This window comes from Phodopus roborovskii, unplaced genomic scaffold, assembly GCF_943737965.1.
Source record: "Phodopus roborovskii unplaced genomic scaffold, PHOROB, whole genome shotgun sequence".
NCBI classification, from domain to species: Eukaryota; Metazoa; Chordata; class Mammalia; order Rodentia; family Cricetidae; genus Phodopus; species Phodopus roborovskii.
Genome location: NW_026126517.1, coordinates 17,283,837 through 17,428,015, shown reverse-complemented (window position 1 = coordinate 17,428,015; position 144,179 = coordinate 17,283,837). Strand labels below are relative to the sequence as shown.

The window sequence follows — 144,179 nt, the reverse complement described above, 5'->3', positions numbered from 1 at the left end:
TCTGTTCTAAGGCTTTCAGTTGCACTGTTAATTCTCTTATGTGACTATCCTCTGTTTTCTTCATATGGGCACTTAGTGCAATGAACTTCCCTCGTAGCACTGCTTTCAAGGTGTCCCATAAGTTCAGGTATGTTGTGTTCTCATTCTCGTTGAATATTAGAAAGTCCTTAATTTCTTTCTTTATTTCTTCTTTGACCCAGGAGTGATGCAATTGCACATTGTTCAATTTCCATAAGTTTGCAGGTTTTCTGCTATTTGTGATGTTGTTGAATTCCAATTTTAAAGCATGGTGGTCTGATAAGATACAGGAGACTATTCCTATTCTCTTGTATCTGTTGAGGTTTGTTTTGCCACCTAGTATGTGGTCAATTTTAGAGAAGGTTCCATGTCGAGCAGAGAAGAAGGTATATTCTTTTGTCTTTGGATGGAATGTAATATAGATGTCTGTTAACCCCAGTTGAGACATAACTTCTGTTAGTTTTTTTGTTTCTTTGTTGAGTTTCTTATTTATGGTCCTGTCTAGTGTTGAGAGTGGTGTATTGAAGTCTCCCACTATAAGTATGTGAGGTTTTATATGAGCTTTGAGTTTTAGTAGTGTTTCTTTTACGAATGTGGGTGACTTTGTATTAGGGGCATAGATGTTCAGAATTGAGACTTTGTGTTGATGAATTTCTCTTGCGATGAATATGAAATGACCGTCTTCATCTCTTTTGACTAATTTTGGTTTGAAGTCTAACTTGTTAGATATTAGGATAGCTATGCCTGCTTGCTTCTTATTTCCATTTGATTGGAAAATCTTTTCCCAACCTTTTACCCTGAGGTAATGTCTATCTTTGAAGCTTAGATATGTTTCTTGTATGCAGCAGAAGGATGGGTTCTGTCTTCATATCCATTCTGTTAGCCTGTGTCTTTTTATAGGTGAGTTAAGACCATTAATGTTGAGGGTGAGTAAGGACAATTGATTGTTGATGCTTGTTTGATTTAGGTTTGTTGTTGGCAGTGGTATTGTGAATATATTAGTTCTGCTTTACCATTGGTTTCTGGTATAGTTGGATTTTCTGTTGCCTACATTTTTGTGGGCGTAGTTACATTCCTTGGGTTGGAGTTTTCCTTCCAATAATTTCTGTAGGGCTGGATTTGTAGATACGTATTGGGAAAATCTGGTTTTGTCATTAAATATCTTGTTTTCTCCATCTATAGTGATTGAGAGTTTTGCTGGATATAGTAGCCTAGGCTGGCATCCGTGTTCTCTTAATACTTTTAGAACATCTATCCAGGACCTTCTGGCCTTGAGAAGTCAGGTATAATTTTGATAGGTCTGCCTTTATATGCTACCTGTCCTTTTTCCTTTGCTGCTCTTAATATTCTTTCTTTATTCTGTATGCTAGGTGTTTTGATTATTATATGTTAAGGAGGGTCTTTTTTTTTGGTCCAGCCTATTTGGGGTTCGGTATGCATCTTGTGCTTTCATGGGCATGTCCTTCTTCAGATTTGGAACGTTTTCCTCGATTATTTTGTTGTATATGTTTTCGGCACCTTTAAGCTGGGCTTCTTCACCTTCCTCTATGCCTATTTTTCTTAGGTTCGGCCTTTTCATGGTGTCCCACATTTCCTGGATGTTTTGTGTTAAGGATTTATTGGATTTGTGATTTTCTTTTGTTGATGAATCTATTACCTCTAGTTTATCCTCAGTGCCTGAGATTCTCTCTTCCATCTGTTGTATTCTGTTGGTTATGCTTGTGTCTGTAGTTCCCAATTTTTTGCCCAGTTTTTCTATTTCCAGCATTCCTTCGGTTTGTGTTGCCTTTATTTTCTCTATTTCAGTTTTCAAGTCTGGAACTGTTTCCTTTACCTGCTTAATTGTTTTTTCTTGGCTTTCTGTACTTTCCTTAAGGAATTTGTTCATTTATTCCACTTTTTCGTTTGTTTTTTTCTCCATTTCTTTAAGGGATTTTCTCACATCTTCTTTGAGGACTTCTATCATTTTTATGATTGTAATTTTTAAGTCGTTCCCTTCTGCTTCCCCTGCTTTGTTGTTGTGTTCCATTCTAGTTGGTGTAGATTCCCTAGATTCTGGTGGTGTCATGCTTGTCTTTCTGTTGTTAGGCGTTTTCTTGTATTGCCTTCTTCCCATAGCTTCTTCCAGTAGGTGTTGTTGGGGTCTCCCCCTCTCTCTATGGTACTTCCCTGGTGGGTTTATGTGGGTCAGAGATTCAATATCTGTAGCTCAGTGTGGTCCAAGGTCTCTAGGAGGTCTCTCCGCAGACAGGGACATAGGGATGGGGCAAGGTTGAGGATCCAGTAGAAGATGCCAGCAGGAACTCACAGTGGACCAGCAGAGATAGGCGGATCTCTGGGAGGGGCCCGGGACTCCAGCAGAGGACTGGAGGTGGGGTCAGAGACCAAGCAGGTGGAAATTACTGGTGGTCCCGCGTGAATAGGCAGGTCTCCTTTATTCAGAGTTGCTCCGAGAAGTCTCTGAAGTAGGGTGGACTGTTGGCTCCACCCTCTGTCCCAGTGGTCAACCAGAGCAGCAGGACTGTGGGTAGGGTAGGGCACAGGGTAGGGGCTGGAATGGATTTTCATTTATTGATACAATTTAAGGTCAATTTTGTGATATGTACATTTCTCGTCTTGTTTAGGTATTGTGTTTATAAAGCTCATTTAGAAATGCAATGTATAAATTAGTACAGATTATAGATAGTTACCTATGATAGTCAAGACTTAGAGTTAAGTTACTTAGGTTTTCAAGATGTATTTGAGATGGATAGGCATTCTTCAAACCTTTCAAAGACCTACAGAATATGGCATTTCAAATGGTTTAGGGTTTTTCTTGATAGTGAGACATAACTGCTCCTGGCAACACCACCTGCATCAGAAAGGAAGATGGACATTGAAGAAATGCGTTATGAAGTTTACTTCCAATATGGCAAGACTAGCCATTTGGACAAGATACTGCTTTTGTCTGGACTGTTTGACTTTATGCTTTATAAACTGCGCATGCAGGAATCCCAGAAAAGTGACTGCTGATTCAAGATGGACATTGCTACAGAGTGCCTGCTTCATGGAAGAGTCTGCCAGACATTCTGCAGGACACAGAGAAAAGTGACTGACAAACTGCCAATACAGGTGGACAGTATAAAGTTTCCTGCTTTGCTGAGGAGTCTGCAAGACACACTATGGCCTATGGGCTGAAGAAGAAACATTACAGAAGAACTTCAGGTACCTGACCAGGTAGCAAGATGTCTTTGTCATTTCTAGAGTTTATATATTATCCTTCTGTGGTCTTTGGTGGATTTGAAGACAAATAGTTATAGTTATAGTTTTCCTTAGTTAGGATTAAAGATAAGTTATATAGACTTTAGACACACAAAGATAGGATAGATGATGGAATATATTCTTCAAATCTTGCTAAATGTTAATGGACTAAATATTGTTAACTGATTCTTAATAAGTGTTGTGTTATATATTTTGCTTTGTTAAGGTTAAAACCCTTCTTTTTATTTAGACAGAAAAGAGGAAATATCATTCTATAAATATGTTTCTCATACTGGTTAATGAATAAAGCACTGTTGGCCAATAGGAAAGCAAGATAGGCAGGACTAGGAGACAAAGAGGATTTTGGAGAGAGCAGATGCCGGCCCCACTGTCCAGTAAGATGAGACCACATGGAAATACTTAGATTAATAGAAATGGGTTAATACTTAAGACAGAGCTAGCAGATAAGAAACAAGTAACTGGCCAACAGCATTTATATCTAATATATTATCTTTGCGTATTATTTGGGGGTGGCATGGCGGTGGGACCAGTGGTGGGGAAAAACCTTACTCCTAACAACTTAGTAGTTGAAGAAAATGACATAAATTTGAACACACATGGATGGAATTAGAGAAAATTATCCTGAGTGAAGTAACCCCGACCTAAGAAAGATTTATTTTTAATTTAATAATAATAATAACAATAATAATAATAATAATAGTACAGTGCTGGTGAGATGACCCTGTTGTTAAGAGCACTAGTTGCTCTTCCAGAGGTCCTGTATTGGATTCCTAGCATGCATATGACATGTAACAACCATGTGTAATTTCATTTCCAGGGGGTCTGATGTCCTTTTCTAGTCTCTGTGGCCACATCATGGATGTTACACTCAGGCACACATGCAGGCAAAACACCAGTATACATAAAAAATTAAAAGTAATAAAAAATCGTGTGTGTGTGTGTGTGTGTGTGTGTGTGTGTGTGTGTGTTTGTGTGTGTGTCATGTGTGGATGGGACTCTTAGAGGCCAAAATATGTCAGATTCTCTAGAGCTGGAGTTATAAGCAGTTGAGAACCCACTTACAAATCTAGAAAATCAGGAATCTTCTTAACTGTGCAGTATGGAGTACTTTTTCTAGTTTTCTTGAATAATCTTTATAAGGATCTATTCATGACGTTGAAAAGGAAAAGTGTCCAGAGGTCTCCTAATTTCTGGTATTGTTAGGGAAATGATTTCCATTCTTTGTCAAATCTTGCTTTTTGGTTTGGTCTCCTCATCGAAGTGAAGCTGTGTCCAAGAGAGGGTGCTATTGAGCCACAAGAAATTGGTTACATCTCCTAGTGGCCATCTTTCCTCTTGAAGTCCTAAAAACAAGGGGCAGAATTGAGAGGATCCAAAACAATTGCAATGGATATTGATGATGTTGATGATGATGATGGCAGTGATGATAATCCTAATGATGATAAAGACTAGTAGTAGTACTATGATGATGATGATGACGATAGCTGTGGGAGTGGTCAACAAATGCTCATGATGGCTGCTGGCAACAGTGTACTGACACCTTTCCACAGAAAGTGGAATTTTGACATTTGCAGGCAACTAGAAGAAACCATCCTGAATGAGGTAACCCAGTCACAAAAAGACAAACATGGTATGTACTCATTTATATATGGCTTTTAGACATAGAGCAAAGGAGTACCAGCCTACAATCCACACTGCCAGAAAAGCTAGGGGACAAGAGGACCCTAAGAGAGACATACATGGTCCCCCAAAGAGGGGGAAAGGGACAAGATCTCCTGAGCAAATTTGGAGCATGGGGGAGGGGAGAGGGAGTTAGGAGAAAGAGAAGGGGAGAGGAGGGCATGAGGAAGTAGGAAGATTGAGTCAGGGAAAGATTAGAGGAGAGCAAGAAAAGAGATACCATAATAGAGGGAGCCATTGTTGGTATAAAGAGAAATCTGACATTAGAGAAATGCCCAGAGATCTACAAGGATGACCCCAACTAACAAGCTAAGCAATAGTGGAGAGGTTACCTTAAATGACCTTCTCCAATAAGGAGGTTAATGACTACTTTATCTGCTATCCTAGAACCTTCATCCAGTAACTGATGGAAGCAGAAGCAAATACCCACAGCTAAACACTGAGCTGAACTCCGGGAATCCAGTTGCAGAGAGAGAGAAGTGATGAGCAAAGGGGTCAAGACCAGGCTGAAGAAACCCATAAAACCAGATGACTAGAACAAGGGGGAGCTCATAGATTCAAGTCTAGTAGCTGAGAAACCAGCATAGGACTGACCCAGACCTCCTGAATGTCGGTGTTAGTTAGGAGGACTGGGCAGTCTATGGACCCTCTGATAGTGGATAAGTGTTCATCACTAGTGTATAATGGATTCTGGGAGCCCATTCCACAAAGAGGGATACTCTCTTAGCCACATCCCTCATGAAAGGCCTCACCCTCCCTGGGGAGCAGATAGGGGATGGGGGTTGGGAGTGGGACAGGGGAGGATAGGAGGGTGAGGGAACTGGGACTGACATGTAAAACTAGCTTGTAAATTTAAATAAAAAATATTATATCTACATATACATATATATGTAATATATATGTGTGTGTGTGTGTGTGTGTGTGTGTGTGTGTGTGTGTGATTTCTGTGCTTTCCTCACTCTTGTATCATTGAATTTCATTTGTTAGTTTCCTTTTGCCAAATTAGAAAATCATCACAATACTTTCTTGAAAGGTGAACTTAATCATTATTGGCAATTTAGCTCCCACTTAATAGTTTTAAAACTCTATGTTATTATTAATCATTAAAATTTAGAGCCTGGCTTTGGTGGCATACCTTTAACCCCAGCACTTGGGAGGCAGAGGCAGGTGGATCTCTGTGAGTTCCAGGCCAGCTTGGTCTACAGAGCAAGTTCCAGGACAGGCTCCAAAGCAATACAGAGAAACCCTGTCTCAAAAAAACAAAAAACAACAAACAAACAAAACTTCCCCCCAAAACAACAATAACAAAAAATTAAACCTCCATCCTTCTTTACATACATTTATGGCTGCTGGCCATTATTCCTTCTTTACATAGTTTATGGCTGCTACTCATTATTCCTGTGGTTCTTCTAAGTCTTGCAGTTGTGAAATCATTTTATATATATATATATATATATATATATATATATATATAAAATGATGTGTGTTTTGAAAGGTGACTGTTCATCACTGTTCTTTCCCATACTGCTGCATTTATTGCTACCCATCTGTTTGATGTTCACATATTAGTAAACTCAATTCTTGGGTGTCCTCACCAGGCAGGGTTTATTTTGTGGGTTTCACCCAATAGAGAAGACTTTTCAGGTTAATCCAGTATTTTTCATTGTAATTTGCCAAACAACGAATCTTTCTGCTCTGCAACATCTATGTGTGGGTGGAATTCAGTGTATGGTTTTTATGAAGTTGTACCTTCCCTGAAGCCATGGATTACCTTATGCTCCCTTTAATTCCTCCTTTTAAATATCTTTCTGTATTCTTCTAAGTGTCACTTTGGTTACTCCATTAACCTAATCACTATTAATAAGGTGAAACTAGGACTGAACTTAGTAAATGCATCTTTATCTTGTCAATTATGATAATCACCAAATTTAGAACAAAGAAATGATCTATAAGAGAAACAAAGTCCAAATATTCTGAACAATGTTCTCTATTGTCTGATAACATGCCATGTTTTGCTTCAAGTTCAAGGTGCGGATTTTCTTGTTATGAGTTGTAACTCTTGTGTAAAATTTAAAATATGCACAATCAAGTACTCAGGCACTCTTGAGAAACAGTGGGATTTGATGGATATACCTGGTGTGACTAGTCCTCACTTAAAAGCTAATACCAGGACACAAATTTTGTTGTGAAAGGAATCAATTTTATTAAGAATCCAGACCCTGAAAAGGTGTATTGAGCTCATGTTCTCATAGATCACCCCAGGGCCCTCAGCAACAGTGGGACCATATGCAAAGGCTGCATCATAGTGTGGCTTTGTCATCTTGTCTTGATGAGTTTCATGTTTTTGTTACTGGAAAATAGATAATAATCAGTTTTCCATCCTATCCTATCCACTTTAAGTTTTTAGATGGACACAATGTTTTTCAGCCAGTTAACTATTATTTCACCATCAATATTCTTGGGATTTGTTAAACTAGAAGTTCATTGATTAAGCATTCTTGGCATCCATCTTTTTTCCTTTTCTTGAAATATTTGCATCCATGCCACAGTATTTTAACCATTCAAAGTTGATTTTAAAAATTACATACTTCTTAAAAGAAAGAACTAAAATGACTACCAGATAAGAACAATTTACAGAGCACTTAGACTGAAATGTGATAGTGTGAGATGTTACTTGTGTGGTTCTTGTTTGATGGCTTCATGGAATGGTTACAACAGCTAATCAACAGCTAATTAATTTCAGATCAAAATTCAGAGACCATTTTAACCTCTAAGGCCAAAACATGCCTTGGGAAGTCTGTACATAAGGTTCATTTGAAAATCCTAGGCATCTATTACCCTGTTTTAAAAGGCCACTGAAATTCAGCCTCAGTATTATGAGCCAATGCTAATCCATTCTGGATGTTTTTCACCTGACAACACTCTGCTGGCAAATTCCTTCATTTTGTCTTTCTCCTTCTTATAAAATATTTGTGTTCACAATTCTGTCCTTTGGCTATCAGTGACAGCTTCTGCTGGGATTCTTTCCTTTTATGTTATATAAGAAGATAATTATCAATCTATTTCCACAAACAAGGAGAATAAATTTTTTAAAACTACAGTGTAAAGAATGTTATAAAGCTAGAAGTTCCTATTATTCATAACTACTCATCATTACTTAAATGTAATAGAACTAAATTAATAGACAAAACATGAACAACATTTACTATTTATTTTTGTAATATTTCAGAATTTATTTTCAACCTTTAATCAAATAATTCATGATTATAACCATCTAGTTTGATTATTATTATTTACTACCGAAACACCTAGAATAAGACATATGCCTATGAGAGCCATTTGTATGTTGTTGTAGACACCATTTGTTCTTCTAACCATTTAGCATATACTGAAAATGAGATTTGAAGCCTATCTCCTTCTGTAGCAGCTCTGAATTGTCCCCTGTAGCTTCTTAGCTAGTTATGGGGAACTGAGACTGTCTTACTGTTCATGCTTGAGTTTTAAGTGGTTTTATCTGTGTAAGTCTTATATAGGTATCAGGCTGCTTTGAGTTCACATGTTGAACATCCATATAATGTCCAGAAGACATAATTTCAGCATGCTTTGACATCCCCTGCCTATTACATTCATTCTGCCTCTTCTTCAATAACGTCCCCTGAATTTGGTGAATTGGGGAGATTGAAAACCATGTTGTTCTATGTTTGAACATTCACAGTCAGTTGTGCTCAGTTTTTTGACTACTTATACATTTTTGCATCAACTACTGTCTACTCCAAAAAGAAGCCTGACCAAGGCTAAAAGTAGTAGAAATCTGTGGACAGCAACATAAATATTTAGAAGGCAGTTTGACCATATTAGTAAAGAACTACAGTAGGCTCCCACTTTGGGATTATGTTCTCCTCAATGTTGAGTTGTTGACTAGGTTAAGGTAACAGGCATGAATTCCTTCTTGTAAAGTAGGGCTCATATCCAATCAAAAGGCAGCTAGTTACCCCCATAATAGTTACACAACTATTTTCATAGTTTGACCAAAGTTTCCATAAAGTCCATTAAAATAATTAAAATATGCCCAGATAAATATAAATAGTTGTCTTAAATTTAAATGAAGTGCTTTCAGGCAAGAAATAATACATGAATTCAAGGATTTAAAGAAATAGTAATTGGTTATTATATAAAAGGTTTTGTATAATAAAGTGTACTAGTCACTTTTCTGATATGGTGATAAAGTATTCTGGTAAAAGTAAATTGGAAATGAAAAGACTTTATTTTGCCTTGCAGTTCCAAAGGGACAGAGTCCATAATGACTGGGGAGGCATGGTAGAAGGAGCAGGAAGCAGGCTGATCACATTTCATTTCCACACAGAAAGCAGTGGACAGAGAACAGGAAGTAGAATGAGTCTATAAACTTCAAAGTTCTCTCCCAGTGAAGTACTAATTCCACATAGTCTATATCTCCTAAAGATTCCACAGTCTCCCTACAAAAACAGCAAACCAGAGACCCAATATTCAAATATGAGTCCATGGGAATATTTCTCTTCGAACCCACAGCAAAATGTTATACAATAGGTTGTGTTTTTTTTTTTCTTTCTTGAAATCAGTACAGTTTTAGTCATTTTCCATTTTTATCTAATCTGGATCCCTAAAGAACCGAGTAATGCAAACATCTGAGCCCAAGGGGTGGCATTCCTCCAGGGAAAACTCAGGATTTGCAATAAAGGAGCTTTATGTGAATAGCCGACTTGACAACCACTAGGTGAGTACATCCTACTCTAGGGAGCATGTGAAAAAAATGCAGAGACTAGATGGAAGGAACAAAAGCAGAGATTTTCATAGCTAATTGATCCCTCTGTTCTACACTTTCCTATCATGATCATCAGGAAGAGATTCCCAAAGGAGACCCAAAGGAAATAACATATATTCCTCCTTAGTGTCTGGCTAGGGGCTGCTTTTTCAATCAGGGCATGAGTCCTGCTGGATCACAGCTTCTAGGCCTCACCAGTTGGGTCTCAGGTTAAGAAGATCCCACCCCCCCCCCAACCCCAGCTTCATAGCCAAGTTTTTCTTTTTCATCCCAACAGCAGAGGGTAGATGTGGGCAGGGTTTTTAGCCCTATTCTACTATAATCTGCTAAACTGTGTAAGTGCCTGTTTTCTGGAATGTGTTCTTCTCTTAGCATCCTCTCTTCTGCAGTGTATGTCTTCTAGAAGGAATAAGAGCCTATGATTACTTAGCTCTATTTAAGCTTGCATATTCAAGTCACTTTATGTACCATTTATGATATGAATGATGACAATATGCCTTACAAATACTCATATGGATAGCATATAATCATAGCAGGACCATGGCTTTTGAGAACACATAAACTATGTATTGAAGCAGTTCATAATACTGGCTTTTCCCTATATTGAGTATTATGTTTTGTCTTCTGTTCTCTTATGCATCCACGTAGGTTTCAGTTTTCAGTTGTACTGACTCTGAAGAAAACAAGGAGGTTTTAAAAATCAAGCACCTATAAGGATATTTAAACTATGTGGCCATGGTTTATGCTGAAAGCCCTTTTTTCCACAGAATATTAGACCTTTGAATTATTAATTATTAATAAAATAAGATTGTTTGGACAAAATTGCATAGATATTTTATGGACATCAAAACTTTATGCCTGATAAGAAACTTAAGTTACTAGTATCCCTCAGAGAGAATGAAAATAAATTCAGAGATATATGACAAAACTGTCTGGATCCATAGTAAGGTGTTGATGTGTTACTCTGTATGAGTGGTTCTCAACCTGATAAAAAGTCAACCAACTCTTCCACAAGGGTCACATTTAGATATCCCGCATATCAGGTACTTACATCATGATTAATAACAGTAACAAAATTGCAGTTATGAAGTAGTAACAAATATAATTTCATGGTTGGGGGTCACTGCATGTGAGGAAATGTATTAAAGGGTCACAGCATTAGGAAGGTTGAAAACTACTGCTCTATACTGTCTATTTGGTGCTAAATTCTAAATTTAAATTCACCACTTTACATTTTAGGGAAGAGTTGAAAGTAAATAAATAGTGAATTCACTACCAAATATTAATTAGTGGCAGAATTAGACAAAAATCTCTTTTTGAAAGTTCTTTCCAATAATAGGTTTCCAGTGAGTTCTGAAATGGTTTTAATTTCTTTGGGAATTTCAGCTAAGTGGTCAACCCTTTCATCTTCCAGGAGTAAGTAAACTTGAAAATGAGAAACTGTACTTCAGTAACAGAATTCCTCCTGATGGGAATCCCACATACAGCTGGGCTAGAAATGGTGCTCTTTGTCCTCTTTCTGGCCTTCTATTTGCTTACTCTTCCAGGAAACCTACTCATTCTTCTGGCCATCCTCACCTCTTCCAACCTTCACACACCCATGTACTTCTTGGGAAACCTGTCAGTGCTTGATATATTTTTCCCTTCAGTGAGTTGCTCTACCTCACTGGACACAGCCACACCATCTCTTACCAGGGCTGTGCCTCCCAGATCTTTTTCTACGATTTCCTGGGCTGTGCTGAATGCTTCCTGTATACTGTGATGGCCTATGACCGCTTTGCAGCCATCTGTCACCCTTTGAGATATACAGTCATCATGAGTTCATGGGTGTGTGCCTCCATGACTGTGGCCACCTGGATGGGGAGCTGTCTACATGCATCTGTTCTCACATTCCTAATTTTCAAGTTACCCTACTGTGGACCCAATGAAGTAGACAACTTTTTCTGTGACATCCCTGTAGTGTTGCCCCTGGCTTGTGGAGACACTTATCTGGCACAGGCTGTGAGCTTCATCAATGTAGGTCTTGTTGCACTTGTGTGCTTCTTTCTTATTCTCACTTCGTACACTCGCATAGTCACCTCTGTCTTGAAAATTCGGTCTTCTGAAGGCAGGCGCAGAGCCTTCTCCACCTGCAGTGCCCACCTGACATCCATTCTGCTTTTCTATGGCCCTGTGGTCCTCATTTACCTCAGACCTGCCTCCAGTCCTTGGCTGGATTCAGTGGTTCAAGTGTTGAATAATATTGTTACTCCTTCCCTTAATCCTTTGATATATTCCCTGAGAAACAAAGAGGTAAAAGTGGCTTTGAGAAAGGTGTTGACACAAGGGATTCACAGTCCTGGAGAATAAGCTTTCTGTCATAATCTGTCTTCACAGCTTTATCTTCATTATCTGATAAAAGCTGTTCTCATTTTTGTATGATTTTAAAAGGTATTTGTGCCATACTTGATATTGAGTAGATATTAGTTTGATTGTATTTTTTAATTTTTTAAATTATAATGTAATTATAACATTTATCCCTTTCTTTTCTTCCCTCAAAACCTTCAACACGATGGCCTCTTTTTTTCACTGATTTTATTTATTGCATATATACATATATATATATATATACACACATATATATGTATATTCATATAGTTCTATACATGTTTGTATATGTTTTTTAAATATTACTGTTAAATTCATATAATGTTAGTTGTACGTATGCTTCAAGACTGACCTTTTGTCTATGACCAACAAATTGGTGTACCCTCTCCTGGGAAGACCTCCTCTTGAGTTGCCCCCTTCCATACTTAACACCCACTTTTCTTTTCTTGTTTTTAAGGATGTAATAATATTTTCATACATTACAGGTTTGGTTTTTAGTATTGGACTAATCCTGGTAGAATTAGTTTAGATGCCTTCAATTTAATTTTACAGTTATATTTGTGGTCAATTTGGAATAAACTTGAATTTTACTTTTATTTACTTCCATGTTCCTGATGTGATAAGATTATTTTGTATGTTACCCAGATTTCTGCTCAAAATTCTGAGAAGGACATTTCATACTGCGCTTATATTGCTATACGGAATTACAGTATATTGAGGGTATTTTTAATGGTAAGACTCATTTTTTAAAAGGTCAAAGTGGCTAGAAAATACTTGACAATAGAAAAAATACAGGAGCAATAAGAATTAACTGATACTAAAATACAGGCATCCTAAAATTTTAGAAAAGGCATCAAATACACTGTGCACAGTGGAATATAACATCCAAAATTAGAATCAAGTAATGTAGAATTGAAATATGTAAACAGCACCTACAGTATCTGAGGAAACATGCTAAGGAGACTACCAGTCTGACTGCTGTTTAATAAAGAGGAATGAATAGAATAAATGGGTTCATTAACCACACCACACACAAAAATAGGCTTCCACACCAAAACTAAGGAGAGACCAAACAAATTAGCAAACAAGAGATGATAAAAATGAGGGGATTATTTATAAATGACTGTGTGCTGCACTATATTTCAGAATATTAAAAATCCTTATCTATTTAATTAATTATTAGGATAAAACAGTAACAGCTTTTTTTTTTTTTTTTTTTTTTTTTTTCAATTGCTTTTCAAACATATGACTTCTTCCCAACAAACAAGTGTCAGACCACAGGACAAAGCATAAAATCTAGCCCTGGAGAAAAGGTTCCAGAAGCCTGGGGGCAGCTGCCTTGGGGCCTTTGGCTTGGTCTGGTTGTGGACATTCCCTTCTGCTGGGCCTGTAAGTTCGCCAGTTCCAGTCCAACATCCACGCAGTCACCAATTTATCTCAGGTGTTACTTGAATCTTTTCTAGTGCCTACTCCCCCATCACCAACTCTCCTGAGCCCTTGACAAAGTGGGAGCTCAGACCGGGTTATCTTTGCTTCCTCGTTCCAAGAAAGGGCACCTCGGAGAGACAACCCAAAAGTATGAGTGTAGAGAACATATTCGGTATTCCAGAAATAGAGATTTCAAGTCTTTTAACGGAGGCTAGGAGGCAGCAGCACAGCCATTTATTCACGGAGTTAAGTCCAAGACAGCGAGCGGATGCTGCCCTGCTGTGTGGGCCCTACTGACCACGCTGGCATCAAGAGGCACGGGCAAAACGCCTATATCAATGGCGAAGCGCTTGGCGTTCTCCAGGTTGCGGAAAATCTCGTCCGGGGGCAGCGTGATGCTCTTGTCCCAGCTGTCCCGGCCGCTCCCGCCGCCACTTGCTCCACATTCCGCCATTTTGAAAGTCAAACAGTAACAGCTTTAACACAAAGCACGTGATCTGACTTTGGTCTCCAGTGGTCGCTTGTACTGTGCTTCCCTTTCTGCTTGCAGGTGTTATCTGTGAAGAGTCTTCAAATACTGTGCCATATATTCTATATAGAGTTTATATTTAGATTCACTAGAAAAAAAGATCTGAGGCATTTCATTGTACAATAACAAATAAATCATTAATAAAACTATGAGTAAAAATGACCTTATTGACAATTTTTTGAGAACACAAGAAGTTACAAGTGACATAGAGAAATTGAGCAGTATCTAATAAAAGCATTTATGGTCACCTTTAAAAAACATTTACATTCATTAGTGTATGTGTGTGTGCGCGCGCGCGTGCGTGCAAGAGAGAGAGAGAGAGAGAGAGAGAGAGAGAGAGAGAGAGAGAGAGAGAGAGAGAGAGAGAGAGAGTTTGTGGAGGTTAGAAGATATCTTGAGTGATTTTGTTCTCTCCCAACCACATGGATTCTGGGTTGTGGTTTCAATGATTTGCTTTATGTTGTTAGCATTAGATATAAGCATCCTTCCAGGCAATCCCACTCTTAGGCATATACCCAAATGGTCCATATCCATGCAACAAAGACATCTTATTGAGGGAAGGTTCCAACTGTTTCTGCATTCACAATAAGAAAAGATCAACAGTGCCATTTGCTAGATTTTGTCTTTTTTAAGAATAAGAAAAGAAGCTAGGCAGTGGTGGCACAGGCTTTTAATCCTAGCACTGGGGAGGCAGAGGCAGGTGGGTCTCTGTGTTTGAGGTCAGTCTGGTCTACAGAGCGAGTTCCAGGACAGCCAAAGCTACATAGAGAAATTCTGTCTCTAAAACAAAACAAAACAAAACAAACAAACCCTATAACAACAAGAACAAACCAAGGATAAGAAAAGAACCAGGCATCTTGTAGGGGTGTAATTCACTAAAATGTAGTCACACTTGTGTGATGAACAAGCCAGGATGAACAAGCAAGATATCATTAAGGATTCTGTATTAGTAGTCATTTTTTTTTTAAATACAATCATATTCTTTACATTTGTTAGTAACTATTTTGTCTTATTACTTTTTTCTTTTTATTTTACACATCTATCCCAGTTCCTCCTCCCTCCCTCCCCTCTTTCCTCCCTCCCTCCCTCCAGCCTTCTCTCACAACCTCCCTCCCACCCTCTCTCACAACCTCCCTCCCTCTTTCCTACTCTCCCACCAGCTCATGCCCCCTCACCACCCTCCCCTCCCATCCCCCTCACTCCACGTGTAGGGTGATGCCTTCCAGGAGGGGTCATCTAAATCTGTCAAGTAATTTAGAGTAGGGACTAGGTCTTCTCTCCTGTCTCTAGGTTAAGGGAGTATCCCTCCATGGGGGTTGTGCTCCCAAAGTCCTTTTGTGCATCAGGAATACATCCTGGTTCCACTGTCTGAGGTCCCTTAGACTGCCCAGGCCTTCTAGCTGAGACCTATATTCAGGGGGTCTGAGTCAGTCCCAGCTATCAGTTTGGGGGCCCATTAGCTCCTCCTTTTTCAGGTCAGCTGTCTCTGTGTTTCTGTAGCCTGGTCTTGTCCTCCCTTTCTCCATCTGGATTCCAGTTCTGCTAAGTGTTTAGCTGTGGGTGTCTGCTTCTATTTCCATCAGCTACTATATGAGAGCTCCATGATGGTGGATAAGTTAGTCATCAATCTCATTATCAGGGAAGGGCATTTATGGTAACCTTTCCATGATTGCTCAAATTGTTAGTTGGGGTCAATCTTGTAGGTCTCTGGACATTTCTCTAGGTTCAGTTTTCTCTTCAAACCTATAATGACTCCCTCTTTTATGGTCTCCCTCCCCTGACTTAATCTTCCTAGTCTTACCTGCTTTCCTCTCCTCCACTTCTCTTTCTCCTAGTTCCCTCTCCACTCACTGCAGTTTTCCTTGAGTTTTATGTATTTGCTAAATAAGTTACAAATTGTCATATTACTTCTATAGTTGTGTATATTAATGAGAGAGGAACAAGGAAATGGTGAAGGGTACAAGGAAAGAGATTAGAACCTTTAATTATTCCCTTTGCATATCCAGGCATCTTATGTCTAGAGGTTGGGTCACTGGGGATATTGTCCCCAAAGAAGCAAGTCCCATGAACATTTTCTGGTTTGAAAACATTATAAATTCATTATTTCAAGGTCAAATTATTAGCAGAACTGAGTGAGTGTCAAATCTACATCATAGATTCAAGAAGAGAAGGTAAAACATCTTTTCTCTACACCAGGACACTTTCTGCACAATAGACTCTTTTGTTAGAAACTTTTTGATTAGAGACTTTACAAATATCTGTCTAACCACATTATAGTGTGTTTCCTGGCTGCTGTATGTGTGTAATATTCTGACTGCTTCTGTCCACTCTTAGCCACTGCCTTCTCTCTTCCATTCTCCTGTGTGGATCAGATTATCTTCTAAAACAAGAAGAGAATCATAGAATCACAGAACTAAAGAGAATGGCTTTTCTTTTAAAATAAGAAGTCTGATTGCTGAGGTTGAGCACCAACTTTTGAAATTATTAATATTTCTACTTCAGCTGCCCAGTGCTAAAATTGTTGCCCATTACAAAGATTTGAGTTCTTTGATCCATTATTAAATCAACAATGAGAAAGCAATGAAAGGGAGAAGTACAGGTTGTGTGTGTGTGTGTGTGTGTGTGTGTGTGTGTGTGTGTGTGTGTCAGAAGGCCTTAGGGAGGAAATGAGTAACATCAGGGAGATGGTGTCCTATATTTCACTTAGCATAGATACTAGAAATTATCCCTACATCATAAACTGTCCCTATTACATTCTTTCTTCACTTCATCCATTTGTATTTCCTTTAGAGGAAATATGTTTATTCTGTCACGTGGCCATTTGTCATCAATACCTAAATATAAGTGAATGTCGTGAAAGTGAAACTGGGACATTCCCAAGAGTTACTCTGAACTTTTACAATTTCCTTTTTTTCTAAAACAAAAACCAATTTCACACTCTTCTCAGAAGAGTGATTCCATCTTCATCTCCCTGGGAGGTGGCCAGGTAGCTTCTAACCTGATATATCCTACGATAGAAATTTGGAGTCTCCACGGTGAAGTGGGACACAATTCCAAATACCTTTCCTGGTATTATATCCTTTCTTAGGACATGCATACATAAAGATGGTATTGAGTTCAGAATGCAGAAAATCAGGTGGCAGGATTCTGAACAAATGTATAAAAGAGCTATGAACTCTGACCTTTGCCTGGGGCAGGTGAGGGCCAGATAGCTGTGCAGCTCTGTAATATGCATCTGGTAACTGAATTACACGCAGAAAGTCTATTAGTAAGAAAGCTTCTGAGCACTTCTAATCTACTAAATGTTCCTTCACAAAACATACTTTTTAAGTGAGAAGAAAATAATGTTTCCCAGATCAATGTATCTAATTTTATCTTCAATCACAGGCTCCATAAACATATGAACACATGGAATAATATTAAAATGTCAAACAGCTTCTTTAAAGCTGGTTTAAATCAGGTTTTTATGTTTCCTTTTGTTGTTATTGTATGTTCATTCTTACCTCAGGGTCTTTTGATACAGTGTATCTTGTTAGACTAATTTCATAATGTATTTACTACTAAAGGACCAACAAAAATCACAGGCATATAGTTTTTAATCTCATTTAATGCTCACAATCATAAGAGGCAGAAAATATCCATTTTCCTCAGAGTAGGTGATTTTCTGAGACATGAAGTTGCTCAGGTTCCAGTAGTCCACATTGGTGGAGGAAGGTAATGGTCACAAACCACTTTTACATTTCTCTGTGCACTTAAGGCATGGGGTTTCCATTTATCTTTATAATTCTGACAGGGTGATAGACAATGAGTGTGTGAAACTGCATTGATTGCTGAGGTCTAGAGTTAATGTCTACATAGCTACAACAGACATAATTTACTTCCTGTCAATGGCTTTGCTGGGATTTTAATCTAATCACACAGTATGAATAAGAATATTTTCAGACAGGGTCTGGCTCCTACACTAAGGGCAATGATGACCTGAAACCTTCTTTTCCTTCCTCTTCATTGTTGGCATTAATTATTCTTTCTGAGTACAGCAAGGATTGTACCTTGGTCAAAACCCAGAGAACACACATCCTCAATCTATTAAGCAGTGTCAATGGACTCATAAGACTATTTCCATGAAAAACATTAGTTAAAGCAGAGCAAAATTACTTGCTGGCCACATGTGGAAGGTTAAGATAAGTGCAACACAGAGGAGTAGAAGTTCTTGGTATTATTATTTACTGATTAATATCCTAATTAATGATGCTAAGTTGCACTCATGACATTGAAATTTACACTTGTGAGATTTTCAGTATAGAAATAAACCCTCACTGAGGAGATAGAATGTGGAATTGTACAGATTCTACTTTTAGACTCAATCCATATTCTGCCTCTGTGTGTGTGTGTGTGTGTGTGTGTGTGTGTGTGTGAGAGAGAGAGAGAGAGAGAGAGAGAGAGAGAGAGAGAAGTGTGTGTGTGTAATTTCTGAGTATAAACAATATGCAATTCTTCTGAGTGATGAAGAGTGGAAAGCATATTATTGGAGGCAAACATTAAAAAGAGTCTGATTTTCTTTTCATTTTCACATTTTTACTTGCAAATAATGAGGCAATTGGCTTATGTACAATTCAAGCATAGCTTATCTATCCAAAATGTGGTCCCCATCTGATAATGAAGGTTACATAAGAAAAAGGTGTACTCTGAAACGTGCCAGATATCATCATCATCATCAATATTATCGTTATCCAGATGAAAAGAAATAATGCAGGTTGGTGGCAAGAAGCAATTACTGCCAGTTATATTCTTTTCCTCCACCTAATATACAAAGAAATAGAGACTTAATGAGGCACACTAGAGCAGATTAATTGCTGGTCCTGTTTTCCCTCTTGGTTTTATTTGGATTCCAGCCACTGCCTTAGTTAAGAGTCCTATGGTTAGTACTGTTCTCAGTTACTGATGGACAACATTGCTTTATTTCTCCAGGGCTGCTTGTGTCATGAACATGAGGAACTACACCTCTGTGACACAGTTCATCCTGCTGGGAATTTCTAACAGTGAAGGGCTAGAGAACATGCTCTTTGTCCTGTTCCTGGTCTTCTATGTCTTTGCTTTGTTGGGGAATCTGCTCATTTTTCTCACCATCCTGGCTTCTCCCAACCTCCACACCCCCATGTATTTCTTCCTGGGGAACCTGGCAGTGTTTGACATATTCTTCCCTTCTGTGAATTCCCCTAAGATGATGGATTGCCTAGTGGGACAGAGTCACACTATCTCCTACCAGGGCTGTGCCTCTCAGATTTTCTTCTATCACACCCTGGGATGTACTGAGTGTTTTCTGTATACAGTGATGGCGTATGATCGTTTTGTGGCTATTTGCTACCCTATGAGATACACAGTCATCATGAACCACAGGGTGTGTGCCTGCTTCACAGTTGGCACTTGGCTGGGGGGCTTTGTACATGGGAGCATCCTCACATTTCTTATTTTTAAGTTACCCTACTGTGGACCCAATGAGGTGGACAGTTTCTTCTGCGACATTCCTGTAGTGTTGTCCCTGGCCTGTGCAGACACCTCTCTAGCACAGACTGTAAGTTTTACCAATGTGGGCATTGTTGCACTCACCTGTTTTCTCCTTGTTCTCACTTCTTACACTCGTATTGTCATCTCCATCTTGAAAATCCGTTCCTCAGAAGGCAGGCGCAGAGCCTTCTCCACCTGCAGTGCCCACTTCACATCCATTCTGTTGTTCTATGGTCCTGTGATTCTTGTTTATCTCAGACCTGCTTCTAGTCCCTGGCTGGATTCTGTCGTCCAGGTGTTTAATAATGTTGTCACTCCCTCCTTGAATCCTCTGATTTATTCTTTGAGAAACAAGGAAGTGAAATTAGCTCTTAGAAAAGTGTTAATTCAAGCAATACATCCTTTGGGCTATAAGGAATAGAAGCTACCATTCTTTCAATGTTGTTTCAGGGTTCTTTTCTTCAATACTGTTGCCAAAGTAGTGAGATGGTCATAGCTACTGCCCTCAGTTCTTGGGTGTCCTCACCAGGCAGGGTTAATTTTGTGGATTTCACCCAATGGAGAAGACTTTTCAGATTAATCCAGTGTTTTTCATTGTAATTTGCCAAAACAACAAATCTTTCGGCTCTGCAACATCTATGTGTGGAATTCAGTGTATGGTTTTTATGAAGTTGTACCCTTCCTGAAGCCATGGATTACTTTATGCTTCCTTCAATTCCTCCTATCACTCCTTTTAAACATCTTTCTGCATTCTTCCAAGTGTCACTTTGGAAGTGACACCATTAATAAGGTGAAACTAGGACTGAATTTAGTAAATGAATCTTTATCCTGTCAATTATGATGAAAATCACCAAATTTAGAACAAAGAGAGGATTTATATATAGGAGACATGAAGTTCAAATATTCTAAAGTATGTTTCTATTGTCTACTAAGATTCCTTCTTTTGATGCCATCCAAGGTGTTGATTTGCTTTTTATGAATTGTGATTGGCATTATAAAATTAAAATAAGCATAATAAAATGCTAAGGTACACCCATGAAGCACTGGGAATCAATGCAGGATCCTGTATGACCAATTCCCACTCAAACTATAATAACAGAACACAAGTGTTGGAGTAAAGACATCAATTTAATTCAGGTGCAAGGCCCTGAGAAGTTGCATAGTGCTTATCTTCCAAAAGGTCATCTCAGGGACCTTAGCTTGCCCAATGCATTTGTGTAAAACAGCAACAGTGGGATCTTGTGTGAAGGCTACATAATAGTGTGGTTTTATCATCCTACGTTTGTGTGTTTCCTTTTTATTTCTATTGGAAAATTCATAGATAATATTCAGTTTTCCATTATATGTCATTCCCTTTAATTTTTTAGATGAACACATTTTTTTCCCAGATAGTTAAATATTATTTTGCCTTTAACTGAAGAAGTTAGCAAGTTTTTTTGGTTGTCTACAGACCATCAATATTCTTAGGGTTTTTAAAACTAAAAAAACATTTATTGATTAAGCAGCCTTGCTATCCATCTGCTTCATTTTCTTGAGATATTTGAATCCTTGCCACAATATTTTAACCATTCAAAGGTCATTTAAAAAATTGCAACACTTGTGAAAAGAAAGAGCAAGTATGAGAACCATAGAAGAAACAATGTACAGAGCAGTTAATCTGAAATGTGCTAGTGGTAAGATGTTGCTCCTGTCACTCTTGCTGTATGGCTTCACACACAGTTACAACAGATAGTTCAGACCAAAATTCGGAGACTTATTCAACCTCCAAAACCAGCACGTAACTGGTGAAGTCTATACATAAGGTTCACTTGAAAATCACAGTGTCTATTGCCTTGTTTTAAAGGCCACTGAAATCTGTCTCAGTGATCTGAGCCAATGCTATCCCATTCTGGTTTTTTTTTTTTTGGCTAATTCCTTAATTATGTCTTTCTCCTTTTATAAAATGTTTGTATTGATGAATTTGTCCTTTGGCTATAGATGACCACTTCAATTGGGATTCTTTCTTTATGTGTCATAAAAGAAGATAACCATCTATGTCTGTAAACTGGGAGAATAAATTTTTTAAAAATTTCTGTGAAAGATAATTATAGAACCAGAAGTTTATATTATTTATAACTACTCATTATTCCTTAAATGTACTAGAATAAAATTAATAAACATTAAAACATGAAAACATTTATTCATTATTTTATAATATTTCAGAATTAATTCTTATAACTTAATCAAATTATTTCAGGATTAGAATTATCTACTTAGATTATCATGATTTACCACAGAAACACTTAGAGTAACATACATATGTTTGAGCCCACCCCCACTGGGAATTGGTGAGTGCCTGCCCCCGCCCCCAGGCTAGATCCCCCTAACCCCTGGACCCTAATCACTTGGGGCACATCACACTACACACCCCTGTCCTGGACCAAGTTCTAGGGACCTGGGGGAAGCAATAATGAAAACACAAACTGAGAAAATGCTGGGAATGGAAAATATTGGTAAACAATCAGGAACTACAAGTGTGAGCATAACCATCAGAATACAAGAGATGGAAGAGAGAATCTCAGGTGTTGAAGACACATTACAAGAAATAGATGCACTGACCAACAAAAAAGTCAAATCCAAAAAATTATTAACACAAAATGTCCAGGATATCTGGGACACCATGAAAGCACCAAACCTAAGAATATTAAGTATAGAAGAAGGTGAAGAAGGCACAAAAGACATATGCAACAAAATCATAGAAGAAAATTTCCCAACCTAAAGAAGGATATGCCTATGAAAGCACAGGAAGTTTACAGAACACCAAATAGACTGGATCAGAAAAAAGTGCTCCCTTGCCACATAATAATCAAAACCAAGCACACAGAATAGGGAAAGAATGTTAAGAGCTGCAAAGGAAGAAGGCCAAGTGACATATAATAGGAGACTTATAAGAATTACTCCTGACTTCTCAGTGGAAACTCTGAAAAGTCCTAAGGTCCTGGACGTATGTTCCAAAGACATTAAGTGACCATGGATGCCAGCCCAGACTCAGCAAACTTTCAATCACTATAGATGGAGAAACCAAGTTATTCCATGACAAAACCAAATTTACACAATACATATCCACAAATCCAGCCATACAGAAAGTTCTGGAAGGAAAACTCCAATCCAAGGAAGTTAACTATGCTCACAAAAACATAGGCAATAGATAATCCCACTTTACCAGAAGCCAAAAAAAAAAAAAAAAAAAAAAAAAAGGTGGGGTAAATCCACTTATAATACCACCACTATTACCAAATCCAAAACAACAACAAAGAAAGAATTAGCAATCAATGGTCATTAATTTCCCTCAATATTAATTATCATCACTCAGAATAATAAGATATCTGAGTTGTTTTTTTAGGACCCCATTATTAGATACATTATTTATTTTATGGAGGGATAATTGCCTTACTCTAGAGACAGGAGAGAAGCCCTAGTCCCTACTTCACATGACCTGTCAAATCTACATGACCCCAACTGGATGACATTCCCCTACATATGGAATTGGGGTGGGGGGATGGGAAGGGAGGGTGGTTAGAGTGCATGTGAGAGGGCAGAGAGGGTAAAAGGGAGGGAAGGACGGAGGGAGGGAAGGAGAGAGGGAAGGAGGGAGGGAGAGGGAACTGGGATCAACATGTAAAATAATAAGTTAAATTAAAAAAAAAAAAATGCTTTGACTCCAAAATTTAAGTTCAAGGACAAGTTACTGGGGAAAAGGATTTCTATTTTTGTTTCCACAGAAAATGAAAAGCTGTGGACTCCTTCTAGACTAATGTGGTTTGATCAAGCCAGACCGCCTGAAACAGAGTACCAGGTGATCCTACATTCAAAACAGCTGGACAAAGCAGCCTTACAGACTACAGCCAGGATTTCTGCATCTTCTTAGAATCCCCCATGACAGTGCCCCTTACCAGCAGGAAGTAGTTTGGAAAGAACGACGCCCAAATTCCCAAATATTGTCTATAAATATTTGTTTTCATTTAAATGGACTTGGTTATATAATATATATATATATATATATATATTGAACATTCAATGTATGTGAAATATTTTTTCATTTTTTAATTAAAATTAGAAACAAGGTTGTTTTACATGTCAGTCCCAGTTCCCTAGCCCTCCCATCCTCCCCTATAACACCTACCAAACCCCAGCCCATCCCCTTTCTGCTCCCCAGGGAGGGTGAGGCCTTCCATGGGGAGTCTTCAAAGTCTGTCATATAATTTTGGGCAGGAACAAGGCTCTCCCCCATGTGTATAGGCCAAGAAAGTATCCCTCTATGTGGGATGAGCTCCCAAAGTCTATTCCTATATTAGGGATGAATACTGATCCATTACTAGAGGTCCCATAGACTGCCCAGTCTTCCTAAATAAAACCCACATTCAAGGGGTGGGGATCAGTCCTATGCTGGTTTCCCAGCTATCAGACTGGGGTGCATGAGCTCCCCTTGTTCAAGTCAGCAGTTTCTGTGGGTTTCTCCAGCCTGGTCTTGACCCATTTTCTCATCACTCCTCTCTCCCTGTAACTGGATTTCAGGAGTTCGGGTAGTGTTTAGCTGTGGGTGTCTGCTTTTGCTTCCATCAGCCACTAGATGAAGGCTCTAGGATGGCATATAAGGTAGTTGTCAACCTCATTATCATGGAAGGGCATTAAAGGTAGCCTCTCCACTATTGCTTAGATTGTTATTTGGGTTCATTCCTGTAGATCTCTGAACATTTACCTAGTGCCATATTTCTCCTTAAATCTATAATGGCTCCCTCTATTATGGTATATCTTTTCTTGTTCTTCTCTATTCTTTCCCTGTCCTAATCTTCCTGTTTCCTCATGCCCACTTCTCTCTTCCTCTTCTTCCCTTCTCTTTCTCCTAACTCCCTCTCCCTTCCCTCTGTGCTCCCAATTTGCTCAGGTGATCTTGTCCCTTTACCCTTCTCCAGGGAACAATGTATGTGTCATTTAGGGTTCTCCTTGTTTCCTAGCTTTTCTGGCTGTGTGGATTGTAGGCTGGTAATCTTTGCTCTATGTCTAAAATCAATATATGAGTGAGTACATACCATGCTTGTCTTTTTGTGACTGGGTTACCTCACTCAGGATGGTTTCTTCCAGTTCCATTAATTTCCCTGTGAATTTCAGGATTCCATGGTGTTTTTCATTGAGTAGTACTCCATTGTGTAAATGTACCACATTTTCTCCTTCCATTCTTCAGGTGAAAGGCATCTAGGTTCTGGCTATTACAAATAATGCTGCTATAAACATAGTTGAACGGATGTCTTTGTTGTATGAATATCCATCTTTTCAGTATATGCCTAAGAATAGAATTACTGGGTCTTGAGGTAGACTAATTCCCATTTTCCTGAGGAACTCACATACTGATATCCAAAGTGGCTATACGAGTTTACCCTCCCACCAGCAGTGGAGGAGTGTGCCCTTTTCTCCCTATCTTCTCCAGCATAAACTGTCTTCAATGTTTTTTATTTATTCTGACAGGAGCAAGATGGTATCTCAGAGTTGTTTTGATTTACATTTTCCTGACAGCTAAGGTTGTTGACCACTTTTTTTTTCTTCTAAATTTTATTTTTTTCTTATTTTATGTATTGTTCCCATTTCCCTCCCTCCCATGCCCCTGACACCCCCCCCCCACTGCATAGGGAGGGTGATGCCTTCCAGGTGGGATCATCAAAATCTGTCAAGTCATTTGGAGGTAGTGACTAGGCCCTCTCCCCAGTCTCTAGGCTAAGGGAGTATCCCTCCATGGGGAATGTGCTCCCAAAGTTCTTTGCACCAGGAATACACGCTGGTGCCACTTGTTGATCACTTTCTTAAGTGTCTTTCAGCCGTTGTTGATTCCTCTATTGAGAGTTCTCTATTTAGTTCTGTACCCTACTTTTAAATTGGATTATTTGGTGTTTTGGTAACAAGCTTCTTGAGTTCTTTGTATATTTTGGAAATCAGCCGCCCTCTGTCTGATGTGAGGCTGGTGAATATCTTTTCTCATTCTGTGGGCTACTGTTTTGTCTTGTTGATTGTGTCTTTTGCCTTACAGAAGCCTCTCAGTTTCAAGAGGTCCCATTTATTAATTGTTGATTTCAGTGTCTATGCTACTGGTGTTATGTTCAGGACATGGTCTCTTGTACCAATTCTTTCAAGGGTACCTCCCACTTTCTCTTCGAAAAGGTTCATTGTGGCTGAGTTTATGTTGAGGTCTTTGATCCATTTGAACTTATGTTTTGTACATGGTGATAGACATGGATCTATCTGCAGTCTTTTACACACCAGTGTCCAGTTATGCTAGCACCATTTGTTGAAGTTGATTTCTTTTTTCCATTTTATAAATTTAGCTTTTTTTTAAGTCAGATGTTGGTCAGTGTGTAGGTTAATATCAGTGTTTTCAATTCAATTCCATTGGTCTATCTGCCAATTTTTGTGCCACTACCAAGCTGTTTTCAGTACTATAGCCCTATAATAGTTTGAAGTCAGGGATGATGATGCCCCCAGAAGTTTCTTTATTGTACAGGGCTGTTTTGGCTATCCTGGGTCTTTTGTTTTTCCATATAATAAAGTTGAGGATTTTTGTCTCAAGGTATGTGACAAATTGTTCTGGGATTTTGATAGAGATTGCATTGAATCTGTAGATTGCTTTTTGGCAAGATTACCATTTTTACTATGTTGATCCTACCTATCCAAGAGCGGGGGGGGGGGTGTCTTTCAATTTTCTGGAATCTTTAATTTTTTTTTAAAGACTCAATGTTCTTATTATATAGATCTTTCACTTGGTTGGTAAGCTTTGCCCCAAGATATTTTATGTTGTTTGTGGCTATTATACAGGGTGATGTTTCTCTCATTCTTTTTTCTCATCCACTTTATCACCTATATATAGTAGGGCTATTGATTTTTTTTTTTTTAGTTAATCTTGTGTCCTGGCACTTTGCTGAAGATGTTTATCATCTGTAGGAGTTCCCTGATAGAGATTTTTTGGGTCACTTATGTAAACTATCATATCATCTGCAAATAGTGAAAGCTTGACTTCTTCCTTTCCAATTTGTATACCTTTGATCTTCTTTGGTTGTCTTATTGCTCTAGCTAGTACCTCAAGTATAATATTGAAGAGATATGGAGAAAGTGGGCAACCTTCTCTTATTCCTGATTATAGAGGAATCACACTGAGTTTCTCTCGGTTTAGTTGGATATTAGCTTTTGGTTTGCTGGGTATTGCTTTTATTATATTTAGGTATGTTCCTGTTATCCCTGTTCTCTGCAAGACCTTTATCATGAGGGGGTGCTGAATTTTCTGAAAAGCTTTTCCAGCATCTAGTGAGATGATCATGTGGTTTTTCTTTTTCACTTTGTTTATATGGTGGATTATATTTGATTTATATGGTGTATGTTGAATCATCCCTGCATCCCTGGGATGAAGCCTACTTGGTCATGGTGAATGAATTCAATGATGTTTTCTTGGATTTGATTTGCCAGAATTTTATTGAGTATTTTTACATCAATGTTCATGAGTGATATTGTTCTGTAGTTCCCTTCTTTAGTTATGTCTTTGTGTGGCTTGGGTACTAGGTGTGTAGCCTGGTAAAAAGAGTTTGGCAATGACCCTTTTTCTATTGTATGGAACACTTTGAGCTGTATTGGTATTAGCTGTTTGAATTTCTGGTAGAATTCTTCACTGAAACCATCTGGCCCTGAGCTTTCCCCCCCCCCTTTGGGTAATTTTAATGGCTGCTTCAATTTCATTAGGAGTTATAGGTTTATTTAAATTGTTTATATGTTCTTTATTTAATTTAGTAAATGACATCTATCCAGAAAATTGTCCATTTCTGTAAAATTTCAAATTTTGTGGAGTTTAGGTTTTCAAAGTATAACCTGAAGATCTTTCTATCTCCTCTGTTTTTGTTGTTATGTCTACCTTTTCATTTCTGATTTTGTTAATTTGCATCTTCTTTGTATTTTGGTTTGTTTGGAAAAAGGTTTGTTTATCTTGTTGATTTTCTAGAAGAATCAACTCTTTGTTACATTGATTCTGTATTTTTTCCCTAGTTTTTACCATATTGATTTCAGCCCTCAAATTGATTATTTCCTGGTATCTACCTCTCCAGGCAAGTTTTCTTCTTCTTCTTTTCTTCTTCTTCTTCTTCTCCTCCTCCTCCTCCTTGTCCTCCTCCTCTTTCTCCTCCTTCTCCTCCTCCTCCTCCTTCTCCTCCTCCTCCTCCTTCTTCTTCCTCTTCTTCTCCTCCTCCTTCTTTTTTTCTAGAGCTTTCAATAGTGCTGTTAATTCTCTAGTGTGACTATTCTCCATTTACATCATGACGGCACTTTGTGCTGTGAACTTTCCTCTTAGCACTGTTTTGAAAGTGTCCTATAAGTTTGGATATCTTGTACCTTCATTTTTTTCTTTGAATTCTAGGAAGTCTTTAATTTCTTTCTTTATTTCTTCTTTGAGCTGGGAGTGATGCAATAGTGCATTCTTCAATTTCCATGAGTTTGTAGATTTTCTGCAATTTGTGTTGTTGAATTCTAACTTTAAGGCATGGTGGTTTGATAGGATGCAAGGGGTTATTCCAATTTTTTTTTGTAATTATTGGGGTTTACACTATTGCCAAGTATGTGGTAGATTTTAGAGCAGGTTCCATGTGATGCTGAGAAGAAGGTGTATTCTTTTGTGTTTGGATGGAATGTTCTATAAATGTCTGTTAAATCCAATTGGGTCATAACTTCTGTTAGTTCCTTTGTTTCTTTGTTAAGCTTCTGTCTGGTGGTCCTGTCTAGCAGCAGGTGTTGAAATCTCCCATTATAAGTGTGTGAGGTTTTATGTAAGATTTGAAGTTTAGTAATGTTTCTTTTATGAATGTGGGTTCCTTTGTATTTGGGGTGTAGATGTTCAGAATTGAGACTTCATCTTGATGGATTTTTCCTGTGATGAATAAGAAATAACCATCTTTATCTCTTTTGATTGATTTTAATTTAAAGTCGAATTTGTTAGATAAAAGTATTGCTACACCCACTTGTTCTTTGGGTCCATCTGATTGGAAAGTATTTTCCCAACCCTTAAATCTGAGGTGACATCCATCTTTGAAATTGTGGTTTCTTGTATGCTGCAAAAGTATGGAGTCTGTCTTCATATTCATTCTTTCAGCCTATGTCTTTTTATAGGTGAGTTGAGTCCATTAATATTGAGAGATATTATTGACCATTGATTGTTAATTCTTGCTTGTGTTTGATTTACTTTTGGAGTTATTGTGCATGGATTCCCCACCCATTTTTCTTTTGGATGTTGGTAAAGTGGGATTATCTCTTATCTATGATTTTGTGGATGTAGTTAATATCCGTGCATTGGACTTTTTCCTTTCAGAACTTTTTGAAGGTTTGGCTGGATTAGTTGATGTGTATTATTTAAATCTGGTTTTGTCATGGAATATCTTGGTTTCTCCATCAATAGTGATTGATGGAGTATATTTTTAGGGTATAGTAATCAGGGCTGGAATCTGTGGTCTCTTAGTTTTGGCAGAATATCTATCTAGGACTTTCTGGCCTTCAGAGTTTCCATAGAGAAGTCAGGTGTAATTGTGATAAGTTTGCTTTTATTTGCTACTTGGCCCTTTTCCTTTGCTGCTCTTAATATTCTTTCTTTATTCTGTATGGTTGATGTTTTGTTTATTATGTGGTGAGGGGACTTTCTTTTGTGGTTCACTCTATTTGGTGTTCTGTAAGATTCTTTTACTTTTATTGGTATGTCTTTCCTTAGGTTGGGAAAGTTTTCTTCTAAGATTTTGTTGACTATATTTTCTGCACCTTTGAATTGTGTTTCTCCACCTTCTTCTATACCTTTTATTCTTAGATTTGCTTTTTTATGGTGGCCCATACTTCCTGGATATTTTGTGTTAGGGATTTGTTTGACTGAAGATTTTTCTATGGTTGATGAATCTATTTCTTCTAGTGTTATCTTCAGTGCCTGAGATTATCTCTTGTATTCTGTGGGTTATGCATACATCTGTAGTTCCTGATCGTTTGCCTAACTTTTATATTTCTAGCAGTCCCTCAGACCACGTTTTTTCTTTTTCTTTTTGTCTCTATTTCAGCTTTCATATCTTGCACTTTTTTCATTGTTTCTTGTAATTTTTAGTTTGTCTTTTTTTTCCATTTCTTGATTTCTTTTCTTCTATCCCTTTAAGGGATTTTCTCATTACCTCTTTGAGGGTCTCTATCATCTTCATAAAGTTGTTTTTAGTGTTGTTCTCTTCTGCTTCATCTGTGTAGGGATGTCCCTAGACTCTGGTGGTGTTATATTGATCTTTCTGTCATTGACTGTATTCTTATACTTTTGTCTACCTATCTCTTCTTCCAATGCATACTAGGAGGGTCCCTCTCACCTGCTCAAGTGGGTGGTGGTGGAACTCCTCCTGTAGTTGGAGGCTGGACTAGGATGCTGGCAGACTCTGGATGAGCAGGACTGTTAGGGAACTCTCCCCTGCAAACATTCCTCAGTCCTCAGCCCTCAGGATACTCCCAGCAGGGCACAGGAAGGCAGGAGGGAAACAGACCCACACTTCCTCCCTCCTGTTGTTGGAGGTGGGACCAGGACGCTGACAACCACCAAGTGGGTTGGACCACCTTAGCAAGCAGCGCTCTGTAAGGAGTAGGTTTTTCCTCCCACCGCTGGTCTTATCCCGCCACTGCACCAGCCCCAATTAACACAGAGATTCTGTATTTGATATGATGCTGTTGGCCAGGTACTAGTTGCTTATCAGCTAGCTCTGCCTTAATTATTAACCCATTTCTGCTGATCTATGTATTTCTCTTACCGGGGAGCCAGCCGGCATTCTGCTTTCTCCAGACTCTCCATCTTGGCTCCTCCTTCTTACTTCATCTTTCCTCCTTGTCTCCTAGTCCCTCCTATCTTCCTTTCCTATTGGCCAACAGTGCTTTATTCATTAACCAGTATGAGAAACATATACAGAATGACATCTCCCATCATCTCCTCTTTTCTGTCTAAAATAAAGAGAAGGGTTTTAACCTTAACATAGCAAAATATATAACATAACAGTTATTGAATAAGAATCACAGTTAACAATATTTAGTCCATTAACATTTAGCAAGATTTAAGAAAATATCCCATCAGCTATTCCATCTTTGTGAGTCTAAAGACCTATATGTAACTTATCTTTAAACCTAACTAAGGAAAACTATAACCATAACTATTTGTCTTCAACTCTTCAAGGTCACAGAAGGATCTTATATAAACTCTAGAAATGACAGAGATAACTCTCTGCCTGTTCAGTCACCCAAAGTTCTTCTGTAATCTTCCTTCTTCAGCCCATAGGCCATAGTGTATCTGGCAGACTCTTCAACAAAGCAGGAAACTTTAAACTGTCTTCTTGTATTGGCAGTTTGTCTGTGTCCAGCAGAAGCTCTGGCAGACTCTTCCATGAAGCAGAACTCTGTAGCAATGTCCATCTTGAATCAGCAGGCACTTTTCTGTGGGCCCTGCATGTCCAGTTTATACAGCATAGAGTCAAACAGTCCAGACAAAAGCAGTATCTTGTCTAAAAGGCTAGCCTTGCCATATTGGAGGCAAACTTCATAACGAGTTTCTTCAATGTCCATCTTCCTTTCTAACGCAGGTGGTGTTGCCAGGAACATTTATGTCTCACTATCAAGAAAAACCCTAAACCATTTTAAATGCCATATTCTGTAGGTCTTTGAAAAGTTTGAAGAATGCCTATCCATCTCAAATACATCTCTATATATCTAGAAAACCTAACTAACACTATAAGTTTTGACTATTATAGGTAACTATCTATTATATGTACTAAATTATACATTACATTTTAAATGAACTATATAAACACAATACCTAAACAAAAGGAGAATACACAAATCACAAAATTGACCTTAAATTGTATCAATAAATGAAAATCCATTCCAAAACAATATATTCATTTCTATACCATAATCCCCTTTTTACCTTTAAAAAGAATTGGCTATGATCATTAACCATTTATAACCAAGTCCATTTAAATGGAAAACAAACATTTATAAACAATATTTGGGAATTTGGGCGTCGTTCTTTCCAAACTACTTCCTGCTGGTAAGGGGTGCTGTCATGGGGGAATTCTAACAAAATGCAGAAATCCTGGCTGTAGTCTGTAAGGCTGCTTTGTTCAGCTGTTTTGAATGTTGGATCACCAGGAACACTGTTTCAGGGGGTCTGGCTTGCTCAAACCACATTAGTCTGGAAGGAATCCACAGCTTTTCATTTTCTGTGGAAACAAAAATAGAAATCCTTTTCTCCAGTAACATGTCCTTGATCTTAACTTTTAGAGTCAAAGCAATTTTAAAATATATAAATTGAATTAATCCAGCAGCATTTCCTTTAACAGTTGTTGTTTCCTCAGCAGTCAAACAATACAAAGGCAATATAATACCATAAAGTGACCAGATTCTCTCTGAGCTTTTCATCTTTACGTGGCTTTATTATTACTCTGTTTATTTTACTTTTTATTTTTTATTTTTTTGAGACAAGGTTTCTCTGTGTAAATTTTATCTGTCCTAGAATTCACTCTGCATACCAGGTTTACTTTGCAAATCACAGAGATCTGCTTGCCTCTGTCTCCTGAGTGCTGGGATTAAAGGTGTGTGCCACCACACCCAGTTCCTCTTTGTCTTTTTAAAACTATTTTATTCTTTTTTTTTCAATGTCTATATTTTAAAACACACTGTAAACCTTTTGCTTTTACTTAATGTGAATCTGTCTTTACTGTAAATCTTTATCTTTGTCTGGACATGAGTCTTTTATCTGGTAAACAACAACATTGCTAAAATGAAAGTCATAGCTGTGTCAGCTGTGGTTTATCAAAGATGGCAGTGGCTATTTTACCGCCAACACTGAGAACTGTTCTCACTGCCTTGGTCTGCATGCTGCCAGCTTGGAGATGTGGTCACTGCCATTGCCATCTCTCATACACACCAATAAATTGTTAACAGTGCTTTTTAAAAGCCATGCGTTTTTTTTTTTTTTTTTTTTTTTTGTCACTTATGCAGAGTCAGGAACCTTCCCTTAAAGGAGCCGCACAATTATCTGCTTGTCTCTCGCAAAGCAGAGTTCAACCAAGAAAAATGCTGCTACCAAGAAACCTTGTTTGTCTCTATTCTTTTGTTTTTAAAACCCTTTTTTAAGCTTTTGTTAAATTTTAAGTGGAAGTTCTTATTAGCCACGTGGGCGCCATATGTAAGGTGTAGGTTTTTCCTCCCACCGCTGGTCTTGTCCTGCCACAGTGCCAGCCCCAATTAACACACAGAGACTCTGTATTTGATATGATGCTGTTGGCCAGGTACTAGTTGCTTATTGGCTAGCTCTGCCTTAATTATTAACCAATTTCTGCTGATCTATGTATTTCTCTTACCAGGGAGCCGGCTGGCATTCTGCATTTTCCAGTCTCTCCATCTTGGCTCCTCCTTCCTACTTCCTCTTTCCTCCTTGTCTCCTAGTTCCTCCTATCATCCTTTCCTATTGGGCAACAGTGCTTTATTCATTAACCAGTATGAGAAACATTTACAGAATGACAACTTCCATCAGCACTCAGTCTTCAGGATGCTCTGAGCAGGGCCCTGAGTATGTGAAAAATTTAAAGACTAGTGGCCTAGGGTCAGTGAGGAGTAAAAAGGGAACAGAGTTTGGAGGAGTGGTTGAGGAACCTGGTGGAGGAAGAAGTAAGGTTCATGTTTCTACTCTTTGTTGCTCTATTCATGATAGCCAGAAACTGGAAACAACATAGATGTATAACAACTGATGAATCAGTAATGAAAATATGGCACATTTACACAATAAAAAAAGGGTAGAAGTTTTTAATTAATGGGCTTTTATAGGGTGACATAAGCCAACTTTACATTATTTATTAAGAAGGTATTCATCTTAATGGAACCTAACTGCTGAGTTACACAGTTTCCCTTTTATTCTAGTGTTCTTCTTGTCATATGGCCTTGAAATAATCAAGACACTAGAGAAAATCATTTGGATAATTACAATAACAAAACAACCAAAGCCCAAGCACATTCATTCCCAAAGGAGTGCAATTTATGCATCTAAGAACATACCTGAAACACCCTCCAGCCCTTGGCTAGAGGATCCTTGACCCCCCCCCCCCAAAGCAGGGCCTCTGCTAAAGAAGCTGGAGAGTGCCAGGTCCCAGTGAGATCTGCCTATCAGTGTGGAAACATCCTGAGTATCAGCCCAGCCTTTGTCCTCTACCACCAGCCATTGGCTAGAGGTGAGTCTGAGCCCAATTCAGGAGGCCTCTCCCTTACTATCATCTCCCTGGGTTGGAGCCATATGAGGTTCCCCCTGCTCCTGTGTCCTGTCCCCATTGAGAGTGCTCTTGGAGCTCTGATACACCCTACACACCCCCACAGCAAGCTTGCCCTCCCCCTACCCTGTGCCATACCCTGCCCACAGTCCCACCGCTCTGGTTGAGCACTGGGACAGAGGGTGGAGCCAACAGTCCACACAACTTTGGGGAACTTCTGGGAGCGGCTCTGAACACAGGAGACCTGCCTATCAACGCAGGACCACTCATTATTTCTACCTGCTTAGTCTCTGACCCCCACTGCCTGTCCTCTACTGGAGTCCCAGGCCCCTCCCAGAGATCCACCTATCTCTGCGGGACCACTCTGAGTTCCTGCTGGCAGGATCCTTGACCCCCATAGAAGGGCCTCTGCCAAAGAAACCTCAGCTGGAGAGTACCAGGCCCAGGCTAGGTCTGCTTATAGGTACAAGGAACATCCAGAGTCCCGGCCTTCGGGATCTTTGACCCCCACCACCAGTCTTCTACTTGAGTCTGATTGCTGACCCCCATCCCCGGACCCTGCCTGTGGAGAGACCTCCTAGAGAGCTTGGATCACCCAGAACTACAGATATCAAACCTCTGACCCACATAAGCCCACCGGGGAAGTACCATAGAGAGAGGGGGAGACCCCACCAACACCTACTGGAAGAAGCTATGGGAAGAAGGCAATACAAGAGAACACCTAACAACAGACAGACAAACATGACACCACCAGAATCTAGGGAAGCTACACCAACTAGACTGGAACACAACAACAAAGCAGATGAAACAGAAGGGAACGACTTAAAAATTACCATCATAAAAATGATAGAGGCCCTCAAAGAAGATGTGAGAAAATCCCTTAAAGAAATGGAAGAAAAAACAAAAAAGTGGAAGAAATGAACAAATTCCCCAAAAACAAAACAATTAAGAAGGTGAAGGAAACAGTGCAAGACTTAATAATTGAAATAGAGAAAATAAAGGCAACACAAACCGAAGGAATGTTGGAAATAGAAAATCTGGGCAAAAACCAGGAACTACAGATGCAAGCATAACCAACAGAATTCAAGAGATGGAAGAGAGAATCTCAGGTAAAGAAGATAAACTAGAGGAAATAGATTCATCGACCAAAGAAAATCATAAATTCAACAAATCCCTAGCACAAAACATCCAGGAAAATGGTTCACCGAAAAGGCCAAACCTAAGAATAATAGGCATAGAGGAAGGTGAAGAAGTGCAGCTCAAAGGCGCCCAAAACATATTCACAAAATCATCAAGGAAAACTTTCCTGTGGTCACTGCCCTGGTCAACGCTGCCATCCAGCAGGCATGCTGCCGGCTTGGAGATGTGGTCACTGCCATTGCCATCTCTCATGCACACTAATAAATTGTTAGCAGTGCTTTTTTAAAGCCTTGTAGTTTTTTGCCGCTTATGCTGCAAACTTTTCTTAAAGGAGCCGCGCGAATATATGTTTGTCTCTCACAAAGCAGAGTCCAACTGAGAAAAATGGTGCTACCAAGAAACCTTGTTTGCCTTTGTTCTTTTGTTTCTAAAACCCTTTTTTAAGCTTTTGTTAACTTTTAAGTGGAAGTTCTTATTAGCCACGTGAGTGCCATTTGTAATGAGTAAGGTTTTTTCCACCTGCCGCCTAGTCTTGTCCCACCGCTGCGCTAGCCCCAATTAACACATAGAGACCCTGTATTAGATATAATTCTGTTGGCCAGGTACTAGTTTCTTATCGGCTAGCTCTGTCTTAAGCATGAAGAAGGACATGCCCATGAAAATACAAGATACCAAATAGGCTGGATCAAAGAAAAAAGACCCCTCGACATATAATAATCAAAACACCTAGCATACAGAATAAAGAAAGAATATTAAGAGCAGTGAAGGAAAAAGGATAGGTAACATATAAAGACTTATCAAAATTACACCTAACTTCTCCATGGAAACCCTCAAGGCCAGAAGGTCCCAGATAGATATTCTACAAGTACAAAGAGACCACAGATGCCAGCCCAGGCTTCTATACCCAGCAAAACTCTCAATCACTATAGATGGAGAGAACAAGATATTTAATGACAAAATCAGATTTTCCCAATACCTATCTACAAATCCAGCCCTACAGAAAGTATTGGAAGGAAAACACCAAACCAAGAAAGGTAACTATGCCCAAAAGGACATAGGCAACAGATAATCTAACTACACCAGAAACTAAGCAAAAAGCAGGACAAAATATTTGCCACAACACCACCAACAACAAATCTAAAACAAACAAGCATCAACAATAAATGGTCCTTACTCACCCTCAACATTAATGGTCTTAACTCACCTATAAAAAGACACAGGCTAACAGAATGGATATGAAGACAGAATCCATTCATCTGCTGCATACAAGAAACACTTTTAAGCTTCAAAGATAGACATTACCTCAGGGTAAAGGGTTGGGAAAAGATTTTCCAATCAAATGGAACCAAGAAACAAGCAGGCATGGCTATCGTAATATCTAACAAGTTAGACTTCAAACCAAAATTAATCAAAAGAGATGAAGATGGTCATTTCATATTCATAGCAGGAGAAATCCATCAACACAAAGTCTCAGTTCTGAACATCTATGCCCCTAATACAATGTCACCCACATTCGTAAAAGAAATACTACTAAAACTCAAAGCTAACATAAAACCTCACATACTTATAGTGGGAGACTTCAATACACCACTCTCAACACTAGACAGGACCACCAATCAGAAACTCAACAAAGAAACAAAAGAACTAACAGAAGTTATGTGTCAATTGCGGTTAACAGACATCTATAGATCATTCCATCCAAAGACAAAAGAATATACCTTCTTCTCTGCTCGACATGGAACCTTCTCTAAAATCGACGGCATACTAGGTGACATAACAAATCTCAACAGATACAAGAGAATAGGAATAGTCCCCTGTATCTTATCGGACCACCATGCTTTGGTTGTTGAATTGGAATTCAACAACAACACAAATAGCAGAAAACCTGCAAACTCATGGAAACTGAACAATGTGCAATTGCACCACTCCTGGGTCAAAGAAGAAATAAAGAAAGAAATTAAGGACTTTCTAATATTCAATAAGAATGAGGATACAACATACCTGAACTTATGGGACACTTTGAAAGCAGTGCTACAAGGGAAGTTCATTGCAGTAAGTGCCCATATGAAGAAAATAGAAGATAGTCACATAAGAGAATTAACAGCACAACTGAAAGCCTTAGAACAGAGAGAAGCGAATTCACCCCGTAGGAGTAGACGCCAGGAAATAATCAACTTGAGGGCTGAAATCAACAAAATAGAAACCAGGAAAACAATACAAAAAATCAATGCAATGAAGAGTTGTTTTTTTTTGAGAAAATCAACAAGATAGATAAACCTTTATCCAAACTAACAAAAAAGCAGAGAGAGAACATGCAAATTAACAAAATCAGAAACGAAAAGGGGAACATAACAACAGACACAGAAGAAATCCAGAAAATTTTCAGGTCATAATTTGAAATCTGTATTCCACAAAAATTAAAAATTCAAAGGAAATGGACAAATTTCTGGATAACTATCATTTACCAAAATTAAATCAAGAACAGACAAACAACTTAAATAGATCTATAACCCGCAATGAAATAGAAGCAGTCATGGAAAGCCTTCCAACCAAAAAAATTCCAGGGCCAGATGGCTCCAGTACAGAATTCTACCAGACATTCAAGGAAGAATTAACACCAATACTCCTCAAATTGTTCCACACAATAGAAACATAAGGTTCATTGTTAAATTCTTTTAAGGAGGCCACAATAACCTTGGTACCAAAGCCTCACAAAGACACAACTAAGAAAGAAAACTACAGACCAATATCCCTGATGAACATCGATGCAAAAATACTCAATAAAATACTGGAAAACTAGCAGGATACAAGATAATCTCAAAAAAAAAAAAAAAATCAGTAGCCCCACATTATTCAGATGACAAAGAGGCTGAGAAAGAATTCAGAAGAAACACCACCCTTTACAATAGCCACAAGCAACATAAAGTATCTTGGTGTAACACTTACCAAACAGGTAAAAGACCTATATAATAAGAACTTTGTGGCTCTAAAGAAAGAAATTAAAGAAGATACCAGAAAATGGAAAGATCTCCCATGCTCTTGGATAGGAAGGATAGACATAGTAAAAATGGCAATCTTGCTAAAAGCAATCTACAGATTCAATGCAATCCCCATTAAAAATCCCACCACAATTCTTCACAGACCTTGAAAGGGTAATAATCAACTTTATATGGAAAAACAAAAGACCCAGGATAGCCCAAACAACCCAATATAATAAAAAAACTTCAGGAGGCATCACCGTTCCTGACTTTATGCTCTACTACAGAGCTATAGTTCTGAAAACAGCCTGGTATTGGCATAAAAATTGACAGGTAGACCAATGGAATCAAATTGAAAATCCTGACATTAACCCACACACCAATGAACACCTGATTTTCAACAAAACTGCTAAAATTATACAATGGGGCAAGGACAGCATCTTCAACAAATGGTGCTGGCACAATTGGATGAGGGTGTGTAGAAGAGAGCAGATAGACCCATGTCTGTTGCCATGCACAAAACTCAAGTCCAAATGGATTAAAGACCTCAACATCAATCCAGCCACATTGAACCCCTTAGAAGAGAAAGTAGGAGGTACCCTTGAAAACATTGGTATAGGAGACTGCTTCCTGAACATAACTCCAGGGGCACAGACACTGAGAGAAGCAATTAATATATGGGACCTCTTCAAACTTAGAAGCTTCTGTAAGGCAAAGGACACAGTCGACAAGACCAAACTGCAGCCCAAAGACTGGGAAAAGTTTTTCACTAATCCTATACCCAACAAAGGGCTGATCTCCAAAATATACAAAGAACTCAAGAAACTAGTCAACAAAACACCAAATAACCCCATTAAAAAATGGGGTGCAGAAATGAAGAAAGAATTCTCAATAGAGGAAATCAAAAAAGCTGAAAGACACTCAAGAAAGTGCTCCACATCCTTAGCTATCAGGGAAATGCAAATCAAACAATTTTGAGATACCATCTTACTCCTGCCAGAATGGCTAAAATTAGAAACACCAATGATGACTCCTGTTGGAGAGGATGTAGAGAAATGGGAACACTCCTCCACTGCTGGTGGGAGTGCAAACTCATACAGCCATTTTGTAGATCAGTATGGCGGTTCCTCAAGAAAATGGGAATTAGTTTACCACAGGACCCGGCAATCCCCCTCTTAGGCATGTACCCAAATGATCCACATCCATGCAACAAAGATATCTGTTCAACTATGTTCATAGCAGCACTATTTGTAATAGCAAGAACCTGGAAGCAACCAAGATGCCCCTCAATTGAAGAATGGTTAATGAAGATGTGGCACATCTACACAATGGAATACTACTCTGCAGAAAAAAATAACGATATCTTGAAATTCACAGGCAAGTGGATGGCACTTGAAGAAACCATCCTGAATGAGGTAACCCAGTCACAAAAAGGGGATCATAGTATGTACTCACTCATATATGTATTTTAGACATAGAGCAAAGGATCACCAGCCTATAATTCACACCACCAGAGGAACTAGGATACAAGGTGTATTCTAAGAGATTCATATAAAATCCCTCAGAGAACTGGTAAGGGACAAGTCTCCCATTGCAGAGGGGAAGTGGGCAGGGCAGCGAATGGAGAGAGAAGTAGGAGAAAACAAGGGGGAGGAAACGAAAACATGAGCCCGGTTAGGAATAGAAGACAGGAGAGAGAGAGAGAGAGAGAGAGAGAGAGAGAGAGAGAGAGAGAGAGAGAGAGAGAGAGAGAGAGAGAGAGAGAGAGAGAGAGAGAGAACATAAAAGAGGGAGCCATATTGGTTTGAAGATAAAATTGAACACAAAGAAATGTCTAGAGAACTACAAGATTGCTGCCAACTAACAATTTGAGCATCCGTGGAAAGGCTACCATAAATGCCCTTCCAGGATAGTGAGATCAACAACTAACTTATCCATGGAGCCTTCATCTAATACTTGTTGGAAACAGAAGCAAACACCCATACCTAAACACTGAGTTGAACTAGAATCCAGATGCAGTGGGAGAGGACAAGACCAGGTTGCAGAAACACATAATAGACAGCTTACCTGAACAAGGAGGAGGTAACGGGCCCCCAGACTGATAGCTGGGAATCAAGCATGGAACTGACTGAGGCCCCGCTGAATATGGGTCTCAGCCAGAAGGACTGAGTGGTGTAAGGACCTCAGACAGTGGAACCTGGTGAACAAAAGGACCTTCCGAACCCATCACCCATGGAGGGAGACTGTCTTAACCTAGAGACAGGAGAGTAGTCCTAGTCCCTTCTTCAAATGATCTGACAGATCTACATGACCCCACCTGTATGGCATTGCCCTACATATAGAATTGGGGTGGTTGGATGGGAGGGGAGGGTGGTCAGGGTGCATGTGAGGGGGCAGAGAGGGCAAAAGGGAGGGGGAATGGAGGATGGAGGGATAGGGAATCTGGATCGACCTATAATATAACAAATTAAATAAAAAAAGTTAAAAAAAAAAACACTAAATAACCAAAAAAAAAAAAAAAAAAAAAAAAACAAAGCCCAAGCACATTCATTCCCAAAGGAGTGCAATTTATGCATATAAGGACATGCCTGAAAAACCTCTGTTGATTTTAGTTTTATTTATATTTTTATTCACAGCGATTAATGTATTTATTCACTTGGTTTTTTGAACAGCTTGCATCATTTATTATTCTAGGGACTGAGGGCAGAATATAAAAATCCTACATGTCTATGATTATCAGAGATTTTGCCTTCTAGACACATATGCTTAACTCTTATCAGAACTAGTATATTACAGGTGAAATGAATGTCATGGAGGAGGTATACAGGTCTCCATTAAGGAGTTAAATGATGGATGACCTAATTTATCTGTTTGTAAGATTATATAAACAAGGACATTTTTTCAACAACTTAAAGAAATGGCTACAAAGAAACTGCACAGAAACCTGGTAAGCTTGATGGGGCAGTTTTAGAAAATATTGCTGTGGATTTTTCCTAAAATGTGATCACTGTCTTCTGATCCTTTAAGATATGGCACGGAAATAGGAGACAGCACACTGTTTTGACCTTGTATCTTCCTGCACTGTCCAACTATGTCTAATTTCCTTGGCTTTTATCTGAGTGTTGGTTACAATCACATTTCTTGGGAATGGCTCCATGTGAAACATGGAAATTACTTGGTAATATGTACCCCTCAGAAATGTGTGGGTGTTAGTTCAATAATGCCTTCTGTGCCCTGCTCACTCACATTGTCAGTAGTTTTCTTATTGCTAACTAGTTTTGGATAAAATCCATGAAGTATCTATGAGTTTTCCTGGGAAGTTATTTGCTTCAATAGTAGATGCTACTATACAAATAAAAAGTGAAATACATGCTATTCCTTAAAGGGAAAATTTTGGTGAAGGAGATATGACTGTAGACATTGTTCACTGGATGTGTCCTTGTCTTAATGTTTTTATTGCTACAAAAAGACACCATGACAACTCTTATAAAGAAAATATTTGATTGGGGTGGCTGGCTTACAGTTTCAGAGGTCCAGTCCATTCTCATCACAAAGGGGAGCATGGCAGCGTATAATCAGACACTGTGCTGGCAAAGTAGCTGAGTGTGCTACTTCTTGCAGGCAACAGGAAGTCAGCTGAAACACTGGGCAGTATTCTGAGCATAGGAAACCTCGTAACCCACCATCACAGTGACACACTTCCTCGAAAAAGTCCATATCCATGCCAACAAAGCTACACTTCCTAATAGTTCCACTCCCTAAGACATTATGGGGGCTGATTACATTGAAACTAACACAGTCCTCGTACAAAAAGGCTCATTCACAATTTTATATATCATTGAAAAATGCCACTCCAACATTCTGGTTGCAAGGTTAAAAACATTGAAATGGTTTCCTATTATGATCCTTCTCTTACAATCCAAGAGTGCCAAGAGTGCATATTAAGTTTTCTTGAGGATGTAGCCATGATTCTGTCTACTCTCATTGCCTTTGACTTCTATCTCTTCTCCTTTTCACTTTCCTATTCTTATTCCTCATCTTCATAAGCTTGTATATTTGTCATTTAAAATAAGACCATTGAGGTGGCTTAGTGAGTTAGAACATTTGTCACCAAGCCTGAAGATCTGATCCTGATCTCCAGGATCCACATGGGAAAAGGAGAGAGGCACCATTCTTTTACAAATCAATAACTATGATTTTTGAAATTTATAAAGTAGACCTAGCTCTTTTACATAAGATTCTAAGTTTTTATTTGTCTTATTTTTCCTCAGTGGTATTTGGTGAGAATACACATATACATATATGTTTATATGTATACTTATATGTATACCAATAGGTAAGAAGGTAGGCTAGAGAGATTAAGGGGAATGAAAAGCACAGTGTTGGGAGTAGGGTTACTAAAATGGGGATGTAAGGTTCACCAGAAATTAACCACAAGACATTTTATTTTAAGATGACCTTTCAAATTGAAACAGTATTCTTACACATAAGACAATTTAAAAGACAAAATGAATGTTTAAATTGCTAGCTTAAAGATGTTATTTTCTACACACACTGAGAGTATATCACATCATTCACAAGTTTTCTCATGGTTTCTTTGACATCTTTGTTTCTAAGGCTGTATATAAGGGGATTGAGCATGGGGATCACTGTGGTGTAAAAGACAGAAGCCACTTTCTCTTGGGTTGTGTCACCTGTAGCTGGTTTAAAATACATGAAAATGATGGAGCCGTAGAAGACTCCAACAGCTGCAAGATGGGAACTGCAGGTACTGAAGGCTTTGGATCTTCCATCCACTGAACGTATTCTCAGGATGCTGGCAAGGATGAAGGCATAAGAGATGAAGACAGCAAGCACACTTGCAAATACATTAAACCCAACCAGCATCATCACCCAAAACTCCTTGGTGTAGTCTCTTGAGCAAGCTATGTTCAGAAGAGGGAGGATGTCACAGAAGTAATGGTGAATGATATTAGTTCCACAGAAGGAGCGGCTGGATATGTAGCTGGTATGAACTGTGGCTCCAAAGACACCCAGAGCATATACAGCAGTGGATAGTAGCACACAGACTCTGTGAGACATAATAACATTGTAGAGCAAGGGGTTGCAAATGGCAACATAACGATCATATGCCATGACTGTTAGCATGTAGGAGTCATCAATACCAAAGAAAGAGAAGAGAAACAGCTGGGTCATGCACTCAGGAAAGGATGTGAAATTCTTCTCCGATACGAAGTTCACCAACATCTTGGGGATTATAACAGAGGAGTAGCAGAGATCTATGAAGGACAAGTTACTAAGAAAATAGTACATGGGTGTGTGAAGCTGAGGGCTAATCCTGATTATAAAGACTAGGCCCATGTTTCCTGCCACAGTGACCACATAGATCAATAGAAACAAGGAAAAGAGTGGGATCTGGAACCCTGGCTGGTCTGTTAGCCCTTCAATGACAAAGAAGGTAGAATGATTTCCTGGGCTCATTCTTCTCCTGATGTAAAAAGTTGAGTGGTTCAATGGAGAGAGGCAAACACTACCAACTGGTAGTATTTAGCAGTTTACAGTTTGACAAATGACATATTTTTCAATAGAACCAATTTTTTGAATATAAAATCAAAAACTAAAAGTACTTATTTGAATATCACCTAACATCAAGATTAGATTTGATTTGGTTTTATTTTTATTACATGCATTGAGAAATGAAACTCATTGGGTTTCTGTTTTACTGTCTTCATGAGACTGTTAAGCGTGAAACTCATGTTGTCTCTACAAACGAAGCTCTGGAGTTTCCTGTAAAAGAAGAGTAACTGTTATTTAAGCACCTTACAAGAGCTCAGAGATGTTCTTCCATTTGGTGGGTTGGGTCTGCACTGGCTGTTGTCTCCGATGAACTTGAATTACTGATGTCATTTGAGTTTCCCCTCTACTTAACTCATTCAGTCCCTGACTTGACTCACAAGGCTTTTCTTCACTTTAAGATTTCTACATGCACTCTGTATTTTGGGTCTTGAATTAGATTTTATTTTCTTGTTGCTACTCATGAGTTGTAGGGACTGAATAAAGAGGAGAATAAAGCCCTTTTGGAGATGGTGGTAGAAGGTGCTGTGAACAGGAGCTGTTATCTTATACTGACAAAAAGTGGGAAAGAAAAAAAGGAAATACCCACATGATAGGTGTTCGTGTACCAGGCAGAGTGCTGAGGGCACACTTACGACACTTAGGATGTCAAAAAGGCTGCAGAACAACACATGGCAGAGAGTTGTCAGCTCCACACATGAGGAATTAGAGAGTGTTAATTTTGGTTGAAGGTAACAATATTTTCCCCACTTTACCTGTATTTATAACCATTTTTCCAAATCGCCTCGTGAATGCTAAGGTTAGTTCTTATATCTTTGCCCGTTTTATTTAAAACACAATATACCTATTCTATGACAGTTTCTATTTGAGTTTGAGCACAGAATAGATGGTAACTTTTACATTATGTTAATTATTCTAAGTTCTCAACAATTTTCTCTAATATTGTCTTTCTTGTGATTTCTGGCAGCATTATGCTAGCCTTTTGGATACTTTACTAAACACTAAAAACATTTTGTTAGTTTAAATAAGATTGCACTGACCCTTAAATCATCTTAAGGTAGACACACACACACATACACACACACACACACACACACACACACACACACACACACACATACACACAAAGTAGTGAAGACACATTTACATACTTATAGCTGGGAAACCTGCATTATACCAACTCAGACCCCCTGCATGTGGGTCTCAGTTAGAAGGCCTGGGCAGTCTAAGAGACCTCTGACAGTGGAACTGAGATGTATCCCTGGTACACAAAAGGACTTCGTGAGCACATTCCCCATGGAGGGATACTCCCTTAACCTAGAGGCAGGAGGAAGGGCCTAGGGCCTAGTCCCTACTCCAAATGACTTGACAGATTTGGATGATCCCTCCTGGAAGGCATCTTCCTCTGTGTGGAATGGTGGTGGGTGGGTGGGCAGGTGGGGATGGGAGGGTAGGTCGGGGGGCATGGGAGGGAGAGGGAACTGGGATCGATATGTAAAATAATATATATATATATATATATATATATATATATATACACACACACACATATATATGTGAGATTTGAATAAAGGTTTTTTTTTCAGTAAATAAGAAAATACATTTGTAATCCTGATATAATGAAGTCTGTAACCTTACAAACTATTTAAAAACAATGATGTATTTAGTTGCATGAGTAAAAGACTTTAGAATTAGTAATCTAGCCGAACAACATTATACCAAATCCTATCCCAAGCCCTTCATCAGTTTTCTTAATTATAATATTTAGTGATAAGAAGTCTAATGTTGATGGCAAGTTATTTATCACTTCTTTCTTTTAAAATTATAACTTTCTTTGTTCTAAGGAAGCTTAGAATTTAGTGAATCATAAACTATTCTCATATATGTTCTTCTCTAAAGATCATAGTTTCATAGTTACATTTGGGTTTCTGACTCACCTCAAATTAATTGTGCCAGGATTAGAGGTGACATTCATTTATATTAAACACATATTAGTTGTTATGCTCCTATTAACTGACAATGTTCTCTATCCTTCTCTGGACTTCTTTGGTGAATATGTGAAGAATCAAATGCTCAAATAAAGTAGTTTTATTTCTGGTTACACATTTTATTCCACTGATTACTTTTCAAGTCTAAAGCATTATCAATTACTATAGCTTTGCAGTGTCTTAAAGATGAATAGAGTTCTAAATTAAGTGAAGAAGGCAACCATAGATTATTTTGATATAGTTTGCTTTGGAGAGCACATCAAATTCAAATATTTCCCCAGGCCATTCCTGGTACATTTGACAGACAGCAAATGAGAGAATAGCAGTAGTGGGACTTCCAGCCCCCAAAGCTGGCCTTGGTAAAACAAATGCAAACAAATAAAAGTGCTAAACTTTACTCTAGTTGTGATGAGCTGCTGTGCAGAAGTTTGCAGTGGTAGTGCACTTCACTTCCTGTAACATTTCACAAGGCTTTCTTTTCTTTTTTCTTTTTTTCCAGAAAGGGTTTCTCTGTGGCTTTGGGGGCTGCTCCTGAGTGCTGGGATTAAAGGCACCACCACCGCCGGGTTTCACAAGGCTTTCTTAAGGTCTGTTTATTGTATTAAGAATATTCATTAAGGAGTCAGAGTACATCTAAGGGCTCACATAGAGGTGTTATCACGTAGAAAGATGCAGCTTAGGGTACACTGGTAATGCAAAGACATAAACTAGGAAAAGGAGTGAGAACCATTTGATATGGAGGATATCTGGCTTGTGAGAGCTCAAAATGTCAGACATGTGCAATTCAGGATATTAAAGATGATTCTGAGGGCAGGATTAGGGGGTATTTTTTCTGCTTTGGAATACTCACCTTGATGTTAATTATAGGATCAAACCAATATGTTGAGTAGGAAACTATATATGAGTTTAGAATTCAAGAGAGATATCTGCCTGGGATGTGGATTTCTGCATTTGGTGCTTAGGTACTGGATGGAGACGTCACAGCAGTAGTATATAGATACTAAAGTATCACTAAAGTTTTGTCTGTGCTTTTCACTGCTATTACCAGAAATTCTGCTGGACAGTAAGGATGATTCAAGTCTCTTCCCCTTTTTCTTCTATTCATTTTACATATTTATCATCTTGACTTACTGCCTGTTGCTGTCTGTCTAGTAGAGTGGGCATTTTCTGGAAAGAACTGGAAGTCTCTAGAAAAAAGTTTGCAGCACAGTGGAGGAGGATGTCCTGTTCTGGTGTTCCTTTGCCCTCTTCTTTCAGAGTCTCCCTATGTATTGGCTTCCACACACATTCAATTTAACCAGTAGTTTATCAGTTTAAACAATAAGTTTGAATGAATACCACATCCCAAATGTAACACTTCTTTAAGTATTAAAAATATGCTTTCATGTGACAAACATGATTTAGACTTTGTCTCCCTTACAAGTTATCAGATACAAAGATTATTTGTATTTTCCAATGTATTTGGAACACTGGTTATGGTAGTATGGTGGAATACATGTGTTTGAAGAAGGAAAATGAGGACCAGCATAATGTTCAAGGCTCAACATGCTTTAATAGTTTTGCTTAAAATATCTATGATTTGTTATGAGAATTACAATCAAGGGGGAAAGGTACAGATTAAAGAAAAATGATGTGGAGTATAGGAGTCCTAGACAACATCAGGAATGACTTTCCCTTTCAAAATATTATCTTTAAGAACTCCAGGTTCCAGACTGGAGAGATGGCTCAGTGGTTGAGAGCACCAACGCTCTTCCAGAGGACCTGGTTTCAATTTGCAGTACCCACAGCTCACAATTGTCTGAAACTCCCATGGCAAAAATCAAATGTATATAACATAAAAATAAATAGATTAAAAAAAAAGAACTCCAAATTTTTCATTGTAATTAGAGAAGGGTATCCTTTCAAACCTTGAGTATTGTAGTTTATTAAGTGTACTAAGAATTAGGAATATTCATATTAGTTTACAGATTGACTAAGTTCTTCTCTGGAAATGTAGGATAAGTACATTAATGTCAGTATGTGTTTAGTTGAAGGTATTTTTGACCTTACCAGCACTGAAATAAGTGTTCTAATGCATCTGAGCATGCTCTGTAAGCATGGCTGCTGGTAATAAATATGAACACATATGGGTTTATAATGGGGAAGAAAACATAGAGGTTGAGATTAGGACAGATGCAGCTTATGTGGGTTCAGGGCTCTGTATGCAACGTATTTTGTGCTCTCTGTCATGTAGCATATGATGCCTCCTCCTCCTCCAACAGATAGAAACAATAGTTCCACCAGAATAGATACTAAGACCATCTTCCAAAGTTAAATTTCAACTACAATATCTTGCCAAAACTTATCAGAACTCACCTGAATATTGTCAACAGAGTAAATGTGGCTGGTTATATATGATTTTAATTTTATAAAGTATATGCATGCAAACACACAGAATTACCAGATAATTTGAGTCCAATGCTGATCCTAAAAAATATAGTGGAGTTGAGCTGGCATAAGATTTCATGTATTTGTCTGAAGAAATGATCACTCAACTAAGCAGAATATGAAGAATAATCCAGTGGCCTTGTAATCATCTATTATTAAGTGGAAATTCCATTTATATCTATTTGTACCCAAGGAGATGACTGTGAACCTCTCTTCTCCTTAGGGATTTGCCATGTCAGTAGTTGAACCCTAAAGGAAAAACAATTACCAAATTTATTCCTGTAAGCAATATAGAAGCAGCCACCCTCTTAATTGCAGAAGTATACAAAATAAATGGAGACTTTCCCCCCTTGAGTGTTGAAGATATTAATGATAATTCAATAATAAATATCAACTTTGTTGCTGTTTTATGATGTATATTCATTGTATATAGTACTGAGTTAAATGTAGACAATTTCTTTCAAGTATAGCATGTATTGTGAACATATTCACTGCCTCCAATTAAACATAAAATTTTAAAGCCATTAGGATGATCAAGTTTCTTTGTCAAAACCAAAAATAAGCATTGGTTCTTAGTAATTTTTTTTTGTTTTGTTTTGTTTTTTTTTTTTAATATAAGCCCCACTTCACGATTTATAAATATGGGGAGTATCCTATTTAATTTTCAATCTATTTGTCACTTATAATATTACATGTGGTGAGAAAGAACAAGTTACCTTCTTTCTTTTTATGATTAAAAATATGAATTTTGTGGTTTTAAGCATTTTCTCAAATATATGCCTATGGAAGGAATATGTACACGTGGTTTCCAATTCACACCTAAACACAAACTTTTGAGCTATTCCTTGTCAATCTTTTAAAACATTATGAGTCATTTGTTCATTTCTCCATCAAGATTTTAACAGTTTGTCAGTATGTCATTGTTTTACAACACATAGCATATTTAATACCGTTAGATATATTGCCCATGAAATCATTTTCCAAATAAAGAAACAAGTATCTCCATGCCTACAATGTACATCAAGCATCTTGTCATCCTTCCTATCGATTGCATCCCTAAGTGGAATCCACTTTTGTCTTGACAAATTAGTTTTAATTTTCAAGAATTTTATGGTAATTTTAGTATGTAACCTTCTCTTGGCTTTTTTGTTCAACATAATTGATTTGAGATTTACTCTTGGTCCTGCATGTCTTTTGTCATCAGATGACCTTGACCTTTGTTAATGTAAATTGACAGGACCATGTGAACCCATTTCTGTTTATCTTGATTCTGATATTTATGTTTTGAATTACTTAATACCTATCATTCAGTGTATATGTATATGTGTGTGTATGTGTGCATGTGGCTTAGTAGATGTGTATCTGTATGTGTGTCTACTGGTGCACATACATACATGTATGTGTTATGTGATGGAGGGCTGTGGTTGAAGGTTAGTGTTTTCCTCTAGTTCTTTCCACCTGTCATGCTGAGGCAGTCTCTGACCGAATTCAGGGCTTACTGGTGTGCCTAGCCAGCCTACACTGGGGATTCTTATCTCTATTTCCAGATAGCTGCTCTTATAAGTTGACCATCAGGTCCTCTTGGATTTTATGGGTTGATTTTGAGCATCTCCAACTCTGGTCCTCATGCTTGAGAGGCAAACAATTTTCCTGAGCTATTTGCCCAACTAGTCATCACTTTCCCTTTCCCTACTTATGAGACTTTTGAATTTTCAAAAATGGGTTTTGTTTTTTGATATTGAATTCTCTAAAATGTCTTGTAGAAGTTTAATTGACAATACAATGAATTTATGAATTGATTTGGCTGGAATGTGATCCCTTTAAATAATGTTGACTGGAGCACAAGGTGTACTTTTGCTTCTGAATATCCTACAAATGGTTCATCACATTTTCACTACAAAGCTCACATATTTGAATACAGTGTTTTCTTCCTTCCAACATACACAACCTCTCTGTGGTGCTTCACACACATACACTTACAAACAAGACATATCTGATATCTTGCAGCAGAGCAGAGGTGACTGGAGAATATGTCTACCATATTAACCAGATTATGAGCATTCTGTCCTGTGTAACTGGACAAAAGTGAGGAGACATTTCAAAGATTAAGGCAAATGCTAAGCTAACTAACCTGTAAATTTAAGAAAGTTGAATTTTCCTCTAGTTTGCCTAACTCTCTTCCAACTCTGGTGCTTCTTGGGACTGACCACTGTGATTTCCAATAATGCCATTAATTACAAAACAGACATAGTGATAAATGGTGAATTTGTAGCCTCAATCTTATAAATAATTTGAAAATGTAGGTAATACTTAAAATAATATCCTATCCTAAATGGCTTTACATATTCTTTTAGTCATTGACAGGAGCAATGATGCCAAATATCAAGCTAACTCTTCAAAGGAAGAAAGAAGACCAAGGATCAGTTGAACTTATGTAAATAACACAGCTAGACTAAGAAGCAGACAAGGATAGTGCCAAAATAGCCAATCTAGCTTGATGTGTCTTATGCATTTAAAAGCAAAAACCTTTATAAAAATATTGTCAGCTGAATCTAACAGTGCTCAGAAGAAACTGTATGCCACTGTAATATAAGATGTACCTTGGTATTGAAAGTTCGATTTAATATTTGAAAATAATCAAAGGCACTGTTATCAACAGAGCAAGCACCAGTATGGGTGTTAGTAGATTAAGTCCAAGTAGTTACTAAACCATTTCCCCCATTCATGAGCCCACACTAACTAAATAAAGGATGCGTTTCCTCAACTAAAGGGTGAATATGAAGTGCCAGCTACTAGCTATATGCTCAATATGGGAACACTGAGTATCAGGGGAATATCAGGGGAATAGCATGTACACAAACTTTTCTAATCATATTCAATATTATATCAGGAATTTACAGCTGATGAAGAGTAAAGGAGCCAGGTGGTGGTGGTAACACACATCTTTAATCCCAGAACTTGGGAGACAGAGGCAGAAAAAAAAAAACTAAAGGAAAAACAAGCATAAATATTATCCTATTTCACAGTTACCATTATTATACACATGAAACATTGACAGCCATTTTATCATACATTTAAATTAATTAATGAATTTACCAAGAGTTAAATTGAAAAGTCAATATATAACAAAATAATATAGGAAATGAAATTAAGTATAATACAAAGGAGTTGAAGGCTAATGTCTCTTTTGAACTTGACAGACTATAGAAACATCTGAGAAAGGGCTGTTGGGCATGCCTGTGGGGGATTATCTTGGTTGCACTACTGATATAGGAAGACACATCTTATTGTGACTGGTTCCTTCAGGTGGGGGTCCTGACTGTGTACAGTGGAGAAGGTGAGCTGTGGACAAGCATCTACTTCCTTGTTGCTCTCTGTCTTTGATGATAGCTTCCCTTTTGATCATGTGACCACCTCCTCTGGGCTCCTGCTGAGTTGACTCCCATAATGATGGATTATCCCTTGAACTTTGAGATATAAAAAATCTTTTCTTTATTAAATTGTTTTGGTTAAATATGTTACCACAGCAATGTGAAAAGAAACCAGATAGCATTGAAACCACAGAATATTTAGACATAAATTTTCATAAACTATATAAATGAAAACTCTTCATTGAAAATTCCAGAACATCCTTGAGAAAAATTAAAGGAAATATATAAATGGATAAGTATACCATATTCATAGTGTGAAGTAACATTGCAACACTTGGAATTGATTGGATGTATTTCTTCCTCCTAAAGCTGAATTACAACACAATCACCACTACCCCCACCACACTATAAGTCAATTACATTAAAATTAGGAGAACATTTTACTGTATCTGGGAGACAAACTTTTATTAGTAGAAATGATAAGCATGACCTATTAAGACTTAACACTTCTAGCCATTAAAAGACATCATTTTTAAAGGACAAAATATAATACAGCTGAAAAAATAGAATGTGAACACACAAAACATGCATGCCTGATAAAGTACTCATGCCATTTAATGCAAGTGAATAATACAATGAACTAAAAAACAACTAAAAATGAATAAATACTCTTAAAAATAAAGAATAATCAAGGATTCACAAAGTATTAAGCTATTCTCTGAATCATTGTTCATGAGGAAAGGCTATTTATTTTTCATCACAAGGAGATACCATTGTGCTTGCATCAAGAAGATGAAACCCACAAATATCAGAGAGATCTTACAACAATGACACACCTCTCAATATTATGCATATCATTTTGGCTCTGTATGACTAAAAAAAAAGCTTCTCTGCTGTGATTTTATTAATAATAGGAAACAGAAAACACTGAGAGATGATAAATGGTGTTGACCTTCTTGTCTGTCAAATGAACATATACATAAGAGAGGTTCTCTGATATTTGTCTTTTCTATGCTTCAAAGGCAATGCTCATTTAGTAGAAATTTTATTTCAAACATTGATTTTTTTTTTTATCATTCTGGGCCAATAATGTCACAGTGTTCTTTGTGTTGCTAGGCAACAGCAGCTAGCTGCAGCTCCCCGTCAACCACATGATCACAAGTGCCACCAGCTGACATTTTGTCTTGTTATGTTCTCTGCTTCATGTGGATGTGAAATGTAATAACGTCCTTGACATATTTGAAAGTTTAATATAAAATAATTGTACTATTCACCCTGTTTCTTTGTTACCTTTCTTGTTGATAACAATGATAAATGATTACAATATAAAAATTAAATACTGAGGACCATAATGACCTTGGATAAGAATAATCCTTAAAGAAGATGCATATTCCTTTTAAGGCTTATCAGCATACTAGAAAGATGATCCATGATCCTATCCCATCCAAGTCTACAAGTGGCCACTTTCAACATATGACACAAGAAGAAAGTCACCACTAAACCCCATGCTACACTTTTTTCCCCCTAAAACACAATTTACTGTACACATTTTATTTACAGTTTTTTACACTGTTTTAAGATGAATGGGACTGCTTTTCTTCTTGAGCCATTTGTAACCAAAGAAAAATAACCTAAGTAATATAGAGTGTTAAAGTACAGCATAAAGATACAAAAACAGATACACTAATTCTAGGAGGGAATGTAATTATGGTGTTACATTTTTATATTCCACAATTATGTTTAGATATCACAAAGACATAGATCAGTGATTTAAATGAAATGCATAAATTTGTAACAAAGCTTTGCAGTTAACAAAAATTTAAAAAAATTACCAAAGAATGCACAAATGTAATGTTTACTCCACCTTTCTGTCATATTCATGGAACCTCCACCAATGCTACATGAGGAAAAACAAAAGCAAAACTAATGAAAAACTGAAATCAGAATCACTTATGTTGTCAAGGAGGGAAGCAAATAAACTCTAGCAGCCATCAGCTATAAGTACCTGCTGGCATCTTCTACCTGATCCTCATCCTTGACCCTACCCCTGGGACCCTGTCTGCGGAGAAACCTCCTAGAGAGCTTGGACCACACAGAGCTATAGATATTGAATCTCAGACGAACATAAGCCCATCGGGGAAGTACCATAGAGAGAGGGGGAGACCCCACCAACACCTACTAGAAGATGCTATGGGAAGAAGGCAATACAAGAGAACACCTAACAACAAAAAGACAAGCATGACACCACAAGAATCTAGGGAATCTACAGCAACTAGAATAGAACACACAACAAAGCAGAGGAAACAGAAGGGTACGACTTAAAAATTACCATCATAAAAATGATAGAGGCCCTCAAAGAAGATGTGAGAAAATCCCTTAAAGAAATGGAGGAAAAAACAAACAAAAAAGTGGAAGAAATGAACAAATTCCTTAAGGAAAATACAGAAATCCAAGAAAAAGCAATTAAGCAGGTGAAGGAAACAGTTCAAGACTTGAAAACTGAAATAGAGAAAATAAAGGCAACACAAACTGAAGGAATGCTGGAAATAGAAAAGCTGGGCAAAAAATCGGCAACTACAGACACAAGCATAACCATCAGAATTCAAGAGATGGAAGAGAGAATCTCAGGCACAGAAGATAAACTAGAAGAAATAGATTCATCGACCAAAGAAAATCATAAATCCAACAAATCCTTAACACAAAACATCCAGGAAATGTGGGACACCATGAAAAGGCCAAAACTAAGAATAATAGGCATAGAGGAGGGTGAGGAAGCCCAGCACAAATGTGCCAAAAACATATTCAACAAAATCATCGAGGAAAACTTTCCAAATCTGAAAAAGGACATGCCCATGAAAGTACAAGAAGCATACGGAACCCCAAATAGGCTGGACCAAAGAAAAAAGACCCCTCGACATATAATAAAACACCTAGCATACAGAATAAACAAAGAATATTAAGAGCAGCGAAGGAAAAAGGACAGGTAACATATAAAGGCAGACCTATCAAAATTACACCTGACTTCTCCATGAAAACCCTTAAGGCCAGAAGGTCCTGGATAGATGTTCTACAAGTATTAAGAGAACACGGATGCCAGCCTAGGCTACTATTCCCAGCAAAACTATCATTATAGATGGAGAAAACAAGATATTTAATGACAAAACCAGATTTTCACAATACATTTCTACAAATCCAGTCCTACAGAAAGTATTGGAAGGAAAACTCAAACCCAAGGAAGGTAATTTAGCCCACAAAAATGTAGGCAACAGATAATCCAACTAAACCAGAAACCAAGGGTGAAGCAGAACTAATATATTCATAATACCACTGCCAACAACAAACCTAAATCATACAAACATCAACAATCAATTGTCCTTACTCACCCTCAACATTAATGGTCTTAACTCACCTATAAAAAGATACAGGCTAACAGAATGGATAGGAAGGCAGAATCCATCCTTCTGCTGTATACAAGAAACACATCTAAGCTTCAAAGATAGACATTACCTCAGGGTAAAGGGTTGGGAAAAGATTTTCCAATCAAATGGAAATAAGAAGCAAGCAGGCATAGCTATCCTAATATCTAACAAGTTAGACTTCAAACCAAAACTAATCAAAAGAGATAAAGACGGTCATTTCATATTCATAGCAGGAGAAATCCATCACCACAGAGTCTCAGTTCTGAACATCTATGCCCCTAATACAATGTCACCCACATTCATAAAAGAAACACTACTAAAACTCAAAGCTCATGTAAAACCTCACGTACTTATAGTGGGAGACTTCAATACACCACTCTCAACACTAGACAAGACCACAAATCAGAAACTCAACAAAGAAACAAGAGAATTAACAGAAGTTATTTCTCAACAGGGGTTAACAGACATCTATAGAACATTCCATCCAAAGACAAAAGATTATACCTTCTTCTCTGCTCCACATGGAATCGTCTCTAAAATCGACGACATACTAGGTGACAACAAACCTCAACAGATACAAGAGAATAGGAATAGTCCCCTGTATCTTATCAGACCACCATGCTTTAAAATTGGATTTCAACAACAACACAAATGGCAGAGAACCTGCAAACTCATGGAAACTGAACAATGTGCAATTGCACCACTCCTGGTCAAAGAAGAAATAAAGAAAGAAATTAAGGACTTTCTAATATTCAACGAGAATGAGGATACAACATACCTGAACTTATGGGACACCTTGAAAGCAGTGCTACAAGGGAAGTTCATTGCAGTAAGTGCCCATATGAAGAAAAGAGAGGATAGTCACATAAGAGAATTAACAGCACAACTGAAAGCCTTAGAACAGAGGGAAGCAAATTCACCCCGTAGGAGTAGACGCCAGGAATTAATCAACTTGAGGGCTGAAATCAACAAAATAGAAACCAGGAAAACAATACAAAAAATCAATGCAACTAAGAGTTGGTTTTTTGAGAAAATCAACAAGATAGAGAAAACTTTATCCAAATTCACGAAAAAACAGAGAGAACATGCAAATTAACAAAATCAGAAACAAAAAGGGAACATAACAACAGACACAGAGGAAATCCAGAAAATTTTCAGGTCATACTTTGAAAATCTGTATTACACAAAAATTGAAAATTCATAGAAAATGAACAAATTTCTGGATAACTATTACTTACCAAAATTAAATCAAGAACAGACAAACAACTTAAAAAGACCTATAACCCACAATGAAATAGAAGCAGTCATGGAAAGCCTTCCAACCAAAAAAGTCCAGGGCCAGATGGATTCAGTGCAGAATTCTACCAGACATTCAAGGAAGAACTAATACCACTACTCCTCAAACTGTTCCACAAGGTAGAAAGAGAAGGTTCATTGCCAAACTCTTTTTATGAGGCCACAATAACCTTGGTACCCAAGCCTCACAAAGACAAAACTAAGAAAGAAAACTACAGACCAATATCCCTGATGAACATTGATGCAAAAATACTCAATAAAGTACTGGCAAACCGAATTCAAGAATACATCAGAGAAATCATCCACCATGACCAAGTAGGCTTCATCCCTGGAATGCAGGGATTGTTTAACATACGAAAATCTATCAATGTGATCCACCATATAAACAAACAGAAAAAGAAAAACCATATGATTATCTCCCTAGATGCTGAAAAAGCCTTCGACAAAATTCAACACCCTTTCATGATAAAGGTCTTGGAGATGTCAGGGACAACAGGAACATACCTAAACATAATAAGAGCAATATACAGCAAACCAACTGCCAACATCAAACTGAATGGAGAGAAACTTAAACCAATTCCTCTAAAATCAGGAACAAGACAAGGCTGTCCCCTCTCTCCATATCTCTTCAATATTGTACTAGAAGTTCTAGCTAATGCTATAAGAAAACAAAAGGAGATCAAGGGGCTCCAAATCGGAAAGGAAGAAGTCAAACTGTCTCTATTTGCAGATGATATGATAGTTTACATAAGCGACCCAATAAACTCTACCAGGGAACTCCTACAGCTGATAAACACCTTCAGCAAACTAGCAGGATACAAGATAAACTCAAGAAAATATGTAGCCCTACTTTTTTCAGATGACAAAGAGACAGAGAGAGAAATCAGGGAAACATCACCCTTTACAATACCCACAAGCAACATAAAGTATCTTGGTGTAATGCTTACCAAACAAGTAAAAGACCTATATAAGAACTTTGTGGCTCTAAAGAAAGAAATTAAAGAAGATACCAGAAAATGGAAAGATCTCCCATGCTCTTGGATAGGTAGGATAAACATAGTAAAAATGGCAATCTTGCCAAAAGGATTCAACAGATTCAATTCCTCCCAATTAAATCCCCTACCCATTAAAATCCCACCACAATTCTTCACTTACCATGAAAGGATAATAATCAACTTTATATGGAAAAACAAAAGGCCCAGAATAACTCTATACAATACAAACTCTATACAAAACAACTCTATACAATAAAAGAACTTCAAGAGGCATCACCATTCCTGACTTTAAGCTCTACTACAGAGCTATAGTTCTGAAAACAGCCTGGTATTGGCATAAAAATAGACAGGTAGACCAATGGAATCGAATTGATATTCATGACATTAACTCACACACCAATGAACACCTGATTTTCAACAAAACTGCTAAAATTATACAATGGGGCAAGGACAGCATCTTCAACAAATGGTGCTGGCACAATTGGATGAGGGTGTGTAGAAGACTGCAGATAGACCCATGTCTGTTGCCATGCACAAAACTCAAGTCCCAATGGATTAAAGACCTCAACATCAATCCAGCCACATTGAACCCCTTAGAAGAGAAAGTAGGAGGTACCCTTGAACAAATTGGTATAGGAGACTGCTTCCTGAACATAACTCTAGGGGCACAGACACTGAGAGAAACAATTAATAAATGGGACCTCTTCAAACTTAGAAGCTTCTGTAAGGCAAAGGACACAGTCGACAAGACCAAACTGCAGCCCAAAGACTGGGAAATGATTTTCACTAATCCTATACCCAACAAAGGGCTGATCTCCAAAATATACAAAGAACTTAAGAAACTAGTCTACACAACACCAAATAACTGCATTAAGAGTGGGGTACAGAAATGAAGAACGAATTCTCAATAGAGGAAATCAAAAAAGCTGAAAGACACTCAAGAAAGTGCTCCACATCCTTAGCTATCAGGGAAATGCAAATCAAACAACTTTGAGATACCATCTTACTCCTGCCAGAATGGCTAAAATTAGAAACACCAATGATGACTCATGTTGGAGAGGATGTAGAGAAATGGGAACACTCCTCCACTGCTGGTGGGAGTGCAAACTCATACAGCCATTTTGTAGATCAGTATGGCGGTTCCTCAGGAAAATGGGAATTAGTTTACCACAGGACCCGGCAATCCCCCTCTTAGGCATGTACCCAAATGATCATATCCATGCAACAAAGACATCTGTTCAACTATGTTCATAGCAGCACTATTTTTAATAGCAAGAATCTGGAAGCAACCTAGATGCCCCTCAATTGAAGAATGGTTAATGAAGCTGTGGCACATCTACACAATGGAATACTACTCTGCAGAAAAAAATAATAGTATCTTGAAATTCGCAGGTAAGTGGATGGCACTTGAAGAACCATCCTGAATGAGGTAACCCAGTCCCAAAAAAAGAGGAACATAATATGTACTCACTCATATATGGATTTCAGACATAGAACAAAGGACCACCAGCCTTTAATTCACACCACCAGAGGAACTAGGATATAAGATGTGTTCTAAGAGATTCATATAAAGTCCCTCACAGAACCGGGAAGTGACAAGTCCCCCAGAGCTCAGGGGAAGTGGGGGGGGGGCAGCAAATGGAGAGAGAAGTAGGAGAAAATGAGGAGGAGGAAAGGAAAACAGGTGTGACCAGGAAGATTGAGCCTGGTTAGGAATAAAAGACAGGAGAGAGAGAGAGAGAGAGAGAACATAAAAGAGGGAGCCAATATTGGTTTGAAGATAAAATTGAACACAAAGAAACGTCTAGAGAACTACAAGACTGCTGACAACTAACAATTTGAGCTTCCGTGGAAAGGCTATCATAAATGTCCTTCCCAGAGAGTGACATCAACAACTAACTTATCCATGGAGCACTCATCTAATGTCTGTTGGAAACAGGAGCAAACACCCATGCATAAACACTGAGTCGAACTAGAACCCAGATGCAGATGGAGAGGACAAGGCCAGGCCAGGCGGCAGAAACACATACAGACAGCTTACCTGAACAAGGAGGAGTTAACAGTCCACCAGACTGATAGCTGGGAAGCCAGCATGGGACTGACTCAGGCCCCCTGAATATGGGTCTCAGCCAGAAGGACTGAGCAGTCTAAGGGACCTCAGACAGTGGAGCCAGGATGTATCCCTGGTGCACAAAAGGACTTTGGGAACATATCTCCCATGGAGGGATAACTGCCTTAATCTAGAGACAGGAGAGAAGCCCTAGACCCTACTTCACATGACCTGTCAGATGTACATGACCCCAACTGGATGGCATTCCCTTCCATATGGAATTGGGGTGGGGGGATGTGAGGGGAGGGTGGTTAGAGAGCAGGTGAGAGGGCAGAGAGGATAAAAGGGAGGGAAGAAGGGAGGGAGGGAGGGAGAGGGAATTGGGATCGACATGTAAAATAATAAATTAAAAAAAATGCTTTGACTACAAAAATTTAAGTTCAATGACAAATTACTTTGGAAAAAGATTTCTATTTTTGTTTCCACAGAAAATTAAAAGCTGTGGATTCCTTCGAGACTAATGTGGTTTGATCAAGCCAGACTGCCTGAAACAGAGTACGAGGTGATCCTACATTCAAAACAGCTGGACCAAGCAGCCTTACAGACTACAGCCAGGATTTCTGCATCTTCTTAGAATCCCCTATGACAGTGCCCCTTACCAGCAGGAAGTAGTTTGGAAAGTATGACGCCCAAATTCCCAAATATTGTCTATAAATGTTTGTTTTCATTGAAATGGACTTGGTTATATAAAATAAATTTAAAAAAATTAAGAAAAAAAATAAAAAAGAAAACTGTACTCAGACTCTCACCAGCAAAACATGCTCCTATATGAAGTGGAACAGAAACAGGTCTTTTCCTGTTAAGGTAAGAAGAATGGAAGGTCTTTTTCATGTACTGAGGAAAGGCAAACGTGTGTATCATGATAATTCTAATCAGCTGTTACAGTGTGGGCCAGGAACGTAGCTGCAAGTTCTGCGGTTACTGATACTGTAATTCTTTTACTGGGATAGTAGACACACTAGCAAAAATTGGAATGGGGAAGAAGTGAACACAGGGTGAATGAGACTTCTCTTATATCTTAGCAACAAAAGATGGAATCAAACTTCAGTGCAGTTCACTCTGCTTGGAAGAGGTTTTGGTTCAGCTCCCAGTCTCAATTGTGTGATGCAGTCTGCTGTGAGAATACTCAGGTGTCTTTTTAAACAACAAACCTATATTTAGTGGTGGAGCTGCTTTTCCTAGCTGTGTCTGCGTGGGAATGATAACCAGTCACTATCTTTGGAGGACGTCTTAACCTTGTATACCCTCTCTATATGTGTGACTGTGTGTCTGTTTTCACATTCAGTCTTTCATATCGCTATCTTATCACCTTTAGCTCTAACATTAACAAGAGCTCCACATACATCATCACAGTAGTCATCAAAAAATTCTCCAATAAGACATAGCAGTGTCTCTAGCCAAAAACGATTATAGTCACTTGGTCTCTACTGTTTGTTCAATGTAATTAATTTTCATCGTCCTCCTGGTTTGTTCTTCTCATCTTTCCACATAGGCTCAATACCATCCTTAAAAATGAGTAGTCACAGTCAGGCATTAAATTACTAGACAACTGGATATGGTTGTATAGAGCCTAAATGTCTTCAACAGTACAAAATTTTGAGATCAACTGAAGGTTTGCTCGTCAAGTTTTGCTTTTATCATTTTTAAAAACCAGAATGCCCACCTGTTCTGTAGAAGGAGTTTGATATAGTACTCTATGTTGGCAACATCCTGATTAGATTCTGTTTTTTCCTTTTCTGCAAGTGGGGGATTAGTAGTAGGGGTTGTCTCTGGTTCCACAGTCGCCATCTTAGATCGATCTCCCCATGCTAGATTTTGGACAGCCAGGGAAAATATTTCTAATTGGTGCATGGTTGTGTGACAGTTCTGGGTGACTTACTCCTCTCAGTACCAAGGCAATAGTTTTCTTATAGATGTACTCTTTCTTACAAATGTGATGGCTTGGTGGGTAAAGGTCCTATCACTGCAAGCCTGTTGACTTGAATTTAATTCCTACATTTGTATGTAGTAGCATCTATCTGTAGTTACACCAATTCTTATGTTTTTGGTTGTGAGCCTAACTTTTAATGGCTGAGCCATCTCTCCAGCCCTACTTACACCAATTCTATGGAGGAAAATGAGGGGAAGAGAGTATAATTGTCTGAAAGTCCATGGACAGTTAACCTGGAGTATACAGCCAAGCAGTAAAGCATCAAGAGAGATCCTGCCTGCCTCCACATATTAGAAGTAAAGAACTGACATCTGAAAGTCATGACATGTGAGTGTCTGTGTGTGTGTGTGTGTGTGTGTGTGTGTGTGTACATCACAAAGATACACAGACACAGAAACACACACACACACACACACAATGTGTTGGTTAGGAGTAGTAGGTTAGAGCTGTCATTCTAGTATTTACAGGCTGAGGTTCCTATTGATTTGATTTCAAAGCCAATGTGGGCTACACAGTGGAGATCCCTCCTTAAAGAAAACAGCTTGTTACTGGCACAAAAATAGACAGGTAGATCAATGGAATGGAATTGAAAATCCCAATATTAACCCACACACCTATGGGCACCTGATTTTGAAAAAACAGCTAAAATTATACAATGGAAAGAGGAAAGCTTCTTTAACAAATGGTGTTGGCATAACTGGTTACTGGTGTGTAGAAGACTGCAGATAGATCCATGTCTATGGCCATGCACAAAACTTAAGTCCAAATAGATCACATACCTCAACATAAAAATCCAGCCACATTGATCCTCTTAGAAGAGAAAGTGGGAGGTACCCTTGAATAAATTGGTACAGGAGACTGCTTCCTGACCATAACACCAATAGCACAGACACCGAGAGCAAAAATTAACAAATGGGTCTTCCTGAAACTGAGAAGCTTCTGCAAGGCAAAGGACACAGTCAACAAGACAAAATGGCAGCCCACAGAATGGGAAAAGGTATTTACCAGTCCCATATCTGACAGAGAGTTGATCTCCAAAATATCCGAAGAACTCAAGAAGCTAGTCACCAAAGCACCAAATAATACACTTAAAAAGTGGGGTACAAAAGTGAATAGAGAATTCTCAATAAAGGAATTTAAAATGGCTGAAAGATACTTAAGAAAGTGCTCAACATTTTTAGTGATCAGGGAAATGCAAATCAAGGCAACTCTGAGATACCATCTTGCTCTTGTCAGAATGGCTAAAATAAAAAACACCAATGACAGTTAATACTGGAGAGGATGTGGAGAAAGGGGAAGAACACTCTTCCACTGCTGGTGAGAGTGCAAACTCATATAGCTAATTTGGAAACCAGTTCTTCAGGAAATTGGAAATCAGTCTACCTCAGGACCCTGCAATTCCACACTTAGGCCTATAACCAAAGGATGCACACTCATACAACAAGGACATCTGTTAAACTATGTTCATAGCAGCCTTATTTGTAATAGCTAGAACCTGGAAACAACCTAGATACTCCTCAACAGAAGAATGGATAATGAAAATTTGGTACATTTACACAATGGAGTACTACTCAGTGGAAAAAAACAATGGGATCTTGAAATTCGCAGGGAAATGGATGGAACTAGAAGAAACCATCTTGAGTGAGGTAACCCAGTCACAAAGGGAATATGGTATATACTTACTCATATATTGATTTCAGACATTGAGCAAAGGCTCACCTGCTTGCAATTCATACCGCCAGAGAAGCTAGGATAGAAGTAAAACCTTCTCTTAAGGTCCCCCACAGAAGGGGAAAGGGGCAAGATTTCCTGAGTATATTGGGAACAGGCAGGGCAGTGAGTGGAGAGGGAGTTAAGAAAAAGAGAAGGGGAAAACAGGAGGGGAGAGGTGGACATGAGGGAGCAGGAAGACTGAGTCAGGAGAGGAATAGAGGAGAGCAAGAGAAGAGATGCCATTATAGAGGGAGCATTATAGATTTGAAGAGAAATCTGGCACTAGGGAAATGTCCAGAGACCTACAAGGATGACCCCAACTAACAATCTGAGCAATAGTGGAGGGGCTACCTTAAATGCCCTTCCGTGATAATGAAATTGATAACTAACTTATATGCCATCCTAGAGCCTTTATCCAGTAGCTGATGGAAAGAGAAGCAGACATCCACCGATAAACACTGAGCAGAACTCCTGGAATCCAGCTTCAGAGAGGGAGAAGTAATGAGCAAAGGGGTCAAGCCCAGGCTGCAGAAACCCACAGAGACAGCTGACCTGAACAAGGGGGAGCTCATGGATCCCAGACTGATAGCTGGGAAACCAGCATTGGACCAACCCAAACCCCCTGAACATGGGTCTCAGTTAGAAGGCCTGGACAGTTATGGGACCCCTGACAGTGGAACCAGGATGTATTCCTGGTGCATGAAAGGACTTTGGGAGCACATTCCCCATGGAGGGATACTCCCTTAACCTAGAGATACAAGGGGGTGGGCCTAGGGCCTACCCTGAATGACTTTGACAGATTTTGATGATCCCTCCTGGAAGGTTTCACCCTCTCTGGGAAGTGGATTGGGAATGGGATGGGGTGGGGGATCGGAGGCCATAAGAGCATGGGAGAGAGAGGGAACTGGGATCAATATGTAAAAGAAGGAAAAAAAAGAAAAGAAAAACAACATGAAGAAGAAGACAAGAAAAAGAAAAACAAAAATTAGCAATGGTGAAAATCCTTTGATTTCATACTGAAAATTACATTCCTAGGTGGCAGAACATCAAATAAGAGTCTCTAAATCTACAGAAAGACCCACCTGTACTCCCTCCTCAGGCAAGAAGCCTTGGCTCCCTGTTGAACAAAGAATCTAGGACCTGGTTTTGAAGGACTCATATTGACAACAACTTTATCACAAAACATGCAGCCTTTGTTTCTCCCAACTCTAGCAGGATAACTTTGTAGTGATGTTATACCCTATATAGATCAACCCTTATCAGAGAGTTCTGGAAGGGCTGTCACAGGTGGTTATGCAGAATGATTTCAAGACCCTATTAGTTACAGGGTAGGTTCTGCTTCTGCCCTGCATCTTTAAAATACTCCTTTGTCTACACACAAACAGGAACTTTTTCTTTTGGGAACAGCCCGACCTGTTAAGCTGATTCATAGGATCAGGATGCCGTTTTTCAAAAGTACAACAACATTAGGACACTAGAAAAAGATGATTTCTATCAGTTGACTCAGCCCAGCTCTGTGGCAGACAGGTTCATAACCAGAAAGCCAATGTATTGATTGAATACAGAACTCTGCTACAGGAAGATGTTTAACTCTGTCTGCATGACTCATCATTGTTCTGTAGAGAGACTGTGAGACCCAATAACTATAAAATGTTAGGTTAGAAAATGAAACAAAATGAAAAAAAAATCAATTTCCTGACACTGAAAGGAGAAAGCTTTTTGTGGGATCAATGCTAATGCGAGATTGCAGCCACTTTTAACAGTAGTCTAGTTTTCATTTTCATAACATAGTCACACATTCCACACATCCCAGTTCCTAATTCAGGAAAATTAAAATTTCTAAAAATAAACTTGACCTGTAATAAAACATAACTCTTCAGCGAATACAATGCCTGTAAATAGTCACAATAAAGAATATTTCTTTCTCAATAGAAGTTTATTGTCATCTCTGTTATTTACCAGTTTGATTATCTTTTGATACTGGGAAATGAGTTCAGGTCTTTGCACATGTTTTACCTCTGAGCTCTAGCACTAGTTTCATTGATTGACATTAGATTCCTTTACTTTCAATTGTGTAAGCGCACCAGGATTTCTGTGGCATTTTTTAATATGGCTGTATGCAACTATGCTGGAGTTTCAGCTCTAACCTACCATACCTAGTAGGTCTTACATTTAAAAATATTTAATATGTATTTAATGTGTGTGTGTGTGTGTGTGTGTGTGTGTACACCTGTGCATGTGCTATCGCTTTCATATATAATTCAGAAGACAGCCTTTCATGTCTTGATATATCTTTTATGGCAGAAAGATTTCTTTCCACCAATTGTTACATATTTATTTACAGTTATTATGCAAAATAACTGTAAAAGCTGTTGTGAAGATCCATGCATGTATTTTTGCAAGCAGATGTTTTAATTTTTCCTTGTGAAAACTGAATACCACATGATGTCATTCATTTGGAATATTGAAATATTGGCTTCACAGGAAGTGAACTCAGCATGGTTTTTACCAGAGGCAAAGGTGTGGGGTGAGGCAGGAAGACATTTTCTAATGGCTAATGAGTCACAGTTGGATAGGAACAAGGATTTTGTTGTTCAGTTGTAAAATAAGATGATTGCAGATAAGAATGACTAACCCACAAAAAATTCTAAAATACATCTATTTATTGCCATAAATAAATGATAAACATTTGAGGCAGTCAATATATTCAACTTTATTTAATCATTGCGCACTATATATGTGTATAATGTCTACTTGGTGGGGGCTATTTGTGATGAGCACTGATTCAACATAATTAAGGTTGATAACAACAGGAATTTAAAGGAATGGGTAGATCTTTGCAAAATCTATTGAGAGGAGAAACCCTCCAAGGTGGTTGGATACAGTTGTGTAGTGATTAAATATTATAGAAAGCAAACAAACAGATGAAAAAACTCAAGAACCCAGACCAACGAGATTGTGGGAAAGTACTTGAAATTCAAGAAATGAACACATAAAAAATTGGCTTATTAAAAAAAATGTGTCTACTTGGGGGAGGGCCTAGGCCCTGCTCCAAATGACATGACAGACTTTGAAGAGTCCCTATGGAAGGCCTCACCCTCCCTGGGGAGCAAAAAGTGGATGGGATAGGGGTTAGTGAAGGGAACAGGGAGAATGGGAGGATTCGGGAACTGGGATTGACATGTAAAACAAGCTTGTTTCAAATCTAAATAAAAAAAATTATCAAAAAATGTGTTTAAAGAGAACAAAGCTAGGCGTTCGAAACTTAATATTATGTTTTGTCTCCCTTCCTGAATGGTTCTAAAAAAATATTATCATAGAGGTTAGGAGTTCATTCATTATGAGAGAGGCTTCCTCCAGTATCTGATGAGAGCAGATACAGAGACCCATAGACAAATATTAGGCAGATCTGGGGAACTCTGAGGAAGAAGGAGAGGAAGGATTGTAGAGTTAGAGGGGTCAAGGACACCAGGTGAACGAAGTCCACAGAACAACTAAGCAGGCCTCGTAGGGGCTCACAGAAACTAAAGCAGCAACCATAGAGCCTTTGTCAGTCTGACTAGGTCCTCTGCATACATGCTATTTTTCTTTATCTTGGGATTTTTGTTGCACTCCTAACAATGGAAGTAGGAGGTGGCTCTGACTCTTTTGCCTACTATTGGGGTTTATTTCATCCTACTTGCTTGCCTTGTCCAGCCCTGATACATGCCTAGTCTTATGCATCTTGTTATGCCATGTTTGGTTGCTATCACCAAGAGCTCTGCTCTTTTCTGAAGGGAAATGGAGGAGCAGTGGATTTGGGGTCAAGGGAGGGGAGGTCTCTGTGTGTGGATGTGGTTGGAGGAAGGCAGGGTGGGGAAGCTGTGGTGGGATGTATTAAATGAGAGAAGAATACAAAAAATAAAGAATTCTTATTTAATGCCTGTGTTAATTAGCTGTTTCAAGGGCTGGAGAAATGACTCAGTGATGAAGAGCTTCCTCTATTCTTTCAGGGGCTCTGAGTTCAGGTATCAGCATTCACATGCCAGCTCAATGATATTGGTGATTTCAGTAACAGGGAACCTAACACTTTCTTCTGATCCTCACCTGTACTAGGCACACATGTAGCTACCCCCCAAAATAAATAAATATAAAAATTCAGTTAGTTATAAGAATTTTTAAGAATGAATACCTAAAGAAAATTCATCTTGAGAGTTGACTAATGATAGTGACTGCTGATGGGTTCTAAATTGATAGTTGAGAAGTAGCGATAGAGTTAGAAGATTTTGAGATACATTTAAATAAGATTTAGGGTCACAGTGAAAATAAGGGTGATCATTATAATATGAAAAGAAGTATAATGTTCAAGTAACATACAGACTAAACAGCTTATATGTATACAATAAGGATGTGTATGTTTGTGTGTACGTACATATGTATGTTAAAAAAGAGGCTGTGAATTGGAGAGCTTCCTTCAGACAGTCTTGTATAGCTATCTTGTGTAGCTATGGCCCATTTAACCCATTTTCCTTTCAACTAAAGTCATGATCAAACTGCAGTTTTTACAGTTAGGAGCCTGTGAGAAAGCATACAGATAAAGTAGGTTTCACTATCTGACAAATAGTCAAAGTAATTATACTAACCTGCAAAGATTAGTTTTCTCAACCAGATTAAGAGAGGTCTAGGAACCTGAAAGTATATGTGGTATATTTCCAGAGATAATTTACATTGTGACAATAACAGAAGGGAGAAAAAAAAAACCCTTCTGAAAATGGGAGGCACAATCCAAAGGTGCTGTTCCAGGTGGAAAAGTAATTGGAAGAGAGGAAAGCAGCACTAAACTTTTAGCTGTTTTTCGTCCTGATTATTTATATTACTGCTACTATCATCTATCTATAAATTTCAGATTCCAATTCTCCAGGGATCTCCAGGGAGCTCCAGGGAATATTCTATTTCTTGGAAGGAGTACTATTTTTTATTTATGATTTACTTCTCCAGTACACATATGGTGTTTGTTGGACCAGATAGCTAATCTATTAAATCCCCCCTTCATTTTTACTAAATTCATCATGCAATGAAATATATCTATTATATATTTCTGTATTCCCATGAGACATGAAGGAAAACATTAAAAAATGAGTATTATATTAGGGTCTTGATTGTTGATAGAAGAATATAAAAATCGTGTTACTCTTTTCCTGGGAATTGTCACAGAAGGACTTTGGATTAAGCCTTTAATATTTTTGTACATAATCAGTAAGACTGTCCCCCTTTTCTTGAAGATCCCTGGGGAATTTTTGAAAGCTAAACTTTATAGAGCTTAATCACACATTAATTGTTATACAATTATAGATATTCATTTTAAAAGTCAGTATCCAACTTTACAGAAGTGGAAATAATAATTATGGTCTTAAACTAGCATGATGTATGTATTCTAGTTCCCAGAGGTACAGATGCAACCATGCAGACTGACAGAGCCATAATGCATCAATTAAATTTTTAGTGTAGCTGGATAATAAAGCATGGAAAAACAAAGGGCAAAGCAGATGATGTATTGACGTACACAAGCACAGCATATAACCATATCTGAAGATCAAATGTGAAAGCTCTGATTAACCTTACAATTTAAGATATAGATTTCAAGATAGATATTTAAGCTATTATCCTTCTCTGATTTATGCTATTGTTGGGTGCATATAGTAAAGGAATTTAGCATTTCCACTTGGAAGATGGGATTGTCATCATGGTTGAGAATTCACTTGACTTTATATCAATTTGCAGAGGACAGGCAAGCTGAATGGATTTGGTATTAACTGCCCCACATGATTTTAGTATTTATTCTAATACATATCTCAATGATACAAGCAACTCAACAGACCACATAGCAAATGACTTAAAATTTCATAGGAAGACAAAATAATGAAAATAGAACTCCAAAATGAGACACAATGCTGACATATGTACCAATATGAGATGGATTATTCAAATGATACAATAGTCACTAACAGGTTTACAACATCATTTTCTTTTCAATAACTAATTGTTTGTAAAAATAATGTTATTTTCATCATTTTAAGCAACACTGAAGCAGTTTTTTTTAAATACTATAGATCAGGGAACTCGGGTGAACACAAGGCTTTATTTCTATTTATAATTACCAAGACCAAAAATTGTTTGGAGTAGTATCATGGTCTAACATCTAAATTCCATATGCTCAATCACTTCTTATGGTCAAGTCTCTGAGCATACTTTTTATAGTTTTAAATATGTGAATAACACTAAGCCTTGCTCTGATAGGTACTGGTATTATTATGCATATACATTTGAAGTCCTGGGTGCACATTATATTTTTGAAAATATCAATGATGAATATTATGCCAATCATCATTCTCCTGGTTTTCATATTAGGCTTCATCACTATCATCATTGCATCATAATTTTAAAATAGAACTAGGGCTCCTTAAACTTCAAGTTTTTTTTATAATATGTACTTTTTGGCCATTGCAGTGTAGGTCCAAAGATGATATAAATGACAGGGATTGTGGAGAAATGTTACATAGGAAAGCATTATTGATACTCTAAAAATTAACAAAGTAGGGCTAACAAATCACACACAGGCAAAATAAACACCTGTTTCTAATATGACAACTCCACTCATGGGTCTACAATCTTCACCTGTTAAGAATTTTCTTTATAGCTGATTTGACATCCTTATTCCTCAGGCTATAGATCAATGGGTTCAACATGGGAACAACAGTAGTATAAAACACAGAGGATACTTTTCCTTGTTCCATTGAGCTGACTGATGATGGTTGTAAGTACATGAATGCTGCTGAACCAAAGAAGATAGCAACAGCAGAGATGTGGGAGCTGCAGGTGCTGAAGGCTTTGGACCTGCCCTCAGTGGAATGGATGCGCAGGATGCTGGCAATGATGAAGATGTAGGACATAAGTATGGTCAAGGCAGGTGTCAGGATATTTATTGCACTCAAGAAAAGAACCAATAGTTCATTGATGTATATATTGGAGCAAGATAGCTCCAAGAGTGGAAAAAGATCACAAAAATAGTGGTTTATTACATTGGTCTTGCAAAAAAACAACTTTAACATAAAGCCTGTGTGAATTGATGACCCAATAATACCCAAAGTATAAACTCCCACTGTGAGCAAACAGCAGAGATGATGAGACATGACAACATTGTAAAGTAAAGGATTACAGATGGCAACATAGCGGTCATATGCCATTGCAGCCAACATGTGACACTCTGCAATAGCAAACACAAGGAAGCAGTAGAGCTGAGCCATGCATTCTGGGTAGGAGATAAAGTTCTTTTTTGCCACAAAGTTCACTAGCATTTTTGGGGTAACGACAGTGGAATGGCAGAGGTCAATGAAGGACAGACTGCTGAGGAAGAAGTACATGGGGGTGTGCAGGTGGGAGCTGAGCAGGATCAGGATGATCATTCCCAGGTTCCCCAGCACTGTGAGCAGGTAGATTCCAAGGAAGAGGAGGAACAGGGGCAGCTGCAGCTCTGGTTTGCTTGAGAGTCCAGCCAAGATGAACTCGATTACCACTGAATCATTTTCAGATCCCATTATCCTCTTATTATAGTGTCTGAGGTTCTAAGTTTAAAACAGTAAATGATTACACTTTTCTGCATCATCTGTATTCTCTCTCTTCCTCACCCCATCTCCCCATCTCTCTCTCTCTCTCTCTCTCTCCCTCTCTCTCTCTCTCTCTCTCTCTCTCTCTGTGTGTATTTGAGAGAGAAAGAGAGAAAGAATTCTGTGGAGATCAGCATCCCTCATCAAAGCAGACATTTGATGTAATCATTTCCTAAGCTTCCCCTGTTTCCTTGGGATAATCAATGACTATATGATCTGAGGAAGAGTAACAAACATCTAGGACCTTGAAATTAATACGGATCATAACATTTTAGAATGAGTGCAAAGTCTGTACTCTTAACTTCAGTTTGAAACAAAAGATTATTAGTTTTATTTTTGAAGATATTTCCCCCCCTCGAAATCTGTTATATATGCTGTCATGCATATCACTGTTTATATTGCATAGCAATTAAATTTTAATCAGACTCAGAATCAACAAGAATAACAAATGTTTCCCTGCATTTATATTTGTAACTGCATTCATAGAACTATTTTCCTTTCCGTAATTTTTACTCTAACTAACTGACCAGCTGGCTAACTTGTTAGTATCGTAGCTACTCTATTGAAACTGGTGCAGGACATGTGTCCCCCTTACTTCTTGTAGTCCCGCTACCCTTCAAGGCAGAGTGTAATTCCCCTCAGATGTTGTACGTTTTTCTGAACAAGTGATGGTGATTTCTTCTAACTTGGCTAGTTCCTAGGGAGAAATACTCTGACATACATTTATTCACATACTTTACCACTCTGTAAAAGAAACAATGGGCCACAACTGACCCCTGCTAACTGGATTTCATTATTGGTTTTGCAGAGCTCAAAATACTACTTGAATGAAAAGAGTTTGGAAGACCAGCACAAGATGTATTCTTTACTGGTCAGATTCTGTGCTCATGATGTTTATATGTACCCTCTAACATGTTTATTGAGGATTATCCAAGAACTTGCAAAATAAAATTTGAAATATTTTATCACCCCACTGCAGCGAATAATGTTATGCAGCTTTTCAAAATGACCCACAGAGACAGCTGACCTGAACAAGGGGGAGTTCATGAACCCCAGATTAATAGCTGGGAAATCAGCATTGGACCCACCCAGACTCCCTGAACATAGGTCTCAATTAGAAGGCCTGGGCAGTCTAAGGGACCTCTGACAGTGGAACCAGGATGTATCCCTGGTGCACAAAAGGAATTTGGGAGCACATTTCCCATGAAGGGATACTCCCTTAAACTAGAGGCAGGATGGAGGTCTAGGCCCTACTCCAAATGACTTGACAGATTTTGATGATCCCTCCAGAAGGCCTAACCCTCCCTGCGGTGTGGGTGGGGAATAGGATGGTAAGGGGGTTCGGGAAACATGGGAGGATTGGAGGGAGAGGGAACTGGGATCAATATGTAAAATAAGAAAAAAATAATAATTAAAAAATGAAAAATAAAAAAATGACCAGTACACATTTACTTTACATTTTAAAGATAAAATACACCCCCCCAAAAAATTCAAGGAACATCTGTACTACTATCTTCAGACCAAAATGGGGTATTTGAAAGGACATGAAACCAGATAATTTCAGAAAAAGTTAACAACTCTTGTCAGTTGGAGAATGTTTAAAATAGTAGAGAGTAATTTGACAATATAGTAAAAAAATCATATATTATATGACATGTTTGTAAAAATATCAGATTATTGGTCTATTTAAAAGAGTACTGGCCTCACTGTGTTTGTCTCCAAAGGTTTAAGGTGAGATTAATTTCCTGAAGTCATGGGCAGAAGTATGTTGCTTCTGAGCCACATAAGACATCCCAAGTCAGATATGCTTTCATTTCCTCAAACTCAGGAATGGCAGGGTATTTGCTTTGTAACTATACAGATACTGATCAAGGACATAGGCATATTAAGTCACTTTTAAGATCTCTTCCAACTCTAATATTTTGTGAGTTGATAATGTTAATGTCATTAGGTCAGACATTCTAAGTTCAAACATTTTCTCAAAATTCTACTTGCTTTATGACCACAGGAAAATTTATTTCATTCTTCAATGTACCCAGAAAACAAATTTAAATATCTGATATGTAACAATTAAATTAATTGGCACACAGTTTCTGGATTTCAGTATGAACTTAACTGATGCCCATGGTGTTTACATTGCAATTGTGTTGAGTTTCTCTAAGAGATGTCCTGCAAGATTTAGCAGTTTTTCTTCTGTTTCACATTCTAGATCTGAACAGTGCTTGGCATATTGCCTTGTGTATAGCAAGTGTCACAAAATGTGTTCAATAAAATTGTTCCCAGAAACTTAACATTCAGTTAAAACAAATCCATCAGAATGGGACACCATCTTCACAATGATTGAGTTAAAATGAGTAAACAATGACACATCTGACATGATAACTTCTCACTAGAGTGTGGCCTTTGGAATGAACATAGATATAGATTGATAAACTGCCATGGACATCTATATGGACTAGAAGATATTGCTGCAGAAGACTTTTAAGGTTTTAAAAGATAAGCATGGGAGTTTTACTTACCCTTTCTTCACAGAAAATTCAGTGTTGGAGGATTTAATTCTCCATTTCACTGGATAAAAGCTTGTCTTTGATAATGTGAGAAGGGAATAGATAGTGTCAAGAATTTTTGAGTCTCTAATCTTGATCTGTGATTAAGCTGATGCTTCAGTCATTTGTTCCTATGCAAAGATTTGTTGATATGACACTTCCATGTGTTAGAGATAATCACAGTCTCATTAAAAACAAAGCAAAAAAAAAAAAAAAATAACAACCTCTCAGAAGAATCTTATCCCATAGGTATTAGCTATGGGGAAAAGAGTCAACAATCAGAACTTCCACCACCAATTGTCAAGTGTCCAATATGATCTCAGGTTATTTGCTCTTCTTGTTAGATCTAAATTAAAAACAAAGATCTGACCCTGGTGCACGACTTTGGGAGCACATTCCCCATTGAGGGATCCTCCCTTAGCCTAGAGGCCGGAGGGATAGCCTAGACCCTATTCCAAAAGACTTGAAAGATTTTGTTGACTCTTCCTGGAAGGCATCACCTTCCTTGTGGAGTGTGTGTGTGTGTGTGTGTGTGTGTGTGTGTGTGTGTGTGTATGTGTGTGTGTGTGTGTGTGTGTGTGTGTGTGTGTGTGTGTTGGGATGGGAGGGAGGTTAGAGGGCATAGGAGGAAAAGGGGGGAGAGGGAACTGAGAGCGATATGTAAAATAAGAACAAAAAAACCAAAGATTTGAGAGCATTTCTATTAGAGTTCTAGATACCTTAAAGTAAGGCATTTAAAATTTCAAGAAAATTGCAAAACATATATTTAAAGAATTATATCCTGTGGTTTTCCCCAAAACCAGAAAACTAGAGAAGCTATATGCTTTATTTTACCTTTGTTGACTTCCTTAACTGTATTTAAATATTATAATACATTCAGAAATAGTAATTGCTAAATTATTTCCAATTGTGGAGTGAATACAAGCATATTTCATTTTGCTTTCACATTAAAATATTCAGATGTTATCAAAAGCCCAGAAGGATTTCCTAATAAGAGCAATAAGCAGAGATGAGGATTTTCCTTCTAAATTTAAAAATAAAACATGGACAAGGTGAATATAGTTTTGTAGACTCTATTTCCATACTAAATTATTTGCTGAAGTAAAATTACATTACTGTTCTATTCACTATTTACTAACAGAGTTTTGAGATAATGGTTGTGATACATTTTTGTTTATTTTGGATTTCTTTAAATTTTTTTTGCATTTAGAATAGAGTTTCAATTATTTATACAGGTATTTCTCCAAACTTAAAACATACCACTCAAGTTTTAAATAAGATTAGTAAAAATAAACTACTAGCAATCAATACCTATTGGCAAAGGGAAAAGAGAGTATCACTAGGTATATCAGCTACACTCCAGAACACGGCCCATGCCAAGGAGTTGTTGGCTGACACAAAATGGGCCCATTTTTGTGTTGTTTTGCTTTTTTTTTTTGTTTGCTTGTTTTTCATAGACTTTTTATTTCATTATTTTGGGCATATTTTGTCTTACTGGTTTTCTGTTTATTTAATGGGGTCTTATTGTTTTCTGCTTTTGTTTTTTTATGAGAGAGAGAAAGGGCGGAGAGAGAACATAAAATTTGTGTGGGTAGGAGGTGAGGATGATATGGGTGGAGTTCAGGGAGGGGAAATATATGATCAAATATATTTCATGAAAATGCTTTACATTAATTTAAACTAATTAAAACAATAAAATACCAATATCAAGGAAGAGGACCTGTGACAGTCCTAGTGTTCAGAACTTGTGCTTACTGACACAGGCTGACACCCTCCCCTCCCTACCTCAGTGCTGATGAAAATGTTGGGGAGGGTGGTTTGGAAGTGTCCTAGGTGCCCAGAAATGAAAGGTGATCCAGCTGTATTAGAATCATCATGGCTAGGAGCTTCCTCCTGGTGTCCTTACTTGGAGAAAATGTTAAAAGAAGGAAAGAAAGATGTTTCTAATCAACAATGATACTATGCAAGACATGTGACATCTACAGCATTCAAACGCAACATCATTTTTTCCTATAGAATATGTGATGGATGATATAGTGGGGTGTCTGGTTAAAACACCCCACCCCAATAGTAGAAATGTATGGCGATAATCCATTGTGCTTGTTTATGAGAGATGTATAAAAGCTGGAAATGGATGGAATCAAAAAGCCATTTATGGGTGGGTAGAATCAAGAATAAAGACAAAGATAAAGGCTGAGTCTAACATGATATTGCCCTTTATAAAAGCTTTTATTAGTTACTAAAATGCTGCATATTTTATTAGTGCTTCATGTATCTTATGTTTGTCACATTTAACAGTATTAGATACAATGATATGTTCAAATGTTAAATTCTAGGTATCAATACTAGAGAATGCCTCAGCTGTGCACTGTAGTTGTTCCTTGCAGAGGACCTGGGTTTGGTTTTCAACACCCACATTGTGGGTCATGACACTCCATAATGCTGAGTCCAGACACTAGACACACACAGTGTATATGCAGCCTAAAACTCACACACACACACACACACACACACACACACACATACACACCAAAAAATAAATCCTTCAAAGATACTAAAAAATGTTCTGGATACAACCATGTCATCTATAAAAATGCAAATTTTGCAATATGAGGAAGAAACTGCAGGATGTTTATTCCTGATGTTTATTCTGTTTTCTTCTACAATAAACACTTCTGAGTATTAGTTTGACATCTAGATCACCATGACATCTCATAATATCTTTTGAAATTGACTTTGTCTATATTACTAAGTCCTTCCCATAGGTATGAAGGTGAGTGAACTCTATCATTCCTGTGTTGTAGTCATCAAGGTTTGAGGCATCCCTTTTCCCTTCCATAAATTTTTGGCTGACTGTAATGCAATGCAGATGAAGGATGGACCTGAGAGTCATTATGCGAGACAAAAGATGAAAGTTTTGTATAGCACAGTACATAAACAATGAAAAGAAACTGTCTCAGAATACTAGGGTAGCAACATGTGTGACCGATTGACTGAATGTGGCACGTTTTTTTTTTGTGTGTATATATATAAAAATATTGATAATTAATGTTCTTTGTAGTGACAACTAATAGTCCCTAAAATTCTAATTTCATATGAAGAAACACCTTTTTGTAGAAAAATATAATATATAGTTTATTCAGAGAAATGAAATACCCTGAATAAAAATATTACCCATTTTCATCACAGTACATGGTGACAAAATATGTTTACTCTATGAAATTTCCTTTGATTGTTAATATTTTGATTATAAGAGTAATTTTGTAGATGTACTTGAAAATTACTTTGTATGTGTCACATAACACATGTCTATGTGTGGACTGATACACATGTGTGGGTTTGTTTGTGCTATAATAAAAGATATATAATGTAAAGAAGTCTCCAGTATATGGGATGACAAGAAGGCTATTTCTTCAAGTTTTCAAAGAAGAGAATAATCTACTACACAGAGTTTTGGTGCTATACAGGGTGGGAAAAATGGCACAACAGAGATGTTTCCACCACATATTTGAAGGCCAGGTGACAAAAAGTCAGTGTAGTTTCCATGCTTGCTAGAGTAGACAGCTGGTACTAAAGCTTATAAAAGAGGAATACGGACAATACGGACTCTAGTGCTGTGCATAGTGTTTCTTGGACATATCCAAGTTTGTCTTGTTCATAAAACTGTTTTCAAAAGAAACTTGAGGATTTTTTCATATTTCTCTTCAGTTACAACTACAGAAAGGAGGTGGGCTTTTTTTAATAGTTTAAAGAAAAATTTGAAGTTAAAAGAAATTATTTTAATTATAATTTTATTATTTAAAGCAATTATAAAATTTAAGAACACTTTGACCATATTCTTCCCCTCTCCCAACCTCTCCCAAGTCCTTTGAGATCCTTTCCTCCTCCCTCCCTATACCACTATTAAGTTCTTTCTCAACACACACACACACACACACACACACACACACACACAATCTTCCTATAAAATAATACTCTTCCACATCAAGAAAACAAAATAAAACAAAACACCAACCTGTAACAAATAAAAGCACATAAAACAACAACAACAACAAACAAAACAAAATAAAACAAAACAACAACAACAAAAAAGAACCCAGAAAACTATGGAGTCCATTATGTTGGTCAACTACTCCTGAACATGGGAAGTTTCTACTGTATTAGGTTTCCATACCACATCTCAAAAGCCTCTTAACTTTAGCTGTTGCTTCCTGCATTTCCTACCACAACTCCCCCTTCCCTCCCTCTGACCACCTGAGCCTCCCATTCCAGCTCCCTGTTTCCATCTGTATCTATTTTATTTCCTTTCCTAATGAGATCCATCTGTTTCCACTAGTTCCTTACTCTGTATTTACCCTCTGTAGCAGTATGGCTTGTAGCTTGGTTATCATTGGCTTTACAGCTAATATTACATCTGAGTACATATGATATTTGTCTTTCTAGATCTGGGTTTTCCTATGCTGGGTGCTTTTTTTTCTAGTTCCATCAATTTGCCTGAAAATCTCATGATGTAATTTTGTTTTTTTTTAAACAGCTGAATAACTATCCATTTGTAAATGTACCCATTTTTTTTTTACCCATTCTTATGTTGAGTGACATCTAGGATGTTTCCAATTTCTGACTATTATGAACAGAGCGGCAATGAATATGGATTTGCAAGTGTCTCTGTGATAGCATGAAGCATCCTTTGGGTGTATGCCTAAGACTGGTATAGCTAGATCTTGATGTAAATTGATTCCCAACTTCTTGAGGAACTGATTTCCATAGTAGCTGTGTGTGTGTGTTTGCACTCTCACCAGCAATATATGACTCTTACGCCATATCCTTGTCAGCATGAGCCATCCTTTTTTTTTTTTTTTTTTTGGCTGATCTTAACCATTCTGATAGGTATATGATGAAATCTCAGAAGCAGTTTTGATTTGCATTTCTCTGACGGCTAAGGATGTTGAAGATATTTGTAAGTTAGTTTCCCATATTGAGAATTCTGTTTAGCTCTGTATCCCTCTTTAGAATTGTGTAATTGTTTTTTTGAATCTAGTTTCTTGAGTTATTTATGTATTTTGGATATTAGTCTTCTATTGGATGTGGCATTTAGCAAAAGTCTTTTCCTAATCTGTAGGCTGACACTTTGCCTGATTGACAGGGTCCTTTGCTTGACAGAAGCTTTTAAATGCCATAAGATGCCTTTTCTTTTCTCTTTTATGCAATGCTTCTTTTCTTGAACATAGTTTTCCCCCACACAACTCCCCCTTACTTCAACTCTCCCCCAGATCCACTGCTCCTCCGTTTTCCCTCAGTAAGAGCAGGCTTCCCAGTGATATTGGCTAAACATGGCATAACAAGATTCAATAACATCTAAGCCCTGAACTGAACTCCTGGAATCCAGTTGCTGAAAGGGAGGAGTGATAACAAAAGGAGTAAAGACCATGCTACAGAAACCCACCGAGACAGATGACTTGAACAAGGGGGAGTTCATGGACTCCCCCAGACTGATAGCTGGGAAACCAGCATTATACTGACTCAGACCCCCTGAACATGGGTCTCAGTTAGAAGGTCTGGGCAGACTAAGGGACCTCTGACAGTGGAACCAGGATATATCTCCTGGTGCTCGAAAGGACTTTGGGAGCACATTCCCCATGGAGGGATAATCCCTTAGCCTAGAGGCAGGATGGAGGGCCTAGACCCTACTCCAAATAACTTGACAGAGTTTGATAATCCCTCCTGGACAGCATCACCATCCCTGTGCAGTGGGGGGGGGGGATGGGTGGGATGGGATGGTGGTCAGGGGCATGTGAAGGAGGGAGGGAGAGGGAACTGGGATCGATATGTAAAAAATTGAAATAACAAAAAGAAAATTTAAAAAAAAAAGACTAAGCATATATCTTCATACCAAGGCTGGATAGGCAACCCCACCCCCTGTTACTGTTACTTTGTATTAGTGTCTTGAACATTCATGAGACTCCTTTCAATGTTGTCCATTATAAAGAAAAGCTTCTTTGTTTAAAATTAGAAGTAGAATTTGCCTTTTAGTATAAACATAAATATTTAGAAAGGAGCTTTGAGACATAGCAGTTTAGTTAAAACAGTATTCAGTTTGCTCCTCAGATCTAAGAATTCCTCAATATGCTTTAACTGGATTTATACAATAAGGCATGAATTTGGTCTTGTGAAAAAGCCTCAAATCCAGTTAAAGAGCAGTTAATTACCACCATAACAATTGTGCTACTATTGCATTAGTGAGGACATCTTACATGTTACTTTATTATTACACCTCAAGCCAAGCAGTCTATATATTATATTCTAGAACTTTTAAAGTTATCCAGCTGGTATGAAACTTCCAGATGAGTACACATTGACTTCTATACATCTTGCAACAAATGTATGTTTCTTCTTCAATAATAGGTTATCAACTATTGGTGCTGGAAAGAGGAAGAATGTTAAGAGCCTGTGTTATTTTGGGGTCCTATGTGCTTTCTATTACCAACAATTCGTAAAAAGAAATCCCACGCCTAGAACTTGAGTTTTGTTTCAAGGGCAGCATTATCCAGACATGCAAGAAATATCCCTTCTATTTCTTCCATTTTTTTAAAACACACACACACACACACACACACACACACACAGAGAGAGAGAGAGAGAGGGGGGGGGGTTTCTGTACCACCTTGTCCCTAGGCTGTTTGGTCACAAATAAACACACAGAGGCGTATATACTTTATAAACAGTTTGCTCTTTGGCTCAGGCTTCTTATTGGATAGCTCTCTCTTATTAATCCATTTCTATTGATCTGTGTATCTACACATGGTCTTGGCTTACCATTGATTACAGAGACTCTTGCTCTCTCGACAGCTACATGGTGTCTCTCTGGAGACTCGGTCTCTTCATTCCTCTTTTCAGAGGAATGCAGTGTTTATCTAAAATGTTTTCTGCCATATACTCTTCCTTGATAAGTCTGCTTATTTTTGTTCTAGAGCTTCTTTCAGCTGTCAATAGCATGGGATTTCTCCACATCTTTATATAGGCATTAGTGCTGTTAACTTTACTCTTAGCACTGTTTTCACTGTGTCCCATAAGTTTGGCTATGTTTTGCATTCATTTTTGTTGAATTCTAGGAAGTCTTTAATTTCTTTCTTGTATTTGGGGCATAGATGTTCAGAATTGAGACCTCCTCTTGATGGATTTTTCCTGGGAGGATTAGGAAATGTCCTTCTCCATCTCTTTTCATTGATTTTAATTTGAAGTCTATTTTGTTAGATATTAGGTAGTTATACCTGCTTGTTTCTTAGGTCTATTAGATTGAAAAATATTTTCCAAACTTTTACTTTGAGATAATGTCTGTCTTTGAGGTTGAGGTGTACTTCTTTGTGTGTGTGTGTGTGTGTGTATGTGTGTGTGTATATATATATATATATATATATATATATGTCCATTTAAATGAAAACAAATATTTATAGACAATATTTGGGAATTTGGGCATCATACTTTCCAAACTACTTCCTGCTGGTAAGGGGCACTGTCATAGGGGATTCTAAGAAGATGCAGAAATCCTGGCTGTAGTCTGTAAGGCTGCTTGGTCCAGCTGTTTTGAATGTAGAATCACTGGTACTCTGTTTCAGGCAGTCTGGCTTGATCAAACCACATTAGTCTGGAAGGAATCCACAGCTTTTAATTTTCTGTGGAAACAAAAATAGAAATCTTTTTCCCCAGTAACTTGTCATTGAACTTAAATTTTTGTAGTCAAAGCATTTTTTTAATTTATTATTTTACATGTCGATCCCAATTCCCTCTCCTTCCCTCCTGCCCTCCCTCCCTTCTTCCCTCCCTTTTATCCTCTCTGCCCTCTCACCTGCTCTCTAACCACCCTCCCCTCCCATTCCCCCACCCCAATTCCATATGGAGGGGAATGTAATCCAGTTGGGGTCATGTAGATCTGACAGGTCATGTGAAGAAGGGACTAGGGCTTCTCTCCTGTCTCTAGATTAAGGCAGTTATCCCTCCATGGGGGATTGTCCGCAAAGTCCTTTTGTGCACCAGGGATAAATCCTGGCTCCACTGTCTGAGGTCCCTTAGACTGCTCAGTCCTTCTGGCTGAGACCCATATTCAGGGGGCCTGAGTCAGTCCCATGCTGGATTCCCAGCTATCAGTCTGGTGGCCTGTTAACTCCTCCTTGTTCAGGTAAGCTGTCTGTATGTGTTTCTGCCGCCTGGCCTGGCCTTGTCCTCTCCATCTGCATCTGGGTTCTAGTTCGACTCAGTGTTTATGCATGGGTGTTTGCTCCTGTTTCCAACAGACATTAGATGAGTGCTCCATGGATAAGTTAGTTGTTGATGTCACTCTCTGGGAAGGACATTTATGATAGCCTTTCCACGGAAGCTCAAATTGTTAGTTGTCAGCAGTCTTGTAGTTCTCTAGACGTTTCTTTGTGTTCAATTTTATCTTCAAACCAATATTGGCTCCCTCTTTTATGTTCTCTCTCTCTCTCTCCTGTCTTTTATTCCTAACCAGGCTCAATCTTCCTGGTCACACGTGTTTTCCTTTCCTCCTCCTCATTTTCTCCTACTTCTCTCTCCATTCGCTGCCCCCCCCCACTTCCCCTGAGCTCTGGGGGACTTGTCACTTCCCGGTTCTGTGAGGGACTTTATATGAATCTCTTAGAACACATCTTGTATCCTAGTTCCTCTGGTGGTGTGAATTAAAGGCTGGTGGTCCTTTGTTCTATGTCTGAAATCCATATATGAGTGAGTACATATTATGTTCCTCTTTTTTTGGGACTGGGTTACCTCATTCAGGATGGTTCTTCAAGTGCCATCCACTTACCTGCGAATTTCAAGATACTATTATTTTTTTCTGCAGAGTAGTATTCCATTGTGTAGATGTGCCACAGCTTCATTAACCATTCTTCAATTGAGGGGCATCTAGGTTGCTTCCAGATTCTTGCTATTAAAAAATAGTGCTGCTATGAACATAGTTGAACAGATGTCTTTGTTGCATGGATGTGGATCATTTGGGTACATGCCTACGAGGGGGATTGTCGGGTCCTGTGGTAAACTAATTCCCATTTTCCTGAGGAACCGCCATACTGATCTACAAAATGGCTGTATGAGTTTGCACTCCCACCAGCAGTGGAGGAGTGTTCCCATTTCTCTACATCCTCTCCAACATGAGTCATCATTGGTGTTTCTAATTTTAGTCATTCTGGCAGGAGTAAGATGGTATCTCAAAGTTGTTTGATTTGCATTTCCCTGATAATCTAAGGATGTGGAGCACTTTTTTGAGTGTCTTTCAGCTTTTTTGATTTCCTCTATTGAGAATTCTTTCTTCATTTCTGCACCCCATTTTTATTGGGGTTATTTGGTGTTTTGTTGACTAGTTTCTTTGTATATTTTAGAGATCAGCCCTTTGTTGGGTATAGGATTAGTGAAAATCATTTCCCAGTCTTTGGGCTGCAATTTGGTCTTGTCGACTGTGTCCTTTGCCTTACAGAAGCTTCTAAGTTTGAAGAGGTCCCATATATTAATTGTTTCTCTCAGTGTCTGTGCCCCTGGAGTTATGTTCAGGAAGCAGTCTCCTATACCAATGATTTCAAGGGTACCTCCTACTTTCTCTTCTAAGGGGTTCAATGTGGCTGGATTGATGTTGAGGTCTTTAATCCATTGGGACTTGAGTTTTGTGCATGGCAACAGACATGTGTCTATCTGCTATCTTCTTCTACACACCCTCATCCAATTGTGCCAGCACCATTTGTTGAAGATGCTGTCCTTGCCCCATTGTATAATTTTAGCAGCTTTGTTGAAAATCAGGTGTTCATTGGTGTGTGGGTTAATGTCAGGAATTTCAATTCGATTCCATTGGTCTACCTGTCTATTTTTATGCCAATACCAGGCTGTTTTCAGAACTATAGCTCTGTAGTAGAGCTTAAAGTCAGGAATGGTGATGCCTCCTGAAGTTCTTTTATTGTATAGAGTTGTTTTCACTATCCTGGGTCTTTTGTTTTTCCATATAAAGTTGATTATTATCCTTTCATGGTAAGTGAAAAATTGTGGTGGGATTGTAATGGGTAGGGGATTGAATTGGGTGGAATTGAATCTGTTGAATCCTTTTGGCAAGATTGCCATTTTTACTATGTTTATCCTACCTATCCAAGAGCATGGGAGATCTTTCCATTTTCTGGTATCTTCTTTAATTTCTTTGTTAGAGCCACAAAGTTCTTGTTATATAGGTCTTTTACTTGTTTGGTAAGCATTACACCAAGATACTTTATGTTTCTTGTGGGTATTGTAAAGAGTGATGTTTCTCTGATTTCTCTCTCTGTCTCTTTGTTGTCTGAAAAAAGTAGGGCTACTGATTTTTTTGAGTTTATCTTGTATCCTGCTAGTTTGCTGAAGGTGTTTATCAGCTGTAGGAGTTCCCTGGTAGAGTTTATTGGGTCGCTTATGTAAACTATCATATCATCTGCAAATAGAGACAGTTTGACTTCTTCCTTTCCGATTTGGATCCCCTTGATCTCCTTTTGTTTTCTTATAGCATTAGCTAGAACTTCTAGTATGATATTTAAGAAATATGGAGAGGGAGGACAGCCTTGTCTTGTTCCTGATTTTAGAGGAATTGGCTTAAGTTTCTCTCCATTCAGTTTGATGTTGGCAGTTGGTTTGCTGTATATTGCTCTTATTATGTGTAGGTATGTTCCTGTTATCCCTGACCTCTCCAAGACCTTTATCATGAAAGGGTGTTAAATTTTGTCGAAGGCTTTTTCAGCATCTAGGGAGATAATCATAATGTTTTTCTTTTTCAGTTTGTTTACGTGGTGGATCACGTTGATAGATTTTCATATGTTAAACCTTCCCGGCAATCCAGGTATGAAGCCTACTTGGTCATGGTGGATAATTTCTCTGGTGCATTCTTGAATTTGGTTTGCCAGTATTTTATTGAGTATTTTTGCATCAATGTTCATCAGGGATATTGGTCTGTAGTTTTCTTTCTTATTTGTGTCTTTGTGAGGCTTGGGTACCAAGGTTATTGTGGCCTCATAAAAAGAGTTTGGCAATGAACCTTCTGTTTTTATCTTGTGGAACAGTTTGAGGAGTAGTGGTATTAGTTCTTCCTTGAATGTCTGGTAGAATTCTGCATTGAATCCATCTGGCCCTGGACTTTTTGGTTGGAAGGATTTCCATGATTGCTTCTATTTCATTGCGGGTTATAGGTCTTTTTAAGTTGTTTGTCTGTTCTTGATTTAATTTTGGTAAATAATAGTTATCCACAAATTTGTTCATTTTCTTTGAATTTTCAATTTTTGTGGAATACAGATTTTCAAAGTATGACCTGAAAATTGCCTGGATTTCCTCTGTGTCTGTCATTATGTTCCCTTTTTGTTTCTGATTGTGTTAATTTGCATGTTCTCTCTGCTTTTTCGTTAATTTGGATAAAGTTTTGTCTATCTTGTTGATTTTCCCAAAAAACCAACTCTTCGTTTCATTGATTTTTTGTATTGTTTTCCTGGTTTCTATTTTGTTGATTTCAGCCCTCAAGTTGATTAATTTCTGGTGTCTACTCCTACGGGGTGAATTTGCTTCTCTCTGTTCTAAGGCTTTCAGTTGTGCTGTTAATTCTCTTATGTGACTATCCTCTGTTTTCTTCATATGGGCACTTACTGCAATGAACTTTCCTTGTAGCACTGCTTTCAAGGTGTCCCATAAGTTCAGGTATGTTGTGTTCTCATTCTTGTTGAATATTAGAAAGTCCTTAATTTTTTTCTTTACTTCTTCTTTGACCCAGGAGTAGTGCAATTGTACATTGTGCAGTTTCCATGAGTTTGCAGGTTTTCTGCTATTTGTGTTGTTGTTGAATTCCAATTTTAAAGCATGGTGGTCCGATAAGATACAGGGACTATTCCTATTCTCTTGTATCTGTTGAGGTTTATTATGCCACCTAGTATGTGGTCGATTTTAGAGAAGTTTCAATGTGGAGCAGAGAAGAAGGTCTATTCTTTTGTCTTTGGATGGAATGTTCTATAGATGTCTGTTAACCGCAATTGACACATAACTTCTGTTAGTTCTTTTGTTTCTTTGTTGAGTTTCTGATTTGTGGTCCTGTCTAGTGTTGAGAGTGGTGTATTGAAGTCTCCCACTATAAGTATGTGAGGTTTTATATGAGCTTTGAGTTTTAGTAGTGTTTCTTTTACGAATGTGGGTGACTTTGTATTAGGGGCATAGATGTTCAGAACTGAGACTTTGTGGTGATGGAGATCTCCTGGGCTGAATATGAAATGACTGTCTTCATCTCTATTGATTAACTTTGGTTTGAAGTCTAACATGTTAGAATTTAGAATAGCTATGCCTGCTTGTTTCTTGGTTCCATTTGATTGGAAAATCTTTCCCCAACCCTTTATCCTGAGGTAATGTCTATCTTTGAAGCTTAGATGTGTTTCTTATGCAGGAGAAGAATGGATTCTGTCTTGTATCCATTCTGTTAGCCTGTGTCTTTTTATAGGTGAGTTAAGACCATTAATGTTGAGGGTGAGTAAGGACCTTTGATTGTTGATGTTTGTTTGATTTATGTTTGTTGTTGGCAGTGGTATTGTGAGTTCTGCTTTACCCTTGGTTTCTGTTGTAGTTGGATTATCTGTTGCCTACATTTTTGTGGGCATAATTACCTTCCTTGGGTTTGAGTTTTCCTTCCAATACTTTCTGTAGGGCTGGATTTGTAGAAATGTATTGTGAAAATCTGGTTTTGTCATTAAATATCTTGTTCTCTCCATCTATCGTGATTGAGAGTTTTGCTGGATATAGTAGCCTAGGCTGGCATCCGTGTTCTCTTAATACTTTTAGTACATCTATCCAGGATCTTCTGGCCTTGAGGGTTTCCATGGAGAAGTCAGGTGTAATTTTGATAGGTCTACCTTTCTATGTTACCTATCCTTTTTCCTTCACTGCTCTTAATATTATTTCTTTATTCTGTATGCTAGGTGTTTTGATTATTATATGTCGAGGGGTCTTTTTTCTTTGGTCCAGCCTATTTGGGGTTCGGTATGCTTCTTGTACTTTCATGGGCATGTCCTTCTTCAGATTTGGAAAGTTTTCTTCGATTATTTTATTGAATATATTTTCGGGACCTTTGAGCTAGGCTTCCTCACCTTCCTCTATGCCTATTTTTCTTAGGCTGGCCTTTTCATGGTGTCCCACATTTCCTGGATGTTTTGTGTTAAGGATTTGTTGGATTTATGATTTTCTTTGGTCGATGAATCTATTTCTTCTAGTTTATCTTCTGAGCCTGAGATTCTCTCTTCCATCTCTTGAATTCTGTTGGTTATGCTTTTGACTGTAGTTTCTGATTTTTTGCCTCGTTTTTCTATTTCCAGCATTCGTTCGGTTTATGTTGTCTTTATTTTCTCTATTTCAGTTTTCAAGTCTTGAACTGTTTCCTTCACCTGCTTAATTGCTTTTTCTTGGCTTTTTGTATTTTCCTTAAGGAATTTGTTCATTTCTTCCACTTTTTTATTTGTTTTTTCTTCCATTTCTTTAAGGGATTTTTTTTACAACTTCTTTGAGGACTTCTATCATTTTTTATGATGGTAATTTTTATGTCATTCCCTTCTACTTCCTCTAGTTTGTTGTTGTGTTCCGTTCTAGTTGGTGTAGATTCCCTAGATTCTGGTGGTGTCATGTTTGCCTTTCTGTTGTTAGGTGTTTTCTTGTATTGCTGTCTTCCCATAGCTTCTTCCAGGAGGTGTTGGTGGGGTCTCCCCTTCTCTGTATGGTACTTCCCAATGGGCTTATTTTCGTCAGAGATTCAATATCTGTAGCTCTGTGTGGTCCAAGCTCTCTAGGAGGTTTCTCCACAGACAGGGACCCTGGGATGGGGTCAGGGCTGAGGATCCAGTAGAAGATGCCATTAGCCAATGGCTTTAGTCAATGGCTGGCAGAAGAGGACAAAGTCTGATCTGAAACTTGGGAAGGTTTTGCAGGTTACTTGGATATCACAGGAAACTGGGACTCTCCCGCTGAGGCCTCTTTCTTTAGCAGAGGCCCTGATTTGGGGGTCAAGGATCTTGTCGGCAGGAACTCAGAGTGGATCCGCAGAGATAGGCAGATCTCTGGGAAGGGCCGAGGTGTGCTTCTTGTATGCAGCAGAAGGATGTGTACTTTTTCCTACCCATTCTGTTGAACTGTGTCTATCTATAGATGAATTGAGTTCATTAATATTAAGAGACATTAATGACCAGTGATTTGTAATTTCTCTTATTGTTTAGTTTTGTTGTCATTGTTGGTGGTGTTTGCATGTTTCTCTTCTTTGATGTTTGTTTGTGTGAGGTTATCTATTACTTGTGTTTTTATGGTTGCATCTGACTTTCATGGGTTGGAGTTTTCCTTCTAGTAGTTTCTGTAAGGCTGGATTTATGGATAAGTATTATTTAATCTGGGTTCCTCATGGAATGTATTGTTTTTTCCATCTATGGTGCTTGAAAGCTTTGCTGGGTATAATAATATGGGCTGGAATCTTTGGTGTCTTAGGGTCTGCAGCATGTCTGTCCAGGATCTTTCAGAGTTTCCTTTGAGAAGTCAAGTATAATTCTGATAGGTCTGCCTTTATATGTTACTTGGCCCTTTTCCATTGTTGCTCTTAATATTCTTTCTTTATTATGTATGTTTAGTGTTTTGATATTTAAATTGCAAGGGGATTTATTTGTGGTTCAGTCTTTTGGTATCCGGTAAGCTTCTTATACCTTCATAGGTATATCTTTCTTTAGTTTGGGAAAGATTTCTTCTATGATTTTGTTTTTTGTTTTTTTTTTTTTGTATTTAACATTTTCTTTTAATGCTGAATCTATTTCCTGTGTTGTATCTGCAGCTCCTGAGATTTCCTTTTCCATCTGTTGTACTTTGTTGGTTATGCTTACATCTGTCATTCCTGTTCATTTACCAAGATTTTACATTTCCAGAATCCCCTGGTCTGTATTGTTTTTATTGCTTCTATTTCAATTTTCAAGTCTTGAACTGTTTCCTTCACCTGCTTGTTTGCCTCTATCTCAATTTTCAAGTCACATGCTTATTTGCTTGTCCCCCCCCCCCCCCAGATTTCTTAGCCTTCTTTGAGGGATTTATTGGTTTCTCCAATTTTTTGTCTTTTTCTCCCTTTCTTTAATGGAAGTATTTTATTTCTTCTTTAAGGGCCTCTATCATTCTCATAGTCATTTCCTTCTGCTTTTTCTGTGTTGGGCTGTTCAGATTTTGCTGCTGTATGGCCACTAGTTTCTGGTGGCACCATATTGTTCTTTGTGTTGTTGAATATGTTCTTATACTGCTGTCTCCCTTCTCTTCCTCCAATTGGTACAGATGGGGCCTTTACCTTTGGTGGCCACTCTTCCTCTAGGTGCAGTTGGGGGTCTCTTCCTCTGGGTGCAGTTTGGGCCTTTGGCTCAGTTTGTCACTGGTGCAGAGGGGACGGTTGGTGCAACAGGGTGCTGCTGCTTGGTTACTGGGGGTGCAGTGAATGGGAGAGGGGCAGGGCCTCTCCAGCTGGGATCTCAGACACTCACTTGTCCCTCCAGGTATATGTGGGCCTGGTGTGTCCAGTGGTCTCTGGTGTGCTAAAATGTTCTATTATCAATAAAAGTTTTGGAGTCATATATTGGGGTAAAAACATGATAGACCAAGAAAGCAGAAGAATGGCCAGTTGAACCTCTCTATTGTATCCCATGTCTTCCAAAATGTTTATGACTAATTCTGGTCAGGTAGTCATTGACTCTTCTCCCTAGTTCAAGGTTAGCTTTATTAGCAGTCTCAGAGTGCCACAGTGCAACTAAATATCCCACAACATTTCCCCAATTTTATCTAAATAAAAAGGAAACTTTTACTCTAACATGGTAATATTATATACAGTAAAAACCATCATCAGGTAAGAATTACATTTATAATGTCCAATCCATTTGGGGGGGGGAGATTCAGAGAAGTTACTCTAGTATCTATCATATCTTGATGATTCTAAAGTTTTATAGCTAAATCACTTTCTATCATAACTTGTATTACATTTTTAGACCTTAAAACATTTTCTTAGATTAAAACCTTAAGCCTTTATATCTCTCAACCTTGTAGACTTTACATCTCTCTTGCAATTTTCTTAATGCAGAGACAAAGAAAGCAGTATAAATATCTAGACTACAGTCCCATCAGAGACCTAAGGTGGATAAAATATTATCTGAGTAAACAGGAAACACAGAGCAAACAACTTCCCAAACTATAGAAATGACAGAGACTTATAGCTGCCTGGACAGTCACCCAAGGTTCTTCTGCAACATTGGGACATTCAATTTTGGCCTACAGGCCTAAAATATCTGACAGACTTTTCTGTAAAGCACAACTTTTGAAGGACTGTTTTACCTTTTCTTAACAAATTTCACCAGCTGTCGTCTTTTGGTTCCTGCTTGTCCAATTTGGACAGAATACAGTCATCAGTCAAGGCAAGAACAGTTTATTGACCAATGGTTAGTTTTGCCATATAGGAAAAAAAAACTATATGTGGAGGTTCTTCAATGCTCATCATCTCTGAAGTAGAATGATGCTGTGAAGATCAGACAAACCTCACTATCATGAAAAACCGTATAATATTAAAACATCTTCACTGCCATATTCTTAGATCTCAGAAGTGTTTGAAGATATCTATCTAAAATCTATCTCTGACCTTGAAAACATACCTAACATGCCTGAAAGTTTGTTATAAATGATTAACTACTAATCTGCATTTATTAATTATCCTAAATAATTTATAATAATAGATTTAAAGGACTGAACTTCACAGTATATTTTAAAAGGTTCTGCATAGATACAATATCTTAAACAAAAAATAGAAATATATATACAGTATGTTATAACAAAAATAAACTTAAATTTGTATCAGTATATAAAAATTCATACAAATGTAAAATATTTGAGATTAGTAGTTGTTTTTTAGTTTAAAAGCAGATTCAATAATCTGTCCTTTTAACTTATCATTCCTATATCCCACTATTTTCTTTTCAGAATGAGATTCTCCAAATCTAACCTCCTTTGCTTAATTCCATTCCTTAGCCTAACCAAAAACAGCTTGCAACTAATCCCTGTAAGCAATCACAAACATCCATAATCCACCAAACAACTAAAACTCACCCACTCTACCTTTTGGAAATGTGGGCATTGTGTGCTTAAAATTACTTCCTGTTGTCTCAGGCTGATATCATCTTTAGGGGACACTGAGAAAATTGAGATAATGGTCAAGTCCTGGAAGAAATAGCTGTTGTAGCTGGACAAAGCAGCCTTTTAGACTACAGCCAGGATTTCTGAATCTTCTTCGAATTCCCCATGACAGCGCCCCTTACCAGCAGGAAGTAGTTTGGAAAGAACAACGCCCAAATTCCCAAATATTGTCTATAAATGTTTGTTTTCATTTAAATGGACTTTGTTATATAAAATAAATTTAAAAAAATTAAAAAAAAAAAGAAATAGCTGTTGTTCAAGCTTGCTCTGATGGGGAAATTAAGGGCTTATTTGAAGTCCTGGCTGGAGTAGACCTTGATGCTAAACTATCTTAGCTGACCACTTTGAAGCTGTCCAGGGCCATTTGTAGTATAAAGTAGATCTTGTGTTGGTTTTTGCCAGCTTAGTGACAGTATCATAATCTAGGTGGATCTGTCCTTGAAGGGTCCCTCTATCTTCTTAGAAGCCTCAAGGGTCACTGCTAGGAATTATCATGGTTCACTGCAGAAAACTTAAACTATTTTAAATATCATATGCAGCAGATCTCCAAGAGGTTAAAGGACCAAAATCTATTAATCTGGGGTACACAAATTTAGTTCCTAGTTAGCTGCTTCAGGCTCAAGCCTGAAATTATATACAGGTAGCTAGATGAAACTTATTTCTAGAATTAGTTTCTACCCTTTATGACCATTAGTATCATGACAGAAAGTTTATATATAGGTCTATAATAATTTTATGAATTTTGAGATAATAGTTATACCTTAAGAAAAGTATTAAAGAAGCAAATGGAAAGCAAAGAATGATGAAGTTAAATGCAATTGATTTGTCTCATAGATTTTGTTTTCTTCTGTCCCATACTAGGTGGCTCTTCTGACATGAGAGAGTGATTCAGTATTTCCCTTTAACAAAATGCATGGATTGAGAGAAGAAGAGAGTCATGTTTCAACTCAAAAGGCAGCTTTCATTTGTAATCAAACTGGGACCACAAAGAGTCTATTTGTTTTACATATTTGTAAAGAACAGCATAAGTAAACATTTGAAAAGATTTGTGAAATTCTATCCTGCTGGAAGTGTGCTATTCCATTAGACCAATTAACAAGAGTTAATTAGGAAATTTTTTCTTGATGATTTGTCTTTCTTCTTCCAATATCTCATTTATCCAGTGGTCTTCAGATTCCTTAGTTGGATGCCTTCATTCTTCTGAAAAGGCAAAACAAAGAAAAAAAAGCAAAAACAAATAAACAAAAACCCTGTTGTAACACAAAAAATAAATGACCCAGAGACAGATATTGGGGTTCAAATTTCAAGCTGAAGATTAGAAAAGCAAAGTAGTGAGCCACTAGCTCTTACTGCTACCTTAGGCTGAATGGGCTGATCCTGCTGCCTTGCCCTAGTGTGTCTGTAGAATTCTGAGACTGAATGCCTTCCTATCCTCAATGTTGCTGGAGAATGAATGCCTGATACTGAGGCCTTGCTACTGCCTTATATACCTCACTAATGTTGGGGTTAAAGGTGCATGATCCCAGGTGCTGAGATCATCTTTGTGTGAACTGTTCCTCTTTAGGAACGGATCAATCTTGTGTAGATCTGGTAGCCTTGGACTCACACAGATCCATGTACCTCATAATCCCTAGTCGCAGGATTAAAGATGTGTACCATCACATCCTAGCTTCTGGCTGCTGGAATTAAAGTGTATGCCTGGTTTGTATGGCTTGTGACTAACTTTGCTTTCTGAATCCTCAGGCAAGCTTTACCAAATCATAGATAATATATCACCACACCTTGCCTAAACCCTATCTCTGGGGAGTTCCCCTTTTTGTCAAGTTATATCTGATCAAATGAAAAGCATTTGTTAGTCTTATAAGTTAGTTTATATTGAATGTTCACATTGTTTTATGAACTATCACCTTTCCTAATTAAGAAATCTCTCATTTTCTATCCCTAAATCAGCTTTCTTTTGAGAATAGACACTTCTTTTTATATATCAAGGCTACATTACATTAGTTAGAAAACAATTTTTACAAGTTTTGTTTTCCCGATATGAATATTCCATGTATGTGCAATATTAAAACAATACATTTTTTAATCTGCCATTGTCAATTATTGCTGCAGATTTGTCTACAAATATTAGAAAACATGTACCTGTGGTGACTCATGTTTTATTAAAGCTTGCCTGAGAATTCAGAAAGCAAAGTCAGTCACAAGCCATAGAAGCCAGACATGCACCTTTAATCCCAACAGCCAGAAACTAGAAGGTAGTGGTACACACCTTTAATACTAGGAATCAGGATTAAGATGTATATAGATTTCTCTGAGTTCAAGATACCCAGGGATAGATAAATGAGATTGAATCCAGTCTAAAAGAGTAACAGATCACATGTCCTTAATCCCAGCACTAGAGAGATATAAAAGATAGAAGCAGGGTCTTTAGTGTTCACTAAGATGCATTCATTTTCCAGCCACACTGGAGTAGGAGTCATTGATTATCTAGCCACACTGAAGATAGGAAGGCTTAGTATCAAGGAGTATAGGAAGACATTAAAGTCTTAGGATTCTCTAGCCACACTGAGGAGAGGCAGCATTTTGAGACTTGGTAAAGAGCATGTGGATCAGCCCTTTCAGACCGAGTTTGAGGTAAGAGTTAGTGGCCTGCTGCTTTACTTTTCTAATATTCAATATGAAGTTTGAACCCCAATATCAGTCTTTGGGTTATTTATTTATTCATGTTACATATACCAACATAAGGATTCTTGTTTTTACTTCTATTCTGCTTTGGAGGGTTTGTGCACAATGTGTGCAATCTTGTTTAGTGATATGAGTTTCATCCATTTTAATTTTTTGAGTGGTAGTAATATATTATCACTAATGATCTTTAATTCACTCATGTGCACTTAGCAAAACTTACGCATCACATTTTGCATATTTTGTTTTTTTTTTGATAAAATTATTTTTTGGAGATCACAATATCTGAAATCTTTAGGAATATATTTCATTAAAAAGGCCAACACATAGATTATTGATACAATCAAGGATGCTGGTCAAATATATTTATTATCTACTATAAGATAAATATGCCATGAATACAATGAGCACTGTTATACATACATAAAACATAATCATACACAAGAAGGCTTTATAGAGTTTGATAAGCTGCTTAGTGTGATACATGTTATGATGAATAGATTGTTTTTCTGTATTGCAGAAAGATGTTGTCTTTCATATGTCCTATTGGTGAAAACCAATCCTGCCCCTGGCAAACTTAAAAATAAACAGTGCCAGCATAATCTCACATATGGCAATAAGTGAGTCTTTAAAGTCTTTGAAAACCCAACAAACATGAATTTTGGCAAATAAAAAATAGTCTTTTCATAAGAAAAATTTTCTTTCAAGGAACTTATTTAGAGCAACTTTGACATCTTTATTCCTCACACTATAGATCAAGGGGTTCATCATGGGCACAACAATTGTATAAAATACAGATGACACTTTCCCTTGGTCCATAGAGCTGACTGATGGTGGCTGCAGGTACATGAATGCAAGGGAACCAAAGAAGAGAGCAACAGCTGAGATGTGGGAGCTGCAGGTGCTGAAGGCTTTTGACCTGCCCTCAGTGGATTTCATCCGAAGGATGCTAACAATGATGAAAACATAAGAGCTTAGGATAGTCAGAGTTGGAACAAAGATGTTAAAAACACTGAAACACAGAACTACTATTTCATTAATAAAAGTATCAGAACAAGAGAGCTCCAAGAGTGGAAAAAGATCACAGAAGTAATGGTTTATTATATCAACCTTACAGAAATGAACTCTTAACATGCAGACTGTGTGAACGGTGGCACCAATAAAAGCCAGACCATACACCCCAAATATCATCCAGGAACAGACTTGATAGGACATCATAGCATTATAAACCAGTGGGTTACAGACTGCAACATAGCGGTCATATGCCATTGCAGCCAACATGTGACACTCTGCAATAGCAAAAACAAGGAAACAGTAGAGCTGAGTCATGCATTCAGGGTAGGAGATGATGTTCTTCTGTGTCACAAAGTTCATCAGCATTTTTGGGGTAATGACAGTGGAATGGCAGAGGTCAATGAAGGACAGACTGCTGAGAAAGACATACATGGGTGTGTGCAAGTGAGAACTGAATTGTATCAGGGTGATCATACCCAGATTTCCCACCACTGTGACCACATAGATTCCTAGAAAGAGGATGAAGAGGGGCAGCTGGAACTCTGGATTTTCTGTTAACCCAGCAATAATGAATTCAGTCACTCTGGAAAGATTTCCTTGTAACATTTTCTTCTGGAAGTTCTATGTAGAAAGAGATGCAAAAAATGAGAGATGTATCCATAATTTTACCACTTACTGAGCTGTGAAACAGAATTTCAAGCCTTCCTTTTGCCAGGCATCTTCAATTTTATGACAGCAACTCTTAATATGTTAGCTCTCTAAGACTTTAGCCTTTCCAACACATGACACTTGTAATTAAATGTAAGATACACCTGCCCCTGACAAACAAGAGCTATGAAAATGCCAGTACTCAGTCCATGGACAACCAAGGAGAGATCTGCTGTATTCAGCAGAGTCTGCTAAGGACCTCCCATGACTTATTTGTAGTTCTCCTAGTCACTCTACAGAACAAAACATTTTACTTTTACAATAAGAGCAACATCCACACAAAGACAAAAGACCACCAGGCACACATACGCAATCCATCCTATACTTAATGATGGTAATCTAAAGGTTTTTTTTCCCCATAAGGTAATGGATACTATAAGTTAAATTCTCTCTTTAACTAACATTATCCTAAATGTTAAGGCAGTCAGGTAAGAACACAAAACAAAAAACATTGAATTTGAAAGTCAATAATAAAACTTTCTTTATGTGTATATGAATTAATTTTGTATATATAAAATTCCATAAAATCTTTATGAAAAAACCCTGTAATTTATTTAAAATGCCATCATGCAGCCATAAAAATCCATTTAAAATATCATGGAAAATATTAAATCATGTAGGAATAAAATAAAGATGTATAAGGTGTTGAACTTGGAATTAACATTGTCAAAGGAATAAATCATTACATTCATGAAGAGACATACCATCTCCATGAATCACAAGATTTAACATTGTGAAATGGCAATACTTTCCAAACTAGTCTGAAAGTTTGGTGTTATCCTATTGAAAATCCAACATATTTTTATTGCCAATAATGACATACTGATCATTAGTTCTCCACAATATACAGACATCTGGGAATAATCAGAACAAACCTGAAGGCGGAGAATAAAATTGGAAGTATCAAGCTCCTCAATTGAAAATATGCTTGTAATATGCTCATAATACAAATATGGCATGAAATAAAAGGAAATTGGCAATTTGCAAATAAGTCTGCAAATTATTGAAATTATATATTTAATAATACTTCAGTATAGGAACAATGGTTTTCCAATACATGGGCAATAGTTTCCATTACATTTTAAATAATTAAAATGCACCTCTTCATATGAAAAAGTTAATGAAAATGGATACTATATATAAGTATTTTATCTAAAAATAATAACATTTGAAAAAACTACAATACTAGAATTCATGCCCATGAAATTGGTAAGTTTCTTGGATAAGTTGTCACAATCAAAGGTACAATAATAAGTAAGTATGTAAACAAATAAATTAATGGACATATAATAATCTGTGTCTTAAATGATGTCATAGACAGATGAAAATTAGCACACTAAATGGTAAACACACCTCAAATAATATATCTTAGGGAGAACTATTGATAGGAAAAGGACTTTTATATCTGACTGACTAAGAGAATAAATAACTTAGTCATAAAAGGCAGATGATTTGAAGAATGATCCTTTTAGTGGAGATAGACAAATCCCCAATAAACACCTGAAAGTATGTGTACCAAGAATATTTTAATAAAAACCACTGAGAGACAAAATTTCACATTGATTGGCGGGGATAAGATAAAATGGTAAGTGCTCACAGGGATGGAAAGAATTACAACATCATATTACCGGTGAGGTTATAAAATGGCACAAAAGTTTCAGAAACCAGTTTTAGAAACCTTCAAAATGTAAACCAAAGATATATCGACAATCCAAGGACTTTCAGTACTTGAGACAAATCTATACACATTAAAAACATACTGACACAAAAAGTCACACAAAAGTATCTGGAGTAGCATTGCTTAACAATCACCACTAGATGGAAGGTCTTACTGCCCAAACTTGTTTTCTTCTAACTCTCCTGCTGGTTACCTCCTACAGAGAAAAATCATCCTCATTATGGATCAATTATAAACTTTTCTATGAAAGCTTAAGAATATCTAGAAATTGGTTTTATTAACTTAAAAATCACACTCAGAAATGAGAGTATACTAGTTTCTATGAAAGTTGTTTTGTTTATTTTAGCAAGTCTCCTAGTTATCACTATTAAAGATAAGGATGACTGCCTCAACAAGGAAAACAGAAATAGACATGCTGATGTGGATGGAGGAAGGCTTATGAGCCTTTGACACTATGCAAAGGGTTATTATGAGAATGCTGAAAGTGGGAGACCTTGTTTTCTTCAGGGAAGAACACACCAATTGGTATGATTGTATAATTTTATTATAAAATCATATAATTATAACATAAAATTATAAGTATAAAATATATAATTACAAAATACATAAGTATTATAATTATAAAATACATATTTATGACATATAAATGTATTATAATTATAAAAATTAAAAATTGATATATTATAATCTTAAAAATGAAGTAAAAGTAAAGATAATGAGTTTCAATGTTAATACACTTGTTTCATAACTCCCAGATTACAAGTGTTTGAAATTTCTACCATGGATTAAAGCTGGATTTCAACAACAAAAAGTACAGAAAGCCTACAAACTCATGGGAAAGGAATAACTCTACTTAATTACCACTGGGGCAAGAAAGAAATAAAGAAGCTAAAGTCTTCCTAGAATTCAATGAAACTGAATGCACACACACCCAAATTTGTGGGTACACAATGAAAGTCATCCTAATAGGAAGGTTCATGGTACTAAATGCCTACATAAAAAACTTGGAAAGATCTCATACTAGTGACATAACAACACACCTGAAAGATCTAGAACAAGAAGAATCAAATACACCAAAGAGGAGTAGAAGGCAAGAAATAATCAACATGAAGTTCAAAATCAATAAAAAAGTGAGAACAATACACAGAATCAATGGAACAAGGAGTTGGTGCTTTGAGAAAATCAGCAAAATAGACAAACCATTATCCAAACTAACTAAATGGCAGAGACAAAATATCCAGATCAACAAAATCAGAAACAAAAAAGGAGACAAAACAACAGACATTGGAGAAATCTAGGGAATCATTAGGTCATACTTCAAAAACCTGTACTCCATAAAATTGGAAATTTACTCATCAATTAAAATTGTTGAGATGTGGGAACTTTGAAAGACAAAAGTAACAGGTTCATCAATTAATATTGTCATGAAAGTGAGTTCACTATCTGTTCTAGTTTGCTCTTCTGTGATAAATACTCTGATCAATAGCAATTTTAGGTAGAAAGAGTTTATTTCAACTCATATTTATAGGTCATAATCTACCATTGAGGGAAATAAGTGCAGAAACATAAGCAGTAACTAAAGCAAAAACATGAAGAATGCTGTATATTGGCTTGCTTACTGATTAATGCTCAACTAACTTTCTTATATAACTCCAGGGGTGGTGCTCTCCAAGGTGTGCTAAATCTTCACACATTAATTCTCTATCCTTGTCATATCTTGTCTTTCATACCTTATGATAGGTCAATTTTTCCAAGGTGTTACTTCAATTGAGCTTTCTTTCCAGGTAACTCTAGATTGTGTCCAATTGATAACAAAAAAAAAATTAACTAAGCACTTCACTTCCAAATCAAAGAAAATATGCCATTGTTAAACCTTTCTTTGGCCCCACAGTCTCAGCTTAATATTATAATGCAAAAATACCATAAGTCTCCCAGTCTTAAAAAAAATGTTTGACACTTTAAAAGTGTCTTTTAAAATACAAAGTTTCCTAACTGGATGACCCTGCAAAGTTTAAAACAAATAAATACTTTCTTATTCTAAAAGTGAAGATTTATACTTAAGCAAATCCACATTCTTGCAGCGTGAATATAAATCTGGCTAAATTGTAACATAAATAACATAAACCAAGAGACAGATGTTGGGGTTCAAGCTGAAGATCAGAAAAGCAAAGCAGCTAAGTCATGAGAGAACTCTTACCGCTACCAAAGCTGGGATATCCTGTCCTCAATGTGACTGGAGATTAATTTCCAGAATATCAAATGCCTGCTCATATCATATATACCTCCCTAGTGATATCTATTTCCCCTTTAGACTGATTCACTCTTATGTAGTCCTGGGTGGCTTTGAACTCACAGAGATACAGTTGCCTCTGTCTCCTGAGTCTTGGGATTAAAGATGTGTGCCACACTGTCCAGCTTCTATGGCTGTGGGTAAATTTGCATTCTAATCTCAATGAAAGCTTTATTAGATTATAAACAATAAATTACCATAATCAACATTCAACATCTGGAACCCATTCATGTTTTTCAGGGCAACAGAGTCTTGAACTACCATAATTCCCTAGATCTGCATCCATTGAAGACACAAGACACGGCTTTGTCAGTTGTTACAACATCTTTTTTTTTTTTTTTTTTTTTTTTTTTTTTCAAGACAGGGTTTCTCTGTGGTTTTGAAGGCTGACCTGGAACTAGCTCTTGTATACCAGGCTGATCTCAAACTCACAGAGATCCACCTGCTTCTGCCTTCCTAGTGCTGGGGTTAAATGTGTGTGCTACCACTGCCCAGGTACAGCATCTTTTTGTAAAACTCAGTGAATTTATTTATTTTTAATTATTTCTTTTATTAATTGAGATTATAATTATACATACATTATTTCCTCTTTCTCATTCCTCCTTCTAAACCCCCAATATAACCCTCCTTGCTCTCTTTCCAATTGTAGCATCTTTTTCCATTAGTTGTTGTAATATATATTATATCTATCTATATATACTTTATATGCATATACATCAACTATATATATATATATATATGTATATTGTGCACACATACATATTAGCCTTTTTTTAATTAATTTTGGAGATGAATTCCTATAAGCAGTACCAAAATGTAAGAGGAAATTTTTCCTTTAGCTTTTAGTGCATAATACCATATGTTAAATATAGGTATTATACACAGCATTTTATAGCTCAATTCATCTGTCATTACTAAGGATTTATAACCACTGAACAAGTCAACATATTCTCTTTCAGCTTCTGTTCTTTGGCAATCATTATCATATTATCTATTTTATGGATTTGACCATTATAGTTACCATATATAAATAGAACCAGTTAGTTATCTTTTTTTTTTTTTTGTGACTGCCTTATTTCACTTAACATAGTATCCTCCAGTGTCACTCAAAGTTTTTGAAACTAAAAGGAATATAGTGATGGCTTAGAGCCCTTGTGAGCCTGGTAAAGTGCATCTAGAACTTTGGTTTCATTATTATTATTTGATAGATTAAAAAATAAAGGTTTAGGCTAGCATACAAAATTGTTTAGTCACTGCATCTAAAACTATGTACTTCATCTTTCTTTGTTCTTATTTGTTCTCAGTCCACAATCCATGGTACCTAAGGTATCTTGATGGTTTTTGCTAAACCTTCTGAATTTATTTTGTATAAGTGATAATTATGCATCATATATGAAAATGAAAAATAATAATCTATAGCTATGTAAACTTAGTATAGTATGTAAGACTACTCAGAGACTAAATAATCTTGACTAATTACTTCCCAAGATCTTATATTTTAATTTTCACACAGAATATCTATACAAATTTACATACCATATAGAATTTGTTACAAAATTGTAATAAATACATCTATAATGATATTACCAAGCAATATTGTTTGGCTGTGAATGGGGACTTGCAAAAGTTTGATAATAATAAGCAGAAAATATTTTATAGGTATAAAGTCTGTGCTCATTAAAATGTTATAATCTATAAGGAGAGAGAAAGGTAGTTTATGGAATGCATATAATGAGTGAGCAGTGATACAGGAATACAGCTGCTATGGTGTTTAGTCAAGAATGGGGCCAATGAAGGATTTTCAAGAGTAATGTAGTTTAGAAGGATAAAAAGAAGTAATGTATATTTATACAATATTAATTTTAGATTTATAAACATCAAAGCATACTGAATTTTAAAATTATTGATTAAGAGAATGAATACAAATGAGGAAAGTAATGGGAAGTCATGAGTAGACATTGGCAAATTATTTACTATATAAGTTTTATAGTTTATGGCAGGGTTTATACACTGATGTTATTTATAAAAACTGAAGAATTGTTTGAAAGTAACTTACCTATATGATTTTTAGTAAAAAAATAAGAGTTTCTGGGGTTAGTTTTTTGTATGTCATCTCAGAGGAAATAGCTATAGCCACTGAAATCCATTGTATAAAATAAAATTCCATACAAGCATGAAAAATGCCTGAGAGAAAGCTTTGTTCCAAAAACATGAGTGGTATTGTTGGATAGCATTTGAAAATTTCTGTAATGTCTGATGTAGAGTTCATGGTGGTTGTCTAACATTCTGAAGTTAAGAGATTACAGAACAAATTAATTTTAGTTGCTCACCTTCCTACTTGGAGACTTCCATCCCAGTAACATATGAATTCTACACTGAGTTTTCTTAAATGAAGCACCTCTTCACATAATTGGTATGAGTAATTAAAAATAAAATCTGACACATTTTTATTTGTGGGCTCAGATCATAAATCCTATGTTGTTAGTAGTTTGCGTTTCTATTATAAATCCAATGCCATGAGTCTCTTGTATCTTCCTAAGGCACTTACCAAAATGACACTGTTTTCACAGACATTTGGTATATAAAAGTTGTCATAAAAGTTTGTAGAAGGAAAATCCTCAAGGATTTTTTTTCCCACTGGGAAAGAGATGCTGAGGGAAAAATCAATTAATATTTCCTATATGATGCTTTGTTTGATACTTTCTTTTTGTTCCCCTTGAGTATAATTTTCTGTGTGTGAAAATAGTATCAGTCATTGCATTTGGGGCTAGAAACTGAGGTCTAATGATGTTATAGGGTGCCTTCTACATTAGACTACATCTATTTAATGTTTGAGCAAACAACAATGATTTGTAATCATTATCAAAAGCTGTTTCTTATATGTTCCCTTATTATTTCAGGGGCAATACATTGTTTCATGGATGGGGATGATCATGTTGACCTTAGCGACTTTGGCAATGAGTAGAGATTGCAGGAATATGGACAAAATAAATATTGCATCTGTTTCATTTAATATATTTTTAATGGAATGATTTTTCAAAAGGTTATAGATGGAAGATTCTAGGACCACTATAAGCAAAGAGGAGGAATGGATCAGTAAAATTAAAGGGAATGGACAATGGTGGCTTCTTTTCATTTTATGTGGAAGTTACAGATAAGCAATGGAAACTTCCAATCTAAACCATCTGGAAATAATCCAGAGTAAAATGCATTATATTACTGACTTTTAGCTTACAACAGACACATCTATGTGTATTGTAGTTAGGTAATTATATATTTATCGCTATAAGGGCTTAGTATACACATATGACTACTTGTGTTTATACTAGTGTGTTTAGAGAATTAGGATCAATGGCATGAAAGTAGCTATGAGCACACCCAGTTTCCAAGTGTGTAACATGTTTATAATACTGTTACTCAACAAATGTATCAAGAGCTGATAGGAGAAATGGTTAATATTATTTCTGGGAAAGAAAATTAGAGAATGTTTACCACTAGAAAACAATGTAATGTTAGATTTCTGGGAGTATATGAAAGGGGCATCCCCACATCTAAACAAGTTAAGCAAAATAAATAAATATATAAATAAAAATAAAATGCAGTTTAAAGTAGAATATAAATGAAAATAGAATCATTCATCTATAGTCCTCAGTGATTTAAAGAAGTGATTAAACAAGTATATAGCATTAAGAGACAAATTTATAATATTCAAAAATTCCAAGAAAATAAATCCTTAAGAGTGGGTTGCACTTTTGATATGATATGCCTTTTGATGTGATATCATGAGAACTTCACATTTCTTCTGGGGCCTTTTTATTAACAGGAAGATAATAATCATATATCCTCCCTCAAATCACATGGTTAAACACACTGCCTGATGTCCAGTGACACCTACAAATACCTAATTAGTATGCTTAACTGTGCACATGTTCATGAATAGGAAAGGCAGTTCTAGAATTGTGAGTTTTAGAGACAAGAATAATAGGAGGAATCCTTCAAGGCAGGGAGGAAAGAATTTGATGATGATATAAATGAAGAAAGCAGAGTAGTGGACTAGAACAGCTTAAATGGGTTGGGAGAGAGGAGCACAGGGAAAACGAGAGAATATGGGCAAAGGACACCAAAGATTTTGTGAACTAAACGTGTGTAAACCTTCTACTACAGAAGGTTCCTAAATATAAGCATATACACATATTCTTGCTTGCTTAACACAGATTGTTTCCAGGATTTAAATCCAAAAGACATCAGAAAGTAACAATGGCCTGTCATCTACAATAGGACACAAAATAAAAAGAAAATACCTAGCTTACAAGAATCACAAAGCTATTCTAGAAAGGGAAAAAAAAAAACTCACAACATTTTGAGAAAGAAAAAAAAAAATGTATGCTGAATTCAAGCCCATGGGAAACCTGCCCCTTTATTAATGGAGACAGGAGGAGTGGGTGGATGGGGTGGATTATAGATGGCAGTCAGGGAGGCAGAGAGAACTAGAGGAGAAGAGGGAGGGGAAACCTTGGTCTGTATGTAAAATGAAGGAAAAATATGTTAACTAAATAAAAATTTCATGAGAAACCTTTTTTCGTACAACTTCTTTAGAGCAAGTTTAACATCCTTATTTCTCAGGCTGTAGATCATAGGATTCAGCATGGGAACTACAATAGTATAAAAGACAGAGGACACTTTCCCTTGGTCCATGGAGCTGACTGATGATGGCTGCAGGTACATAAATGCAGCAGACCCAAAGAAGACAGCAACAGCTGCTATGTGTGAGCTGCAAGTGCTGAAGGCTTTGGACCTGCCTTCAGAAGATTTAATTCGGAGGATGCTGGCAATGATGAAGATATAAGAGCTCAGGATAGTCAGTGTAGGGAAAAGGATATTAAAAGCACTGAAACACAGAACTACTACTTCATTGATAAAAGTGCTGGAGCATGAGAGCTCCAGTAATGGAAAAAGATCACAGAAGTAATGGTTTATTATGTCAGCCTTACAGAAATGCACTCTTAGCATGCAGACTGTATGAGCTGTGGCACCAATCAAACCCATGCTATATACCCCAATTATCATCCAGGAACAAACTTGATATGACATCATAGCATTGTAAAGCAATGGGTTACAGATGGCCACATAACGGTCATATGCCATTGCTGCCAACATGTGACACTCTGATATAACAAAAACCAGAAAAAAATAGAGTTGAGTCATGCATTCAGGGTAGGAGATGACATTCTTCACTGTCACAAAGTTCACCAGCATTTTGGGGGTAACGACAGTGGAATGGCAGAGGTCAATGAAGGACAGACTGCTGAGGAAGAAGTACATGGGGGTGTGCAGGTGGGAGCTGAGCAGGATCAGAGTGATCATAGCCAGGTTCCCCAGCATTGTTACTGCATAGATCCCAAGGAAGAGCAAGAAAAGGGAAAGCTGCAGTTCTGGTGCATCTGTTAATCCAGCAAGGATAAACTCGGTTACTGTGGAGTGGTTTCTGGCTATCATTTCCTCTGGAAATTCTCTGTAGGAAAGGAAAAAAAGGTTAAGTAGGTAATTCCGGTCCTATCACATAATGAGATGAGAAACTGAGTTCAAGCACGATCTCCAAGTTTGATGGCTACTACTTATCAGTCTGGGCATTCAACTTTCAAAAATATAATATTTGGAAGTAGGTAAGTAGAAGAAATACCTATCACTATTCATGATTGACATTATGAGAATCCATTAGTAACCATTCCACCAACAACCAAAGAGAGATCCAACGGTTTTAATGGAGTTTTCTAAGAATTTTGCAAGCCTATTTTGTAATTCTCCCAGTCTATGTACAGAAAAAGTGCTTTTCTATGTTACCATCACAGTAATACCCAAACACACACACAGTCAGTTTATACATTTAATGTCAATTGCTGCAAGAATTTCCATAAGTAGTAAACAATATAACTTGTACACTATGCACCTGTATTTTATAATGTAATAGAGGGTCAACTTATGGCAACCAAGCAAGAAAATGAAAACAAAAATGTCATCTTAATTGGATGGTCAGTAAGTAATAAAACCACTTTTACATGTAATGAGTTGATATTATATGCAAAATTGAAAAAATATCTGGGAAAGAATTATAAATTTAATTCATGATTCTCAATAAAACAGGAATAAATTACTTAAAAAATAAAAATTGTTTTACCTACAGGTATAAGCATGGTTGAAAAAAATAAAGCTTTGCATAAATGGAAGGACATTCAAGGATAACCCATGCTCATGAATCAAAACATTCAATGTTGTGAAAATAGCAATGATTCCTAAACTGACATGCAAGCACAAATAAATTCTTATAAAAAAACTCAAGTTTTTTTCTGGTATGCAATGATTATAAAACCCCTACAAATATATAAAGGACATGGAAAAATGAGAAGAAATGTTAACAAGATAAAATAAAATTGACTTTTTTTGAGGCAGGATCTAATGAATTGGCCCTTGCTAGCCTGGAACTAACTATGTAGATGAGGCTGGCATTTTAAATTAAGAGACCCACCTGCTTCTGCCTCTGTGATCTAAGGCATGTTACCATATCTGGTTAAAATGGGAGGTTTTGAATTTTTTAATTTGAAAACTTACTACAATGTTTCTGAACTTTTGTAATACAGGTGAACAGATAAAGTAAAAGAAATTGACAATCAATAAAAATTACATGCATTGATAATTAAAGTATTTTAAATATTTTAAAATAATTCAGTACAGAAGGAATTTTTAACAAATGGACACATGAAAACATTAATATGCAAATATTTCTCTCTCAAATCATGTGCAAATATTAGTAGAAAAAAAGTACTCCTTATCAATCAATAAATGTAAGAGCTCAAAGTAAAACACTGGACAAAAAAAAAAAATCAAGATGAGATCTTTGTGAATATGGAACTACTGATGGTTTCTTGAATAAAGATGCCAGAACCAGAAACTGTGATAGAAAAAAGCAAATTATACTAGATGAAATAGAAAAGAAATAATATTTTTAAAGACACCATCTACAATTTGAGAAGACAGCATCCAGATTGAAAAATACATTTTAAAGTACTTTCTCTTAGGAAAAACTGCCCATACAACAGCATCTTACACCTTAATAATAAAGAATCTAACCAGAAATGGCCAGATGATTGAGTAGTGATTCTATTACTGGTGAGAAACAGATTACTAACATGCATCTGGAACATGTGAATTATTGTTAATTATTAACAAAGAAACCAATTAAAAGTTAGGGCCTACAACTAAACAGAGAATTCTCAAAAGGAAATACCAATAGCTAAGAAATATTTATTTTTAAAAATACCCCTTCACCATTCAGATAAACATTAAAACCACCTTGAGATTTCATTTTACTCAGTCAAATTGGTTAACATACAAACAAACAAAGCAATCAATAAACAAACAAAAAAGCAAACAAATGCTGCTATAGACATGGAAAAAGGGAGAGACTTATTCCCTGAGGCTTGGAGTGCAGTCAATATGTGAATCACTGTAGAGATTCCTTAGAAAGCTAGACATCATCCTGGGTTCACATATATAAAGCTAAATGTTTTCTCACTCTTTCATGGATCTTTTGATTTTGGTGGTGGGTAAATGCCCAAATTGAATGTAAAGCTTCACAACTTCCATTTTGAATACCAGCTCTAATTGTATATATGTTCACTAAATGTATATTCTTTGAATGTGGATAATTTTGGTGTTTTCTATTTTTTATAGTAAAGATTTCTTTGTAGTAAAGTTTCTAAAAAGCTATAACTAGATCTCCCACATGATCCAAAGCATGCAATTTTGAGACATATTCCCAAATGACTGTATATTCTACTACAGTTGCAGTTATATTCCCAATAGCCAGTAAAACAACAACACAAACACAATACGAAAAGCCCAGGTAGTACAAAGAAGAAATGGGTAATAGTGGAGCAAGAAGGATTAAGTGGGGTGGTGATGAGAGGAGAGGATAGAGGAGGAATACAGTGAGGAATGAATGGTCAGGAGTAAAGAAGGTTTAAAAAGATATATGGAAACCTATTACTGCAAAAACCTTCTAAAATCTGTATACATACATACCCATGTAAGAGTAACTTACATGGAGCTACCATATAATGCAAAGCAGCAAGTACTGGCCTGGAAGATTTGTCCCTACTAGTTAGCTTTCATAGTGCTAGAAAGATCTAGGGAAGTTTCTAGAGAGAGTAATCACCAATCTTACTCAGCTGTGAACCCACAAGCTACAACAACGATTGGCCTGGTGTAGAGGGCAAAGAGGCCCTGTGCAAAGAGATAAGCACCTGAGAAGCTAGAAAAGTTAGAGGAGCTTATCTCTTCAATGGAATGAGGTGCTCAACTGTTGTGTCTGGAATGCCAGGAATGATGTAGCTTCACAACATGGTGCCTTTGCATTCTGATGAGATAAGCTCTGCCTATATCTCCCAGAATTTATGTCTTTACTTATCCAAGACCTTTTCCCCTAAATCTCAAGCATTGTTTTAGACTGTAAAATCCACTCTTATGAGTGAGGTCACTTGTGCTTTACAACAGACTAAGTGACTTCTATGTTTTAGTGCCAAACTAATTCTCACACCACAGGCATCACGTTTATCTCAGCCAAGCTTCCTAGACCTAAATCTTGGGTACTATCTCTGAGTCAACAGTATACATTCTTATGAAAGGAGCCAGATGTACTCTTTAAGGAATCTCAATGTAGGCACATACTAAATTCTTGCACACTTGGGACTGAGTTAATGTCTGAATACTCCCCCACCCCAAATTGTGCTGTGCTTAAATACAGCTAAAGTAAAATCAACTGGGCAAGACTCTAGAAGTCTTGGTCCAGCAGCATCAACAATAAAATCGGGTGGAGCCGAGTTTCATTCTTGTCTTTTCATGGATCATTTTCCCCCCCACCTGCATAAAGCCCGCAGAGAATCCCCACAGCCTGACAAGATATGCTCCCTGGAGCAATGGTGGTATAAATATTATGAGAAAGATGGATGGGATTTAAGGACTGATTTCTTGGCAAGACAGAAACCATGACCAGCATCAATATAAAGGCAAGAATATGTGGCCAGACAGGTGATAGTCCTTAGAGGATAATATGCTGCTATTGTTCTATTAAATAGACATAGTATTAAATTGACTCATAATGATTTATCCTTGTACCCACACATTTGTAATCTTTGAACCCTTATTAGACAGGCTTCTTTATGCAAGTAGACAGCATTTACATTATGATCTACAACTAAATAATAAATAGAGGATGAGAGACTATAGCATGTTTATATCTAAATGGGATGTCTATATTATACCCTTCCTTCAAACTCTCAAGGATCATTGTGGATATGGGACCAAAAAGACTCTTATCAGTTAGCGGTAGTGGATGAGCACAGTGAAAGTGTTGCTATATACAACAGTGTAAATTCACAGTGGTTATGACAGCATGCACAGGGCCTAAAAACCTGAGCAAATCCAAGGATTGAGGAGGAAGGTTGTTAGGAGCTCTCACTCCTAGATAAGGAGCTATTGACAATCTACTGCTGCTAATGAAAGTAGAGTCAGTTTTTTTTTTTTTAGAGGTATAGCCCCCAAGAAGAGGATGACAGCACTATGTGAACTCAAAGTCTTTTTATCCATGAAAACACACTTGTGAGTAACAACATTATGACTGAGCAGGTTTTATATATATATATATATGTATGTATGTATGTATGTATGTATGTATGTATACATATATGCATACAACAATTACAAAAGGAGGCTGTGAATTTTAAAGAGAGTATGAGAGGTTCTAGATGGAGGGAAGATAAGAGAGACATGTGATTATATTATAATTTAAAAACCAAAAAAGTATTAAAATCAAGACAAGGAAGGATGTAGCTCAGTGGTAGAGTATTTGTTTACCATATTAAAGGTCCAGTACTTGACTATAAACACTACAAATAAGTAAACTAAAATAAAATTTTTAATGAAATAATTTAAGTGAAGATTTAAAGCAAAATGTGTAGAGCATTGAACACAGCATATAATTTTCACATTCACTGCCCCTTCTCTCTCTTCACTTCTCTCCCTCAACCCTGAGGTCACTTGAACATGTCACTTTTTCCAGGGTTTCATGTTCTCCTCTACAATCATGAGGTATTGGGTCCAAAAGGGCCAAACACACCCTCCAGGGAGTTTTGACAGAATACATTTATGTGTGGACCTGGAAGCCAGTGTTTCTTTGTTCTGGTGTTGTTGGTTGGTTTAAGTCCTCTAAATGGTCCTGGACAGCCAACCCATCATAGAAATGAAAACCTATGTCTGCAACACTAACTTTCTCCGGGCATAACAGGAAATGGTTTCATTTTAATCTCTCTTATTTGGAACCTATATTAAATAAATTAAAATATGAGTCTCATCTAACCCCCCCCCCAAAAATTGAAAGCACATAGGATCACTATACATTACTGGTAGGTTTAGAGAACAGCAAACTTCTCAGAAAACAATTGGGTAGCTCTCTCCAGTTGGCTCTCTTCTGTAGAGGACAATTATTGCATTATGGGGCAGTTCAATATTTTATCAGAAAAAGTTAAGTTGATATGATTAACTCAAAATAAAGCCAGACTTGCTGACCTTAGACTAGAAAGTTTTATAGTTAGTTATTGTGTTATGTTTATTTTAATTTATTTCATTATCTTACCCCAAACATCATGTGGATGTGGAGGTTATGAGACCTGCACAGTTCATGTGTTGTGAATTTTATATTTTATGAAAAATTGTCAAGGCCAGACACACTTAAATAACAATATTGGTTTAATAGAGTAATGCTATTAGGAAGATAACTTTATTTATTATCATATATGGGTTCTTAAAATTACTACAAGTTTCAAATCCTCTGTATTCTCTAACATGTGTGCTCATTGTCCTTTATGTTCCAACATGACATTAAGTAAGAAGATGGCCCTCACCTGATATAGCTTTTGACCTTGAGTATCCCAGTCTTCAAGCATTCCTGCCAAATACATTTCTGCTCATTATTCAGTGCCTGATCTGTAGTCTTCTTTGTTGCTGTATAACTCAAGCACAGATACATATTCTTTCACAGTTTTTACTCTTCTCACTGTCATCTATTCCTTGCCTCTCATGGGGCTACAAGTTCACCTCAGGATACTGGTCACATCATAGTATCTCTGCTATTACCTGCTTAGTCACTGTGACTTTGACAGCAGTTGTTGGGTTCTAACCCACTCTGAGTGACTAACTTCCCCAGAAATCTGAGTCTTATACATCCCCTAGCATCCTATTAGTTCCTGTTCTGCTACCAGCATAGGTGTGGTGGTGTCCATTTGTCCTTGATGGAGAATCCAAATAGCCTCCCCTGTATAACATTGCCTTAACACCCTTTGATTTCATCTTAGAGATGGAAAGAACATTAGAAAAATATGAGTATGGCTTAAGATGCAAACCTTAGTGTTAGTTTGTTAACAGTATTGTTGAAGTGTGATTAATATACAATGCTCTACATGTATTTAATCAAATACTGTTTGATCAGTGTGGACACACAAAAACACCAGTGATATTGCAGCCATAAACCAAGTAATCTGTATATCTTACACTAACCAACATTTTCTTTGATCACATTGTGATTCTTGATTGATTGTTTTATCGAGATTATTAATATGGCATGTACTTTGTTTTGAGCGTACAACCCCATATTACCCATAGGTATTATATTGTATTGAATATTTTGTAACCTAACTTACTTAACATTAGTAAAGGCTTATAAATGCTGAACATATTCACCCTGTCTCTTGCAGCTCCATCCTCTGATAATCATTACTGGATTTTCTGCTTTAGTGGATTAGAGTTACCATATAGATGTAAAATCATTTAGTATTTTTCCTTTGGTGACTGGTTTATTTCACTTATGATGGTATCTTACAGATTTATTCATGTGTTAGGAAACTGAAATGGTAATACATATTAATATAATTTGCATGTACAAAAGTATGGATTCATAAAATCCTAAAATATACTAGTAACTCAAAATTATTTATTAAAAGAAATGGCATATCTAAAATGAGCAAAGTAATAGGAACATATGATGAACAGCACCTGGAAAATTGTATTTAGTTTGCATTATATTTTATAAATCACAGTTATGCACTATAACTGAGGAATATTTGAAAGTAGCTCACACTTAATATTATGTAACTAGTAAAAAAAAATTAAGATTGTGTTTATCATGTTACCTTTGAGAAAAGTGCTCTAAACTCTGAGATACATTTTGTGTTAACATCAAAATCTCTCACCACTAAACATACCTGTAAGAAGTACTAGCTCCAAAATATGAGAGATACTTTTAGTTGCTATTTATGAAATTCCTATCATGTGTCCATGAGGGTCCTCCAACATGCGGGGCCTGCATGGAAGGTGTTAGAACACATGGAACTCAAATACTCACTTTTTCTCTACTTGGAAACCAGATGAGCTTTAGAAGAAAAGGATGCCTTCCATGAAATGGTGCTTCAGATTGTTGGTGCTGGAAGTCCACAGTAAAAACATCTGGCTCTTCTTTACTTATGGGATCACAGTGTAAACCTCATATTCTTTGTAGTTCTCATGAACATTGAAAATCCATTGCCGTGATTCTCCTAATGGCTTTCTAAGCCACCCACAAATCTTTTACAAAGATTTTAAAGTATAAGAGCTGTCATAAAATATGTAAAAGGAAGCTCCTTCTAGACTCCCTGTCCTTAGAGATGAGCTACTAGATAAGAACAATTAGGATTTCCTCTATTGTGCTTTGTATGTCACTCTAACCCCCTGGGTTCAATTCTCTGTGCTTTAAGATTGTAGAAATTGTATTAAGGGCAAGAAACTAAGTCCCAGTAGAAATCATTGTAAAGAATGTTTTTATTAGCTTTATTTACTTATCTATTCATTTGTTGTGTATGTGTTGGGAAGCATGGTACCACATACAACATACATATAAAGGTCAGAGTACCACTTGTGGCAGTCAGTTTTTTTTCCTTCCAGCATGCAGCTCCTGGGGTCAGATTCTAGATATTAGCCTCAACAGTAGTCAGTTTTAACCACTGAGCAAATCTTTCTGTTGTGCTAAGAGGTGTTTATTACAGTCCTTTTCATCTGAAAATATCTAAAATATTAGAGACCATGTGTCAATATTTTCCAGTTTATTTAAGGCTTAGACAAACAAATAATAATTTATAATTTTATTTTGGTTTGTTCTTTTTATGTAGCATTATCATATTAAAGACAACTTGATATGTAATCTCAATGAAGGAGCTGATGATGAAATGTCTTAAGTAACTTTGGAAGTGAGTAGAGATTGATGAATTAAACATAAAATTAACTTTGCAATCATTTTAGTCAATGGAAATGTTCAAGGAATGGCTTCTTCTGAGGGTATGGTGGGATAATTCTCAAAATACTACTGTCAAAGACGTGGATTCAATAAATAAGTAATAGGGTAGTAGATAGTTATAAAATTACTAAATTACCAATGAGAATTTCAACAGTGATCCATATGACATTAAAGAGAGTAGTAAACTGTTATATGAACAATATTCAGATGATTATTTACAGAAATATACATGTACATACAGATAATGTAAATTTCTCTTCATATGAGACTTTATATATACACATATATTTTTCAGTTTAGACATTAGAAGCAATAACACAAAAGTAGAAAGGAGCACACCCAGCTCCCATCCATGGGTATACCAGTTATGTAATATGTAATACTGTTCTTCAACAACATTCACTCTGGCCATGGAGATTAGGAGTTTTTTTTTTTTTTTTTTTTGAATATCTTCAATCTCAGGAAGGAACAGAATGTTAAAATGTTTGGAAGATTTCAAAGGGGCTTTTCCTATAGCCAAACAGGAAATGTGATCAGCAACGAAACAAATGCACTAGTAGTGGAATATAAGTTAAAATAGAAATTAATTCCCATGCGTGTATTTTAATTTAAATAAGTGTTAAAAATATTCATTGGCAAAAATCACAAGTGTTACACACAATGTATTTAAGTTTGAACCTCTCAAATGAGTGACACACAATCACCTATTCCATAAATGTTTTTTGTACATAATCATTGTCTTGTAGGAAATAGGTCTTCCAGGTAACTAGACCCTGAACAAGGAGGGCTGACAAGAAAAAAATCTATTTTACTCAGTTCTTTGATGGTCACCCTGTCTACTGTCACATTTTATGGACTGCATATGTACTCATTATATTTATTCACGAGTTACTCATCACACAACCATCACTGTCAACCAGATTTCACTACTTTTTATAGCTATTTCTCCAACCTCCCCTTCCCCTACTAATTCAAGCACACAACTTTCATAACCAACCTAGTCACCCATATTGTTAAACACTGCTACCAACCCCACCCCATCACAACAACTTACTACATATATAGCCCTCAGCTCCATTAAACCCCTAAAAATCAAAATATCTAAAATAATTGAACTAGAACCTCAGTTCCCAGGTTAATCCTCCATAGCAGTTGTATAATCAAACAATCATTATACCACACAAATTAAAAAAAAAACTATTAAATCTAAAAGCAGATCTGCCTTTATATGTTACCTATTTTTTTTTTCCTTCGCTGCTCTTAATATTCTTTCTTTATTCCGGGAGGGAGGGAGAGGGAACTGGGATCGACATGTAAAATAATAAATTAATATACCTGTGAGAGACTTGTTGACCTTTGGGTATATACCAAGAAATGGTGTGACTGGATTATATTGCTCTAATAGTTTCCTCCAGCATCTGCTCCAATGTGCACTCTACCAACATAGAGAAAAATCTCACATATATTAAAAAACTATGAAAATAAATCCGAAGTTTTAAAAAACCACAGCTTCCCATATTTAGATTTGTTTGAGTATATAACTCATGTTTTCTAGTGTAGACTTTATGTAACTTAAAAACACAAACTTAAAATAAGGTACAGGAAGACCTGGTAAAAGTATTCAAACATAAGTTACATTTTGTTCCAAAACTACTGGGGAATTCTTAATCAATTTTAGTAAATAAAAATGTAAATGGATGCAAAACAATCTTAAAGCAAACCACCAAAACCTGTGACATCCAACAACCCATACACCTGCTAATAATTAAGTATAAACCCTCCATAACTAGTTGAAGGCTTTAATGCAAATAGTAAATACCCCATTAAAAATAACAAACTTAAAATATAATTAGTAATTACTTCTACGTAGCATTTAACTATGACTAATGGCATGAAAAATCATTATTGTAACTTAAATATAGAAATACTAGTGACATCTGAAGATAAAAAAACACCCATTACTCAAAATTATTGACCATTATTTATCTTCCAACATCTGATATTTCAACATCATGCAAATTTTACTCCCCTCTTTCATATTTTCCTGGTTCTACAAATTGTTACCAGTGTACACTAGACTATATATTTTACATCCGTCAAAGCAATTTCATTCTCGTCAGTAACCCATATTTGCCATCTTTTCACTGAGACCCTCTTAAGGGGAAGAATGATTACTACCATATAAAGAAATTTATACCTTACATAAGCCTAAATAAGTTGTGTGGTACCTCCTCTTCCCTTCAAAACTTAAAAAAAAAAAAAGCACATTATTTTGTGTCTTAGGATTTAATTTCTGCATTACATGCCCACCATACAAACATCTGTCTAAAAGTGAACAATAATGACTCTAGATACAATGCCATGAGAGTTGAACATTTTTCTTTGGTTTTCCTCTACACACACACACACACACACACACACACACACACACACACACTCCATTGAAGCAGAAACACATCAGCCTGCTCTTCTACAACATTCTACAACAAAATATGTTACTAGTGATCTCACAACTATCAAAACCATTACAAGCAACACAAACAGGTTTTAGCAGAGACTGAGATATAGAAAAAGCAATGGAAAAATGAGATCTAAATAGGATTTACTAGGAGAAAAAAGAGAGAGATTAGCAAAATCTTTTCCCTAGGAAAAGTTTATGCAATGTCCCCATAGATCCACGATTTGAGGTGTTGACCCCAACTACCTTCTCCATTTGGGAAGTTTTAGAAAAGTTTAATGGTTGAGGCTAGCTGGAATCAGTAAGTGAGTCTTTGAGTTTATATTACTTGGCCACTCCCTAACTTACTGTGGCTTCCAGATATCTTTAATGGGAAGGGCTTTTCTGTGCCACCTTGAACCCAGGGTTATTAACTGAACTCTCTGAAACTAGAAAACAAAGCAAATCATTTTATTCTTTCACAGCCCTAGTAAAGCAAAAAAAAAAGAAAAAAAAAAAATAAAAACAGCCCAAAATTGTACTATATACAAATGAAGCAATTAAATAAGTGGTGGTAATAATTATTCTCTTAATCTAGGATTGGATTAAATCATTGGAATGCATATTTCAAAATGATTATGTGTATTTTACTTGAAAAATTGAATGCCCTTCATCCTTTTATCTTATATTTCAATCTTTAATAAAATAATTGCTATTAAATAACTTAGTGAGCAAAATACCTTCCAGCACCATTAATCCTGGTCAGTAGGAGTGAAGCTTCTAGTTGGCCATCAGCATTGCTTCTCCAAGTTCCATAACATAAAAAAGCCATGTCCTTAGCATCAGAACCTTACCATCAGGATATAGAGAGTAACTAACAGCTTTGGCAATAACCTGTGATATTTGAGGGAGGAACAGCAACTCAATGGATATAAACCATTCCTGACACTGGAGGTTTTACTTTGTGGCATAAGGTATCTATTTGGAATGTTGTCTTCCTCTTTATATCATGACACTACTTAAATTCTGGAAACAGTTGAGCGAAGTGAAAGAATGTGGATAAAATTTATTATATGAAAATGTTTTAAATTTAAATAATGATAAAGTAATGTAATAAGTTGTGTTAAAGTGTTATAATAGGCAGTTGTAAGTTGTGGTATATACCTTCATTGGCCTCAGAGGATCACATAGAGACAACCCAAAAAAGAATATGGTTTTATATATAAAACACACTGAAGACACAACCAGAGACTACTACAGGTGATAAATGCATATAGTGAAGGGTAAAATAAAATGCCTAAACAAAATAATATGAGGCGAAAATCTCCAAAAATACCATTGGGTTTGTTTTGTGTTTGCCTTTTACTTATCATAACACCAAACTTGTGCGGAAGAACCTGGACAAATATGTATCAATTTATGCAGCTATATTTTGTAGTGTTAGTCCATCACACAATCATATTAATTCTCCATAAGAAAAATAATATATCTTTATTTCCCTATATTCTCTAATATAGATCTACAAAGGTTAATGAGGTTTAAATATCATGCTTTGTACTTTTGTTAAAATTATTTATTTCAGAGATCAAACTGAGCACCCCTTTTCCATCAAAACAATCAGATGCTAGCAGTACTTTCATGAATGGGCACACGTTGTTATCTAAAGACTCTTTCCTAAACAAAACTCCTAGATTGCTATAATTTTGCTATGGTGAATATTTCTTTATACATGGGACTACTTCTTTTTAAATAACTTATTTAGAGCAAGTTTGACATCCCTGTTCCTCAGGCTGTAGATCATGGGATTCAACATGGGTACAATAGTAGTATAAAACACAGAAGATACTTTCCCTTTGTCTTTTGAACTGACTGAGAAGGGCTGAAGGTACATGAATGCCAGGGAACCAAAGAAGACAGCAACAGCAGAGAAGTGGGAGCTACAGGTGCTGAAGGCTTTGAATCTTCCCTCAGTGGATTTGATTCGGAGGATGCTAGCAATGATAAAGATGTAAGAACCCAGTATGGTCAGGGTTGGAATAAAGATATTGAAAGCACTGAGGCATAAAAGTACCACTTCATTGACAAAAGTACTGGAGCAGGCAATCTCCATCAATGGGAAAAGATCACAGAAGTAATGGTTTATTATATTAGCCTTACAGAAAACCACTCTTATCATGCAGAGAGTATGGACTGCTGCACCGATGAAGCCCATGCCATACACCCCACCTATCATCCAGGTACAGACTTGGTAAGACATAGTGACATTATAGAGCAAGGGATTGCAAATGGCAACATAGCGGTCATATGCCATTGCAGCCAACATGTGACACTCAGATATAACAAAGGCTAGGAAGAAGTAGAGCTGAGTCATACATTCCTGGTAGGAGACGACATTTTTCTCTGTCACAAAGTTCACTAGCATTTTGGGAGTGATGATAGTAGAGTAACAGAGGTCAATGAAGGACAGACTGCTGAGGAAGAAGTACATGGGGGTGTGCAGGTGGGAGCTGAGCAGGATCAGGATGATCATTCCCAGGTTCCCCAGCACTGTGAATAGGTAGATTCCAAGGAAGAGGAGGAACAGGGGCAGCTGCAACTCTGGCTGGTCTGTTAACCCAGCAAGGATGAATTCAGTCACAGTAGACTGATTGCCTTCTGCCATTTCTTCCTGGGAGTTTTATTTAATAAGTGAAAAAAAATAGGAGTTAGATATTTACTGTTTTTCCATATATTGAAGTATATAGAATTTAAGTCTTTCAGGACAGGTATTTCCAATTCTTTGACAATAACTTTGGTATGTTAGATGGCAAAAACAAAATTGTGATCCCCTGATATATGGACATGCAAACAAATAACAGGTAGACCTAAGACATCTACATTCATGTGTTCTATCCCAGAATAGTAGGTTTGTACTTGGTCCCAAATACCTGAATGGAAATGCTTACTTTGATTTTGTTTCCTAAGGACTCAATATATTGTATTTATAATATGCTCATCTAATATCTATATGATGATTTCATATTCATATATGAATACTATTCACAACAGACCCCAACCAATACTACCAGAAGTTACCTTGGTAACTTTACTAACAAGTAAAATAAAAATTCCTTGCATTTTCATTCTGTATTGAATCAGAGGTTTTATTTTTGGCAATTAGTCAAGGAAATAAAAAAGAGGTTTCTTTTATGTGTAAAGCAAATATGAAGTTGTACCTTCTTATAAATTACAGTGCTCTATTCAGAAAATTCTAACCTAACCATATTATATAAAGTCAGTGAGGCTGTGGAAAGCGAGATCAACAAGAAAACTTAAGAATCATAAAACTTATTTAAAATATAAAAACTTGTAAAATTATTATGACTTAGAGAAATATAAGACATTGTACATAGAACCACAAGAAATCTAATGCAACTTAAGAGCTATATAAATGGAATTCAAAGATTTGATATCATAAAATGAAAAATTTCTAAAATGCCATATAAATACAGTGCAAAAGCTGTTAAATCACAACTCTATGTATCAGTATTAGATACTGATTAGATAAGCCATAGATGTCTAGAAAATAGATGGGGCCCAGAAAAATCAGAGTAAATTTGAAAGGCAGGAATTAAGTGGGAGATGTCATTTTTTATAACTCGGGAATGAAATTAATGTTCTAAAATCAGACATTTATGGGGACATCTATGAAAGAATAATTAATTGTAAAGATTTTATGACATTTAAGTATGGAAAGTAACTTTTTCACCATACAGTTCTGCAATAATTAGATAGTTTATTTTTATAAATAAAATTAACTTAAAATGGTTCCTGGAAATAAACACAAAAGCCAAAATTATAACAACAACAATAACAAGAATAAACACTCAAGACTAAAATCTTGCAAGCTCAGAATTGGTAACAGTTCTTATGTAACATGCCCAAAGCAAAGGCAATCATACAAAATTGGTAAGCTGAGCATTATTAAAAATTAAAACGTGCTTTAAAGGTACAACATATAACTTGAAAAGATGATATACAGAATGAGAAAAAAGTTCAAGGAATAGATATGAAGAAGAAATTATAGGTATGGTACATAAAGAACTCACACAGAATTACTATTCAAATAACAAACGATGTTATTTATAATGGTCATAAACTAGGAATAATCATTCTTCCATTGTTGATGTACACATGGCCAATAATCACTTGAAAAATCTCTGTGTGGCCACTGGTTGTTAAGAAACTTCAAATCAAAACCATAAAACATTTCACACAAATTGGAAAAGTTATAATAAAAAGACAGTAAGTATTGTTAAGGGAGTGAAGAAATTATTCTCACACATTTCTCCTAGAATTTTAAAATGATGTACAGTATTGAGAAAACAGTATTGCTTTAAAAATAAAAAGTTTTTGGGTTAACATACCTAAGAATTTTAGTGCTGGATAATACCCTCAGAACTAAAAATATTCCAACATAAAAATTTGTATATGAGTAGAGGGAAAAGTATTTATGATATCCAATGGTTAGAAGTTATCCAAGTGTCTATTCAATGATGAATGGACAGGTATGGTGTACTTGGACCATAAAATGGGCCACTTAAGTAAAGATGTTTGAAGTCACAAGAGCTGCCACATTGTAAATCAGAAGCATACTAAGTTAAATGAACAGGCATGGGTGGCCACATATTATAGGATTTAATTTACAGTGACAATAATAGAGCAATTCATATGGACAGAAAGAGTTGTCTGCTAAGTGCTGTGGTAAAGTGGAGACTGTCATGACCAATGTGGTAATGAGGCTTTAGTTCAGGTGATGATGGTGAAATATTCTACCATGGAATATGGTGATTCCTAATCACCTAATATACTAAACATATTGAACTCTATATGGAAAGTGTATCTATCTATCTATCTATCTATCTATCTATCTATCTATCTATCTATCTATCTATCTATCATCTATCCGTCTGTCTATAATCTCTTATGTGTTATAGTAGTCATACAGCAAATTGACACTGACATATGCTATCCACCATGACATGTTGCTTAGTTACTATCCTGGAAGCTATTTCCATCAAGGCTTTGTCTCATGCAAAATATGCCCATTAGAGTTTTCTCTGGGCTGTGTGTGACATTTCTCTCTCCCATAAATAATCAAAAGGGCTTTGATGACTCATATGCTAGTAAATCACTAAGTTCTTTGTTCTCTCTAACATATAAAGAAGAAAAATAGATTCTTCTCTCTCTCTCTCTCTCTCTCTCTCTCTCTGTGTGTGTGTGTGTGTGTGTGAGTGTGTGTGTGTATACAGTCATGTGTGGGCCATGATGTACATGTAGACCTCAGAAGACAACCTTCAGGCATGGTTACTTGCCTTTCCATATTCTCAAGACAGGGTCTCTTTGGCTTAACTAGCCAATGCTAGCTAGTCCTATTAGCTTCTGTAGCTTCTTCTTTGCTGTCTCCTATTTTCCAATGAGGTGCTGCAATTACAGATATTACTATTTCTGGCTTTTCTTGGTGGGTTCTAGGGGTCCTTACTCAGTTTTTCAGGCTTATATAGCAAGTGCATCTCCCCACTACACAGTACTCCCAACTCCAGAACTTTGTAAGTATCAACTGATAACAAGACACAAGACACATAATTTAAAATCTGGCTTCTACAGTATTTTATGAGAGGGACAAAAAGAACAAAACCAAACCAAAAAACAAAACAAAACAAAACAACCCCAAAAAACAACAAAAACAAAAAAAACCCAACAAACTATTACGTGGAGCCAACAACACGGATACTGAAAGAGTTTATTTAAAAAAAAAAAAATCAAATGAAGGCCTCAATAATTTGCCTCATATCTACTCTCTAGTTGGCCATCTCCTGCTGAGGATTACCATCTTCGATGATAGCTTGAAAAGTTTCCCAAGCTGTCTCAGGAAACACTAGTCATCACAAGATCTGCATTATCTTTTGCAGTCTTTGCAACTTTATCAGCAGTCATGAGTCCTGACTCATAACAGTTATCCATGTTAATCCAAGTTGTTTCTGACAAATATCTTAGTCCTGTCATGCAGCTTTGTATTTTGCTCTGCTGAGGCCACTATCTAGTTGCATGCCTATGAACCTGGCAGAGAAGCAACCTCTCCTGAATCAGTTGATTAGTCTAACCTTGTCTGATCAGTTTTAGAAATGAATAGATCATCAGCAAAATACATAAATAGTTCAAATAAATGAAGGTTTATTTATATGTATCTTAATAGTGCTATTGAGTAGAAATGGTATACAGTGAATAATGATTATTTAATATACATAATTTCACCAGTTCATACATATCCAAATCTCAGAACACTGTCACCACAATCTAGGTAATCACGTGTATTCGCTACCCAAAAATTTTAAGGGCATATCTTGCATGCTTTCTCTCTTTCTTTCTATTTTTGTTTTACTTGCTTTCCAAGACAGGGTTTCTCTGTGTACCAGTCCTGGCTGTCCTGAAACTTGCCCTATAGATCAGATTGGCCTCCAATTCAGAGATCTACATGCCTCTGCCTCTTGAATACTGGGATTAAGGCATGCACCACCACTGCCTGGCTGCTTGCTTTCTTGAAATGGATTTAGATTGTTAGGACAAAAATCTACCCAAGCAGTATACTATACAGAGCACCACACTTTATTCATGTCAAACTAGTAAGAATTAGTACTAATTGCACAAGTCCCCCTATGTGTTCCACTCCTCACTCCAGGAATCACTTTTATGTTTTTTCCTTTGGATTTGACTTTTATACTTACCCTATACATGTAAAATAGCTCTGCATTTCTCCTTTTTTTCCCCTCTGGATTATTTCACTTTGCATGGTGCCCTCTAAGTTTATCCATGTCATTTCAAATAATACAGCAAAGTGTTTAAACAGTTCTGTATTATCATAATTAAGTAGTTGCTAAATCTCCTTAGTTATCTTATGCACATTGCAGTTATACTTTTCCATGAAAATAGAAAATAGTATCTCCCAGTTATATGAACCTAGGAAATAACTAAAATTGTATTTTAGGGTTGGAAAATGTGAGTTATTATTCTGTAAAAATTTGTATCAAATTTTTCTTGAAAATACACTTTATCAACAACTTAGCTGACATCATTCACAACATTATTATGAATTTATATATCTAATTAAAACGTTTCAAGAAGATATTACTTGGATGTGGATGTGAAATAACACTGAAACAATGGTGATAAGCAGAAATTCTGATCTGAGAATTTACGGTAGAAATATGTTGGTGACATTTGCTCCTCAAAATGCTCTAATGCAGAAGGAGACAGTGAGGCAGATCATCAGTACACCATGATGGAAGGTGCATAGGAGTATGGCTGCTGTAGTCTGTCTGCCCAGACTGGGTTCAGTGGGTGCTTTTAAAATGGAAACCAGGGCTAGAAGGATTAACAGAAGTAAAGTAAGTGTGCATAATTTTCAGTGATAACTGTTATTATAATAGGATTGTGGGTTAAAGTTTGGTTTCATTAGAATAGCAAGGTAAGTAAATCAATCATTTCAAATGATTTATTTATAGAAAAAGGGGATCTGCCATGACAAAAACTGTAAACGATACTGAATGAAGAATATTGACTTGTATGTGTTTTTAATAATAGTGTTTTGTACATTGAAATTATCTACTAAAACTGTTCATATAAATGTATCTTATTTCTAGTATTTGCATAACCGGTAACAAATCAGTATTATATTTATTGTATGTCACTTTAAATGCAATTTTGCTAACATTAAAACTCATACAAATGAAATAAGTGTAAGTAGAAAGATGAAAATTTTCTGGTCTATCCTGTCTTTTGATGTGCTATTGGGAAATATGAATGATCACTGTCAGCCAGCATGAAGACATTCTGACAACATCTGTAGTGTAGAGTTCATGGTGGGCCTTTTAAATTCTGAGCTAAAATAGTGTGAGGAGAAACACAATGTACTTGTTCACTTTTTTTAAAAAAACTTGGAAACCTTTCTCACTGTGAAACGTGAAATGTAGACCCAGGTTTCTTTTGTGAAATTGCTATTTATTTTGGTGATGCTGATAATACAAAGTAAAAGCATAGGGATCAGAAGGCAAATCTCCAATTCTGGGTACTTTACATGCTCATACAAATCCATCATCCTGATTGCCCTCATAGCTTCCCAAAGCACTTACCTGAATGATGTTATCATCACATAGTGTTTCATCCTGAGTTTTTATTAAACATATATGTAAAAGAAAATTCTCTCAAGGTTTCTTTCCACAAGGGATGAGTTGCTATGAGACAAGATCAATTAAAGTTTCCTTTAGTATCCTTTTTATAACATTCTCATTAGTTCCCATGAGTACAATTCTTTCTTTTTTTGGTTGAAGTTGTAACAACAATTAAGTTAGGGGCTAGAATCCAAGGCCTAGATATATGGTTGTAGGAGGTTTTTATAATAGTTTCCAATTGAAAATGCTTCTGAAATACTGGAGAACATGAGTTTAGTCTTCCCTCAATTTTATTAAGGATTGGAGAAATATATAAAGGTTTGTAATTGTTATTAAATGTTGCTAACTAGGGTCTGCATCAATGGCTCAGCAGTCAAGACCACACACTGCTCTTGCAGAGGACCTGAGTTTATTTCGTAGCATTCATGTCAGGTGTCTCAACTGCCTGTTATTCTAGCTCCAGAAAAAATCTCATGCCCTCTTCTGGCCTCCTTGGGCATCCATACATTAGTACATATACACACCAAGACATATAAGCATAAGTTGATGTAAAATAAAATCTTAGAAAAAAACTGTAAAAAGTTGTTACTCATATTTTCTTAATGTTTGTTGACATTCTAAAATATAACCACAGTGAAAGGGATAGAAATGAGTATCAGTTGTAGAATTAAAGATAAAAGCTACATAACAATCACTTTAGTATAGAATAGTTGAAAGAGTTGTTTTTTTAAGAATACAGGTTGAAAATTCTGTAACTAAAACTGAGAACTAGATAATAGAGAGGAGCTCAAGATGCCATATAAACTAACCAGTTAGATAACTAGGATGAAAACCTCAAGAACAAAAATGACTATTGTAAAAACTTATACAAAAAGGAAAAAGACAAGATCTTCAGAGTAAATTGGGAGCATGTTGGGCAGGGGGAAGGTGGCAGGAGAGAAGGAAGGAGACTGGAGAAAATGTATAGCTCAATTAAAAAAAGAAAATATAAATAAAGCACAGGATACAAATAACAATAATAAACAGTAAAGTCAATATTGACTGCTTGGGTTTTTAAAGACATTTTGTTAATTCTTTGATAATTTCATACATTATATTTGTATAATATTAATTCCCCTCACCTATTTCCTCTCAATCCACTTCTCCATTCTATACTCACTCAACTATGAAGCCTCATTCAGTTTTTAACACTCAATGATTGCAATTTGTGCTACTCAAATACTCACTCTTGTTTGTGGATCTTCCACAGAAGCATGGTTGACATTTAAAAAAGCTATCCCTCTCCAGCAGTTATCAATTACAATAGCTCTTCATCTAGGAGTGGGATTCTGTGCACGTTCCAGCAGTGCTGGGATTTTCTATGCCCTGAGCTTGTATAGGTCTTGTAGATGCTGTCATAATCTCTATGATTTCATATGTACAAATGCCCTTCAAATGCTGTTTTCTTGTAGTCATTCAACACATCAGGCTCTTTCACTCTTACCATTTTCTCTTCTGATATGATACCTGAGTGTTCTGAGGGGCAGTAATAAAGATAGAATACCATATACACGTGAGATATCTTAGTAATATCATCAATATTTCTATAAGTTTAAAATTATTCTGAAATAAAATTTGAATGCCAGAAAATTCTGCCTATTTTCTTGAATGAAAGGGAGAAAGAAAAGAAGGAAAGAAAAAGAAAAGAAGAAAAAATAGGGAGAAGAAGAAAAAGTCATACACCATTGTTAATGTATTTTCTGCGTCTCTACAGCTATAGGCATTTTTTTATGTTTCTTTATTGACTTATAGTTGAATAATTTAATTATTTACAGCATATTTACAATACATTTGTAAATTAACAGCAAAGTTACATATACTATAATTCTCTCAAGTGTCCAGATGTCCAAAAATGCATATTTCTTCTCATATTTCTTTATCAATGTGTTTTAGTTATATGGACATGTGTACGAGCATGTGTACACCTCAATACATGCTCATGTAGAGAACATAGGCAACCTGTGGCCTCTATTGCTGTTTTCCTTATTTCATTAAGTTGGGGTCTCTTTAGAGCTTGGGATTTTTTAATTTCACCCTCCCCTGAAATTTCAATGTTTCACTGAAAAAACGATTACAAACTAAATAAATTTGTGATTGGCCATGGTGATACATGCTTCTAGCCTGCACCATCAGAAGATTGAGTAATGGGGATTGGACACATGGAAAAAGTCTGTGCTGTAGGATTAGTTTAAAGGATTTATGGCAATAGATCGTGAATTTGTCTTTAAAAAATGTTGTAAACATATATATTTCTAGTCTGTCTACCAAAAGAATTCAGACTCCAATTATTTGTAAATCGAAATATTTACAGTATTCTACCTATTGGCAATCACTGTTTTTGCAGCTCAATAGTATTTGAAAATCACTCCCACTTTCTAGGCCCTAACCATGGTTGTATTTGAGAAGATGAGGTTAAGATCACTTCATTATTCATAGAACATTTATTATTTTTATGTAGAGCTTGCTGTTTTAGATTCTCCTTTCTGAGTGGCATCCATATTTCTTCCCAATACATATAAAAGAAACAATCAATACAGGTACAATTATATTACATATCACGATTTTAATCTGAAATGTCTCCTACATATAATGTCCTGAAAACTTGTCCAAATCGTCTGCTTATTTTGCAAAGTTCTGGAGACTTTGGGAGGTGGGGTACAGCTGAAAAAAATAAATCACAGCAGGAAGTTTCTTTAGGCATATTATCCCTGGCCATTTTTTGTCTCACTCTCTGACTTCTGGAATATTGTAATAGTGACACATTTTGCTACTGTATCATTAAGACAAAGATAGAAGTTTTTTATTGGAGAAATAAAAGACAAACTCTGCATGAGTTTATTATCCAAGCTTACCACAGTGCTTCATGACAGAATGTTTGTTCCTTTGAATTATTAACATTTTGATATTTATTCTGTTATGATATTTGATAGCACATATATGCTTATGATATATCTCTATCTATCTGTAACTATAGCTATATAATAAAAAACCATACAAGTATAGCATAATTTGTAGAATTTGGTGGGCTATGAAAGGGACATGATAGGAAGAACTCATTTATGCGTAGAAAATCAAGAAGGATATACTAATGTTCAAATAGGGAAATAAACTATTCTCTGTCATTACAGTTTTTGAGGATAGGTTACATAACATGTCACTGATTTTTACAAAAAAATAATTCATTTTAGATATCACCTTCAGAAATAGTTGCCAATAGACCTAATTTTAAAAGGCTAAGCACACAAAATAGTGAGACTACCAAATCATAACAACCAAAAATATTCCCTAAGAAAGATGAATAAATCTCACCTGAAAATAGTCATGTTCCAGATTCATAAAGAAGGCTTTGAAGGGGTTTAAACCATCTAGAAGTAAAACAGTTAACTCTTGCTGGATGAACACAGTGATGTCCCAGAATTCCTTCCTCAATGCATCTGGGCCCTTGAATACAGTAACTTCTTGCACCATTGCTTTCAAAATCAAATAATCACCTACTAGTGACAATATAATGATCTAACATGCAGTTCAGCCTCTGGACTGTGTTCTTATCAAAACTCTAGATATGATACTGTTTTGTTAATGTAAAATATCCTTTACATATGCAATTTCTGTTTACATATCAGTTTATGTAGAGTAAATTTGGCATTTGTATTCCTCAGGTTGTAGATCAGAGAGTTATGCATGGATACAACAGTTGAATAAAATACAGATGATGCTTTGCCTTCTCTTTGGAAGAAACTAATGAAGACTGAAGCCAGGGAAACAAAGAAGACAGTAACAGTAGAGGGTGGGAAGTGCAGCTGCTTGAAGGCTTTGTAGCTGTCCTCAGTGGATACTGACAATGATGAACATCAGGGTGGTCTGGGTTGGAACACAGAAATTAGAATCACTGTGGCACAGAAGTGTAAATTTATTGACAAAAGTACTGGGACAGGCAAGCTGCAGAAATGGAAGATGTGATATTTTGTTTATGATCTAACAAATATAGCTTGCCTAAAGATAAGAATGCAGAGATAAGCCAATAGTTAGTAATAGATTCCAGGCACTGCTGGCACACACCTTTAATCCCAGCACTCAGGAGACAGAGGCAGATGGATCTCTGTGAGTTCAAGACCACCCCAGACTATATGAGATTGAATCTGTCTAAAAGAGAAACAGTTCACACAAAGGTGATCTCAGCACATGGGATCACATGCCTTTAATCCCAGCACTAGGGATGTGGAGACAGGTGTGATATGACTGGACAGAGAGAGGTATATAAGGCAGGAGTAAACAAGAGCTCAGGGAAGTCTGAGGATTCATGGAAATGCAGCAGTCTGAGGATTCATAGGTTCAGGATCACCTCTTTGGTATGAGCATTGGTAGAGTTAAGAACTCTGGTGGCTGGACACACTGCTTCTCTGATCTTCAGGCAAGTGTTTTTTTGTTGTTGTTATAGCATAAACAAAATAATCACCACAGAAGAAGATCACAGAAATTATGCTTTGTGCTTTAGCCTTGTATAAAAGCACTCTTAAGTATTCAGTGTACAAATTATAGCTTCAGTGAAGCCCATGGCATGTGCTACACTTATCATCCAGAAACAGACTTTGTAATACTGGTGATATCATCAGGGGGTTGCAGATATCAATATAGTGGTCATATGCCATTGTAGCCCAACATGTAATACTGTATCAAAAATCAGGAAGGGAGAGAACAGAGTCATGAGTTCTGGAAAAGAGCTGACATCCTTTTCTGCCAATAATCTCACCAGTATTTGAGGGTAATGGAAATTTTCCAGGGTTTAAAATAAAACTGTTCAACTTAATATATGTTCCATAAATTCTAGTTCTACAAAATGACTCCCAAAACTAAAAATGTGCATGTATAAGAAAATTTATTATGCATGAGTGGTTACTGTGGAAGTGCTTCTGTTCTAAAGTCAAAGGTCATCCAAATGTCCATCCAGTGTTGCATAGACATGAAAAGTGTACCTCATCCACATTACAGAGCCCTGCAGTTCCAAGATACATCACATCTTCAAATGTCATGAAGAATGCCAGGAGAAAGGAATCAGAGAAGGTCATATGTTACATAGCACCATGTGCAGGAAATGTCAGGAACAGGCTCATACGAAGGAATGTAGCTTAATGTCTATCTGGTGTGACAGGATGGGAGATGTTTATGAGGCTTTAGATGGTATGTGGACAATGATAATCTATACTAGAACCTTGTGACATTTGCACAACTTATGAATATACAAAACATCTACCTGTACATTGCAAGTGTAAATATTAAAATAAATACATCATTTATTTTAGTAAATGTGTTATAAACTTAACAAATATGGGCCAATGAGATGGTTCAGTGAATAAAGGCATTCATCTGACAGTCATGGTAGCTTAAGGTTAACTAATGTAGCCTGTTTTAAAAATGAAAGAGAAAGCCAACTCTACAACATTGTACTTTGACCTCCACATGCACACTTACACATACACACATCACATGTGTGCACATGCATAAATATACACACACATACAAAAACACATAATATAATGAGTTAAATTTTTGAAATTGCTAGGAAGAAAAACTATATAATTATCTCTATAATGTCTTAAATATAATTTCTATGGGCATCAATAGCTATTTATGATAAACTTCTGCCAGTAGCCATGTCAGGGACAGCAGATAATGACTAGGTTCAGTGTATTGGCCTGCTTGGAGGCAAAACCCTGGTGGATAATTCTCAGGTAGGCAAGGCCCCAAGACCACAGACCTGGAATGTCTTTTTCTTCTGCTGTGCTGTTTATTGTGAGCTTATTGCTTCTCTCTCTCTCTCTCTCTCTCTCTCTCTCTCTCTCTCTCTCTCTCTCTCTCTCTGTCTCTCTCTGCTTCTGATATCTAGCATTATTGAATTGGGGGTGGGGGAAATTCCTCACAACAATGTGTTTATCTTATTGGAAACATACCATTCTTCTGGGCATTTTTACCTGTGAATTATTATGAAGATGACTTCCACCCTAAGCTGTACCTTCTAACTGATAATAATAAAGTTAGCTTATACAGAGCTTTGATGAATAAAAGTATAAACAAAGATATGTTATTCAGCCAAGATCTTTGAATTTCACCTTAGAAGCTGCTTTAGATCACAGCTCAGCTTAATGTTTAAAGGAGAATAATTGAATTAGCTGGGAGCCAGGCTGGCCCTAATTCTCTTAATACTTAAACTATAAAGACATGGAGTCCTTGTACTCATTCCTGCTCTCAATTCTACACACACACACACACACACACACACACACACACACACACACACACACACACTAGTCATTAATGGGTATACAACCTAAAGATCTAAAGTACAGCCCAATGATTGTGTTTATATATGAAAGTTAAGGTTTGTGATTCCTTTAGGATTCCTTCTAAGATTAACTTTCAACAGGAGAATAATTGATTCCTTTTTTGGTAGCCAGAGTACACCCTGTCAGTAATGGAGTTGGCTATGAAAAGATATTTTCTATCTGCTCATGTTCTGTTAATCTGCAATGTTGTTTAGATATAAATGTATATGGACTATTGGGATGATTTTGTTTACGATCATGTAAGGGAGATGAAAAAATGTTACCTACTCTGTAGGCCACTCTGTGGGGTAGAGATTAAAATAAACAGCCATATCTTAGAAACACTTTGACCTTGAAGAATCCTTTTGGAGAACCATGATTTTTTAGCTGAGGGGACCTTGCAGTCATCACATGACCTTGGTCACAAGGTATATCAGGCATACCTAGGGTTCTTATAATATTGTGTATCACACACAATATATACTGTAGGACTAGAGTCATGGAGGCATGTGATATTCCCCTTCACTAAGACATATAAATTTAAATTAGGAACCTTGGTATGAGAACATATATAACAATCAATAAATACACTTTTGTACAGCTATTTGTGTTGTAGTCCACCCAGTTCATCAGGAGAGACTGATGAACAAAGAAGAATATGATCAAGAAACAACATTTTATTTTTTAAAATTACAAATGACCCAAAAGAATGTTGGCATCACATGAATCACACAAAACAGTTCATCAAATCTTCCATTTCCCCACCCTTCTTGAAGTCTTTTCCATCTAGGGTATATCCAGTAGGTCCTCATCATTGATGCCAAATAGATCTACCACAATTTTCTCTACCTTATGGCATTCCTCTGTCCTGTAAACAACAGAAAATGCTACATTAACTTATGGTAAGCAAATGTTACCATAGTTTTGTTTAAATCCTCAATGTATAAAAATGAAACCATAGGCTGTTCAACCTTAATAGTTGAGTCAATACAGATAAGTGACATGAAATACTTCTTTTATATTTATTCTAAGAGAAGAAAGTATAAATTACAAATATGTAAATGACAAACTACTAGATAGTTGAAGAAGTTGTAAAAAAAATTCAAAACTTACTGCCTAGAACCTCTGTGCTTTCCTAATTAAAGATGATCATGTTTTACCTAGGACAACCATCTCTTTTCTTTTTCCTCTTTTTTTATTATTATTTTATTTAATTTTATATAACAAAGTCCAATTAAATGAAAACAAACATTTATACACAATATTTGGGAATTTGGGCGTCGTTCTTTCCAAACTACTTCCTGCTGGTAAGGGGCACTGTCATGGGGGATTTGAAGAAGATTCAGATATCCTGGCTGTAGTCTGTAGGGCTGTTTTGTCCAGCTTAAAATCTGAGCCAATTCTATCTCACTAAAGAAGTAGGAAGAATATGTAGATGTTGAAGTTATCAATTCATTATGTGGTATCCCTTGCTAAACCACTTTTTAAAAAAATAAAACCTCTACAATCTTGTTTAAAATATATTTTAGTTTTGCTGAATTAGTGAAGCTGAGATTGCATGTAGTAGTATTTGGGATGTGTTCCCCAAACCCTATTCTAGAAACTCAATCTCTAATATAATAGTGTATAGGTTGGGGGGGTATTCTAGGAAGAATAGATTATAAGGTTATTGATTCAATGCTGCCACATATGTGAATTCATAAAATGAGAATGATGCTAGACATCTGTTCACTCTCCAGTGTTTACTAAGTTTCTCCCACAGCCTGATGCAGGAAGAACATGCACACTACATGTGGTGCATTGACCCTGGAGAGCCCCCCCCCCCACGTGATCCAAACAGATCCTGACCGTCATATTTTACCTAGAATATAACACTCTGTTCCAGCTGCATAAAGGAGATAATGACACATTTCCTTCTGTAGGTTTTAGTGTTTTCAATAGTCAGCTAACGGGGCTTTATTTTTTATTTATTGCCTCTTATAAGGCCCAGGCAACTACAGTCCCACCACAGAAAGTCCATTCTCTCATGTGCAGCCTTGTTGTTTTCTTTTTCTTTTCTTTTCTTTTCTTTTCTTTTCTTTTCTTTTCTTTTCTTTTCTTTTCTTTCCTTTCCTTTCCTTTCCTTTCTTTCTTTCTTTCTTTCTTTCTTTCTTTCTTTCTTTCTTTCTTTCTTTCTTTCTTTCTTTCTTTCTTTTTTTTTGTGGTGTTCTGACCAAACATAGGGGACCAACTTCTAAATCTCTGAAGGCAGAGGCTTCCTGTTTTCTCTTAACTGCCTTTGGCATAGCAGGGAATTTCAACAAACTCTCTTTTGTAACTTAACTACAGACACCATTTTGAGATGTATGATCATCAGCAAATTGCCAAAATTTCATAGAATGAAAGTTCTCTCTCTCTCTCTCTCTCTCTCTCTCTCTCTCTCTCTCTCTCTAAATTTAAATTTGAAACAAGCTTCTTTTACATGTCAATCCCAGTTTCCTCTCTCTTCCCTCATCTCCTGTCCCCTACACCCTATCTCATCACTTTACTGATGCCCAGGAAGGGTGAGGCCTTCCATAGGGGACCTTCAAAGTCTTTCATATCATTTGTAGCAGGGTCTGGGCTCTCCCCCATATGTACAGGCTGAGAGAGTATCCCTCTATGTGGAATGAGCTCTCAAAGTCCATTTATATACTAGGGATAAATACTGATCCACTGCCAGAGGCTCCATAGACTGCCAAGTCCTCATAACTAACACCCATATTCAGGGGGTCTGGGTTCGTCCTATGCTTGGTTTTCCAGCTCTCAGATTGGAGTCCATGAGATCCCCCTTGTTCAGGTCATTTGTTTCTATTGGTTTCTCCAGCCTGGTCTTGACCACTTTGCTTATCACTCCTCCCTCTCTGCAACTGGAATCCAGGAGTTTGGCTCAGTGTTTAATTGTAGGTCTCTTCTTCTTCCATCAGCTAGTAGGTGAACGCTCCGGATAGCAAATAAGATAGGCATCGATCTCATTAAAGGGGAAGGGCATTTAAGGTACCCTCTCCACTAATGCTTAGATATTAGTTGGGGTTATCCTTATAGATCTCTGCACATTTCCCTAGTGCCAGATTTCTCTTTATACCTATAATGGCTCCCTCTATTATGGTATCTCTTTTCTTGTTCTCCTCTATTCTTCCCCTGACTCAATCTTCTTGCTCCCTCATGTCCTCCTCTCACCTCCTCTTCTCCCCTTCTCTTTCACCTAACTCTCCCTCCCCCATGCTTCCAATTTGCTCAGGAGATCTTGTCCCTTTCCCCTTCTCCAGGGGGCCATTTATGTCTCTCTTAGGTTCCTCCTGGTTTCCTAGTTTCTCTGACAGTATGGATTATAGGCTTGTAATACTTTGCTCTATGTCTAATATCACATATGAGTGAATACATACCATGTTTATCTTTTTGTGACTGGGTTACCTAACTCAGGATAGTTTCTTCTAGTTTCATCCAACTTTTAGTTGAGGGGCATTTAGGTTGCTTCCAACTTCTGGCTTTTACAAATAATGCTACTATGTACATAGTCAAACAACTGTCCTTGTATGAATGTGCATTTTTGGGGTATATGCTTCAGGGTGGAATTGCTGGATCTTTTGGTAAAGTTTTTCTCATTTTGCTGAGGAATCGCTATACTGATTTTCAAAGTGGCTGTATTAGTTTGCACTCCCACCAGCAGTGGAGGAGTGTTCCCCTCTCTCCATATCCTCTCCAGCATAAACTGTCTTTGGTGTTTCTGATTTTAACAATTTTAATAGGAGTGGTTTGATTTGCATTTCCCTAAGTGTCTTTCAGCCATTTTAGATTCCTCTATTGATAATTCTCTGTTTAGTTTTGTATTCCACTTTTTAATTATATTATTTGATGTTTTGGTAACTAGCTTCTTGAGTTCTTTGTATATTTTGGAAATCAGCCCTAATGCAGATTTGTGGTTGGTGGTGATCTTTTCCCGTTCTGTGGGCTTCTGATTTGTCTTGTTGATTGTGTCCTTTACCATACAGAAGCTTTTCAGTTTAAGCAGGTCCCATTTATTTATTGTTGATCTCAGTGCCTGTGCTACTAGTGTTATTTTCAGGAAGCTGTATCCTGTACCAATTCATTCAAGGGTACCTCCCACTTTCTCTTTCTAAGAGGTTCAGTGTTGCTGGATTTATGTTGAGGTCTTTGATCGATTTGGACTTAAGTTTTGTGCATGGTGATCGATATAGATCTATCTGTATTCTTCAACATGCTAGCATCCAGTTATGCCAGCACCATTTGAAAATACTTTCTTTTTTCCATTATGTAATTTTATTTTCTTTGTCAAAACTCAGGTGTTCATAGGTGTGTGGATTAATATCAGGATTTTCAATTCAATTCCATTGGTCTACCTGTCTATGTTTGTGCCAGTACCAAGCTGTTTTCAGGACTATAGCCTGATGCCTCTGAACGTTCCTTTATTGTACAGGGTTGTTTTGGCTATCCTGGGCCTTTTGTTTTCCATATAAAGTTGAGTATTGTCCTTTCAAGTTCTGTGAAGAATTGTGCTGGTATTTTGGTGGGGATTGTATTGTGTCTGTAGATTACTTTAGGCAACATTGCCATTTTTACTATGTTGATTCTTCCCATCCAAGAGCATGGGAGATCTTTCCATTTTCTGGTGTCTTCTTTAATTTCTTTCTTTAAAGACTCAAACTTATTATAATAAGTCTTTCACATGTTTGGTTATGGTCTATATATAGTAGGGATACTGACTTTTTTCAGTTAATCTTGTATCCTGCCACTTTGCTGTGGTGTTTATCAGCTGTAGGAATTCTCTGGTATAGTTTTTTGGGTTGCTTATGTAACCTATGATTTCATCTGTAAAAAGTGAAAGTTTGACTTCTTCTTTTCCAAGTTGTATCCCCTTGATCTCCTTTAATTTCTTGTTTCTCTAGCTAGAACTTCAAGCACAATATTTAAGAGATATAGAGAGAGTTGAAAGGCTTGTCTTGTTCCTGGGTTTAGAGGAATCACATATAGTTTCTCTCCTTTTAGTTAAATGTTGGCTGTTGGTTTGTTATACATATTGCTTTTATTATGTTTAGGTCTGTTCCTGTTATCCCGGATCTCCAAGACCATTTATCATGAATGGGCATTAGATTTTGTCAAAGGCTTTTTCCGTAGCTAGTGAGATGATCATAAGGTTTTTCTCTTTTCTTTTTGGCTTTGTTTATATGGTATTACATTGATGGATTTTCATATGTTGAGCCATCCCTGCATTCCTGGGATAAAGCCTACTTGGTCATAGTATTTTAACAGGTATTTTTGCGTCAATGATCATGATAGATATTGGTTTGTAGTACTTTTTGAGTTGTAGTGGTATTAACTCTTCTTTGAATTTCTGGTAGAATTCTGTACTGAAACCATCTGGCCCTGGAATTTATTGGTTGGGAGACTTTGATGACTGCTTCTTTTTCATTAGGGGTTATAGGTCTATTTAGACTGCTTATCTGTTCTTGATTTAATTTGGTAAGTCATATCTATCTAGAAAATCGTCCCTTTCCCATAAACGTTCTGATTTTGTGGAGTGCAGGGTTTCAAAGTATGACCTGGTGATTCTCTGGATTTCTTCAGTGTCAGTTGTTATGTCCTCCTTTTCATTTCTGATTTTGTTAATTTGTGTGCTCTCTCTCTCTGCATTTTGTTTAGTTTAGATAAAAGTTTGTCTATCTTGTTGATTTTCTTGAAGAACCAGCTCTTTGTTACATTGATTGTTTGTATTGTTTTCCTAGTTTCTACTTTATTGATTTCAGCTCTCAATTTGATTATTTCCTGGTATCTACTCCCACGGGGTGATTTTGTTTCCTTTTGTTCTAGAGCTTTTATTTGTGCTGTTAATCCTCTAATGTGACTATTCTCCAGTTTCTTCATGTGGGCACATAGGGTTATGAACTTTTCTCTTAGTACTGCTTTCAAAGTGTTCCATAAGTTTGGGTATATTATGTCTTCATTATCATTTAATTCTAGGAAGTCTTTAATTTCTTTCTTTATTTCTTCCTTGACCCAGGAATGGTGCAATTGGACATTGTTCAGCTTCCATGAGTTTGTAGGGTTCCTGTAAATTTTGTTGTTGTTGAATTCTAACTTTAAAGCATGGTGGTCTGATAAGATACAGAGGGTTATTCCATTTTTTTCCTATTGGGGTTTGCTATATTGCTGAGTATGTGTTTAGTTTTAGAGAAGGTTCCATGTGGTTCTCAGAAGAAGGTATATTCTTTTGTATTTGGATGGAATATTCTATAAATATCTGCTAAACCCAATTAGGCATTAACTTCTGTTAGTTCTTTTGTTTCTTTGTTAAGTTTCTGTCTGGTAGTCCTGTCTAGTATTGAATGTGGGGTATTGAAATCTCCCACTATGAGTATGTGAGGTTTTATGTGTGATTTGAGTTTTAGCAATATTTCTTTTAGGAACATGGTTGCCTTTATATAGATGCTCAGAATTGAGACTTCATCCTGATGGATTTCTCTTGTGACAAATAAGAAGTGATCTTCTTCATCTCATTTGATAGTCTTTAGTTTAAAATCTAATTAGTTAGAAAATAGAGTTGGTATACCACTTGTTTCTTGGGGTCATTTGATTGCAAAATCTTTTATCAACACTTAACTCTAAGGTAACTTTTATATTTGAAGTTGAGGTTTGCTTTTTATGTGCAGCAGAAGGATTGATTCTCTCTTCATATCCATTCTGTTAGCCTGTGTCTCTTTATCATCAAGTTAAGACCATTAGTACCGAGGGAAATTAATGACCATTGATTAATAATTATTGTGGTCACCCCCTTTTCTTTTTGCTGTTAGTAAAGTGCGATTATATGTTGTGTATAATTTGTGGGTGTATTTAACTTCCTTGGATTGCAGTTTTCCTTTCAGAACTTTCTGTAGGTTGGATTGTTAAAGATTGTTTAAATCTGGTTTTGTAATGCCATATCTTGGTTTCCTCATCTATAGAGATTGAAAGCTATGCTGTGTATAGTAGTCTGGGCTGGCATCTATGTCCTCTTATTGTTGGTAGAATACCTATACAGGACTTTCTCACTGTCAGAATTTCCATGGAGAAGTCAGGTGTAATTCTGATACATTTGCCTTTTTATGTTACTTGCCTTTTTCCTTGGCTGTTCTTAATATACTTTCTCTATCCTGTATGTTTGGGGTTTTGATTATTATGGGGCAAGGGAACTTTTTGTGTTCCACTCTATTTGCTGTTCTGTAAGCTTCTTGTACTTTCATTGGCATGTCATTCTTTAGGTTGATAAGTTTTCTTCTGTAATATTTTTGGATATGCTTTCTGCACTTTTGAAATGGGTCTTTCTTCTATATCTGCTGTTCTAGGAATGCCTTTTTAAGGTGGCCCATATTTCCTGGATATTTTGTTTTAGGGATTTGTTGGGCTTAAGATTTTCTTTGGTCTATGAATCTATTTCTCCTAGTGTATCTTCAACACTTGAGACTCTCTCTTTCATCTCTTGTATTCTGTTGGATATGCTTACATATGTAATTCCTGATCATTTACCTAGCTTTCCTCTTTCCAGCATTCCCTCAGACTGTGTTTTGTTTTGTTTTATTGTCTCTATTTCAGCTTTCAAGCCTTGCAGTGTTTGAAATGTTTTCCCAATATTTGGTTGGTTTTTTCCCTCCATTTCTTGAATGATTTTATTTGTTTTTTCTTTCATTTATTTAAGTGATTATTTCATTACCTCTTTCAGAGTCTATATAATCATCATAAAGTTGTTTTTAGGGTAGTTCTGCTTCATCTGTGGTGTGATGTTAAGGTCTTGATGGAGTCCTTAGACTCTGGTGACATCATATTGATCTATCTGTTATTGACTGTACTCTTATAATATCATTGACCCATTTCTTCTAGTGTGTACCAGTGAGGTATCTTCATCTCCTTGTGGGTACATTACCAAGGTTCTCTTTGGCTGGGTACAAGGATGTCCATTACTCTGATGGTTCTCCTCTTCCAGTAGGTGGCGAAAGGACTCAGAGATTTGCAGACTCTGGATGAGCTGGCCTGCTGGGAAGGGTTACCCAGTGCACAGTCCCCAGTGTTCAGGAGGCAGGCTCCTCCTGTGGGTGTTGGTGGGACTAGGATGCTGGCAGATTCTGGATAGGTCGGTCTGCGTGGATGGGCTCCCCTGTGCATGTTCAGTCCCCAGGCCTCACCAGGTTCTGAGCAGGGAGCTGGAAAGCAGGCTCCTCTGAAGTTTGATTTGTTGATTTCTTAATATGGTTATTAAAGTAGAAATGCTATGAAGTGGGTGGTAAATATTTGTTATCTACAATATGATCAGTTCATGCATATTCAAATCCTCATGACATCATAACAATAAAAATAATGTATCAATTATACACAAAAGCTTTTCCATGTCACTTCATGTTTTATGTTTATTGGACTTAATTTATGTATTCTGAATGTTTAATATGAGAGCTATCTCTTTAAGTTTTGAGTAAAATTTAGCTCAATTTTTAACTACAAATGTTATACTATAGAGAGCATCTTTATAAGTTAATTATTCAACACTATGACATAACTCTACCCAGTAAAAAACTACTTCCTGCCTCTATACCTCAAATCATATGGTAAACAATATTCTGCTTTCTACTTGCATGAGTTTGCCTGTTTTAGTTTCTCTATGCAAGTAAGGATCAATCAGTGTTTCTCCTTTCATCGATTTACATTTCACCTTGCACTGTGACCCCCATGTTCATCCAGGATGTTTCAAACATTCTTTCAAAAGTATTTATTAATGACTCATAACAATGAATGGATTTCTGAAGCTTATGTTGGTGTTTGTTTCATTATGATTTACTAGTTTAATATAATGAAATATTGAGATAGTTGTGTATTAGCGTATAGGAAATTTACTGGATCTCTACAATCAACTTATGCACATTACATAGTTTCTTCATGCATAAATCACAGAAAAATATCTATCAGCTTTAGACACCTATATTACATCTAAATTAGTTGTGGAATTATAAATATTGGTGTGAGACATTCCAATTTACCTTGTCTTGACAAAAAAAAATTATCAGTAGCTTGACATATATAAAAGATTATTATACAATTTTATAGAAAGTAAAAACAGATACATGATGACAATGATCAAAGACTTTATTTAGATGGGGATGTGAATTAGCACTAAAAAATATTTCTTAGTGTCCCTGATCGTCAGGATGGTACAATCTACAAGGAGAAGACAGGGCAGACCACAGAAAACATGTCATGTTTGGCAATTCTATAGGAGGATGACTGGTATAGCACTAGTTGAATAGGGTCAAGGGAGATTTCTAAGAGTCTGTTAGGATAAGTACAAACAAATCTGCATAATATTCAAAGTGTAAAATTACTTCATCCCAAAACTATGTTAATATACAAAAATCACCAAAGCATACAAGTAAGTTTAAATAATTTATCAAAACAAGCATGGTATCTAAAATGAGAATGACAATGGGAAAACAGGAGAAATAACACCTGGTTGGTGTATTGTGTTACTTTGGGAATGTATTCAACAATAGAAATTTATTAAAGAAAGTCATACATTTAATTTGAATGTTTATAGGGGGTCATTAACACATAATATCTACTTGACCATGTATGCATTCTTTCTATGCTACAAGAGAGAAGACAAAAGCAGTTAATTAGATTAATTTCTGTGTTAACATCAAAATAAGGGTATCATTAAGGAAGCCTAGACAAAGTATGGCTTGAAATAGGAAGAAGATAATTTACTATATTCTGAGGCTTAATGGTAGAACACTAGTGATCATTTATGGCTACTGTGAGTATGTTCTTATAATTTTTAGAGACTGGAGTTCATTGTGAACTGACACACAATTAGGTAGAATGGTACTAGGAGAAATGGAATTTAGTTGCTCACACTTTTCAACTTGGAAATTTATGTTCCACTTACGTTTCTTTTACTTATCAAAACTTTTAATTGTATATATTATTTTGTACTGGTGTGTGGTAAGTGGCACATATGTCATGTAATATAAATAAACAATTGCAATGGCTGTACATACATAGAGTTTTGTGGGACAATAGAAGAAATAACATGAAGAGAAGTTAAGGGTTATAGAAAAACAAAGGCCTTTATTATGATTTTGAAAAAGAATATTCTCTTGTTGTTACTAGTTTTTCTGTTACATGATGAGGTAGAGGAGACATGGGAAAGAGGTGTCTTGTCATATATTTGAAGGTAAGCTGAAGACAAAGCCACCATTTTCCAGTGCCTACTACAGGATTTGGCTGAAATTATAGATGTGTGGTTTAAAAGGTTAATAATGGGAAGATAAATAAAGGTTCCAGTGCTATGCTTCTAGACACATATTAGTACAGTGAGCAGGGTACTGATTGGAGATGTCACTCTGTAAATATATTTCTCTTATTGGTTAAATGAATAAAGCTCCATTGGCCATCAGGAAAGCAAGATTGGCAGGAATAGGAGATAGGGAGGATTCTGGGAGAGGTAGTAGAGAGAAGTCAAGGTGTTGGATGTGAGAGAAGTAAGAGCTCTGAACCCTCTCTCCAGTAAGATAAGACCATGTGGAAACACTTGAATTGATAGAAATGAGTTAATATTCAAGATAGGACTAGCCAATAAAATATAGCCTTTGGCCAACAGATTTACAACTAATAGAATCTCTGTGTGTTATTTTGGGACTGGCGTGGCCCTGGGACCAGTTCTGGCCTTGGTAACAGGATACCACGTACTATTTGGAAATCTCTACTCTTGTATCCATATTGTAATTTGTTTAAAGACTTTGGAAGACACAGGAAAAAAAGTCGTGCTAGACTTTTCTAAAACAATGAGGATATCTATTCTAGGCATAGACAGAAGAGCCACACTGCTGCTGGTGAAATCGCTAGGAGAAGATGGAAAGATGAATGCCACCAGAAGATACTGAGACTTCCTGATGTGAATGATGCTATCTGACATAGAACTATAGGCTCTTTCTTGGAGCTCAATTGGATGAGGGTTAGAAAATAAAATTTATTGGTTGTAAGTCTCTTCCATGTGTGGCAGGAACCCTAAAAGGATAGTTAGTTTGGGCATATGAACACTACATGTCATCAGACTGACAAAGAGTTTCTAATTTTATTTTTTCTATATTAAAATTAGCACATCAATGCACTTGACAGAGACTGTAACTTATGAAAATGATATTCCATAACATGGTCTTAGGAACGTGCAGTAGTTATTTCAATTAGGAAAGAGTAGTATAAAATTTTCAGAAAACAAAGATGCTGTCAAAAGCCCCTAAACTAGATCAAGAAGTATGTCAAGATTATATGAACATGGGCATAGTCTTATTCAACCTTTTCAGTATTATTTTCCTGCATGTAGAAACAATATTATTTCTAATGTATTTTCTATTTCACAACTCAGTTATACATGTTTAGGAAGATTTAAAAGTGATAATTGTGATCTATTCATTTTTGCTAAGTCCACTTATCTTAGAGGTCACTCTTTCAGATAGAGTTGGCAATTCACTTAATTGAGAAGGGTCAGACACACAAAAAACAAATAATAGAAGTCTTTCTACCATATATATTTATTCTTTTAAAAGAGATAAGTAAATCTCAACCCAAAAGAGCCATTTCCACACACATAAAACATAATAAACTATAAGAAGATTTTGGAAGTGTTTGGAAAAACATGTAGAGGTGTGGGAGTTAACATCATGTTGATAGGCTCCAGGGCATCCCAGAATTTCTCCCTCCACAAATCCAAAAATTTTGGGTCCAGTCCTTCTTGATAATTGTTTGTAAATAACCATGAACTAACCCAAATTTCAAGATTTGACATGCATCATTGTCTCAAGGTATTTTTCTATCAAAACAATAGATAATACAATTTTTTTGCTAATGCAAACTATTATTTTATATCTGAAATGTTTTCTTTTGAAGCAACTTATTTAAAGCAAGTTTGACATCCTTATTCCTCAGGCTGTAGATTAATGGGTTCAGCATGGGTACAACAGTAGTATAAAATACAGATGACACTTTCCCTTGATCTTTGGAGCTGACTGATGATGGCTGAAAGTACATGAATCCCAGAGAGCCAAAGAAGAGAGCCACAGCAGAGATGTGGGAACTGCAGGTGCTGAAGGCTTTGAATCGGCTCTCAGTGGATCTCATGCGGATGATCCTGGCAATGATAAAACTGTAAGAGCTCAAGATGGTCAGGGTTGGAACACAGAAATTGAAAGCACTGAGGCAGAGAATTACTACCTCATTGACAAATGTACTAGAGCAGGAAAGTTGCAGCAATGGAAGAAGATCACAGAAGTAATGGTTTACGACATTGGCCTTGCAGAAATGCACTTGTAGCATGCAAACAGTGTGAATTGTGGCTTCTATGACACCTATACCATACACCCCACCTACCACCCAGGAACAGACTTGGTAAGACATAGTGACATTATAGAGCAAGGGATGGCAAATGGCAACATAGCGGTCATACGCCATTGCAGACAGCATGTAACACTCAGATATAACAAAGGCTATGAAGAAGTAGAGCTGAATCATGCATTCAGGGTAGGAAATGATGTTTTTCATTGCCACAAAGTTCACCAGCATTTTGGGGGTAACGACAGTGGAGTAACAGAGGTCAATGAAGGACAGACTGCTGAGGAAGAAGTACATGGGGGTGTGCAGGTGGGAGCTGAGCAGGATCAGGATGATCATTCCCAGGTTCCCCAGCACTGTGAGCAGGTAGATTCCAAGGAAGAGGAGGAACAGGGGCAGCTGCAGCTCTGGTTGGTCTGTTAACCCAGCAAGGATGAACTTAGTCACTCTGGAGTGATTGCCTTCAGACATTTCTTCCTGGAATCTCTTTGTAGGAAGTGAGAAAAAAGGTTGTTTATCACTTTGCACTTGACTTTCACATTGGATTCAAGTCCTTTTGTTCTGGTGTCTCCTGTTTGTAACAGTTCTTCATGCATGTTACCATTTAAAGACTTTAATGTGAACTATACAAATAAATATCTAACATATTCACATCTATCTGTATTCTATGAATACCTGAATAACAGATAATAAAAAACTCAATGTAGTTCTTTAACAACTTCTCATGTCTAGCTTATAAATATTTATTTATTTATTTATTCTTATTTTATATGAATTTATGTTTTGCCATGGGTATCTGTTATCCTGGAACTGGTATTACAGACAGTTGTGAGCTGCCATATAAATACTGGGAATTAAATTTGGACCCTCTGGACAGACAGTCAGTGTTCCAAACCACTGAGTCATGTCTCCAGCCCATAAATATTGTTTTATATTAAACTATCAACATCATCCAGGAAAACTCTCAAACAATGTCTGTGAAAAATTTAACCATAAGTTAATAAGTAAAAGCATTCTTAAAATATCCATTGATATTGTAGCATAGATTCCAATTAGAGTAAGTTAAACAAAACACGGAATATAAAGCACCTCTAATTCTAAAGGAAGCAATGAGACTATCTCTACTGGTTAGTAACTCAGTGGTCTGTATAGAAATCCTACTCAATATATATAGGTATTTGAAGAAAGTTTAAAATGGTCAGCAGACAGAAGAATAGAAAATCAAAAATTCATTAGTAATTCAATGACAATTATAATTTATACACACACACACATATATATATACACATTAAAGAAAGAAATGTAAAACATTGCACTTAGAATTGCAAAGCTGTGTGGCAAGGAACTTGAAGACATACAGAAAAAGAAAAGTATCCACATTCATGAGTCAATGAAAATAACTTTCTGACAATGGGTGTAGTTTCTAAGTGAATTTTTTAACTCAATGATATCCCTACCAACTTTGCTGTTTTTAAATTTACTTTGCTTGCACATGGATCATTATACTCCCATAAAAATAATGTGAATAAAGAAAATCAGAACTAACTTACAACAGGAGAATGTAGCTCTTAACTTCCCCCATCTTGTATCTTACTATAATATTATGATATTTTGCTAAGTATAGATGTGCCAATCATTGGGATGAGTTTAACATTCCAGAAGCAAGCTTATATCTATAAGCAGAAGATATAAGTGTTTATAACATATCAAATGGACTTAGTTTTTATCATGTGGTGCTTGATTAATTAGATAGGAACTTGTTAGTAATATGTAACTCTTTCACATACCATTTAATCAAATTAATTCGACATGGACTATTGCAGTGGAATATAAAAGATAAAGCTATATCAATATTGATGGAAAACACAATGACATATTTTACAAATTAGAGTTAGTAATGTTTCTTAGATAGGAGCCCAAATAAGGGGATATTGTTATGCTTTGTGTCTAAAAACAGGAAAATATATCATAGTTGTATGGACCCAGGGAACATCCAAAATTCCCTAGATATGGAAACTTGTCTTGAACAAAAGCATTTGATTAAGAAGTTATATGATAAACACATGCAAAATAGTATAAAAATTTTTAGAAAACAATATGAATACTTTCAGGATGCTGCTGCTTCAAGAAGATATTGTTTGGATGTGAACGTGAACTTATAGTAAAATCCATTTAAAAGTGATAGCAGAAATGATGTTTCTATTGTGAGTCCACAGATCGGCATAACAAAGACCCCCCCCCCCCACACACACACCGCTTCTACAATCTAGAAGAGGAAAGGGAGGTAGACTGCTTGCTTGCCTGATATTCAAAGTCAAATGTTAAAGTTATGGTTTTCATGTTCAAAATATATGGTTCTACAAAAATCATCAAGGCATATGAAAAATTTAAATGTTTGATTGATGCAAACAAGGTATCTGAATGAGTGAAAAGATAGGAATATAAAATACAGAGCTCATTTGTGCCTTGTGCTAATTTCGAGGTGTGTTTTGGATAGAACATTTTATGTTAAACCTATCCAGGCAAATTGAATGTTTATGTTAAAGTTAGTTATACCTAGTATCTACCTGACCAGTAGCACAAGGGGTGTTTTCATTACTATGCTGACTATGAGGAAATAGATACATCTTGTGTTAACATCAGAACCAATTGAGCCATTAGTTATGCCTGGAAAATGTTCGGTTTAAATATATTGTTTTTCATGCCTTCTGTTATATCTCATCAAAATACGAGTGACCATTTTCATCTATTTCCTAAAGTGTCTAGAAAATAGACACTTTAGAAA

The 144,179-nt window shown here is 36.8% G+C and overlaps 8 protein-coding genes and 1 pseudogene across 8 annotated transcripts; 2 read left to right on the top strand and 7 right to left on the bottom strand.

Annotated features, from left to right (window-relative positions):
• Positions 1-11,192: 11,192 nt before the first annotated feature.
• LOC127231432 (olfactory receptor 958-like) lies at positions 11,193-12,109 on the top strand. The gene is given in 2 exon segments (XM_051196971.1): positions 11,193-11,412; positions 11,415-12,109. Coding segments are annotated over 2 exon segments (915 nt in total).
• A 6,932-nt stretch (positions 12,110-19,041) lies between these two features.
• Positions 19,042-20,010, top strand: LOC127231451 (putative olfactory receptor 10D4). Its single transcript, XM_051197001.1, has one exon. It carries the CDS (start codon positions 19,066-19,068, stop codon positions 20,008-20,010), a length of 945 nt encoding a protein of 314 aa, XP_051052958.1. The 5' UTR covers positions 19,042-19,065.
• A 22,560-nt stretch (positions 20,011-42,570) lies between these two features.
• LOC127231552 (olfactory receptor 8D1) lies at positions 42,571-43,506 on the bottom strand. The gene has a single exon (XM_051197155.1). The coding sequence runs from the start codon at positions 43,504-43,506 to the stop codon at positions 42,571-42,573; it is 936 nt and encodes a 311-aa protein (XP_051053112.1).
• A 16,837-nt stretch (positions 43,507-60,343) lies between these two features.
• Positions 60,344-60,993, bottom strand: LOC127231576 (eukaryotic translation initiation factor 4E-like; annotated as a pseudogene).
• Positions 60,994-69,498: 8,505 nt separating this feature from the next.
• Positions 69,499-70,422, bottom strand: LOC127231310 (putative olfactory receptor 8G3). Its single transcript, XM_051196841.1, has one exon. It carries the CDS (start codon positions 70,420-70,422, stop codon positions 69,499-69,501), a length of 924 nt encoding a protein of 307 aa, XP_051052798.1.
• A 23,204-nt stretch (positions 70,423-93,626) lies between these two features.
• Positions 93,627-94,601, bottom strand: LOC127231336 (olfactory receptor 150). Its single transcript, XM_051196880.1, has one exon. The coding sequence runs from the start codon at positions 94,560-94,562 to the stop codon at positions 93,627-93,629; it is 936 nt and encodes a 311-aa protein (XP_051052837.1). The 5' UTR covers positions 94,563-94,601.
• An 8,576-nt stretch (positions 94,602-103,177) lies between these two features.
• LOC127231391 (olfactory receptor 150) lies at positions 103,178-104,128 on the bottom strand. Its single transcript, XM_051196920.1, has one exon. It carries the CDS (start codon positions 104,126-104,128, stop codon positions 103,178-103,180), a length of 951 nt encoding a protein of 316 aa, XP_051052877.1.
• A 12,051-nt stretch (positions 104,129-116,179) lies between these two features.
• LOC127231290 (olfactory receptor 150) lies at positions 116,180-117,106 on the bottom strand. Its single transcript, XM_051196813.1, has one exon. The coding sequence runs from the start codon at positions 117,104-117,106 to the stop codon at positions 116,180-116,182; it is 927 nt and encodes a 308-aa protein (XP_051052770.1).
• Positions 117,107-140,926: 23,820 nt separating this feature from the next.
• LOC127231315 (olfactory receptor 150) lies at positions 140,927-141,865 on the bottom strand. Its single transcript, XM_051196848.1, has one exon. The coding sequence runs from the start codon at positions 141,863-141,865 to the stop codon at positions 140,927-140,929; it is 939 nt and encodes a 312-aa protein (XP_051052805.1).
• Between the last annotated feature and the right edge of the window lie 2,314 nt (positions 141,866-144,179).

Excerpts from the sequence above, each read along its gene's own strand:
- LOC127231451 (XM_051197001.1), top strand. The coding sequence starts at position 19,066 with ATGAACATGAGGAACTACACCTCTGTGACACAGTTCATCCTGCTGGGA.
- LOC127231552 (XM_051197155.1), bottom strand. The coding sequence starts at position 43,506 with ATGAGCCCAGGAAATCATTCTACCTTCTTTGTCATTGAAGGGCTAACA.
- LOC127231310 (XM_051196841.1), bottom strand. The coding sequence starts at position 70,422 with ATGGGATCTGAAAATGATTCAGTGGTAATCGAGTTCATCTTGGCTGGA.
- LOC127231336 (XM_051196880.1), bottom strand. The coding sequence starts at position 94,562 with ATGTTACAAGGAAATCTTTCCAGAGTGACTGAATTCATTATTGCTGGG.
- LOC127231391 (XM_051196920.1), bottom strand. The coding sequence starts at position 104,128 with ATGATAGCCAGAAACCACTCCACAGTAACCGAGTTTATCCTTGCTGGA.
- LOC127231290 (XM_051196813.1), bottom strand. The coding sequence starts at position 117,106 with ATGGCAGAAGGCAATCAGTCTACTGTGACTGAATTCATCCTTGCTGGG.
- LOC127231315 (XM_051196848.1), bottom strand. The coding sequence starts at position 141,865 with ATGTCTGAAGGCAATCACTCCAGAGTGACTAAGTTCATCCTTGCTGGG.